Source organism: Cavia porcellus, unplaced genomic scaffold (assembly GCF_034190915.1).
Source record: "Cavia porcellus strain 051 isolate PalLab524CR breed Dunkin Hartley unplaced genomic scaffold, mCavPor4.1 scaffold_1, whole genome shotgun sequence".
In the NCBI taxonomy this organism is placed as follows: domain Eukaryota; kingdom Metazoa; phylum Chordata; class Mammalia; order Rodentia; family Caviidae; genus Cavia; species Cavia porcellus.
In genome coordinates, this window is record NW_026947484.1 from 111,789,588 (window position 1) to 111,933,766 (window position 144,179).

The window sequence follows — 144,179 nt, forward strand, 5'->3', positions numbered from 1 at the left end:
AACAGTTACATGTGGGGAACATGTTACACTCATACCCATAATCCCAGCATTGGACCATGAGTCACTCACAAACTCTAGAAACCTGCCCACATGACTGCATGAGGCTATGGAGGGACAGCCAGACTCAAACCATAACATACGGGTAATACCATGCATATTTTAACACAAAATAATGGAATCACGCTATCATATTGTTTTGCTGCTTATTCTTTTGACTTGTAGATTTTGGACAAATTTCCATGCAGGTACAAGCAGGCCTGTCTTATTCAGTTAATGATTGCTTAAGGGGCCCTTTTACAGATTTGGCATAATTTGCTTGATCAATTTCTTACTGGAATTTTATTATTAGACTTCTGTACCATTATGTATTTCCCCTATCACAAACAATGCTGTAGTAAACACCCTTGGTATGTTTTTGTGCACATGTGTATTTTTGACATTTTTGCACAAATGTGCAAAGTTTACACTTACTAGCTGTGAAACTGCCTGTTTAAAAAGAACACACATACTTTATCAAAAAATTTCAAATTGTCTTGGAAAAGAATATCTCTGGTTTTATTTATTTATTTTGGCACAGGGATCATACTCATGACTGTGCTTGCCAGGCAGGCACTTATGCTACTGAGCTAAATCCCTGGACCCTCTTTGGTTTACTCTTACAGGATGTTAGAACACCTGTTTCTTCACATTTAACTGTTTTCTTTTGCCTTTCTTCTTTTGAGAAGGGGTTTCACATAGATTGGCTTCAAACTCTTGGGCTCAAGTGGGCCTACTGCCTCACCAATTACAGGAGCATACCACATGCCAGCTACATTTCATTGTTTTTTGAGTATCTTTTTTCTTTTTTTCAGCTTACACCAATCTTTTTTTTTTATTTCATTTTTCTTTTTTTTGAAACCTAGAATCACAGTTTAAAACTCAGGGAGAGCCTGGTGTGGTGGTACATCCCATAATTCTGATGCAGGAAGTTCACAAGTTCCAGACCAGCCTAGGAAACTTTGTGACTTAGTGTGACCTTGTCTCAAAATAAAAGGGGTTGGGGATACAGCGCAGTGTAAGAGGACACATGCTCAAGCTTCAGAACAGAAGACGGGCAGGAGACAGATAGAAAAGTGGGAGAAAATACAGGAGGAGAGTGTTTTTACAAATGCAAAATATGTTAAAACAAATTATAAGTGTGATTTTCAATCAAAATATCACATCACTAGTTAACAATTTTAAAACGGCTCTAACCTCCCAGATCAGCAAACCTGAGACTGTAATCAGATCACTTGCCACACACCCTCTGCCCACGCACTTTCTCCTTGGCAGGGTGCATAGAATATGAGATGCTGCTATCTTAAGGGTCAAGGAAGGAAAGGGAGAAAGCAAGAGGAAGACCAGGGATGCACAAGTCTGGTGACATCTTAACTGGCTTGGTGTTCTCTAGACTTCTCAGTTCATGCCCCTCTTTCCAGGCTATTTCCGATGCCTGATTATCAAGTTCTCAGCTTTCCAAAGGGCAATGCTGTCACATTTTCTGTGAAGCTCTAGAAAACTATTCTCTTGAATGCCTCACTCTGACCCACACCTTCCCAAGTATCTATAACACTATGCTACCTGTAACATTTTGCATACAGAGCTTTTTAAGAACACTGAAGTGCTGAGATATTGACTGTGCACTGGCTGACACAGAGATCTTGGTAGAATATGAGTCTTCTGTTCTCCCAGGAACACATGGATTCAGATAAAAGGGGATACCGAAGTATTGGATCAAAACATTTATTTTGTTTGAACCAAATAATTCCAAACATCCTGCTTGATACTTTTTGGCCCCTGCCTCTCTTCATCCACGAAAAAAACAGCAAAGGAACGTCAACCTTAACACAAAAATAAATGGAAAAAATACCAGGTTGGATAACAACTCTCAGCATAGATAGAACATTTTCACCTGTCTGCTTCATAAATAAGACACTTTTTTGGAGACAAGGAATGGGGGTAGGCAGAAAAGGACCAGATATAGATGTAACAAAATCTGATGTTGCAACATAGGTTTAATAACAGATCGAACGAAGCTGAGAAACTATGCATAGATGTGCCGGAAATCCTAGGTAATTACTTTGCCTGAGTTGGAAGACACTTAAATGACTTTTTATGTAACCTCTCCTCCCAATCTTAGTATCAGGGTTTTAGTGGGCATAACAGCCTTCTTTGCGTGGGGATGAGGTGTCCTCATCTAGCCTCGCTCCAGCCTGGCAGCAGGCTGCCTGGCACCCAGCCCTGCCCAGGTGCGGGTCTGACAGTGTGGCGCCGGCAGCGACCTTCGGCTGCCATTCACCTCCGCCCTGTGCACCTGCTCTGCATCTCGCAGTCTCCGTGCTGGTCCGCAGCCCGGGCCCCCTCTCGCCGCACGACCCATTGGGTCAGCTGGCCCGGCTCACCGCGGAAGCGGCCCGACCCCCGGCGGGCGCGGCGGGGCGAGCGGGGGAAAGCGCTCGCAATCACATGGAGGCCCAGGCCCGCCCCATTGGCTGCAGCCGGGCCAGTCGCAGCGCTCGCAGGCTGCGGTTGGTCCCGGAGCTGCAGCGCCTGCACGGGCCCGGAGTCCATGTTACGCTTTGTCTAATTCCCCTCGTTACAGAGTCATGTGCTGCTGCTCTCGTCGCCGCCGCTGCCGCCGCCCGTGGTGCCCCGGCTCCTCCGCCGCGCTTCGAGGTGGCCGCCGCGGGCGGGGCCGCGGGAGCAGGGTCCAGGGCGCCGCGCATCCCCGCCGCCCGGGCGCGTTCCGGTGCTGCAGCCGCCGCCCGCCGCAGGTGATGCCGCCGCCTCCCGCCTCCGCCTAAGCCGTGGCTAGGCGGCCGAGCTGCCCCAAGGTCGGTGCGCGACTCCTCGGGCCGGGCCGGGACCGTGGGCTGCGAGGGAGGGCGAGGCGCAGGTGGAGCCAGGCGCGCCATCCCGGGTGTGCGCGGCCCCGCGGCCGGAGCGGTGGCTGCGGCTGTAGCTGAGGCTGGGAACTCGTTCCGGGACGGGAGGGAGGAGAGAGTGCGGAGGGAGGTCTGGGGCAGAGGGCAGCGAGCCGGCCTGGAGATCGTTCCGCTTTCTGCCACCCGCGCGGCGTGGCCCTGCGAGGGGCGGGCACCGACACCGCCCGGCTCCGGCTCTCGCCGCGCGCGCTCCCAGCTCCGCCGCCTTCCGCCCCATCAGAGGGGCGGGGAAGGCTGTTGTCGCGCCGCGCTCCCGCGGGGGCGGGCGCCCCAAGTCTAGCCTTGTTGGCGACGTGCCCGCAAGGTGAGCCCTTGAACTTCTCCAGCGACGCCTCCTCGGCGCCTGCGTCCCGCGCGGGGGGCGCGCGCCGGGAGCCCGAGAGCTGGGCGGGGAGCTGAGAGCCGCGCCCCGCCCCCCGCGCCGGGGGAGGGAGCTGGGGCCGCAGGTGCACCCAGCGCCGCTGCCCGTCTCCGGGTCGGGTACCGGTATAATCCGCTTCTAGCTTGTTTGGAAGCGTGGACTCTTGGGAGCGGGACTTCTGCTTGAATCTTGTCCCAAGGCTTGGAAAACAGGAAAATTAGGGTGCTTGCCCGGAAAACCATCACCGCTGCTTACTCGAGGGTTGATGGGGAGGCTTGCTTCTTTCTGTCCCCTTTAGTTGGGGTATCCCTAGCCGTTAAAGAGATGAGATTTTAAGGCGTTTTTATTTTTATTTTTTATTTTTAAAAGCCATTTGCAGTGAAGAAGAATTGCTCCGGGTCGAGGGGAGGTGAGGTAGGTCCCTGCTGGATAGAAGACACGGGGAGTGAGGGCACAGCAGTTGGGGTGTGTGGCCGAAAGCGGGAGGTAGGATTGCGGGAAGGAGAAAGGCAGCGCGGAGAGAAGGGAGCACGTCCCGAGGTAGGCAGAGATGGGGAGCAGGTACTTCTGAGCCCCAGGTCCTGGGGGCTCAGCTTGAGTCATTCAGGTTCATTCTTGGCTCCTGTTGTTTCTCACATTTCCTCAGCCTTGATGTTGGAAAATATTTATTAGGCAAGAAAGTTCTGAGTACATATTTTGAGAGAAACATGGAAGTAAAAAGCTAACTTCTGGAAACTTTTCTTGGCAGCTTTAAAAATAAAATTCCGTTCAGGCAGCATTTATTGAGCACTTATATCATGATCTGACATTGAAAGAACCTGGACAGGCAGGGAATTCCCATCTATAGTAATGGTGAGCACTGTTTACTTGTGCACAACTAAGGGACAAGAATGACAGTAACTGAGACCTTTTCTCCCCAAACCTTCTTGGGCCTCAGATCTTGCAGACTGTGGGACAAATCCGGCACCATAACGGTAAATGGAGTGCTCAGTTGGCTTTTATTTTTACAACTCGTGTATACCCGCCAAGCACCTCCTCTAGGACAGGGTTGGATTTCTGGCTTCGGTCTTGACACTGATTGACCGAAACACTGTTAAAATCCAAGTGTGAGATAAGTAAGAACATTAAATTTAGATGATAAAAATAAGGATCTGGGAAAGTTGATTTGGAATGGAAAGTTGATTTGGATTTGGAAAGTTGATTTGGCTTCTGCATGTTACTTGGGGAGTCCTGTGTAAAATGTTTAGGTAATCTACCTTGAATCGGCATGGTTTAGTTATATATTTGAGCATTTTAATCTTAGATTTGTCTCGTTTTTATTGAGGGTGTGGTTTGCTTATTAAAATTGAGCTGATTAGGAGAGGAAAGTGTCCCCAGATGACCCGTCCCCCGCCCCGCCTTTCTCTACTGCCATACAAAGTATGATGCAACAGAGTATTGAGCCATGTTCATATCTCTTCCTTGCTATTTTTTTCAGCATTAAAAAAAAAAAAAAAAACTGGGGAAAATGTGTGCTTTCCCGCTCCTTAAGGCTAGGGATATATCTTAGTGGCACAGGGTGAGGTGCTGAGTTTGATTTCCAGTACCCTCTCCAAAATGCCTCCCTCTTAAGTTTTATGTTATCTAGAGATGTTAAAAATTTATTTTTAGAAGACTCTGGTGTCTTTGTCATATCCAAATAGTTAAATTGTTTTGGTAGCTCTGTTTTTGGAAACCAGACTTGAATTTATTTCAAGCAGTGTAGGTAAATTTTGTAAAAATTTATTCAGGATCATGTGTTTTTTTCTTTTTTCTTTTTCTGTTTTTTTTTTTTTTTTTTGGAGACACAGTCTCACAGTGTAGTTCAGGCTGGTTTTGACGCATTATGTAGCTCAGGCTGGCCTTGAACTTCCAGTGATCCTCTCTCCTCAGGCTTCCAAGTATTGGGACAACAGGCGCACACCACTATACCCAGACACACATGTTTTCTTGAAATGAAGTTTGTAAGAGATTTCACTTCTGTTTAACTGGAGCTGATGTTTGACATTCTTAAGGAAAAAAAAAAAAAACTACCAGTTAATATTCATTGAGGATCAGCAATGAGCAGGGGACTGGGATGTGTGTTGTGGACTTTAACAAGGAAGGAAAGGATCCTTGTAATCACAAAGAACAGATAAGATGAAAGCAGGAGGACACCAACAACTTCAGTTGTTCTGGAGTGCAGGGTGTTTGGAGTCAGATGAAAATGTATAGGGAGGGGCACAGATCTAAGCTGACTTTTGAGAGTGGTTAGGGATGTGGTTGCCTCAAAGGAGCACATATTAAGGGACAGTTTAAGATGTGTTGTAGGGTAAAAGCAATCAATACATTCACCTGACTAGAGTAGCAAGTCTGACTAAGAGGAAAACTTACCTACCAGTTAGTGACGTTAGTCATTTTCCTTAAGACCAGTCAGTGACTTCCTGATAGTTTTGGCTCCCAGTGAGACATTTGGCAGATATCTGGAGAGGTTTTGGTTATAATAGTTAGGGACAGGTGTTATTGACTTCTAGTGGGTAGATGCCAAGGATGCTGTTTAAATTCTTTCACTATAGGGGCAGCCTCCCACCCTAAAGAATATTCCTGTCCAGGACATCAACAGTGCAGAGGTTGAGAAACTGCCTTGAACATGAATGTGAATGTCACTGTGACATTCTGAGAAGGGAAGTTGCATCTCTGTATGGACTCAAGGAAGTAGTTCTTGACCTGTGAGGAGGAGTAGTGTTGGGGGTAGGGAGCCAATCTAGGAGAGGTGTGCTGTACAAATTGTATCTGGAAGAAGGGGGCAGTTTTGAGAGAGGTTGTGGCAGATAGACTGGCAGCACAGTATGATACTGGGTTAAATGGGGAGTCATGGAATCAGAATTAGAATTTTAGAGAAGCCTAATCTGTTTAGTAAATTCTTAACTTGGTAGGGCTCTGCTGTGAAGATGTTCCATTAAGTCCTTGGACTTTGTGTAGTGCTATTATTTGAGTGGAAGCCTGCCTATTGGCAACTTCGTTCCATTGATTTTGTTCATCTTGAGTTGCCCACTGCCATAGGAGAGCCTGTCCAACCATCTAAAGACGGAATGAGCTCCACACCTCATCCCAAGTAACTTATCTCATGTTAAGTAGCCCCAGTCTTTCATGGAACCTGTTTTCTACGTGTTCTTTGGAGAATCAGGAACTGGATATGGTACATGAGACATGACTACCTAACAAAGTGTACAGCAGCATAGTTGTTTGCTGAAATCTAGACAAATGCACACTTACTGCAGCTTAAACTTAACAGTTGCCTTTTTATTTTTCAAGTGACACCTACTGCAGATTCAAGAGTAGATTATAGAGTTCAGACTCCCTGACATTTCTTGTATGAGCTGTTTCATCCTATATTCATTGGGCAAAAAAAGTTGACTTGAAGTTTTTTTGTTGTTCCTTTTGATTGTTTTTGGTGATTCGGGAGATTAGAACTTGGGGCCTTTGCACTAAGCTACATTCCCACCTATTTTTCCTTCTTTTCTTTCTTTTCCTTTTCTTTTTAATTTTGAGACAGGATCTGGATAAATTGCATAGGTAAAACTGCAGTCCTGCAGCCTCAGCCTCCCAGAGTGCTGGGATTAGTGGCATGCACACAACTGAGACTTTTTCTGCTTTGTAATCCTATCAGAGGGGAGCAAGGATGATTTTTGCTTCACAATCATTTAATTAGTAGTATGTGAAACCCAGTAATTTAGGGCACAAGTGGTCTTGTGTGGGTTCTGGGGCTGCTGAGAGATGAAGGGAAGTCTCAGAGGTTGACTAGCTCTTTAGTTTGGGGTTTCTGAGGAATCTGTGTTCAGGCCCAAGCCATATTGCACTTAGCTCTCACCTGAGGTGCCATTTTGAAATTGTTTGAGCCTGTTGCAAGCTTCTGAAATCTGTATTTGCCCCTTTGGGATCCTCATAATTCTGTTTAGACATCTGGAAGAGTGTTTTTAATATTTTATGTAAATCTGAAGCTTGCCAAATCTAAGTTGCTCTTCAGATTTGAGACAGTAGACAAGATAACTGGCAAAACCACAGATGGATTCATTTCCCTCTCCGGCTGAACTTCGTTTTCTTTTCTTTTTACTAGTATATCAGAATAACTTAGTGATGGCTCTACACTGAGGGAGGGAAAGAGGATCGAGGCTAAGAAACAATTCTTTTTCTCAGAGCTGGGCTTTCACCCATCATAGGTATAATTTCAGATTGACTGCAAATTTTATACATCTTCACTGAGAAGATATTTGGCATGATCATTCCTAAGTGTCTTTTGAAGCAGGAAGGTCATAAATCCTAGGTGATTAATGGCAGGCTTTTCTGATGTTCGAGATCTGTTGGTTTAAAATAAACTCCTTGGTTTGTGGTAGCCATTGCACAGTATTGAAGGAATGCCAAAGCACAATACCAAATCTCATAGCCAGTGTGTACAGCGTCTTTGTTATGAATGTGCATTGTGCCTGCCGGTTCCCCTGCTGTTGAGTATGTACAATCTCCTGTGTCTTTTTCTGTACTGGGCTATGTGGAAAAATTGTTTATATCGTTTGGAGATGAAGGATACTCTTATCAGAAGAAGTGCTGTTCTGTGAGGTTTTTTGAGCGAGAAAATAGTTGAAAACCCTTACATACTGTTCTACATTTTCTTTTTTCTTTCTTTGTATCGGTACTGGGGATCGAACTCACAACTGCCTGCTTACAAGACAGGTGCTTATGCCGGTGAGCTACATCCCCAGCCCCTCTGTTCTACATTTTCAAAGCCTACATCAGAATTGAAGTCACCTTGGAACAAAGAATATTGTATTATTTTAAAAAGAAATCGAGAATATTAAAGCCAGAACAGATGAACTGTTGAATCATATGGATGAGAACATTCAGACACAGATAATGTGAAATTACACACATAATTATGGAGAGAGAGCATTACAGTCTGTCGGTCTAAAAGAACACGAATCCTAAGGATAAAGATTTCTCCTCTGTTTGGAGGTGTGTAAACAGTGAAGTCCCTCTGGTCTTATTTACATAATTGAACCAAAAGGAGGAGCACACAGTGGAATTTCTAGGTTTACAGATGACTATAAGCTCTTCTGGATTATGAAACATCTAGCCAGTGGGGATTTGCTCCAAGGAAACCACACTAGGATGTATTAGTCATCGGAAGATTATAGGTGAGTTTCTTTGTGGGAAAACATAAAGTCAAGTATTAAGAGGCTACTATAGGAGCTACTGTAGGATGGTATTTTGTTGGGAAAATCCAAGGAAGGGCTCTGCGGAATACTTTCACTATGTTGTTCAATTTACTGGTTTTGGATAAATAGGACAGGAAATGCTAAGGGTCATCAAAAAGATTTGGCAAAATTAGAAAATGTCTTCATTGTTTTCACTAAATTCTGTTCAAAGTCATGGATACTGTAGGAAAGATGCTAATATTTGGATGCTATTACTACAGTGTAAGCTCCATGAGAACAAGATCTCTGTCCTTCCTTTTTTCTGATAAAAATATTAACATTTCCCCAGTGTCTGGAAGGTGTTGACCCAGAGGCTGAATTTTTGAAGCCCCTGAGATGCCTAGGGTAGGAATGTACTCTGTTCGTTCACTTCCTTCCAGGATTGATTCCACCTGAATGTGGTGTTCCACTCGTCTGCCTCTTGTGTTCCTGCTCCTGTACTCTTGTCAGTGTGATGAAGGCAGGAACACATCTGTCGTGTTCTCCACTGATTTTTCTAGATGCATGCACACAGCAGACCCTCCATAAATTTTAATTGCCAATGAAATGCGAGTAGTTTACTTAAAGCTTTTTAAGATAGGAGTTGAGGATGAATGTAAAGAAATACAGTACTACTGCTTAACCAACGGACTGGGGAATATTTTTAAAATATGTTCAGATCCCTCTGCACGCCTCTGAATCAGAATCTCAGAGGCAGTTTCATTTTGTTTGTTTTTGACACAGTTTCACTGTGTAGCTCATGCTGGCCTTAAACTGACTGTAGCTTAGTCTGGCCTGAGCTCCCAGTGATCCTCCAGGCAGAGTTTAATTTTGAAAAAAACTCCTGTCTGACCCCAAGTGACTCTGATGTCCATCCAAGACTGAGAACCACAAGACACCTTTGAAAAGGTATTGAACCATTTGTGGGAGACAAACCTGCAATGGGTTACTAAGATAAAGCAGTTGGAGGAGACATCAGACTATAGAATAGTGGTGTCAGACCTATAGCACGTGTACCACAGTGGGGTATTTGTATCACTGAACTCTCTAAAAAGGTTCGCCATCACTGCCCTAGAAGGTGATGACCAAGCAAGCAAATGGCCGAGCATGTGGCCCTTGGTGCCTCATGAGGTAGTGCTTCTTGGACGTGGTGGCAACTCTCACAGTGCATCCTTGGGCATTTTTGTCCACAGTTGATCCATGATGACAGTTTCCGCAGCCTGTGGAAAACTGAGATGAATAAGTATAATACAGCAAGCTTTTCACATTTGATTTTAGTGCTAGGTTTATTTATTTTCAAGGGTCTTTTTAAATCTTGAGTTTTGCTTTCTACTTGGAGGTTTTTTGTTTTTCTTTTATGAAAGAATGGTAACAGTGTGTTTCTTGGTGTCATTTCTTGTTTTCAGGTTTTAACCTGACAATTTTATGAAAGTCTTTCTCTTTGAAATTTTACTGGCCTGTGAAATAAAGTGTCAGAATTACCAGTGTTCTGATGTTAAATCCTCCCCTTGACACCTGCTATTGGGAAAGGCACACAAATGTGGTGTTAAATTCTGTTAAGAGAATTTCTTTTCTTAAAAGACTTATTTTTTCTGCTCGGTTTGCTGGTAATAGTTAGGAATGTTGCCAGAGAAGGTTTCTTTTCCCCAGCAACACATAAATCCATTGCTGAATCTTAGCATCAGGAGATAGGCAGAACTGCAGTGAGTTCTAGAGAACAGGGAGAAAGAATGAATGTGTAAGACACTTCTGAAAAATATTGGCAGCCTGTCTCAATTGCACTATGGAGACAGGACAGAGCCATCAGAGGGGGAGGAAATGCTATTAATCAAAGCTGTCTTTACTGATTGTTCCCAACCAGTTTCTAACAAATACTGGAAACATGAAATTCTTAGAAAAATGACCTTCATAATGTTTACAGTGGCACTTTACTGAATGCACTTATAAAATTGGTGTATTCTTGGATATAACAGTTTTAAAAATTAGCAGATGAAGAAATAGTTGGACAACTTACGAAATACCCAGTTATTAATAATAACTGCTACTATTTATTAAACATTTATTAATTACCCACTCCTCTGCTCTGGAATGTATACGTGTTTTCATTTAATTTTCAAAGCAATCCTAAGTGGAAGGCAGACTTACAACCCACTTTACAGATGAAAAATTAGGCTGGAAAGGTTATATAATTTGAAAAAACATCATAGAGATAAAAAATGAAACTACGCTTATTTTAAAGTCCTGTCTCATACCTACTATACTTTCTTTTTTCCCCCCTCTACGTACTCATTTTATAATACTTGTTAATATTTCTGTTCTGTGAAAAGCGAATCGGATTCCAAGATTTGCAGGAACTACGTGACTCTTCCAGCTGCTTTTTATTGAGGAGTATGGCTGGAGTGGCCCCATGGTTCTCAGCCCACAGCGGTTTTAGAAGATACCATCCTGGAGTCCCAAGAGAATGAATGTTTATCTTAGAGTTGAGATTGGTGTTTCTCCAGCCTGCTTTTATTTTATCAGCAATATTGATAGAAGGGCACAATAATACACAGATTGGACCCTACAACAGCTGTTGCACTTACCTATATTGTAATTACCTATGTTACGTATTTGTAAACAAATAGCTCTTTGTTAAGAGTTGTATCTAAGTTGAATAAATGCTATAACAAATGTGTACTATAAAAAGTCATGTCCTATGCCCCCAAAGCAAAAAAAGAAAAGAATACCTATGTATCTATAGCATATTCAGAATATTTTATTTATGCATTTTTATACAAAGATAATTTCAGTGAACATATTTTTAAAAATTTCTACTCTGAATATTTTTCATGTTAATAGTCTACTAAAGTACAGATTGAGAAGTAGGCTGCAGTATACCTCTTGTACAGCTATACCCCCCTTTTTATATACACCAAAAAGGGGGAAGATACTTCTTTAATTTTGGGGGGAGGGTACCTGGGATCCCTCGTTAGTTCTTTGAAATTTTTTTTACTATAAAACATTCTCTTCCTGGTTCTAAATTATTTTCCCTAGAAGTTGTTATGTGGCAAATTCTCCAGTTAATAAAATTTATTTATTTATTTTTCTTTCTTTGCTGTGCTAAAACTTTTAACTTCAGGCTTTATGCATGCTACGCAAGCCCTGTGCCACTGAGCCAAGCCACACCCTGGCTTACCACCTGGCAGATTCTTTTTTTTTTCTTTTATTGGTGGTGGTGGTCAGAATTTTCACACTGAGCTAAATCTCCAGCCCATTTTGTTTTGAGATAGACTCTTGCTGAATTGCCCAAGCTAGGCTCAAATTTGGGGTACTCCTACTTCAGCCTCCCCAAGTGATGGGGTTACAGGTTTGTGCCATGTACCCAGCTGAGCCTGGCGGATTTTATACCAAGCAGAAACTGTATAATTACATCTATCTCAGTCATATATCAAACAATACCTGAAGTGGGAGTCATATGAGGTAATTTGTGGCATCTAGTGCTTAACATCAGGATAGGAGGATAAACAGGGAGTTCTGAGCTAAACTAGAAAATGGAGGCTCATTCTAGTGAGTCTGTTTAGCAATTGATAATTGCCCTGTGAGAAGAGGGCCAGATCAGATGTTTTGCTGTTGGCTAGTTCAGCATTTAAAATAAAGACTTCCTGTAGATTAAACAAAACAGCTTTGTGGGCTAGATACAGCCTATTGCTTACGCCTGTAGAGATAGATAGCTCTGTAAGTGATCAGGTAAATGGAAGTGTAGCATTTGAATGAAAGCACAATGTACTTTAAAAAGTCAATTTGAATAGAATCAAATGAATACTTGATTGTGTCCTTTTTGTGTCCTCCTCGTACACACAGAGAGCAGAATAAAACGCCAGCACTTGAAATGATGATGGTTTTTAACCTTTAAGTTTGGGATACTGTGTAGTGGATGTATTTGAAAAGGAGCTGTCCTGCCTGAAGCTCAGGAGAAATCTGCACAGTATGAGTTTCAGAGACAGATGAGTCCAGAGGCAGTATGACAAGAGCCACTTGCAGTTGAGTAGAGATCAGCTCCCAGAAGGTAGGGGATGAAGATTTGTTTCTATCATTTGTTTCAAATCATTTTGGAGGGTAAATAGGCAAGGAAGAATAAGAAAACAGACTCAAAGAATATGTATGTATGTATTTATAGTTTTTATTTTGAGAACTTGGAATTCCTCTGCCACAGCCTCGGAAGTTGCTGGGATTACAGGCATGTGCCCCCATGACCGGCGTGATGAGCATTTAGAAATGGAGCAGGATCTGGAAAAGGCAAGGATTTGGGTCAGAAAGGAGCATATGGAATGAGGAAAAGAAAAGGGGTCCAGAGGACTGCCTAGAGCCAAAAGTAAACCAGGAAAGCTGGAAATATTTGCTCTGTGAAAAGTGCACTGTGTTAAGAGTACACTCCATCCTCCCTGCTCCCCAGCACTGTCATTACACTTTCTGAGAGGATGTGTACAGCAAGCAGTTTTCAGGGAAAGGTGGATTTGGACCTGGCCTCCCTTTCCCTACCCTAGGCCGTAGTGACAATGGGGCCTCTTTTGCCCTTTTGGGCACCCTGCTTGGAGAACAATATCTGATGTCTTTTACCTGTTCCCCCCATTTGGTGAGTATCCCTGTTCAGGATACAATCTCATACCTGTATTGGAGCAGGCCATTCTGGTAGTTTTTTCTGCTCTTGGAATATCCTAATGTGGTTGAAGTATAATTTATTGTATATATGCCTTCTTCCAAAGAGAAGAGTGTGGTGAAGTCATTTAACAGTTGTATCTAGTAGCCAAGTATAGACTCCCAGCCTGAGAATAAAAATCTTTTATTCTCTCAATCATCCCAGATACCTATTGCATTTATTTCTGGAATTTCAGAATTTTGGAGGAATAGAAATCTTTGATACATCATCAGATTTTATTCCAGTATCTGGGACTGACTTCGTGGTATGAGCTGAATGATGTCTTTTCAACTTGTGTGGCTTTAGATTTCTAACACTGTGATTGCTTTTAGAATAAGTGCATTTTGAAGTTTGCACCTATGTTAGTTTATTACAATAAGAATCTTTATTATTTTCTCTTAGAAATTGACTTGCAGTACTGAGAGAACAGTGCAGGTTTTCCTGCACTGTTGTTGGAAAGAAGGAAAATTCTTCAAATTCCACAACTTGGCCTTCCAGGGACTTTAGTCCACAGATGGAAATCCTGGAAGATCCTATCGGGAAGTGAATCTTATAATCTTTGCACTAGTTTGGGGCATTGTGGATCAACAAGTTGTACAAGAAGTCTTCTTTAACTTTCTTATAAAGTGTACTTTAAAAAAAGAGTCCACTCCTACCAGGTGACTAATCTGGAAGCAATAATAGGAAATGCTTAGGAAGTATTCCCTGTGTGCTAGGTGTGGTTTGGAGTGCTTTACATATGCATTTGTTCTTTTACTCCTAACAGTAACCCTGTTTTGAGCAGAGGAAACCAAGTCTGCCTCTCCAGTCTGGCTGTTCATCCCAGTCACCATAAACGGCTGAGTGATTCAAGGACCCATATTGAATAATTGCTGAGTGGCAGAAAGTAATGGTTTGAACCCCAGCAATGGAAGGTTTAGTATCTGTATTATTTGGTCTTTTTAGTCTATCATAACAACAATCACAAATTTCCTCTGCTTTTCACACTGAGCTACATTCCCTAGCCCTTTTAACATTTTTCAAAACAGGGTTCTGATACATTGCTCCTGCCTCAACCTGCTAGAGTTCTGGGATTATAGGTGTGTGCCCCCACACCCAGTTTTACATCAGTTTTTAGAATCAGAGTTTGATTGAAAAAAACAAAACAAAACAGATTCGTACCCCTTCCCTAATGCGTCCTCCCCAAGCCAGTGAGCAGATGGAGACAGTTTCCACCTAGGAAGAGAGAGCTAATTTAAGGGCCTTCCTGGAACACTGTGCTGAGTGAGATGCTGGGCTGACATGGTAAGGGCTGCAGTTGAAACCTCATTGCTGTGACAGCCCCCATCCTTGGCACCAGAATTGTTTTCAAGAGCACAAAACCTGTCTTGTTTCACCTTTACTTTTATGAGGTGTCTGGTAAACTCCCAAGAGCGTTTTTTAAATTGCCATTTACAGTTGATAGAGGGCTGTGAGGAAGATCTGGGATTTGGAATTTAGAGAACTGAATTTTGGTTCTGATGTGTGACCTTGGCTTTGTCAAGGCTTTGGTTTCTTCTTCTATAAATGGCACGTGGTGGGTAATCATGGTAATGCACTTGGCTTGGTGAGGATAGGTGAGCGTGTTTTATTAACGAAGCCCACAGTTTTAGGCAGTGGGCCTCTGCGAGCCTTGCAGTATGTTTTCCATCAGTGGGTGGGAAGGTGGGTGAGTGGGCTTTCCAGTCATCTTACCTGTGTTGTGGGTAAACCATAGTGTGGGTGTCGACTCCATTTCTTGCCCAAACTCCTTCTCCTTGGTTTCTTCCCCTCCTACACTGGGCTGGCCTCCAATCTGCGGACAAAGTGCTATTTGTTGTAAGGGTGAAACAGGCAATTCTCTGGGCAGGGACACTGACACTGTGGCTGCAGGCAGTTACTGTAGTTCAAAGCAAAAAAGCAATGCTGGAGTAGGAGGGACACTGACAGGGCTTTTTCCTTAGAGTTTTTGTACATTGATTTTTGAAAGAAAAAAAGGAAAGTGAAAAGATGGCTTCTCAATAGAAATATTACAAAATGCCCTTCATAACAGGACAAAATTAAGGAGGAAGGACTTTCAGAAGTTGCTGTTCATTACTTTGAAAACAAACAAATGCTTCCTTTTTTTTTTTGAGAAAAATCTAGTGCTTTTTGAGCATTTTCCGTGTCTGCAGTGTGCTCAGTAGGGTGGGAAACCAAAGTTAATGACCACGGTTCTCTTGTTGGTGCGTTTTCAGGAGTTCCCAGTGGGCCATTTTCCATTTTATTTGTACCTCAGCTGTGAAGGTGTGGTTATTAGTGTCCCATTTTAAGATTATAGAAGTGAGACGGAGTGTGTTTAGATAACCAGTCCAAGGTTACCATGTAGTGTGTAACTGGAAGAACTGAGCTCTGAACCTTAGTGTTTCTCTCCTCCACAGGATGAAAGACAATGTAAGGTAGGAAATGCCCCTGCTATCCTGGGGAATGACTGACTGGAAGCATAGGAACCCATTAGGGTGTTTATAATTATATTACATTTCAATGAAAATATATTACATTCAATTAGAATTTAAAAATTGTATCGGGAGAAGGGCAAATAATGCCCTTGCTTTGAAGGGGAAACCACATGTAAAGAGTGATACAGTTCAGCACATTGTGCAACATATGCTGTATTCTAGCTCCAGCTCAATTTTTTGGGCTTCTTCCCAGGGAAAGGAGAGACTGATTTTGCTGTTGTTTGTTTATTTTGTTGTTTGTTTTGACATAGGTTCTCACTGTGTAGTTCAGGGTGGCCTTGAACTCTATGGAGCCCAGCCTGGCCTCAAGCTTGTGGTGATCCTCCTGCCTTAATCTCCTGGGTGCTGGGATTACAGGAATGTACCACCACACCTTGCAGGAGGGAGAGTTTTTGGTTGTAAAGATCAGAGATAATTTGAGCATGGTTAATTCAATGTTAATTCTGCCAGTTGATTGACTTGGGAGTCACTCTAGGAGATCGGTCTTGGGTGTGTCTGGGTGGGACATGGAGGCATGATTTTGGATACTATATGTGGTCCCTGGCCCCTTTCTCACTAGTGCTGTCCCCTTACCCAGCTTCCTGACCGACAACCATGAACTAGGCTTCTTTGGCAGGCTGCTCTCCCACCATGATGTTCCTACCCTGGAGCCAGTGGACCATTAATTAATTTCTTCTGAAACTATGAGTCAAATTAAACCTTTCCACTGAAGTGTGGGTGTCAGGTATTGTATCCCAAAGACAGGAAAGCTAAGACACAGAGCCTCAGAGGATGAGAGATGATGAGCAATAGAAAATTGTTAGGGAGCCAAGGAAGTGTGAGGCAGCCAAGTGGAGGCAGAAAAGCAGGTGATGTATTTGGGAAATGATACTGTGACCGACTGGAATGCAGGAAGAACGGGAGCCAGAGGAGTAGAGTAGTTTGGACAGATTTCAGAGGGCCTAGTGTCCTGTTAAGGAATTTGGGTTGCATTTGATTGCCTTTGAAAAAATGGCACCCCTTGGGGGTTTTTGAGAAGGGAAATGATTTGCTCCGATCTCTGACTTTAGCAGTTGTGGTGGTGCAATGGAATTGAATGTCTGCAGCAGCGATATTCCCCACTGGGCAGAACACTGGGAGTTTCTTTTTTCTTTTTTTTTATTTAAGGAGAAAAAGAAAAAAACAGAAAAAGGGTACAAGTAATATAAAATTTAAAAAATAAACAGTAAGAAATCACTAATTAATAGATTACATATTCTCACCTTAGAAATAGTTGTTCAAGTTACAAAATTGAAGCATATAAAGTGGACTTTCAAACAGTGAGAATGCAAACAGTTTTGTTCAATGATCCAAAAAAAAAACTCAGTAATATGGTTATCTATCTTATACACTTAAACATATATGCAGTTATAACCTTTAGAGTACTTTCTTTTCTTTTCTTTTGTACAATGACAATTACACATTTTAGGTTTTATTACTCACTGGGAGTTTCTTAATGTACGGATTCCTTACTCTCTGATGCTTTAGATCGAGAGCGTGGGAAATTCATTCATTCATTTACTCAGTACTAGGGACAGAACCCAGGGCCTTTACACTAAATGACGTCTCCAATACTAAATTATTAAATTGCTCAAGTTGGGCTTGAGCTTGTGATCATCCTGCCTCAGCCTATCAGAGTTCTAGGATTACAGGCATGGGCCACTGCAGCCTAGGAAATTCATGAAGGCCTGCAGGTGACTCCATGTAGCAGCCTGGTGTGGAAAGGATGTTCCATTAGGACATCCAGGAGAGGAGTCTGGCATGAGGCTAATTTTGAGTTTGTCGTTACCATGAGAGGGGCCAATCATCAAACCTAGCGACAGATCTATTTAGGGTTTATGGTTCACTTTTAAAATTCTGTATAAATAAGAATAGTCTCAGAGCAATAGTCACTTGTCACTGACTTGAAGTTTTTCACATCCATTTTCCACATTCATATCAAGAAGGTACTATGACTCTAAGAAGTGGGATATACTTCAGAACTCTAGAGGCTAAGGCAGGAAGATCAATGCAAGTTCAAGGCCAACCTGGTCTTCAAAGCAGTTCAAGGCCAGCCTGAATTGCATAGTGAAACCCTGTCGCAAAGGGACCAAAAAAGAAAAAAAAAAAAATAGTAATAATTCATCGTTGGCAGTCTGCCTGCCTTGACAATCTCTCAGCAAGAGAACTGGAGTCTTCTGCCTGGGATTTAATCCTACTCTGTTGCTGCTAGCCATGGGACCATGTTGTAGGTAGGGGTTTGCAAGCAGAATAATTACATACAGGACATATAATTTATAGTATTATTTATAATGGTCATCCAAGGAGTCAGATCCAAAAATGTGCAGGAAATCTGTCCACGCACTAAAGACCTAGAGAATCCAGCTGAGGGCCTGGATCCTATAGCAATATCCTGCATGAGTTCAGCTGAAGACCTAGAGCCCATGACAGTGTCTCCCACAAGTCCAACTGGAGGCCTAGAGTACACAACAATGACTCATGCAAGCCTATTTCTCGAATCTGCGCTGGGAAGGCCGAAGGGTCAGAGGTGGAAGCTAGAAAGTCTGTGCCAGTGGGACGAAGCATCTGTGCCAGTAGGCTGAGAGATTTGCACTAGAGCCAGAAAGCGATGCTTAAAGAACCAGAGCTTCCCTAAAAAATACCACAACCATCATCGACAACAGGGTTCTGAGCGCCTCCCACGATGAGAACAGCCCAGTTCATATCAGGAAGCCAGCGTAACCAAACTTCTAGAGATTGAACAGCACACATCTTCCCCTCCAGAGCAAGGAAGAGATGCTCAAAATAAGGACCAGAGCTTCTTCAAAGTGAACTGCAGCCATTCGCAACAAGGTCCTGAGCTCCCCTGATGGGAACAGCCAAGTTTATATCAGGGAAGAAGCTCCACAAACTCCTCCAGGAGAACTTATGGCAACAGGAGAACCAACAGCACCAAACAACAACACGGAGAGCCAACAACCCACTGTTCCTCTTCAGTCTCCTTTTTATGCTGGTAACAGTCCTCAGGTGGGCCAACTACGTTCAGCACCATACTGATTCAGAAGCTGGTGTTTAAGTTGACCATCAGTTTTCAATCCACCACATGTGGGAAAGTTAGCTTTTTTTTATAAAATAAAGACACAGTGGTATTTCCCTGCTAGGCTTAGTTGTGAAGATAATTTATGTAAAATGCATACAAGAGTTTGTGGTACATAGTTAACACTCAAATGTTAGCTGTTGCTGTTATTGTCAACAACTCTACAGATCCCCAACGGCAGTGGTAGGGAACCAGTTGCCCCAGCAGCCAAGCATCAGATATTCAGATTTAACTGCAGTTTTGGCACTTTGTGCTAAATAATGGGTTTGGGGGTTACAGTTTGGCACTTGGTCTCTAAAAGGTTCACCATCCCCCTCACAGTTATTCCTTCCCTGTATTTCTCACATATTGCGGGCTCTACTTTTAAAAATAAAATCATCCAAATTGTATTTGAGAGTTGAAAGGGAAACATATTAGGAAGCCTTACTTACGCAGTGACCCTTCTTTCAGTTTTATTTTCTGGAAAGATGCCCTTCTAGCATAAACCAGCCTGCCAGAGTATAGTTGAGTCCATGTTCAGCAAAGATCTGTTCCTTATGTGTTGGCTGCTGGACTGTTACTTCATTTTTTCAGTCTCTTAGGAGCTGTGTGATGTCTGCCTGCTCAATTCCAGAGACCCAGCTTGAGCATAGGTCACTTTCCCCAAATGTTACAGACCTCTTTTCTTCCCCTGTCTTGACTTCTTCATCAACTGCTAACTTTTTTTTTTTTTTTTTTTTGTCTTTTTCCTTTTTATTGGTACCAGGGATCGAACTCACGACTGCCTGCTTGCAAGGCAGGTGCTTATGCCGCTGAGCTAAATCCCCAGCCCCTCAACTGCTAACTTTTAAAGTATAATTTTTTGCTGGGAAGATAAACAGTTCTACCAAGGGAGAAACTATTTCTCAACATTAAAGAAATTAGAAATTATAATTTATGCTTAGAAAAATACTGCTGGTCCAAGTTTGAGCTCTCAGCGTTTCCCCTTCCGTGTTGTTCGTGTGTTTGCAAACCATTCTCATGACCTTCTCTGCCTGTGCGGCATACTTGTAGTGGGGCCAGCTTAGACATACATCACTGACTTTTTCTCTGACCTCCAAAATGTAGCCCTTGAAGCCTCTCTCCCCACCCCGCTTTGGGTTTTGTAACCATGTCTTTTTGTTGAAAGGAGTATTTTTCCTGTGGAACTTTCCTTATGATGTATAGCACAGTAAAATGATAACTTTGTGAAGTTCAGACCTTAGGTCTTAAAATGTCTTTGTGTTAGGACAAGGTCTTGCTATGTTGCCAGCGTGGCTGGGACTACAGATCTGTGCTACTGTGCCTGGTTTGGTCCTGCATTTGAAACATCCAGGTTGCTTTTGCTTACTTAGTTCATTCTTGGCGGTTCAGGTCTAGAGGTGGTTACTACCTGTTAGACATCCTCAGCCCTTCCCTGTAAATTAAAAGGAACACAAAACTGCAGGTGGATTTGTTGTTTTTTTCATTTCTTTGTTGATTTAACTAGGTCCATTGGTTCACTCCCATTTGCCCTTTTCAGACCTCACAAATTAGTGTAATGTGCAAACTTGATTATAACAGTGTGAATAGCTTCAAAGTTACTTTCAAATACAGATTGAATACTTATTCCTTGTGGCTTTTTTCATCATAGTAGTACAGTAAATATACCCAGTGGTTCTTATAGCTGCGTAAGTTTCAGCTGACTTAGCTATCCTGGTTTTACAGATACTATATCGACTGCTTTACCAAGATCAAAGTATATGGGATTCTGTGCATTCCCTTCCTTTACTGATTTACTCCTGTCAAATCCAGGCAGTCCTGGAGCCTTGAAATCTAGGATTCTGGTCAAGGTGAGGAAGCAGCTTAACTTCCTGGTGTTTCCATTACCCAAATATCTTGGCTGTCTATTTTATTTGTTTATTTGGTTGAGGGGAGATTGTTATTTTTTGAGACAAAGTCTTTCTACATAGTTTAGGATGGCCTATGCTGTCCTTGACTTCACAGTGATCCTCCTGTCTCAGCCTCCTGCATGCTAGAATCCTTCCTTTTAATATTTATTCAGCAATAAATACTAGGCTCTGAGTTTTTTTTTTTTTTTTTTTGTCTTTTGAGACAGGATCCTGCTATGCAGTTCAGGCTGGCTTTGGGCTCACTTTGTAGCCCAGGCTGGTCTTGAACTTGCAAATGATCCTCCTGCCTCAGCCTCCCAAGTGCTGGGCTTACAGGAGTGGGCCACCACGCCCTGTAAGGCTCTGCATTTTTTACCCCCAAGGAGCTTTTGCTCTGTTGTCCCTGAGACTAGTGGTTAAATTTTTGCTACAAAAAGGAAAGTCTTTGAACTTCTATCCTACTATTTTCCTTTTGCCATTATCCATGGCACTGTACCTCATTAACCTCACACTGGAGAAAGCAAACCGAATCCAGGTGTCTATCGGTTATTAAAATGTTTGTTTAAAAGAAGAGTCTGGTTAGTCTGGCTGGCTGCATTCTGAGATTTACTAACATGGTGACTTTGGGAAATCATTTTAAGATTTTTGTGTGTATTTCTGACCAAAACAGCAAGATAATCCCATAGGGTTGTTACCAATAGTACATGAGTTAATATATGTAAAGTGATTCATATGTTCTGAGCTAGGGTTAGTTTAAAAGTGGGATAACTTTCAAAATTTAGTAGTAAAATTTGTGGGTTTTTTAGGCACTTTTTATTTTCATGCCATTTTCATATTATTCTACCATAAGGCAAGGGAAAGGGGATGAAAATTACATGATCCACTTTTGCAACCTTACTCATGAATCATACTATTTGTATTAAATGCTGTTGCAGTGGATAACTGAGAACAGCTTCTACATTTTGCTGCTTCCAGATGGTGGTGGTGGTGGTGGGGTATCATAAGGATTGAACCCAGAGCCTCAAGCATTCACACATACGTTGCTTATACGCATTCCTAGCTGTTTTTTTTTTTTTTTTTTTTTGTCTTTTTCATTTTTATCGGTACTGGGGATCGAACTCATGACCGCCTGCTTGCAAGGCAGGTGCTTATGCCGCTGAGCTAAATCCCCAGCCCCGCCTAGCTGTATTTTTTTGTTGTTGTTTTTTCCCCTTCCTTTGCAATACTAGGGATTGGACCCAAGATCTTTGCACTAAGCTGTATGTCTCAGCCTTTTTAAATTTTATTTTGTTTTATTCTATTTTTTGACACTGGGGATCGAACTCACAACCTCATACTTGCCATGCAGGTGCTGTGCCATTGAGCTATATCCCCAGCCCCTGTTTTTATTTTTTTTGAGACGGTTTCACTAAGTCTGTTAATTGGCCTCGAACGTGTGATTTTTCTGCCTCTGCTTTCCAGAGTGTTGGGATTTCAGGTGTGTACTACCATATCTGGCTTCCTTAGTCTTTACTTGTTCATTTGTTTGTTTGAGACAAGGTCTCACTGTGCAGTTTAGGCTGGCCATGGATTCACTATGCATCCCAGGCCAGCCTCAAACTCTGGTAATCCTCCTGTCTCAGCCTCCCAAATACTGACTCTTAAAAAGTCATTTTTTTTTCATATTAGTGAACATTATATTTATTAGATTTGTTTGGACCAATTAAGTTGTCAGTCTTTAAAATACATTATTTTTAAAATAAGAATGCCCAAAGAAAAGTAAAACAATCCTTTAGGGAACCAGAGAGATCCACCACAGAATATCAACAGACAAAACATGCCTTCCAAAGAAAACTGTACTACAGGGCAGTGTTTGGTCACTGTAGTACCCTAATCACCAGTCAGTAAGTAACTCATTGCCAGCTGTCTGAACCCAAACATTTTGAACACTTTTAAGTTGTGTATGGGTGTTTATATTTAGCCAAATGTTTTTCCTTCCTTCTCTCTCCCTCTCTTTCTCCCTTCTCTTCTTCCCTTACTCTCTCACTCACTCTTTCTTTCTTTCCTTCTTTGGCTGTGGTTAACCCAAGGTCTTCGCATTGAGGTACCTCAGCCCTCCCCGCTACTTTTAAAAATATCTGTCTTGTTCAGACAGGGTCTTGCTAAGTTGCTCAGACTGGGCTTGGACTTGTGATCCTCCTACCTCAGCTTCCCGTAATGCTGGGATTACAGGCATATGCCACCACACCCGGCTTTTTCTTTCATATTACGCCTACAAGGTACAGTACATTAGCCAACTTGTATACTTTACATACATATTAACTGAAAAAACCAGAGGAGAAACTTGGAAAAATTATAATAAGATTTTGTCTATCACAGTTTGTCCAGAGGATTTGTCTTATTTAATTATCTTATAAAATGCTGGGGCCTAAGAGCATATTTAACCCAATTTATATGTTCTTACATGACTATAATTTTAAATCAGCTCATTGCAAAATACAATTTGTACTTTACATTTTACTAAACCTTGACAGTGTGATGAGATGGCATGATGCAGCTGAGAGAACTCCACGAGCCGTATTTCAAATGTGAGGGTTTCTGAAAGCTGTGTAGCACAGAATAAGCACCCACTCATTTCTCTCCAATTAAAAGGAGGAAGAGCAGATCCAGGGCGAGTTTTAGCTCCTTACCCACTGCTTTGAGAAAATCACTTAAAAAAAAAAAAAAACATCTGGGAGCCTCTGGTTGGGAGCAGTCACGCAATGATAACGGCCCCTCCCTGCGAAGGCAGTTCTGAGAATTCGGTGGGGCAGAGCGAGTGGCAGTTCGTTCCATGGAATTAGGTGGTAATTCTGTGCAAGGTCTGTGGTGTGTGCCTGGAAGTGGGAGATGTTGAGGCTCTGAGTCTGGGAGACACCAGTGCAGGCCTGCAGCCCAGTGTGACTGCGTCTTGCACATCCTGTCACTGGGTAGTGTTGTTGTTTTTTAAACAAGAATAAAAACAATGATACAAATTTCAAAACAAAATGATAGGTGTTTGACACTAGTTAATGTATTATGTATTGTTATCTTCAAAGTAATTGTTCTTGTTACAAGATAATAGGCATAAAAATGATCAGTCAAAACATGAAAGCACAAACTTCTTTTTGATGAACAGAGACGAGTAGTATAGTTATCTATCACGTATATATACATACATATATATATATATATATGTATATATGAATACATATGCTCTTTTCTCTTCTTTCTTTTTTCCTTTCTCCTGTCCCAGTTGTTCTTTCCTTTTGATGGGCATTCTTAAATAGTATCTTTCTCCTCAGCTTGCTCAAAACCAGGAAGCTTCATGCTAACGAAGAACCTAAGTGAGGCCGTGTGCAGGAGTCTTATGAAACTGATTTGCAGCCTCTTGCTATACTTGGCCATGGGAGATGGCTCTCATTCTGGCTCTCCACCCTCTGTGGGGGAAATGCCAGTCGGGCCAGCCTGTTGGCTCTGGGAAAAGCTTCCTTGAAAGCAGTGCCCACGTTTTGCAGAGGCCAGGAGGTACTCCTGGGTGCCAGAGGCCTCCTTCCCAGAAACTCCTGTTCTGTGTCCCACCGTGGAAATAAAGTCCGAGACAGGAACCAATGTTCCTGCTAGTGCAGAGAGGCCATCTCTTCGGTAACCACACAGCTAGTCATTTTTTCATTTTCTTCCTTGAAAAATCCATCTGTACTAATCACAGGAGTCCTGATGTTCACATAGAGAAATCCTGTGGTAAACATTTATTTATTTATTTTGCCTTTTTGAGACAGGGTCTCACTGTGCAGTTCAGGCTAGCTTTGAGCTCACTTTGTAGCCTATGCTGATCTTGAACTCTCTGAACGATCCTCCTGTCTCAGCTTTAGTGTACCTGTCTCTGCCTCCTGAGTGCTGGGATTATAGCATACACCACCACACCTGGCTTTTTGGCAAACATTGTTAACCTCCAAAGTAAGACCTTTTTGGTTTTTTGAGACAGCCTCACTATGTAGTTCAGGCTGGCCTTGAGCTCACTAGTTCCAGGTCATCTTCAAACTCATGACAATCCTCCTGCCTCACCCTCCATAGTGTTGGAGTTACATGTGTGTACCACCATGCCCAGCTCAAGATCTTTTCTTTAAAGATGAAAACAATAAGCAACCTTGTTTTTGGAGATAAGTTTATTAGCCTGGAACTAATTTGGAGCCTTTCACAACATTGCCAAGGATGGCGGACTTTGGTACTTAGGGAGTGGAGATTTTACGAGAAACACCCCCCACATTCTTCCAGGATCAACTTCTTTGGCTTCAATTGTACCCACCTTTTGTTTTTCCTGATAAAAGTTGTGATTTAAATTATTTTCCTATTCAGTAATGATGAGGAAGAAGCAACTTCACCATGAAACACAGAGGCTGAAGAATAAGTGGACCATGGGGAATATTAATAATTATATAGGGGAAAGGAACTCCCAGCCTACTAGATGTCCAGTATGAGTTTGTGTTCTCTAAAATCAAAGAATGGATTTTGGGAACAACGGAGGTTAAGAGCAGAATATATTTACTGAGAGAAAGCAAGCTTCTGTCCAAGAGAGAAACAGAAGGGGTCCCAAGTGGGTTGCCGAGGACCCTGCTTTATCTAGGGATTTTTATAAAGCAAAACCACAAGGTGGGGCAGGTCCAAAGTGGGTAAAATGGGAACTTGCAAGGTGGGTATGAGGTGAGAAAGGGTTAACCAATAAGATTATGAGTATAATTGCTCAGATAAGATTGATTAAATCAGGGTCCAACAGGGAAGTAAGTCGTGTAGCAACGGAAACAGGGCCTTTGGCTGTAATAGGTTGGATTAGTGGCTTCTTCTGGCTTCCTCAAGGTGATCAACATATCAAGGTAATATCTCTTTACAATATCAATCCCTAAGATTTATTCTTAGGATGTGGGTACATTTGTTTAATCTTTTGTCTTGAGATCTGGCTCACAGTGGGAAGTGTCTCCTGCAAAGTTTCAACATATCTGGTCTTCTGCACTGGCTCCTTTGAGGGACCAGCCCTGTCTGACTGTCTATAATATTCTATCTAGTTTAGCTGTCTGTAATAATACAGCTGCCTATAACAATATGATGCTTAAGCTTTGTGGTTGTAGGGGCTAGGAAACATGGCACAAACTGTGAGATATTTTCTACACTGTAACTGTGGGATTTGTGCACAGTGTATATCACTAGAGGCTGAACCCAAAGCCTTGTGTGCACACACTACTGCTAAGCTACACTTTCAGCCCCATAATACATATTTCTATATGTGTTTTAGTTATAGGGGTTTGTGTATGTGTTCAGTTATAGTGTTTTAGTTAATAGGGATCCCAGAGGGAAATGGGGTTGCATTTACACTAAAGTTGGCCTCACTCCAGAGAAGGTGTGGTGTCCAGGTACGCACACAGGGCATAGGTGAATATGGTTCTTCTACTCTCTGTAGATGCACTTCTGTATTTTGTTATCTGTTAAACCGTACAAACTTCATGTATGTCATAAAAATTATCAGCACAGTATTATGGCAAAACAAGAATAGTTTACTATTGGCTATTTTTACATCAATGACATTGAATTTCAGAACTAAAGGAATTTTTTAAAAAGTAAATTTAATAAGTTCTAAAAGACAGAAACTAAAAAGTGTGTTTCCTTTGCCTTAGGAACTTTATTTTCCTTAAGAGATTGTCCCTCTGGACTCTTGGGGTTATAATGAATAACAGAAATGAAAGCAGGAATACTACGAGATATTTTGAAATAGAAATGTGTCCTTAAAAACATGGTAATTATTGACAGGGTTTTTAAAGTGTGAGAAATGAGCTAAAAGCCCTCCTTCGTGCTCCCCCTGCCAGTGTATACTTGCTGGGAAAGAAGTAGCAGTGCTTTGGGAAGCAGTGAAGAGATATCAAAAGTGTGGGTCAAAGGGGTGAAGACAGGTGCAGGAAAAGCAAGGGACTGAGAAAAGGAAGCAGGTGGACTGAGCAGGCCCTGGAAGGGTGCTCAGACCCATCAGAAAGATTTCAGGAAGCCCTTGTTAGGACGTGAGTGCTTAAGAATGGGAGTAATTCTCATTCATTCTTGCAGCCTTTCTGCCCACCTCTCCATACCAGCGAGCCAGTGCTCTTAAAGTTCATCTGTGTGCCCTGCAACTCTAGTCTGTGATGCCCTAGTAGGATGAAGGGGAACATAGGCGAGATGCATTTCCTCTTACTCCGGCTCCCCATTACCACCTTTTACTTTGTGGTCTGTTTGTCAGCCTACACCAAGTGGCTAATACTGCCTAGTGAGCATGAAATAAATGTTTAAATCATTTTCCCCTCTTGATTCAGGATCTATTTAAGTAGTCCAGTCTGGCCTTGCACTCCTCTAACAGTATTGTATATAGCCCAGGCTGACTTCAAACTTTTCATCCTCCTGCCTTAGCCTCCTGAATGCTGAGATTACAGGTGCGTGCCACCTACCACATCTGACTAGAAGAAAACAGAAAATGAGAAATTGTGAACCTTCTTACTAAAAGTTAAGGCCATGCATCTGTTTTTGTAAACAGCATTTGCCTTATTAAAACGGACACATTCGAGAAAAGTAAATTGAGAGAACACATGTGAGTCAGCTGATTAGATTCTGAACTGGACGGACTTTGTCCCTTGGCTTATGAACAGCTGTCCTAGGACCTTTTGAACTTCTGCCGACAAGTAATTTTGAAAAGGCTGGCAGAGCTGGTAATAGGTAACGGAAAGAGTGCTGTGTCCTTGGCTTTGGTTATCATAGAGTCAGGTGGATGAAGAAGCCAGCCAGTTCAGCCAGATAGCCTGTGAATTGTCGGATCATTCTGAGATGAAGAAATGAATCCTACATGGTTGCTAGACTTGACTTTTCCCCTAAAATTCACTGTTGTTTTAGGAACTTAGAGCATGAAGGAAATGGCCCAGATACTGTCCATTTGACTACTTTCTAGCTGAGACATCAGGACAGTTACTTAACTTCCCTGACCCTGTTTCCTCATTTGGGAATATGGGAATAAGATTTTTACAGAGCTATTGGAACATGTTAAGACCAAGAGGAGATTACAGTGAGATGCTGTCTAGCACTGAGTAGGAACTTAATAAGGGCCAATTACTATTTGAGCCAGAATTTAGCTTTTATAAAGAATAGGTTTTTTTTTTTTTGAGAAGTTAGAGAAGGGGGGTAGTACTGAGGATTGAACCCAGTCCCTGTAACATCCACAGCCCTTTTTAAAAATTATTATTATTTAGGCAGGTCTTGCTAAGTTTTAGTTTTAGACAGGATCTTGTTAGATTTGTACTTAAAATCCTCCTGCCTCAGCCTCCTGGAATCATAGGTTTGTGTCACTGCATCCTGTTTAGGACAATTATTCTTTATATTATTATGTTCTTTATTTTTTTAATTGGGAAACACGAATGGTTTATTCAGGCCAAAAGCTTGATTATAAAAGGAGATGTTTGTCAGACCTGCAAGTGCCTGTAATCTAGTGGATTCTGGGTGCAAAGATACCAGTTTACAACTACCGAAGCCTGCATACGACAGAGGCTTCAATCATCTGTTACTTTTTCTTTCTTTTTTTAAACACTACCGTGAAGTTCACTGAAGTCAGAACTGAACAAAATGAATGCAGTCCCACACTTGTACGCACAGAAAGAATCGTGTTCTAGAAGAATGGGTGCAAAGACGATAGGGAATTTGGTAAATGTGAGTGTCCCTGAGCTGCTGAGGACGGAACCCTAGGGGGCCCATAGAATACTTTGTATTTCCGTCACCGGCTCCAGTTCGTGACAGCTCGGTTTGTGGCGGCAGTGTGCGTGTTTTCTCTTTTGAGTCAGTGAGGCACGAGACAAGTGATTTCCACCCTGAAGCTCCTGCTGCTGCTTGGCTGTAGTAGATATAGAGGGTTGTGACTCTTAACTTTAAACATTTACGTAAATCCAGCCTCCTCGCCCCTTGAAAAGCCTGGGTCTTGTCTCGGCACCTTCCCGGAGGTGATTGCCCTGCAGGGGCAGGACTGGGTAGGAGTGGGGACGAGGAAAGGGGGAGGCCGCCTGGCGGGGCGCCCACCGGGAGGTCCGGCTGATGGAGGTGCCTGTCGGCGGGAGCCGGGGCGGAAGGGCTGAGCGCGGCCGCGGCGATGCGAGGTGTCCGGCAGGGGAGGCCGGCGAGGCGGGCGGCGAGCGCGTGGGTCGCCGGTGCCCCGGTTCTGCGGACGGCGCCGCGCCTGCCGCCAGCCGCACTCCCTCCGACCCACCGACCGACGCTGCTGCTTTCTCTCCCCTGTGCTTTCAGACAGGAAGTGCACGGCTGTCTGTAACGTGCTGCCGGTCCCAGGATGGAGGAGTGAAGTCGCGCCGCCCGCGGTCCCAGCCTCCGGAGCCCGCCGCCCGCCGGTCCGAAGCCGAGTCCAGAGCGCCCTGAGGGAGCAGGGTGGCCGCCGGGTCCAGGTGCGCGCGGGAAGGGGGGGGGCACGCGGGACCGCGCCGTGCGCCCCGGGCTGCTTCCAGCCGGCGGCCGGGCGCTCTTGTGGGCGTCCTGGCTCCACCCGCCCTGCTCCTGCAGGCTCCCCCAGCGGCTCGCCGGGCTCGGGCGCCGTCCAGGTGTGTCGGGCATGGGCGGGAAGCCCTGGCTGCGCGTGTCCTCCGGAGTCCCCAGTTGGCCCCGCCACCCTCTCTGCTCTGTTCTGCTGCCTGGAGCAGCAGCTCTTTGTTCCTCTCTCTGGCTGAGGGTGGTCCGTGTAACTGTTCTGCTACTGAGGTTGGTGTGAGGGTGACACCCGGGACGTGGGAGGAGGAAGAGCCTGAGACATAGGTGGGCGACATGTAAGGTGGAAAGGGGAGTTTGGCCTCCAAGCTCTAAAACTGAGGATACCGGTTCTTGCTATTTTGTAAGCGCCAGGCCGTCACAAACTGAGAGAATTAGCGATGCAGACATAAGACTACACCGGAAAGGTAGGGACCAGAAATGAGGGACAGCGGTGAGTTCTGAGGTGTTTAGTCTAGTGTCTGGCTTGTTACTCCGCTGTGGTTTCCCCGGTGCTGAAACAGACGGTGCTTTAAAAGTAGGAACCAGACATCTTTCTTTATTAAATTCCATCTGTCACCAGAGGGAAACTGAGAATGACTTTTCTCAAATTCACCAGGTAAGAGGATAATTTCATATCCACATCTTGCTTCTACTGGCATGGTCACAGGAGAAGGAAACTTCTGGGCAAGCCCTGGTTTATGCGACAGACTCTGCTTTTCATTTCTCTGGCTGCTCTTTTTTCTGCAGACCACCACTTCCCCAGCGAAGGCCTTAGGTATTTATCTAAGGTGAAGAAACAGCATTCTTGATCAGGGACATTAAGGGAAAGTGGGATGGTTCCAAAGAATTAGTTTGAGGACAAATTAAATGTTTGAATAATATGAAAGCCAAAAGCATCTTCTCACTGTTTTGGGAGAAGTGATGTGAGCAAGTCATGTGCCACAGAGGAAAGTGTACAATTGCATTACTTCTTGTACTCTGCTTAGTTTAAATTTCATTGGATGGTGATACATTTCAATGCTGAAAAACTTACAATAAATATATTTACTGCGTAATTTTGCTTTAGTACTGAGGTAGGCTGATACTTGTATCACTTTCATTGTTTCAAAAGTCCTTTAGAACTTTTGTCTTTTTTTTAAACATAGCTGCTTTGATCATCATGGTAATATCAGTAATAGAATAATTATATTAGCAAATAGGTAGTCAAGGTATGTTATAAGAACTGAAGAATTTATTTTTTTCTTCCTAGATAAATAGATATGGATTTAAGTTTGAATTTAATTGTGAGATGTCTATTTGTGTCTCTTGACAAATACTCTTGATATAAAGTCATTAAGAATGATCCTCCAGCCCTGTGTACTGGGATGGAACCCCCAGCCTTACTGTTAGGCAGGTGCTCTACCACTGAGCTAAATTCCTACCCGCAGGACAGAGTCTTGAAAGGCCAGCAGAGTCAGTGTCTTGCTTTATTTCTATACCAGGTGTAGTCCTTGCCCTCTAGTCTGATTTACTGAGGCCTTTCTTCAACATATGCACTCTGCTCTGAGGTACAGTAAGTTTTTCTGTTCCTTCCAAATCTGTCCTCTATTTAGGAGCAGTATCTACTCTCACTTTAGTAGAATGTAGCCCAATAATAATAGCACTGGCTTTTAGATTATCATTTTCTGTCTACAAAAATATATATTCTTTGTGTCATTAAGATTGGCAGCCTCTTTGAGCAGTGTAGTGATACAGGATTCATTTACTCAGTTTATGGAGAGTGGGAACTAAGGCTGGTGAGGTGTTTCGGCCATGTTACTATTGGGAGATGCTGGGACTTACACGAGTCTTTGGATCTATAGCTGAGGCTCCTTTCTGGTCTGGAAAGCTGCTGCCTGAGGAGGAAATGGCAGTGCTGATTCATACAGGCCTCTGATGATGGCTGCTTGGTTGTTTGGTTCCGGGAGAGCTGACGGACCAGTTTGGACTTCTCTGGCTCTAGGTCCTTTCCCACTCCTCTCTGCTCAGGCTTGGCCCAGCACTCAGGGTTTTGTTTGTTTTGTTTTCCATGTTTGAAATTTATACTTCCTTCTGCATCTGTAACTAGATTTAGCTGTGTCTGAATTGGTGTATGTATGTTCTTCTGCCACAACTCAATGGTGTAATACTAATTTACAGGTATCTTTTGTCGGGTCTTAATGAGGTTACCTTTTGAGGGATCACTTAGGATAACATCATAGAATTGACAAAAACACGCCTGCTTTATCTCAGGATGGTTTATTTCCCAGGTGATATATAAATTAATAAATGATATTTATGGCTCTCCCTATATCCCACCACCACTGCCATTATTCATGCCTGTTTCTCCCCCTTGTTTGGGATGATACACCAAGAAATTCACAGCACTGAAACATGTGGACAAAGCTGTGTAACTGTAAGTTCTGTAGTAAATATTTTGTAATACTGTTTACATATTTTAATATTTTCAAATAGAAATAAGCATATTTTCTTACCTAAAACTGCTTTAAGACCCTCTTTAGCACAACTTTGAATGTTATATTTAAAAATATATAAGTTAAGGGCCAAGGATTTAGCTCAGTGGCATAAGCGCCTGCCTGGCAAGTACGAGTTTGAGTTCAATCCCTGAAACCAAAAAAATCCAGAAATATGTAAGTTAAAATCTGGGGTCCATTTTCATAAGGAAATGCTGCCTATGGTCATCATTTTCTCTTTAATAATCTAATGGTCTGTAGATCCCTTTTTATAATGTATCCAAACTTCAGGGGAGGTGAAAATAAAAAAGGTGGGAAAGGGATAAAATCAATAATTTTTCTTTTGTAAGGGCGGAATCACATGATACACGTATGTTTCCTTAGTTCACAGTGTACTGCCAGTTCTGTCTGTACTAGTGTGTTGCGCTGGCTTGTGAAGCAATCATATGTCTTTTATAGAGAGGCTCAGACTGAAAGGGTAACTAGCTTTGATGTTAAATGCCAAGGAAAAATAGCTGAGAAAAGACTAGGAATGGAAATAAACGCAAGTTTTCCAAAACCTTTTCTTTTTCCTTAGTGTATATTGTAAAGTAAAAATTGCTGTATTATAAACTGGAAAGCAGTGGTTCTCAAGGATCTTAAAAAGTTTTACTGTACTTTAAAAAGTTTCTTAGCCAAGCTTGGTGGCATACATCTGTAATCCCAGCACTTAGGAGGCTAAGGCAGGAGGATCATTACAAGTTCAAGACCAGCCTGGTCTACACAGCGAGCTCAAGGCCAGCCTAAACTGCATAGCAAGACCCTGTCTCAAAAAGACAAAAAAAAAAAAAATTTTTTTTTTTTAGTAGGAGAGTACTGGGTATTGAACCTCAGGTGCTCACACATATGAGGCAAGTACTCTGTCATTGAGCTATATCCCTATCCCTTTTTATTTTTTATTATGAGATAGGATCTCTTAAGTTGCCCGATCTGCCCTTGAATTCAGTACTTCTGTTTCAGGTTCCCAAGTAGTAGCTAGGATTACAGGCATGTACCTCCATACCTGTCTAGAGTTTTGTTTTTTTTGTCTTTAATGAATGCAAAATAGTTTTGTGTCAAAGTTACTTAATATCAGCCAACTGGATATATATTAATGACCACATTATCTTTGGGATTTTTTATAGTACATACTTGTGTGAGACAGGGATTCAATCTTCAGACCTCTCTTGGTATCCCAAGGACAGGTGGCAGCTTAGGGCCAAAGTAAAACAATTGCTCCAGATTTAAAACAATAAATGGTGATTAACATATATAGGATGTTTCCTATCAGGTTATAAAATATTCTAAGGTGAACTTTTTCCTTTTTGTTTTACATTAAATTGGTAATGTGCAGAGAGAGTCCTGAGTTTGAATCTAATCTTGTTTCTGGGTTAATTGTTTTTCATGATCAACTTTGAGATCTTTGCAGTTTCACAGTCGTGGATAATGGGATTTTTTCCTAAGAGCATTTAAACAGTCCTCTTTGACTATCCTGCTGTGTTTGCTGGGACTCTGACAACACTTGTAGAATCACCACTCTCAGAGCCATCATTACCACCACCCATCTTTTTTTTTTTTTTTTTTTTTTTGTCTTCTTCATTTTTATCAGTACCGGGGATCGAACTCACGACTGCCTGCTTGCAAGGCAGGTGCTTATGTCGCTGAGCTAAATTCCCAGCCCCTTACCACTACCCATCTTTCATTTGTTAGAAGCTGAAAGAGGCTTTCCATTATTAACATATGTAGTCACATTAAGTTTATGAGCGGGGAGATGTTTTGCACTATGCAGCACTGGGAAAAACTGACATGGAAGTGGATCCTGAATGTTTTTCACACCTACTGTTATGACTCTTCAGTCTGTGTTCAGCTTTAATACGGGTTTAGCAGCACCACAGCAACTTAGAGTTAATGCAGAAGAGAAGCAGGCACAGATTGTAACTCAGCAAGTCACAGGGGACAGTGCCTGTGTGTGACCAGATGTTGCAATTCACAACCCTGAAACCTTGTCCTCAGTGTATCTTTGCTTTCTCTGTCAGTCACCTGATCTATGAAAAGAAGTCCCAATTTACTCTTACCTACTTTTCAGCAATGGTTAAAACAGACAACATGCAGATGTTAGGAATAAGGATATGAGTCAACATTTTTATAAATACTTTCCTATGGTTGTATTTATTTTTGCAGTGGAACCTAGGTATATGGAATTTATTGGCTTCAGGAGAGTAGCTTGGCAGTTGCCCACAAGCAGCATTACTGGATAACAGTATCCATGCATACTAATTTTACTAGGAACCGCATAGATTGCTGTCAAGTTCATACGGTTAGCCAAACTGTACCTTTTGTTAACAAATTTCTTAGTTGTTATACACTCAGTAGATATAAGGTGTAGCTCATAGTTTAATCTTGCCTTTTTCTGATTACTAGTAAGATTGAGGTCTTTTCATTTAATTTCTCCTTTCCATGAATTATCTTTTCATATCTTTAGCCTGTTTTTCCACTGAGTCACTTTTTCTTGTAAGAAGTTCCTGGAAAATGTTTGGTGCATTCCTTATATATTCTGAAATTAATCCTTTGTTTTCTTTAGATATCATGAATACTTCTTTGGACTATGTCACTTTGCTGGTAACTTTGTGAGGGCTTTTAGTAACAGCAAACATTTTTTCATTTTAATGGAATCAAATGTTAACATCATTTAAGAAATCTTTCACTGTTACTGGGTTTATTTTTATTAGCTTATAGATTTACTCATCATTTGGATAATACTAATTCAATACTATTTTTAAATAACTGGTCCCCCCCTGCCCCCCAACCAACTTGGTATTTGGAATGGAGCCAGGAGCCTTTGCTCAGAGCTACATCCCTAGCCCCTTTAAAAAATTTTCATACAGGGTCTTGCTAAATTGTCCAGGCTGGGCTTGAACTTGCAGTCTCCTATCTCAGCCTCCCAGAGTACTGGCATTATAGGCCTTGGTCATATTTTGAGATATTTTCCCCAATACTATTTATCAAATAATCCACTCTTCACCTACAGATTTTTTGACACTTCCAGTAACATATAAGTGCTTGTTTTGTTTAGTCAGTTTATCTGTGTTTTCCTAGGTCTTTCATACATTGTTTTTAATTTTCACAGGTACATTTATATAACTTTATGTGTACATTTATATAACTTGAACTTACGCTCAATAAAGTAGTATAATTTAAAAAGTTCAAAACGGTTTGCTTTTTTTGTTTTCTGCAGTGCTCAGGATGAAACCTAGAGCCTGGCAAATGTAAGACAAACGCTCTATCACCGAGCTGTATCCCGACCCTAAGATTCAGTCAGGTTCTTTCCCTTATTTGTGTGTGTGGGTATGTTATCTCTTTATACATGTAAGTGTATTTTCTAGAAATGTTTCTACTTAGCTGGAAATATTTCATGACTTATTTGCTGAGTTTGCTCCTAACAATCCTAACATTATATTTCTTTTTGTTTGTTTGTTCATTTTGTATTTTAACAGTTATGCCTCCCTTTCGCATGTGACGCTCTGTGCTGGGCAGTGGTATCTCACTTTAAAGACTTCTCTTTCTTCAGTGCTCTTAGGGCTGTGATGTGCATGTCTGTCACTGCTTTGAGTGAACGTTTCATGAGCTATAATGCTGCAGTACATGGGTGCATGCTCTTGAAAGCCTGCTAATTATAATCTCTTTATTACTGAGAAACTTTCATGAGTTTCAGCTTGATTGTTCTCCAGTTTTACTTTGTTCCAATATGTTCAAAGTTTGTTTGGTCTCATTCTTTTTCGTCTCCAATTTATGTCACATAAAGTACTACTTTCCTTTATTTGATAAGTGGGTATTTGCATGCCTGTGCAAAGTATAATGTATGTAATGTGACTTTTTAGCATAAACTTGAGATCACTATGAGTAAAAAATTATAGTGTTGAATATATATTGCATGACAAGGTTAGTTAGGCCAAAAATGTTACCCTTCCCCATTAGCCCCAGAATTGTTTGAGTGACAGGCTGCAAATTGTAGTTTTTCTTTTGTCTGTAGTCCTTTGGTGCTTTAGAGGTAGAGGAGATGTTTACTAAATTTGCACTGAGTCTTATAAAATTATAACATAAGTGTTCTGGAGCCCAGAACCTTCATAGATATGACTAATATCTGTGGGTTGTTAGAATTGTTCTCCTTTTGTGCTTTAAATAGGATTGTAAGGTACTCACCCGGGTTTGATTCTAACAGCCCCAGCTGGTGCTTTGACCAAACTAATTTGAGGACTTCCTCTGTATGAATGTTTTTCATTTCGTACTCAGATTTCCTCTGTGCAACCTTTACCAGCTATCAGATCCACCTGTGTGACCAACCTCCGCTCTTAAATAATTCTAATGTAATTGACAGTCATGCTGCTTCATCTGTTTAGCAGACATTTGCTGATCTCCTTCCCTTTTTCTTCTTACCTCCTGCGCATCAATCATTGTACAGTAGGAAGTTCTAAAGACGCAATGTGAGTACCACAAGGTGCCTGGCCTCAGAAGACAGACAAACCATTAACTGGAATCAAGAATATAAAGCACTTTACAGAAACACATTGTGATAAATGATAGAATAGAGTAGGCCACAAACTAGAACAATTTTTTTTTTTTTTTTTTTTTTTTTTGTGAGGAAAGAATTCGTAAAGGAGGTGATTTTGATGCTGAATATCTCTGGGATAAGATGCTTTATCAGGATGAGCCGAAGAAAAACAGTCCAAACAGAAGAAACAGTCCCGGTTCTGGGCCTCAGACTTTAGTGAGTGAGGGCCATAGAGCATGAGTGGCTGGAACAGAGCTGTGATGGTTCATAGGGAAGAGGAGCCACAGAGGCCTCGTGGTTTGGATATTTGCTCCCACCACCGTGTTCAGGGCTGTGCTTGGCATTTCTTGGGAGTGTGGACTTTATCCTGACAGCATCATGGAATGAATCATTGAAGGTAAAATGTTCAGATCATTGTCATAAGATATGTAGAAAGAAAGCATGGAGAAGTCTATGGCCTCTACAATAATCCAGGTAGGGATAACTAGATTATTAGGTAGAGATAACTAGAATTAGAACTAAGGTAACAACAGGAAGGAGAAGATGGATTGAAGAAATGTTTAAGAGAAAGAGTTGGCTCCTGAATAGAGTGAAGGAAGGAAGTAAAAATAAGGAAGAGAAAGATGATTACTGAGTTATCTGGTGAGGAAGACACACTGAGGGTGTTACTAGTATGGATAGAAAACGTGAGGAACAATTTTGGAGAAGATAGTAAGTTCTGTTTGGTTGTTTTAGGGACATTCTTCTGATCTTGAGAAGTCTGGGCCCTTGGAGTATGTCAGGGTGATAGGTTTATTTTGGGGAATGATTGGGTTGATCATTATAGCTATGAGTGTAGTTGAGATCCTTCGGAGAACTGAAGGATCAAAACTGTGCAAAGAGAAGTTAGAATCAGGAAGATCTAAACAGAAAAATGGTAATTTCGAATACTGTATTTAAAAAATTATTTCTACATGATGTCACATAATCCTTAAAACAGTTCCCTCTGCAGTAATGGTTATTGTTTTTTACAGACAAGGTATTTCAAATCTCTGGTAAGCAACTTGTCAGAAGGCCCAGGTAGTAAAGAGGGAACAGATCTCATGCTTGTCAGAAGATAGGAAGTTCACTTACAGGAGAGACAGTAGAAGAGATGGAGTTTGGCAGTCAAGTGTTTAGTTGGTGGTTAGAAGATTTCTAAAATCTAAAGCTGGATCGTCATAGTGAGGAAAATGGGGAATCTCTGTGAGAGGTGGCAGCAGAGAGTGTGTTTTGCGGAGGTGCATGTTTATGGTGAAGTAGTTGTTTCGTGTGTGTCGTGGAGACCACAGCATAGTTGGCTAGACAATAGTGAAGAGGAAGTGACTGAAAGTAGAAGTAGGAATAACTAGTAGAAGAAGATTCCAGAAAAGAAAAGGCAGCCAAGCTCAGGGATATAAGCCTGGTCCAAGGGGTTGCCTTAAAGGGAATCAGGACAGCTATTCCATTGAAACAGGAAAGGAGAAAGCTATGTGGGATAGGAGGTGAATATGCAGATAGAGCAAAGAGTTCCAGAGCACATTCCTGACGGTAGGATAGTCTCCATAGAGGAGATGCAATCTGCTTACAATAGAAGGCCTTGAGGCAACTGACAGTAACACAGCAAAAGGAGCCCGCCAATATAGAATGAGTAAGAGTTGTACATTTTTGGGGAACCCATTGGAGTTTTGACAGTAGGAGGTTTGGCATTGGTGGTGGACTTTTTTTCCTGGGGAGATACAGTCATATGAATAACATGAATGAATTTTTTAAAAAGAACATTAAAGCTTTGCCTGAAACGTAACTAGTTACACAAAGTTTAGAATGGGACAGGAAAAGGAAGACAAGAAGGAGATTAAACATTAGGGAAGGCACCGAATTTCTTGCCCTCAGTTTCCCTATCTTCCAATGGAGGAAGTACACTTTATGTCATCTCAGGTCTCCTGTGAAACTTCTATGAAACATGTGCCATTGGATACAAGCGAATGGGTGAGAGAGTAAGACTAGCTAGATTACTTCTGTATCCTGTGTGGCTTCTTCTGATGGCAACTCTTAGGCTTGTCTTTGGGGGTTTATGACATGAGACAAAGACAACTGTCAGATAATTATGTCCAGCTGTCTGTCCAGGTGTCTGCTTTGTGGTCCTGCATGGGAAATGGCAATAGGAAAGAGGTCACAAGTAAGAACAGCAAATAGGAGTGTAATTCCATGGTGAGAATTGCACATGAGGTTGAGAGACTGCACCTACCACTTGACAGGACAGATCTGCCACATGTGACATAGTTCTCTGATGAATTGAAGGTCTCAAATGATTTGCCCACTTCAGTTAATCTAAATTGAATTGGACTATGAGACTGGATTGGGTTATGAGACTGCTGGAGAGGTGATTATGCCATGGACCAATCCATTGATGTTCATAGCTGAATGTGCTATTACTAGGAGATGGGGTTCAGTTACTTTGGAGGTGGGCCACTGGGGACGTCATTTGGAGGTTGTATTTCCTGCTGGCATTCTTCCCCTGTGCTCTACTTCTGGAGCACTTTGAAATGAGCACTTTTGCTCCAGCACACCCTTCTGCCATGATGTTCCTGCCATAGAGCCAGCTTATCATGGACTGAAACCTCTTTTCCTGTGAGCCAAACAAACCATTTTCTCCTTGAAGTTGTGTGTGTCAGGCTTTTTTTTTCTTGCAGTGGATAAGCTGAGTAATATGGTAAGGGAGAGAATGATTTTGCATTCATTTCTGTTTTTCTCTGTATTTTCTTTCACTGGGCTTTTTTCTCAAGTTAAAATGTGACATGATAGAAAAGAATTGAATGATTGGAGAAAGTTAAATATTTGTAACATGTTGCCTTAAGAGTCCATTTTCTTTGTTACCTCTTTCATTGCACTTTGAGTTTGTCTATAGAGAAACTGGAGAGTTGGAAGCATTTCATCACACTGTTGAGCTGATCTGGTCTCCCTCTGGCAGATTTACTCTCCAAACCACTGGTTGTCTAGTCCTTGTTTTAAGAACAGGAACAGCACCGTATAGCCTCAGAGGTGTAGTTGGCATTAAAAGGTGAATCGAGGTCAGGTAAGTGGCTCTAGATATTATTGTAATAATTTAACAAGCCTAAGTGGGTGATAGGACACTTTAAAAAATTAAGCCTCTAATCTTTCTCTACACTCCTTACAGATATGAGAGAAACCTGGGTATTTCTGTTTTCCCCCACTATGCTATTATACAACTTCAAGCTTGGAAAATTCTTCCTAGGAAGAAACGGGGTGTAACAGTTTTTTGTGTTACGAAATTCACTCTTAGCAAAAGCCTAAGAACACTATTCTTTCTCTACCTCTACTTTCTTTCTAAAAGTCTTAATTTCTTCCCATAATTAGATATTTTTCAAAGTAAAAACATAATTCAAAATTTTAAACCATTTAAAATTGAAGTTAAAATGCACTCTCTAAATGTGTTCTTCCACTTCCTGAGAAACAACAGGAAGGGTTTGCTTTCTCCAAATAAACTAAGTAGCCTGACTATGAACTCAGAGCATTAGAGAGCAAAGATTCCAATGTGATCATACAGTGGAAAAGTTCCAGTTGTCTTTCTAACCTTAGAAAATCAAATCTAATACTATTTTTTAAAAAATTGGAAAGAGATGCCAGAATATATATGCATAATTGAGAAATATGTATTAAGCATGTTTGAAATTGTCTTGGCATAGATGTTGGCTATCTAATATGTCCAAGAGTCTATATCTATACCTATATCTATATTCATACATTTTTCTGTCTCTCTCCCCGCTCCTTTCTCCCCCTCCCCCTTTCCCTGCCTTTCTCTTTCTTCTTCCCTTCCTCTTTCTCACTGTCTCCCTCTTGCTCCCTTTTTCTCTCTCTAACCCAGGGCCACGCAAAGTTTTCTTAATTCAGAGTTCACCAAACCTTTTCCTTTTCTTTCAAAAAATAATGAGCAGATTAAGACCATTTGAAAACTAGTTTTAAAACACAGTTTTACAAAAAAAAAAAAAAAAAAAAAAAAAAACCCAAAACAGTTTTACCAACAAAGTTTGTGAGAGATTTTTGTTTTGGCCAGTATCTTCTCTCTTCCTTTTGATGTGGTGGAGAGAAGATGTTGGGGGCTGTGTCCATCATAATAGGTGCAGGAATGTTCTACTCTGAATTGATCTGAATTTACAGTGAAAGCCAAACTCAAACTAAGTTTAAGAAAGTGGCGTGGCTTAATTGAAACAGATGAAATGTTGCTTTAAAAAAATAATTTTAGTACTAAATAATCTCTCAAGTGTTATCAAGGAGGTCCTAAATTTTATAAATGCTAGTTTATTAGCCTATAAAATCAGAACTGTTATCTTTTGTTACTTACCTGGAACATTCAAATAAACAAATGATAAGTAAAATATTTTAATTGTCTTCTGAAAGAAGGGAATCTCTAAAAGCAAATGCCTTTTTTCTGTACTTCTTGGTGAAAAATTGTAAGTTTCCATTTTAATGTCTTATTGGAGCAAGAAAAATTCACTGAAATTAGAAAATGCAGTAGTATGATTCTGTATAAAACTAAACATTTTGATATAAACAATTGGAAAATATGTGAAATAAATATAGAAAAGAATTCTTTCACAATACAGTGATTATTACAGGTACATTAAAGTTTATCCCAATTTTAAAGGAAATATACAAATAGCATTGCTACCTAGGGTATTATTAAAATTTTAAAATTTTTCTTTAAGGTATTTTGATGTTAGATGTTTTATAAGAAAGCATGGTCAGAAATCAAGATGCTTATTAAAATAATCTTGAAATGGTATTGAATTTTATTACTTGCAGTACAAAGCGTATTAGTAGGTTAATTTACCAGATGTGGAGATTAAGGGTCGGTAATTTTCTTTCTTTTTCCTGCTTATTTTTGGGCAAGCCTTACCGACCAGAGGGCAATATCAGCAGTCACACAATGAGAATTCCCGGAACTGTTACTATCTTGGCTCACAGGTCTGCACAGCTACCTGTGATGGCCCCGGTGCCTTTGGCAGCTCCATTCTTTTTTTCCCTGTGTTTTTGACTTGCTGAAATTCACAGCTTAACACTTTGCCTTTTTGCTTCTCAGGTACAGCTGTGAAAATTACTTGAGTGAGAAATGGTTTGGCATTGAATGGAGTAAAGAAATAATCTTTTCATTACCTTAAAAACAGGGAAAGCGGATTATGTGCAACTCTGAGCTTTTACCCCCCACACCCCCAAAATACCAGATAACATCATGGATTATCCTTGCTTTTTATAAATGTAAACCATAATGCTTTAATAACTACTCTTAGAAAAAGATTGGTAGTCGTTAATTTCTGCTTGCCTTATCTTGGTGACTTTGTTCTGACCATTTGCTTATTGAAAGGAGAGATTGTGGTCATCCTGTGACAAATTCCTAGTGGGAGACCTAGATATTAGAATAGTGCATTATAAACAGTGCCCTGAAAATTTTAACATGGCAAATATTACCTGGTCGGTAACCTGCAAAAATACTGTGTACCAAAATAATATGTGACTGTTAAATTAATGTGCATTTTATAATCATTTATATGCAGTGTATAAAATATATAAAATATTTTTATGTACTTCCAGCAGTAAATTTTCCTGCCTTTTTTAGTATTTAATTATGGATGAGTAACTAGCACATGTATTTTGGAAGGCAGTAACAAGAAAGCCAAAAAGCAGCATTTTTATAACGATTTCAAAAAACTGTTGGCCTGGGGCCAGATATGTAGCTCAGCTGCACAGCATCTGCCTGGCAATCAAGAGGCCCTGAGTTCGATTCCTGGTACCAAAAACTAAAAACAAAAAACTGTTGGCCAAGTATTATTTTCCCACTTTATAGATGGAAGCTAAAGGCCAAGTAGTGAGTTTGAGTTGAAGATCACTCACTAGGAGGTGAATGCCTCTTTGCTTTACCAGTGCTGGGCAAGAAATGCTCCAAATCTCCTGCTTACAACAGGCTTATATCTTGAACCATTTGAAAATAAAATGTGCCATTTAACCTTTTCAGTAACATTTTTAATTAAGCTGTGTATGCTAAAAATTAAGGAAACTGAATTGTTTTAACAAAAATATGGATACATGGACCTCTGTGTAATAACTAAACAAAGACAGGCCCATCTTCATCCTCCTCCTAAGGAGGTATACCAATCCCAGACCTCTGAGCTCTTACCCTACATGTCCACTTAGAAAAAAAAGGATGTGTGTATTAAAAGTTTTCTGGACATTCTTTTACCAGTCTCCATTTCTCCCTGTAAAGTTATCAGTAAGAACTTGACAGGAAAACCTCATTTGCTGCAGAGATGAAGACTTCAGGCAGGGGAAGTTGCAGGGAGATGGTTTTTGTCCCTTTGAAGGGACAGATCCCTTCAAAGCTGGAGTGATGGGAGCAGCACTACCAGGACCCCTCGGCACTTTTGAGAGGCTGCCATCCCTAGCCCAGGTGGTAAAGAATGTGAAGCGTCCACGTCCAGGAAAGGGCGGGCCAGATATTACCTCTGAGGTCACAGAATGTGTATGTACCATTCAGTCACAAACTTTGTGCTGGAAAAGCCCACGGAAAGTATCATCTCCTGATGACAGCCAGTTTTCCTGGCTGTGTGACCCTGGGAAAGTAAGCTAAATTCTGTAAGTCTTGGTTCCCTCCTCTTTCAAAGGATATTGCTGGGTGTCATGGTGCACACTTGTAATCTCAGCACTTTGAGAGACTGAGGTAGGAGGATGGAGCCCAACCTGGGCAATTTATCAGCTAGACTCTGTTTCAGAATAAGAATAAGAAATAGCTTGGGGTGTGGAGTACCTCTGGACTCAAATCTCAGGACTGGGAAGAAAAGAGTCAAGTAAAGGAACTATAACAATGGTGTAGTTATTTTCTTATATCAATATAGCACTGAGATTCCAGCCTCTGGACTCAGGAGCCATTTCTTTGTAGTCCAAATATGGTCTCTATCTTGTCAGTCTTACTGCTTACCAAGGCATTAATGGAAAACTTTCTTTATTCATAGTGTTTGATTTGATTTGATGAAAGTTTTGGGTTATAGCTTACTCTACTTCAGAAACAATCTAAAGCAGCAAATATGGGCTGTTTCTCAAGATTATCTTTTCTTTAACCTCTTACTCTTTTTTTTCTTGGTACAAGGAATCGAACTCATGACCTTGCACTTGCCAGACAGGCAGTGTGCCACTGAACTAGTGCCCCAGCTCCGTTACTTTGTGTTTTTTAGTGCTTTATGTGTATGTGGTCTAGGAGACCAGTCTAACTGTACCCATTTGTCAGGGAAGAAAACTGAAGCTTGCAAAATTGAAGCAGTTTATTCTGGGTGATAGAGCTTTTAAAATGAAACCATAGATCTCAAGATGCGTTTTCCAGAGCACATGCTGTAATGACTGCCTGTGTCTGTTCCCTGCTCCCTTACTGGCTAGATCATGGGGAAACCAGGTGTGTGACAGAGGAACCAGTGATCATCTGGTTTAGTCCTTTGGCATTCAGCGGAGGAGGGAGGTGTTTTTTCCCCTATGAGTTCATGGATGAGATATTTGAGGCTTTTGTTTCTATTTATTGTTAGGTTTGCTGTTTCAAGATAAAAACGAGTTGCTGTAGTTTTCTGTAAATACAAACCTAATATATCCTCATTTAAAGAGAATATGGAAATAAAAGAAACAAGGAAGACAATCAAAATAACTTGTGGCTCTATAGTCACCTGGTTAAGAATAGATTCAGGTCTCAGCTGTCAGCAGGTGTTTGACTTTGGGCACGTGACACAGCCTTCCTGAGCTTCAGTTCCCTGTGTGTGCAAGAGTAATAATAGTGCCTGCTTCATATGGTTGTTATGAGGATTTGGTGGCCTCTTATATGGGAAGCATTTAGAACTTTACATAGTAAGTGCAACACAAGTATCGATTAAATAAAATAAACTGAGAGCCGCTGTAAACTGTCTTCCTGGCTGTGGCCTCTGGAGGAAGAGGCAGTGGCAGATGCAGAAGCAGACCTAGAATGTAGGCGGGTGGTGCCCTGCTGGGCAGTAGCCTGGGCTGTGTGGAAACTGAGGCAGGAGAAGATGGCTAAAGACCATTTGCTTCTGTTTGCCTTCTTACTAATCCTCATAACCTGAATTATTAATAAACATTTCCTTCCTTTTACTTTAAAAGTGAGAGTGCTTTTTTCCCTTGCATTTAGGGAGCCTATGAAAACTCAGTCTGTTTATTTGGGCTGTTTTTCTGTTGCAGGATAGACCAGACATGAATTTCCTTTCATGTGATGTATTCTGTGGTCTGTGTTGGTTTAGCTCTTCCTTTGTTTTCTTGTGCTTTGGTGTGAAGAAGATTCCCTGTTTATAAAGAAAACTGTGGTGTCTTTCATGTATAATGCATTCTTAAACCAATTCCAGTTGCTCTGACCCTTTGAGATTTTAAAATTGCTTTGTTTCGGTTTTTAAGCATTTTTGAAACATTAAAAATGTTCATGGGGAGGTGGGTCATGGGAAAAATTTCCCAGAGTTGTTTGTCCTTAGAAAATTATGAATTTGCATGGAGAGGTTTTATGCTGGGTTAAATTTGCCAGGTGCATCAGTCACTTGGACTTGAGTTCCTAGTTCTTTTGATATTTAAATCCCTGTTCCTATGGCATAAATTGCAGGGGCCAAGCCTCTTAAATTTAAATGCTTGCTGTGCCCTGAGCTCTTGCCATTGTCCCATCAAAGAAAGGTCTTAAGTAGTGCTTGCATTTGCATTGAAGCATTGTGTCAGTGGTGAGGATCAAAAGATTTGTGTGTTTTGTGTTTTTTGTCTTTGAACCAAAACTTTCCAGAAAAAACAGACTTGTTTTGAATATTGCCGCCTCTGGGTGTGACTGCTTATGCAAGTCAGTAATATTTTTGTTTTTTAAAAAAACTTCATAATGGATGCAGACATATGAAGTGACAAGGAAAACAAAAACACTTTTCCAAACAGTTGGTCTTTGAATACAGGTGGTCTTCAATTTACAAGGATTTGTAGTTCTTCTGCCTTGTGAAAGACACCACTTGAACAGTTTCCATAAAATATCCTTTTTAGTTAGCCCCACCTGCAAAGAACTGTTAAGCCTTTTCAATTCTTAAATTTTATCTGGTATTCTTTGCTTCTCACTGGTGAGCTGACTGCAGCCATGGCCTACATTGTTGGCAGCTGCCTTTGTGCCTCTGAATCTGCCTGTTCCCTACACATTGTTACAGACCGACAATGCAGTGTGTAAGTGAGGTGCTTAACCACCCCCCCCCCCCAGGGACTTCTCCTCCCCAGAACTCCTTAGTAAAATGTTACAGGCTTTATCTCTTAAGAAAACTTCAAGACCTTGCCTGAGGAGGTCCTGGTCTAGAGCTGCTGTTGGACCAGTCACCACCGCCCCCCCACTTCCCCTCACAGACTCCTGTAAGGCCCCACAGAACCTTTCTGTTCCTCTGATCTGCAAGGCTTTGTGACCACAGTCTTGATTGGGGTTGTCTCATGCCTAGCACTCTCTCCCCCTCTGGCATTGCACTTTTATCTGGCAAACTTCTTTCCTTCCTCTCTTCTTAATTTGAATGTTATATCCTCCAAGTAGACTTCTTTAACCTAGGCCAGATCAGCTCCCTCTGCTCTTTCCACAGGGCCTTGTCCAACATGACACACATGTTACATTTACTATCTTTTTAGTTTCCAAGCCCTATACAAACTTATATTTGTCTTCCACATTGTTTCCTGGAGCCCACACACAGTAGAAACACAAATTTTTTTTAAAATAAATTAACGTAATCTAACTTATTCTCATATTATTTGCTTATAGTAGTGCTTATCAAATAACCCATGAATGAATTTCTTTCTTTTAAGAGTTTTGGGCAAAACTCATTTTGTTAACAGAAATCAGTTTCACTTAGTTGTGTCAAATATGTACAAACATGAGATAGAGAAAGAGCCATGCTCATGGCTCTTTCATGGCTCTTATGCAGTTATTAAAACATTCCAAAAATCACAAACGAATGTAAATAATACTATAAAACCATTAAAATTTAAATGAATATTAATATGATGAACATTCTTTGGCCAAAATACCTCCTTTTTAAATTGACGTACCACCAGGAGCTCACACATGCTGGGCAAATTGCCACTGAGCTACTTCTTAGCCTTTAACTTTTTAAATTTTGAGGTAGAATCTGTTTTGTTTCATATGTATTTATTTATTTATTTATGAGACAGGGTCTCGCTATGTAGTTAGAGCCGTCCTTGAACATAGTAACATTGAGGCTATCCTTGAATTCAAGTTGACCCTGGTGCCTCAACCTCCCAAATGCTGGGATTATAGTTGTGTGCCACCACACCCAGCAAGGCAGTATCTTTCTTAATGGCTCAGGCTGGGCCTACGTTGTAATCCTCCTGTGCCAGCCCCCCAAGTATATGGGACAGCAGGCCTGTGGTACCCCGCCTGGCTGATAATGGGTTTTTTGTTATGATCCCCAAACCCCAACCCTGCCCAAAAGAAAAAGATATGCTTGTTGCCTTGAGTCTAAATATGTTCTTAGTATGCAAGAGTTTTCAACTTTGACAATAATAATGCAGAATACTTATTGTGTAAATAGATAATTCAGAAACATAGAATGGGACTGAGTAAATGGAGTCCTTGTCTATGAGAAATAAAGGGAAAGAAGGTAGAAAATGGGACCCAGTACAAGAGATTCCCTTTCAGCCTGCTAAATTAGCATACCCAAGCCATGCAATGACCTTCAAATGATAGGAAGATAAAAAGGCCATCTTTATATTCCCAGAACTTCATTTGGTGTCTGTGGTGCCAAGTATTTATTCTTGGTGTTGACAGAGATATAATCTTGAGTATAAGCAACACATCAAGAGTTTAGAGTTGTGAAATACAGTATCAGAGTAGAACTTAGTATTCCAGTGGGTCTTAACATTGAGTAAAAAAGGGTTTCCAAATAAAGCAGTCTTGGGCTGTTTTTAAAAACTACCAGGTCCCCTTATGTTTTTTTAAAATTTCCTTAAAACAATCTGCCTACTCTCTTCACTTTCATGACTGCCACCACACATCTATGAAATATATAGTAAGTCCAGTGAAAATTGTTTTTATAAATATATATCATACCTTATTCCTCCTCAAGTAAGACAGGTCAGTTCTTGGGGTAAAACAGAGTTCATTGCTGAATAGACCTTGGGCTAAGCAGTATACATTTTGTCATTTAATTGACATCAGCTCAGGTTGATTCTATTCTTACTACTGTATAGCTAAGAAGGAAACTGAGGCTCAGCATGATTTGCCTCTTATCGCACAAGAGGATTTTAGGCTTCCAGGAATGCATTCAACCACCACACTCAGTACAAAAAAAAAAATCTTTACCTCTCTTAGCCTGTACAGTGGGAGGTGGGAAGATGGAGAGTGGAAACTGAGTAACGTAACCGTGCTGAGTTCTTTTGCGTACTCACTGCAGGTGCAGCTGAGTGTGGGAGAAACCTCCCAAGCGTGCGGTCACACTTCTACCTGAAGCAGTGATTGCAGTCCTCTGCACACTCTGGAAAGCTGGACTTACTCCTAGACCCAGCAGAGGATTTCAGCCGGAGGAGAGTCATGATTAGATTTTCCTTTTCTCTAAAAAATACTGATGGCAAAATGTAGGATGGATAGGAGTGTGTGTGTGTGTGTGTGTGTGTGTGTGTGTGTGCGCGCGTGTGTGGCGGGGGGGGGGGTGGTCTGTTTGAATTGAAGCCTAGATTGAAACAGTGGGCAGGAGAGGGTTGTTGTCAATGATTTCCAGGAGGAAACCGTTAGGACATGATAGCCTGTTTGCCAGATAGAGAACTTAAAGATGGCTTCAGGGATTGTGGATTGGGAGGCAGCGAGGTGCTGTTCCACTTTCTTGTGGAACTGAAGGGCAGAGAAGGGATGGGGAGAGGTGCATAAATGCCAGTGGTAGAGTGAGGTTCAGGGCTCTGTCTCATGGTCTGAGAACCATTGTGGTTGTCTCAACCTTGAGTATTTTGCCTACTGAATCAGAAGATAACATAAACTAACTTGTGTTTTCCTCCAGTTTAGTTTCACTAGAAAACTTGTAAATCCTAAAGCATCTGTTGGCCTCAGGCAGTTTTCTAAGGGAAAGAAAAGAGCTTAGTTAAAAGATAAATACTTCCAGCACTTTTTAAAATGTTTTCTCCTCAGTGGGTGCATTTAGAAGGGACACTCAGGAGTGGCTTTGTCATTGAGGTCATTTTGCATCCCCTGCCCCTTCCCAAAGGGAATGATCCTGACTGAGTAGGTGCTGTCACAGCTGTCCAGTCCTAGTCGTGGCTATCAGATTCCTCAGGACTGAGCTTTAGTGAAAGGAAAGCAGGCGCCGTAGGACCCAGTATACTCCTCCTAATTGTTTATGAACCTTTGTTCAGTTTGGTAATTTTTGAGTCTTCTGGGCATTTTGTTTATTCTTGGAAGCACTGCATACCATCAGCGTAGATATAAAATTCATCTTTAATTCTACTTCAAAATCTGTTTCTGGGATGAGATACTTGATTAATAGTATAGCACTGAAGTGATAGACGATAAAGATAAAGTTACTTTCCTGTGTTGTTTCATTCATGTGTCTAAGACTTCAAAGTTATGTAAGTTGTTTACAGTAAAATGCTGGTGAAGAAAAGTTCATTTGTCATTGCTAGGAGGTACAGACTCCAAGCACTTAATATGATGACTATCTTTGGTCTTTTCTTGCAGCTGTCTTATGTTTACATAGCCAAATTATCTTATGTCTATCTAGGGTTAAATGTCAGTCTCATGGGATAACAACATAACACAGTTTTGTCTTTTGTGCTTTGTTAAAGAAAGTGAGTAGATGATTACCTGAGGTTGAGTTGGTATTTGGAGGTTCATTAATGATTAACTGAAAACACAGAAATACTTTTCTTCTTAGCATTAAACAGCATTCGGGGATTCTAGCATTAAACAGGTATCGTCATAACCCCCTTACAAGAATTTACTCTTAGAATTAAAATATATTTGAACAGAATGCAAACTTTATGATTTATGTTCACATTTATATTAATTTGCTTAGGTATCCAGTTGCAGTGGAGTTCCTTTTTTCTGCATTAACACTCATTTCTTTGCACTACTTATGGGAACATAGGTAGCTTACCTGTCATCTCAAGAGTTAAACTGCGTGTTGTGGCACACAGGTTTCCACCTTCCAGCACTTTGGGAGACTCAGGCTGGAGGAGTATCCAGTTTGAGCCCAGCCTGAAAAATTCAGTGAGACCTTGTCTCACAATAAAAAAACAAGGAAGGAAGCGGAGGATGTAACTCAAGGCTAAAGTCCTGGGTTTAATCCCCAGTACTGTGCCAAAAATTAAGTTAAATGTTAAAAATAGGCATAAGTGGTCCATGTCAATAAGACGTTTTTTAAGGTATAAAGCTAGCCCTCAAAGATGAGTTTAAGAGACGGTAACTGTATGCATTCTTTACTTTCCATCCAAGTCCTGAGATGGTAGTGAGTAGAATTTTGCTTTGCTGTTACAGGGGAGATAAGACAGGAACCAACCCAGTACCAAGTAAGTTAGTAATGGGTTCTGCTTTCACTAGCTTTGGTTTCCCTAATCCATGTTCCCAAGAATATTCTTTTTTTTTTTTGATACAGGATGTTTTTGTATAGTTTCAGGCTGGCCTTGAACTCCAGGTGAGCCTACTGCTTCCACCTCCCAAGTGCTGGGATTATAGGCATGCACCACCATACATGGCAAAGAATCTGTATTTAGCCATTTAACTTGCCTGAGTTCCATCTGCTTACGTAATGCAACCCCTTTTCCCCAAAGTGAAATTTATAAATTCCAAATTCTGCAAGAGATTGTGTTACTGTTTTCTCTCCCAAGCAGTGTTCCTTCCCTGTTTTGTGAACTGCATAATCAGAGGGTCTGCCCATTGTGCATTTTGTACCATGCCAGGTAAACAGTAAGTGCTTTGCAGTGCATGGTTATGCCTAGCATGTATTCATATTTTAAGGATTTAACTTTAAACATTTTACTTAATTTTCACAGGTTTTGGAACAGATTGGTATAAAGTTGGATTGGACTAAAATATTGGGGATATTAAGTGAGACTTCTGTGACCCAAATGAATAAAGATTGGTTTTTAATAAAGATTGGTTTTAGACTCTAGACCTTTTAAAAAAAATTTAGTTGTTTTGTCCAGACTGTGAACAGTTGTCTTGTTCTCACACGGCAATTTTGTTGAAATGTTCTTAGAAACAGTACGTACAGGATTCTGCAATTATACAGGGGAGAGATCGTAGAGATCCAAGGGACATCAAGAGACTCAATTCAACCTGTCCTCTTTGAAAAAGTTTGACCCTCTCCCCATCTAAATTAACAGTACCCTCAGAGCTGCCCACAGAGGTGCAAAATAGGAGGGAGAGCAGAATCAAGTTCTTTAAATCTCTCTGGGAAGGGAATGCTGGGAGAAGAAATGTTGTGTATGTAATCAGCAGATTCAGCCTTCATAGTTTCCTATGTTTTTAATCACCAACTACCTTGAACATTTTGGTGAACTTAGTTCTTATAGGAACCCCAACTGCTAAATACAAAAGCCAGCAGGAAGGACTAGCTGGGTTCCCAAGCTCTTGGATTCTTCTCATTGGCTTGCTCTTTGTACATGGCTCCATGGTTAAGACTATAGTGGACCAACAGTATTCATATATTCCAGGTATGCTACAGAAACAGAAGAGGCACTTAGCTATGCTAGCTATGTAAGTTAAACTTACCAGCTAAAGAACTAAAATATGAAATACACATATGTCACATAGGATTGAAGGTTCTTGTAATTTAAGCCTTTGAATCCAGTTTATGGCATTATTCCCACAATCCTAAATTTTATAATCCTGTTTGATGTTTGCTAATAAAGCTCAAACATTTTCCCCATATATTCTTAAAGTGAATTTTTAAAGACAGAGCATTGGCTATGTCATAGCAGATGTACTGTGCCTTTCAATACTAAATGATGTAATCGGTTATTAATCTTTTTTGTGGGGAATGTTTTTTTCTTCATCAGCTGTCTAAGATATTTAGGAAATTATATCTTGTGGGAGTTACCATTCATCAGGAAATGCTTGTTCACAGATGTAAGCCAGACCACATGTAGTAGTAAATGTTATTTATCACTATGGAAACAAAAAATCTCAAATGGGATAGTCTTAAGTGCTAAGCATTCTGCTTCTTATGGACATAAGTCATAGCCAGATGTGTTTTACTTCACTGAGATATTTATGGTATACTTATGATCCAAAGGTCTGTGAGTACTTTGTTTAATGACTAAATTTCTTTTACACAAAGACAAAAAGATCTATAAAGAAAAAAATTAGAATGAAGATGTACTAGTTTATATGGATTCTCAAGTTTATAAATATAGATCCTGGGATTGGGAGACAAAAGATGAGTTTTAGGTCTGGCAGTTCCAGAAACTAGCTATGTGGCTTTGAACAGGTCACTTAACTTCGTTAAGCCTTGGATTTTCATCTGTAACAAGATAGAGTAGAACTATTTGACTCCTTAAGAATCTATTGTCCTTCATTGTTTCATTAGAAGTTAGAAATTATTTGTGTATGTATTGAGAAAAATGCAATACTTGGATGAGTCTCATTAGGAATAATGAGATTAACAGTTAATTCAGTGACTTTCTTCCCTTAATAAAAAACAAAACCCTTGTTTAGACAACACGTTACCATTAGTCTACAGAGCCTTCTTCTCTTTACTCATTATGTATTGATAAAGAATTCAGGTATCATCTAATGTGATAAAGTACACAATAATCTGAATCAGTAGTTGTTTAATTTGACTGGTAGCCAAAAGGCGGCATTTAAAGCATGTAATTGCTGTTCCTAGAAAACAGTAAGGATAATAACTTTGAGCAGTAATCTAAAGATATTAAGTAGTTAGTAGGAGACGCTATCTGAAGTGGTTAGTGGCAGTGCTTATTTGTAATTCTAGTTAATTCCTGGTTTTACTAAGGCCTTGCCAGAAGTGGCATTTCAGTAGTTCCTACGATGGGAGTGTCTCATACACACGCTTTGAATCATTCAGCTCCATCCACCCAGCAGAGCCAGCAAGAGAGGAAAGGGGCCCGATTTCCAGCTTTGTGGCTAAGGAGTTTTGTGTGGGCACAGAAACCTCCTTTGCCTATTTTCTTATTATTAATGAAGAAATGTGTATCCTATCCCTGCCCCTCAAGAGCACTGTGAAGATGAGAAAGGTACATAAATAAACTTTTAAACCAGCATTGTTTTACACAGGTCAAGTAGCTGGTTAGAATCTTTTGGACTTTTAAAAAAAATTTTATTAGTATATATTTGCAGTACATAACGATTACATTCACTGTGAGGAGTTGGTACACATATATAATATATCCTAATTCTGTTTCCTTCCCCTTTTCTTCCCTTTCTTTCTCCCTTCCTCTTCCCCCCTCTCCATCTCTTGAAGAATCTTTTGGACTTGATTCAAAATTCAAATGCCCTTTTCAAAAGCAGATACTGCTCTTTGATTTTTTTTAATATACTAGGAGTTTACCAGATTACAAGTTTTTAAATATGCTTGTGATTAAAAAGTCAGAGCCTACAAAGTATTTGACTACCTGCATTTGCAAAATACCTTGCCTAGGAATGGGTTAAGATACTTATTTACTCTGTAGTTCATTTCATAAGCAGCGATCATTTTGTAAACATCAAGCACTATTTGAGAAGCTAGTAATATTGTTGTGAATACAACGAAATCTCTCTCTGCATAAATGCAACATAGTAGATGAACTTACATTTCTTAGATATCAATCAGATTCCAATAATAAATGTTAACAAGGAAAATCAGGGCCATTCAGCAGGGCAATGTAGAAGGGGGTTGTTAGGTGACAGGTGAGAGCCTTTTATTTACAATGTTTTAACTTTCATCTACTTGGAGGTTCTCTTTATTTCATCTTTCAACACAAAAAGTGGTTATTAAATGCTGAAATGACATTTTTATTGATCGGACATGGAGCATTTACTCTGTTTAGAGTAATTTGCAAATATTAATGCATTTGCTTTTCATAACGCTTTCTATACTGTTTCATTTTATGAGTAAACTGAGGCACCAAAATGCTGAGGAAGTTGGCCATGATACAACTAACAATGAATGAACCCCATTGTAAAAGAAGAAAATATAATGTGAAGAAAAGAAAACTATTAAGAGTCTGTGTGCTACCTCCGGATTCCAGGAACAACAGACTCCACATGGGAGGGATGGAGCAAGTCAGCCACTGAAACCTTTTTAAAGTTCTTTTCTTCTTTGCCTGCAAGACAGGCAGGTAGTGCTTGCTCTTCCCTGCATCTCCTTCCATCCAAGCTCCTTCTGCTGGATGCTTCTGAACCACCAGTTACAGCCTCATCTGCTCTGCTGACATTGGGCTTCCCCAAGGCTGTTCAGGCTGAGTGATGGCTTGGGGATTGCAGCTGCCCAAAGAGGACTCGCTACCTACATCTCCATCCTTTCTCCTAATATGTCAAAAGGAAAGCAGTGCTTTTCATGCTGCAGTCTACAGAACACCAGGATTAAACCCACTGTGGTCCTCGCTTGGGCTCAGCCTCGGACCTACTAAATCAGTCTTGCAGTTAGAAGTGCAAAACTGTATTGTGTGCTTCTTAAGAGCTGCTGGGATAGAGAAATGTGTTCTTGCCCTTGTGAAGGGAGAGAGATGAAATGAGAAAAGTGTTATTTGGGACAAATTTCTCTCTATGGAGTTGAGAGAGATTCTAAATCCTGCAGCGATTCTTTACTATGTTGGTTATGAAAGAGCTTGCAGGAGAATGGGAGAGACAATATTAAAAGAAAACCCCCAGAGTTATCTAGAATAAGTGAGTAAACTTTGGCCAGTAGGACGTGGGGAAGATACTGTACACTCATTTTTTTATGTATCATCTGTAGATGTCCTATGCTATAATAGGTGAGTTGAGTAATTTCTGCAAAGACCATTCTGCCTTCAAGACCTAAATTAATTGCAAGTTGCCACCCAGATAAGGAACCTAGAGCCACTCTACCCATTAGAGTTCAGTCGTAGTTTCACTGACTCCTGTCAGAGGAAAAGAATTTTCAGGTTGTATTAGTAAGAGGCATAAGGGGATTTATTTATGCAGAAATATATTTTTTATTTTTTTACACAGAAATTTAAAAGTATACACTCAAATAGAGTGCAGACTTTAGGAGAGAAGTGCCTCATGAACTGGAACTGGGACTGTTAGGAGGTCTTACAAAGATGTCTTCAAGATGGTTGATCTAAGGTCACCTGTCTGGTGGGCAGTGTTAGAATGCAAACCATTGACATGTGTTTGATGTTGAGATCTGCTGCCCGCTAATATTGCTGCTTCCATGAGAACAGAGGTCCATGGGTGAAAAACACAGGCCCAGAGCCCAATCTACAGTCTTCTGTGTCTTTAAGACCCTTAAGACTTGGGGGAAGGGAACAGGCAATGAGTTTCCTAGAAGGGAAAAAAGGTTGAATAACAGAATTCTGTGTCCTGAAGCTGCAGTGTTTCTTCAAAGCACAGTCTTCCATTCTCTATTTCTGATTTCTATCCCCTCTTATTTACGCATCTTTCTTTATTTTTGTCCGACCTTTAAGCACCTCAGCCATTGGCATATGAAGTTTGAGTGTTGAGTAATTGATGCTAAGCAGTGTGACTGAGAATTTAATTTCTTTAGTTTTAATTAGTTTAAGTTTCAGAATTAAATTTATGGAGCCATGTTTAGTTAGTGGCTTCTGAGTTAGAGCACAGAAGGTCTTAGGGCAAAGATTTCACATTAGGGTTGGTTGTTGAGCGTTGGAATACTGACAAGGGTCTCTATTGGACCCCTCGGAAAAGAGAAAGAAGGGTTATATTCTGGAAGAAATTTAAAACAATCCTTTTTTTTTTTTCCTTCATGGTATTCTTCTTTCTTTGCTGTTTTTTCCTCCATGGTATTAAGAGTTATATGTATGAGGATCCAGCTCTGCCTCTATAGCTTTTGACATTGGTCAAGTGTCAAATTCTCTGCCTCAATTTCACAATATCTACCAATAAAACAAGAATACCTACCAAGATTATTTTGAGGTTTATATGTGTAATTTAAAAAAAAATATGTCTTGCATACAGTAGAAACTTTGCAAATGTCTGCTGCATTTTTTACTCTAGAAGTTTTTTGTGGCCTGGTCTAGAAAAGCAGTCCTTATATATTTACCCCCATGTCCTTTTGTCTTTTGTTAAGGAAAGGAGATTCTGAATTCAGGGTGATTGCACATTACACTGGCTAGTATAGTCTATTTCCAATTTGGAAAGCTGTTAGGCTTAGTATCCTTCCATGTGAATTCATTACAGGTTGGGTCCTGAATGTGACATAGGTGATATGGTATTGTCTAGTTAACTGCTGGCTACTGTTATCTATACATTGTTTTCTATACTGTTATCTATACATCTATACTGTTATCTATACATTGATAGGTGACCAGATTATTCTGAAGAAACTCTTAAAAATAAACTAGGGGTATTTCATGAGAACCTTGTAGTTAAAAGAAATCCTAGTAATATTTGAAAGGACGCATGTTCTATTTTATTTTGAGATATGTCAAAGTCAAGAGATGAGTAAGCTTGATGTCTTCCCATTTATAGATGCGTGAACAGGGTGAGCAGGAGCACACTGCGGGGTAGGTTGTACAACTGTCATGTGTAAGTGGTGTTAGAAATGGAAAAGCAATTTTTAATCAAGCAGTTGTTAACTTCCTCACCTTTAGTATTTATTATCTACTAATAATTCAGTGCTGTCTACTTGCTTGGACAAGCAGTATAACTTAAAGACTTCTCAGAAGCCATGAATGCCTAGCCCTTTGAAAATCCACGTTTAGGTTTTCTGTGGTAGCGATAACACAACAGTGCTTTACACCTTAGATCTGTTCTCCAAGGCTGGAACAACAGTGACAAGCAGGTAATATGTGCCCAACAGTCTCTCTCAAGTTTGCCTTTTTGATCTGTGAGACTACATTTCAACACTCATGGGTAAGGTGCAAGTGGCCCCATCCTTTAGTCGGGTGTTCTGTTTATTTTCTGTTTTCTGTTCTGCAGTGTGTCTGAGATGTACTGTGCGTGCTGTGAATTTTCATGGGCTCCTTTTGCTTAAAAGGAAAAGAATGAAAAAATGATTTCTGACTTGCAATAATGAAAAGCGTGAAATATGGGTCATTTTAGGAGGCAGAACATGGAAGTGTAGAAGTTTCCAATATGAGGTGACCCGGTGAAGAATGCGGCCTTCAAGCCCAGCTGTCTGGCTGTGGGTCCTGTTTTTCCTTGTGGATTTCCGAATCTCCCAGCTTGGCATCACCTGCCTGCATTGACCTGCCTGACCTTATCCACTGTTTTTCTAGTTCAGTCATCTACCAGCCACACTGATGCCCATTTGCATCACTTCAGGTGAACAACAGTAAACAATAACAGCAGTTCTCTTGCTATAAATTATATTTTTTCTTCTTTCATTTGAACTACAGAGAAGTTTAGAAGACTATAGTTCTAATTATTGATTTCCTAGGGGTGTAAACCTTGTTAATATAAATTGTAGAGCTAGAAGGAATCAATAGAAGCTACCAGAAGACTGACTTAAGTTGAGTATAAGGAAACATTAGTTAAGAATTAGAGCTGGCCTATAGTAATGCATAGAAAACTGTGAAGATCATCTTGGTATGCTGTAATACTATACATTTAGAAGTATAAAAATAGCAAATATTTTCTTATTTAATCTGTGGTTTTCATACTTACAGTAGTATGTACAAAGAACCACTTTTTCCCCCCTGAAATGTAAGTGAATGAGACTGATACAGGGAAATATTACTTATATAAAGGAATGAGACTGATACAGGGGAAATATGACTCTCAACCTGCTAGATGTCAAATACACCAATTCCATGTCCTCAAAAATAAAAAATAAAAAGAATTCTGAGGAAACAGAGGTTAAGAGTAGGAAAGATTTATTGAAACATGGCTCCTGGGAGACAGGAGATACAGAGGCTACTGCTCTTAGAATGTCTTATGGAGAAAAATCATGAGGTGGGTACAAAATCACAAGTTAGTATTATATGGGTCAAAGTGTGATGAACCAGTAAGATGATAAGTGTAGCCACTTACTAATATTGATCCAACAGGTTATTAAGCAAGAGTACATGAAAGGAACAAAGGCAGTTTTAGGAAAGGATAGATCCAGATGCTCTGGTCATCTACGTGAGTGACTGATGTCTATCTGGACTTTACTGGACCAGGGAATACCAGTATAGTATAATCTCAAGTTACTGCTTATCCCTTGGGGAGGCATGTCCCTTTTCATTCTGTGTTTATCTTGAGTCCCAGCCTTTGACATATGCACTTCCAGCTGCGGTTGTGATGTGTTCCCATCTTCTGCACTGGCTCCCTTGAGGGACTAATCTTGTATGATTGCCTAAAATATTTCTACCTAACTTAGTTGCCTATAAAAGACTACTCTAACAGATGTGATGTTCTAGTAGCTATCTAATGATGTGTGTTATATAATCACATTAAATTTATTTTAAAATTGACGAATGATTTACTGATCAACATATACTTGACTGTATTCATCAGTTATTTATTTGGGACTTCTTGTATGCCCCATTATTTTACTAACCTTAAGGAGGGGAAATATAAAGAAGGTGCTGCTTTCACATTTTAACTGGAAAAATAAGACATGTGCACATGAGCCAGAATATAAATGAGACTGTGATTTAAAGAAAACTTTGGAGTCCAGGAATGTAGCTCAGTGGTGCACCACCTGCTTGACAAGTGTGAGGCCCTGAGTTCAATTCCTGGTACCAAAAAACAAAAACAAAACAAAGCACATGCACACACACACACTCCAACCCATAAAATCAAATTATAAAAATAGTGAAGTAGAAGTCATTGAATTCTTCCTAGGAAACAGCACCTCAGCTAGCCCTATTTACCCTGCTTAGAGCCAGTGGAAAGGAAAAGAAACTGGCTTCGCGAGCACTGTATGAAGATAGGGCCAGGTTTAGCCAAAGTAGAGGAGGTTGCTCTTTATTCAAGGAGAGTCAGTCGTCCAGGTAGTCCTCCACAGTTGACTGCCAAGCTTCTAAGACCATCTGGTAAAGTGTTGAATGTAAAATACTTTGGCATTGGAGTGATCAGTTTTAGATCCCATTCTCAATTGCAGTATGGGTTAAATCTCGTATTTAACCCATATTGCAAGCCAGAAAAAACACTAAAATATTAGGTAGGTAACTAGGTTTTATTTTTACTTTTATTTTAAAACAGGGTGGGAGGAAAGGTATCTAACATTTCCTGTAGAGACATAGTCTGTGTCTATAATATGAGAAGATAGCAAAACTGCCACTTGACCATGTGGAAATTCTGGACTTGGTGCCTTATATGTGTATTGAAAGGACTTATGTAAGTTTTGATTGACTCTAAATTGGACAGTGGTATTTTAGAGCAGCAGCTCTTGCCTACCTGAGTAGATACATGCATGTATGTATTTTTTCTTTTTTCCTTTTCTATCCCCACTCAACCTTCTGAGTTCACCACTTTGTGTCTTCTTGTGTGAACTGGTATAGTAGTCTCTGAACTGTCGACCTGAATTCTTTACTGTCCTGAATGTCAGATATTATATATATTATAGTATTATCCTGTTGAAAGATCTTCAGTGGTCTTCCACTTCCCACATAATGAAAACTAGGTTCTTACCTTCTCACTTTAACATTTTCGATGTTAAAACTTTTATCTGCTTATCTCTTCTCATTTCCAACCCATTTATCCCTAATTCTCCTAGGCCAAATTAATTTCTCCATCCTTTATTGCTCTTTATATCTCTTTGATATTTTTTTCATCCAGTTGGCTATTTGGGTAACATGTATTAAACAACTGATATGTGCCACACACAGCTGGACACACATACTCACTTTAGTCACCTGTTATTACTTGCAGTTGTTCTTATTTCTTCTTCTAGATCATAAGTTTCCTGGCAACTGGAACTATATATTTATATTTTCCTATATAGCAGGAGGTATCTTAAGTTTGTGACATCTAAGTATATGTTGAATAAATGATTGAATTGTTGTTAGTTTTAAAGTTATTCCAATTTCTTATATAAAATGCTAGATGGAGTGTGGGACCTTCAGTAAAGCAGTGAGCTATTTTTCTGTCTTTCCATTTGTGAAATGAGTGTATTATTCCTTTGTCTTGTAAACATGAAGGAAATAGCTAGTCTTTGGATTCTTCACATAAAAAGTGGTAGTCAGAAGTATTTTCTATGTGGTTTAGTTTGTTGAAATACAATATAACATTTTAAAACATCTATTCTCTATATATTTAAGTAACAATATTTTTTTAGAACCCTAAACTACTTGGACATTAAAACATAACCACTCAATACAGAATATTAACTCAGAATACAGAATAAAGTTGAGTAGTTGAGAATGATTGGGAACTTAAAACAGTGCATTGAGTCAACTCTCAAGAAGCAATAGTTGATAAAACAGGGTGCAATTTAAGCCTTTTTCTGTTAATGTCTATGTGCTACAGTTGTGTATATTTTTGATTAGAAATTTTAGCTATGCATTTAAATTATAAAAATAATATAAATTGTGCAAAGTAATGAAGAAACAGCTTTGCACAACTCTATTAATATCTTGATCTCTACTTCCAAAAATGTGGTTAATGTCATGATATAAAGCACATTTAAATCACTACTTTTTTCATGTTAATATATAATCACACCATTACCTGACTATATAGTATTCTTTGTAGTGTGCATATTGTTTTATTTTGATTGGAAAAAGAGCTTTACTGTTATGCTAAATACTGTAACCTGTAATGTGGATCATCAGGTACGTATATCTCTTCCTAAGCTTTGGCATATTACTTAGCTGAGGTTTCCAAAATGATCTTTCTTCTAATGTAGCAGCAAAACCGTTTGATAGAAGTGTTTGTGTAAAGTATGATACTTGTGCTTCTTCCAGTTTATCCTTTCCCTGGACAATTAATGAAGAAAGATGGTATCACTGTATTCCGACATAGTTGAATATATTATACTACCCCTTGTTTACTTATGGACAAGCATCTGATCAAGTAATGTTTTATACATAGTACAGTCTTTTTTATGACTTGGTAAGTGGCAACTTTATATATAACCTATCGCATCGAAATGTACGGGTAAGTGTGTTAGTTCCTGTTTACCTCATTGGAGTAACTTGAGATGCTTGCTAGAGCCTTCGTAGCTGCAGTCTTCTCCCCTATAGAAAGGAGACTGCTACCAAGTGCAAATTATGTTTTCAAAAGTTAGCCTTGGGATAATTCAGGAAATATTCTGTGGCCTTAAGAAAATCTGTAAGTCACAGAATAAAAGCCTTCTATATGCATTATGACATTTTAAACTTAACTAATAAAGAAGCCAGTGGGGGAGGAAAGATGGGTAATAATAAATGCCGTGGAGAAAAATACAGAAAGGAACTAAAGAGAGTCCAGATGTATGAATGAGAAGGTGGAGAGCGATAGCAGGAGCTGCATGGATACTTCTGGCAGAAGAGTGCCCAGAAGCAGCTCGGCCTTGTGTAGGCTCTTGGGCAGGATGCTGGTGTGTTGGAAGATCTGCAAGAACATGTGTAGCTGCACTGGGATGCTTTGGTTGAGTGGAAGCCTAATTAGATTGGGTTCTCATGAGCATGGGAATGAGTATAAACATCTCCGGAGGAGTTTTCCACTAAAGGGGAACAGAAGGGTAAAATGGAACCTAGAGGAGGTCATGAAGCAAGGGGAGGGCTTTTGAAGGGCTTATGAAGATGGGGAAATGACAGTGTAGTGTGCTGAAAGCAGCCATCTCGTAGAGAGGGGAAGATTGCCGACTTGGAAAAGAAAAGAGGCAGCTGCCGAGACTAATGGTGTGCGGTGTGGAAATTGGGATCCACGTGTAGATAGGAGTTCCTTTAGATAGAGGCGTTTAATTCATTCACCTAAACAGGAAAGAGAGTGTAGATACGACTGCAGGAAGGCTGGTAAAAGCAGAAGTGGGAGTATGGAAATTCTTCTTTGTTCATGTTTTCTTAGGGAAATATAAAGCATGGAGTTTTATTTTTTTATCGGTAGATGTTTGCAGTATATAATGTCTGCATTCCATGTGTGGACTTGATCCATATACGTGACACATTATAATTCCTTTTTCATCCTCCTTCTCTTCCCTTCCTCCTCTTGCCTTCTATCTGTTGATCTCTATCTGTATTCCCTATTATTTTTTATTTTGTTCCTTATTTGAATTTTTATCTTAGAGAAACCAAAAGCACAAGCTATTTTGGCTGAGGACGAGGAGGAGTTTTCTAGAGACAGGAGATGTATATAGAAAGGAAAGAGTGTGGGCTAGAAAATATACTAGGATGACCAGGCTTACTAAGCACCTGAAATTAGTGGTCATTAAATTTAAGGTAGGATTTGTCAGTTAGCATGATTTAGCACTTTTTCAGCAGCTTGGGTTTAGGTGCACCACGGGCAGAGATTTGAAGAGAACTCCAGTTTGTCAGAGATGAGTGTTAATCAGCTCTCCATTACTTTAAGAAGATAAGACACAATGAACTTTCAAGAGGAGAAGTTTATCTTGGATCACAGTTTTGAAGGTTTCAGTCCATACTTTGGACTCCTAGAAGCACAATATATCAGGGCAGGCACATAGGCAAAGGAGGAGACCCATTGACCTCCTATCTGGGAACAAAAGAGAGAAAGGGGCCAGGATCTCATAATCCTTTTAAAAGCACTCCCTCCTGACCTAAGACCGCTCACAAGGCCCTGCTTCAAGCTTCTTGTGGCTTCTCTTTAGGCCAAACTGGCTGCCAGACTTTTAACACATAGGCACTGGGGGACATAGTAGATCCAAACTTAAAAAAATGAGAGGCGTGGCAGGGGATTTAGCTCAGCGGCATAAGCGCCTGCCTTGCAAGCAGGCATTTGTGAGTTCAATCCCTGTTACCAATTTAAAAAAAATTGAGAGGCAAGGGGAGCCACAGTGGAAGGAAGGGAGGGAGGATGAGTGAGTGAGAAGGTTGGAAATAGTAGGTAAGTGTAAAGAGAAGACAGGAGGCAGCTAGTACAATGGCAAACTGTACTTAGATCCCAGACCATCATGAGGACATTCTTTCCCTATCTGGAAAGAAGAATTATCAGTATTCATGAAACAGCATCTGTACTTAGCCTTCAAGAAAGAATCTGAAGCCACATGAATGGCAGCAGATCAGGTGCTGAGTTGTGTTGCCAAGCCGCAGGCACGGAGGGTGGTTCTGAGCAGGGTTTGTGATAAATTACAAGAGCAACCAGTGTGTGCTACCCCAGGACCACCAACCTGCCATCAGACACAAACTCTTTGTGATTTCAACTCCATTAAGCCTGAAATGTTTCACTAAACTTTAGTTTTGGCTTCTGCTTTTAATCTCCAGATAGACAGCTAGTGAAGTGGTCACTGACCTGGTGACCCTCTGTGGCCCAGAGTAGCAAGGCCACATGAAGGGTGCCCCAGCCACTCACTGAGAGGAGGAGTTTGCCCAGGTAATGTGAGCCTCTCTCTGAGATGTTCATCTGGAAGCAGTCCATCATGCCCCAGCTGTGCTGGAACAGGGTGTCGGGAGGGGTTGGGAGTACATGGCTGTACACCTGGGAGAGCTGGCACCTGAGAGTGGAAAGATAGTCCAGGGAGCTCAGGCCAGCGCCTCTTTCTTGTTCTAAGTTTGCCCACAGGGATTGTTGGAATGTGTCATGGGGCCAGAATCCATACACTGATTGAAAGCAAAGTTCCTCTGAAACCTTGACTATGGTTATTTGGAATATGTGTGTTGTGTCCTTGTTGTGTGCCAGGGTGGGCCCTGGGACACACAAGTGAACAAGACAGGCGTACCTGTGCCATCATATAGTTTCACTTTTTGCTTTCATTCATTCATTCATTCATTGGATTTGCTATGTAACAGTTTATGCTGTGCTCTGGACTAGAGGTTGGAAGTTTTAAAAAATTAATGTGAACCTACCCAAAGTTAATTACAATACTTTTATGTTTATTCTGCAAGTGAGATGTCCTGAAAGGTCTGTGAGTTCACAGATAATAAGTGCTGTGGGAAGCACTAAAAAGATGGTGGAGGGAGGTGTCATTCCTTGCCCTCAGCAAGTTTACAGTCTACTTGGGAGGAAATAAAAAGCACATAATGCTATGCAAATTTTTCACTGTTTGATCATTTGTGTTTCAAATCTTCAGATTCTCCATCAGAGAACTGGTGCCTAGATACTTAATAAGTATCAGGTGAGTTAGTGGGCAAATCATTAGTTATTGCAAGACACAAAAATAACATTTTGCTGTAAGAGAGTGATTTTTTTACAAAGAGTGACATGTGAGCCAGGCCTGGGGAAGTGGATGGCAGTCCACAGAGGAGGCATGCCAGGCACCAGAAGTGGCATGAGTCACTTACAAAGCCTGGGAAATGGCAGTGGTTCTGTCTGAGGATGCACATGGGGATGGTAGAGAATGGGGGATGATGAGGAGAAAGAACAGGGCAGATAATGGAATTTGGCTGCCAGTTAGTAGGCAGTGGGAGTTTGTAGTACTGGGGATGGAACCCAAGGTCTTTGCACTGAGCTCTAGCCCTTTTTTTATTTTGAAATAGGTTCTGCCAAGTCACACAGTTGCCCAGCTGTGCTCAGTCACGTTATCCCCTTGCTTCAGCATCCCAGAGTGTAGGGATTACAACCATGCGGGACAGTAGAGGAACAGGGCTTTTCGGAAGGGTATTTTCAGAAGTTGTTTTAGATGGCAGCGTGGAGGGCAGATTGGAGAGGCTGCAGGATCAAAATAGAGGTTTTCTTGTTTGTTTTGTTTTTAAAGGGAGAGAGGTACAAACAAAAGTGGGGCCTAAGGAGAAGAGGCTGTGGTCTTTTCTGATGGTGCTAGGTCATGCTGAGATGGTAGCAGAGGAGGCAATGGAGGACACCCTCAGCAGATCCTCTGGTGGAGAGAGAGCCCCTGAAGGAGTTGGCATCGCCCTGGATTTCTGGGTCTTTGGGGCCACTGTTAAAATGGCTAATCATGGGGTTTGAGCAGAGCTGAGTCTGAGAGGAAAAGCGGGGAGGGGAAAGGGGATAATGGTACAGCCCTTGTGTGTTCTGCAGCATCTGACATGTACAAATAATGTAACTGGATTACTGACAGTTGGACAGAAAATGCCAAACTCTGAGTGTTCCTCTCTTGGGATGTTAATTATCTCCTTTGTAAAGTAACCCTTCAGATCCTGTTCAGCATTAGCAGTCTGTGAATGTCAGTGGAGACACAGAGACTTTGGAAGAGCTGGCTGCTTTCTGAAAGCCCAGCAGCTCCTGCCAGCATCTACTCAGGGAGATACTGGGTCCCTGTTGAGGGTGGGCACTTAATGATCTGTTGTTTACTTATTTATTATTGCTGATACTTTGTAGACAAAGCTTGTAGGAAAACAAACCAAGTGTTGAGAGCACACTTTAGTTAATCTTTTTTCTCCTTCCTTCTGCTGAAGAAAGTAGGGCATGGTGTGTAAGGAGCAGCTGTGGTGTAACAGCTCTTACCTAAAATGGCAGGAACCCCAAGTGTGTGAACATTCTTTGTCCCATGCATCTTGGTATCAAGGAAAATGATCTCACAGCAAGTCTTTGTAAGTTCATCTTTAGGGAGGGCTGCAGCCAAGGTAGACTAAGAAGAATGGGACCCTTTCTATTTCCTGACATTAGTCACTGAAGGAAAACACCCACTTAATAATAAAAATAATACCTAACATCTGTTCAGCACTTCAGAGCTCATAAGTTCCGTTTATATTCACATCCAGGGTTCAGAAATCATGTAAATGAAGTCATACTCTAATGAAAGTAAGAATAGATAGATATCAGGCATCCCGGGAAGCGCATTTATTTAGGTGGGGATTTGTGGACAAGAGCAGGCTGCTTCCGTTTTTCTCAGGTCTTTACATGGGGGAGGCAGGAGGGAATAAGAACATGGAGCCCCAACACTTCCAACAGGGTGACCTTCAGGAGGCTGCTTAATGTCTCTGCACCAGCTTCCGACTTGTAAACTAGGATGATAATTATTCTGTATTTGACATGATGGTGGAAAAGAAGGCAGGTTTTGGAAACTTCATGACACAGGCCGAACCAGAGAACTGCACAGTGACTGTTACAGAATAATTACAATTACTCATTACTTATTTAGGACAATTCATATCTTGACAGATATCCCTCTGCCACCTTGATGTTTTGTGGCAGAGGGTGATTTTGGGATGGCACCTAGGACCTTGAGAATGTGAGGCAAGCATTTTACCAGAGTTGTATGTATTCCCAGTCCTGCCTTCCAGTTAATAGCTTCCTGGACAGTTTTCTGACGATGTTGGAGCATAGTAGTTCCATCTGTGGATAGTACCAAGAGGAGGATGTTACTATGTCAGGGTATTTGGAAAGGGCAAGGAGGCAATAGTAAGTTTCCTATTTGTGTGCACAGAGAAATGTATTTCTAGACTGCATCAGAAAATCCTTAGTTTGCTATTGTTGCTACTTACTGTCTTTCCTTAATGCTGTTAACCGGGATGACATAAGCACAGTGTGCTGAGACATGAGTAGGGACATCCTGCATAGGCTCCGCCATCTTACTTTGAGGAACCTGCTGCCTGACACTGCGGGCAAAAAGCCATTTTAAGCTCACTCCCCCGTTTCCTTTACATCAGTTTTCTTACCATGTAATCAGATGCTTCATGGACATATGAGATGTGATCACAGTATTAGGTGAATGTTTAAATAAAAAAAGTATTACAGTAAAAGACACATTGCCATTAATCCCCCTCAAAATACTCCTGCTCATTCCAAAGGCACATGTCCCATCATTCTTGCCACTTTCTAAAGCAATTCTGCAAGACCTCCTTTGTGAGTTTCTTTACATACAAAGTATGATTAAAAAATAATAAGATAAAATGAATGCTGCTGCCGAGAGCCCTCCAGTGAAGAGGCAGGCTGGTAGAAGCATCACTGTATATCCTCACACACCTTATTCATCGGATCTGACATTGTGTAACTCTTCCCCAAAGTCAAAATGGCCTTGAAAGGTAAATGTTTTGCATCAGTTCAGGGCATCAAGGTAGCCACAACTGCGCAACTAATGATGCAAAAAAGGACAACTAAACTGGCAAAGTGGCAAAAACAATGAGGTAAGTATGTGGAAAGTGGTGTGGGGGGGGGTTGAGGAGAATTAATAGCAATGTGTCTTTCACCATAATTTTAAAAATTTAAATATTTATTGCAGTTTTTCAATCACACTTCATATTGGCAAGTGCTATTTTGGGGGAGGTTGTTACTGGGAATGGAAGACAGGACCTTGCACTTACTAGGTGGGTGCTATGCCACTGAACTATGTGGCTGGCCCAGCAAATGCCATTTTTACTTCATCTTCACAATGTAAAGCCTCCTTTGCAATACTTTACATGATTAACCTGCAGTTTCTTTCTATGTTCCTTTGTTTCCTTAAAAGGAAAGTTAAAGAGGTGAGGGAAGGGAATGGAGTTTTATCTCCTCCCTGCATATCTCATCCATCAAGAATTTCTTTAGTCTTGGAAATTCTCGCTCCATTTCCTGGAAGATGGTGCTGCATCCTTGTATTCCTGGACTTCTCTTGTTGCCATTTCAAGAGAGGAAAAAGACAGCATCTAGACAGGGGAGCAGCTTCGCTCCAAAAGCCCTAGCAAGGGCTATATCTCTGTCTCAAAGGTCCAAGTCACACTTGAAGTTTTCTTTTTCTTCCAAGTGACCTCTTAAAGTCTAAGGATAGGTACCTCTTGTAGTGCAGCTCACTGAGTAAAATTTCCCTTATTTACTAAGATAGGTACTCATTAGTCATAATAGGATTTAAGAGGCAGCCCCTCGTTTCCTATTAACAGTATTTGTAAGGATGAGGATATCTTTTTAGAAACCTTAAAGCACTTAGTGTAAAAAGTGATTAAAATGAGGTGGGTAGGGAGAACTCATTTTTCTTAGTTTTTATTTTAAACCAAACATATGGTGTGTCCACAGCCCGGAAATAATACTTAACAGGATTATTCAGTAAAAGAGAAATATGTTTATGAAGTTAACCAGGTCAAATACAAATATGCGTACATGCTATAAATTTCAAATAAAACAAAAAGCACAGATTTATTCATAGCAATGGTTTGGGACAAATGCCATAATTATAACCTAATCTGAAATATACCTAATTTGCTTTTGTTTCTTTTATTTCTGTATTCTCCAGATTTTTTTTTGTTAAGTGTTAACTTTATAATTTAAAAAATCCTTTTTACAATAGTGATGGCAAATGATAATGGATATATACTGACGTAGTGATTTGTTAAGTTTTTTTTTAACAAAGAAAAATAAAACATGTAAAATGTGAAATGATTAAGCCGTCAAAATATAACCTGTTGGATAGAGTCATCATTCACAGGGCATAATTCTAGAAACCTCATATCTGGAAGAATCACCAAGGGGCTGTTTATCTAATTAAATTAATATACATGAAGTGCTTGGAGCAATGCTTGGGTATGGTAAACTAGTTATTTTCATTGTTATTAGTTTTATCATTATCAGCCCTGTATACTAGTACATTTTATAATACCTTATAAAAGTTGTAATGTTCACTGAATACATGTTGAATCAATTTTTCAAACCTCTTTATAACTCTGGCTTATCTAGTTAATGTCACGTTTAGATCTTGGTGCCTAGATCTGAACTGAACCACAATGACAGATACATTGGATAAGTGCCAAAACAATGGGTTCCTTTCTTTCCTATCCTAGTCATTACCCTGCAGTTTTCCTAAGAGATAAAACAGCTTTTAAGTACATTCTCTTACCCTGATATATACTCTGGGGTTTTAAGATCAAATTATTTAATTTGATATCTGCTAATCTAATCTTTTTGGGGTTGGCCTACTTTCCAGCCTCTTAAAATGTTTTTTATTGCTAATTCTCTTTCCCTTGTATTTGCTATCCTCTTAAGCTTTGCATGATCAAAACTTTTCCTGCAACAGTATGAATTTAAGATGTGGGACAGGATGGAGAGCCCCATGGCGTGGCATTTGGGGCTTTCCTATGAGTTGGCATAAATAAAACATTTCAGGCTCTGATTTACTGCATGCTTGTTACTATTCCCTTTGTAATACGTAAGTTTCTTGGCTAATGACAAATGAGGGGACAAGAGAGAAAGATTTATTGGAGAAGGGGGAAGACTGTAAAATTTAACACAAAGATCTACGTACATGAGTATTGTAGTCTAGTAGATGAAGTTGTTTCCCATGAGGGAACAGGTTAATGATTCTGAAACCACAGTGTATGAATACTTGAGATGAATAGTTAAGTAAATGGATAGTGGGTGGTGGGAGCAGGGTTCTTACTTTGTGGATAAACATGGGAAGGAATGGTCCATATAGCAGTGGGTTAGCTGGAGATATCAGTAGGAAATGATGTGCAGTTTCCTGTAAGTACAGATAGATACGTATAGAGATATAAATGTGTATACATTCACCAGTTCATACATGAACACGCACTTCTGTACTGTGTCAGCTGAAAGAACCTAAGGAGCAGTGCCCTAGCAACAAGTACATCCAGCTCTCAACTTCTAATATCATTCTCCTAAAAGGAAACGGAATTCTTGACTGAATGGCTGAGTGTAGATTCTAGACCTGGGGCACAAAATATACAAGATGAACCAGGAACATCTTACAGTGCTGGAAAGTAAAGAAATGCTCCAAATCCCCACAGTGATGGAGGTGTATCAAATTGGCCAATACCAGAACACCTTGCACAACAAAATAAACTTACAAATAAGTCAAGTTATTTTTTAAAATTCATAGTAATACATGTTTGTAGTACATAGTAATGTGTCACAGGGAGTTAGTATCTGTGTGTAATGCATCTTAATCCTTTTCCTACAGTGAGTCAGATTTATCCTTCTTTATGTCAGAGCAGTTCTCTATTGTGTATAAATACTACATTTTCTTTTTCCATTCATCTGTTGATGGAGATATAGGATAAATATATAGGATATTTCCAAGACTTTAGTTATTATGAACTATGCTGCTATAAACATGAGCATGCATGTATCATTAACTCTTTGGGGAAGACATCTAGAAGGGAAATATCAGGTCAATTGGAATTCCTAGTTTTAGTTTTTTGAGGAATCTCCATACTGATTTCCGTAAAAGTTGTACCATGGAAATGACTGTGTTTATATTTTTACCAACAGCGTGGGAGGATTCCTTTTTTCCCACAGCCTTACGAGCATTCAGTATTCTTTGATTTCCTGATGATAGCCATTCCTTCTCTTGTAAGACTGAATCTCAGTGTTGTTTTAATTTGCATTTCTCTGTTGGCCAGAGATATTAAGCATTTTTTCATGTATTTATTGGCCATTTGTATTACTCCTGAGAAGTGTCTGTTCATTTAGGTTGCCCATTTTTTGATTTGATCTTTTATATGAGGAGGCCTAATTGTTTTTAGTTCTTACATATTTTCTGGATATTGTAGTAGTACCCTGACCAAGAAATAGTTAGCAAAATTTTTTCCTGTTCTGTAGGTTACATTATCACTGTGTTGGTTCTTTCTTTTCCTTTCCTGTACAGAAGCTTTTTTTTTGTTGTTGTTGTTGTTGTTGTTGTTGTTGTTGTTACTGTTTTTTGAGACAGGGTCTTGCTATATTGTTCAGGCTGGCCTTGAACTTGCTTATGTAGCTGAGGCTGGCCTTGAACTCATGGCAGTCCTCCAGCGTTGGCCTCCTGAGTGTGCAGTGGTTTTTCCAGTTAATATCCCTTTTGTTGATTCTTGATGTTATTTCTTGTACAATTGAAATTCTGTTCAAAAACTTCTAGCCTATGCCTGTATCTTTTAGAGCTTTACTTATTTTATCTTCTATTGAATTAAATGCTTCTGTGTTAATATTTAAATCTTTTATGCATTTTGATTTGTTTAGAACAGGTGGGCGATATGGGCTTAGATTCAGCCTTCTGCATGTAGACAGGCAGTTTGTCCAACACAATTTGTTAAAGAGGCTATTTTCCTGCAAGTATATATTTTTGGCTCTTTGTCAATCCGAGGCTGAATGTGCGTGGAGTTTTATCTGTATCCTCTATTCAGCTCTATTGATCCACATGTCCATTTTGGGGCCAGTACCATGCTGGGGTGTTTTGTTTGGTTTTGTTGCCCTGTAGCTTTGTAACATAATTTAAAGTCCAGGATTGTAATGCCTCCCACTTTGTTCTTGTTACCCAGGATTGCTTTTGCTATTTGAGTCTCTTCTGGTTTGTTCCATACGAATTCTAGGATTGTTTTCTCTAGTTCTGTGAGGAGTGCTGTTTGGGATTAAATGTCATTTGGAAGCATGGCCATTTTGAAAATACTGGTTCTGCTTATTCAGGAACAGGATATGTCTTTGTTCTTTGACATACTCTTAGATCCTCTTTTTTAGGTACTGAGTAGAAGTCTCTCACTTCCTTAGTTCAACTAATGCCTAAGTATTTAATTTTTCTTGGTGCTATTGTGAATGATCCTTTTTTAAAGTTTTTGTTATCATTAGTACATGTATGCAATGTCAATGCTTAATTTCAACTTGGAAAGCTAGTAATGTACAGAACACACCTTAATTCTCTTTACATTCTCTTTCCACCCCGTCTTCCCACCTCTTGGTTTTAACACAAATTGTGAAATAAATCCTCATTAATTCCAAACTAATTATGAGCCGAACGTGAGGCAAATCCCAACTGAGGTTCTTCCTTCAAAATGCCTGATCAGTACACCTCAAAACTGTCAAGGTTGTCAAAAAATAGACAAGTCTAAGGAACTGCCAGAACCAAGAGAAGCCCGAAGAGACACGAGTAGTGAGTGTTCTGTGGCATCTAGGATGGGATCCTGGGGTTAGGGAATGTGTAAGAAGCATGAGTATCAGTGAATCGTACTATATTTACATTGGCTCATATTAAACAACAGTGTGGCAAATGTACCATGCTATTGTGTGATATAAATAATTGGGGAAACCGGGTATGGGATAAATTTTAATTCCTGGCAATAGCCTTATAAATTTTCTGTAAATCTAAAACTATATTTTTAAGTGCTAAAATTCAAATTTTATTTGAATATGGAGGGAGTGGCAGGACTTGAATAAAGCATGGAGGGAGAAGGCTGTGCACTGTACCCTAGAGCCCAGGCCACACATTACAAACGGTGGGTTGATTGTGCAATCTTGACACTGAAACAGAGTCAGCAAGAACCGTTGCAGCTGTACCCTGAGAACAGTAACAATTCACTTCAACTCAGAGAGCAGTTTTCACATATTTTTCTGGTTAGAGCCATGTTCCTGGTTTTCAGTCTGGAGTCTGTACACAATCAGTGTGCCTCCTGACATAGTTTGGCCTGAGAACCCTGGTGACCACAGTTGATGCCTGAATCAGCCTCCCCTCATGCCCTTTATCTCCTGTTAGAATCTCTGGCTCTTTTTCTTTCTTTCTTTGGTACTCGAGATTGAACTCAAGACTTCATGCTTGCCAGGCAGGCACTTTTGCCCCTGAGCTATCTCCTCAGCTCCTAGAATCTCTGACTCTTGACTCAGGACACTGCTTAAATGCTTTATTTTGAAATATTTTTAGATTTAGGGAACAAAATTTAACAGTTCTCATATCTTACACTTAGGGTCAATATCAGACATACCATAAGTTTAATGTCAGGCATACCATAGAACGATGATAAAACCCAGGCAATTAACAGAAGATTTTGCCAGCTTTTCTACAAATGTCCTTCTTTAATTAATTTACTTATTTTTAAAAATATTTTATTTGTCTGTTGCAGGATCCCATTTAGGTCCTCACTCAGCACTAAGTCTCTTCCATTCTATAATTCTTCTCTGACTTTGACACTTTGGAGATCTACTGGCCAGATGTTTTGCACACTGTCCCTCAGTTAGGGTTTTCTGGACTTTTCTCATGATTAGATTGGGACTGTGTATTTTTGGCGCATTTCCACAAAAATGACATGCTCTTTCCAGTTCATCATACAGAGACGTACGTGATGTTGCTCCCGTATCACTGGCAGTAGTGCTAAGATCACTGGTGGTTCATTTCTTGGTCAGAGTACAGGGTCAGCCAGTCCTCAAAAACATGACTATTTTCCTTTTGCGGTGAGCATCTCAGGCAGAGAAGTTTTGAGACTGCACATATCTTATTTCTCATCATCTTTTGCCCACTAATGTTACCATCCATGGATGAATCTTATTTGTAACAGTTATCATGATAATCTGTCGGTGAGTTCTGTGTGTCCATCATTCCCCCCACATGTAAATAATTGGAATTCTACTCTAAGGAAGAGCTGGCAAGAATTCAGTCTTATTAGTAACCATAACAACAATGATATTGCGTATAATGGTAGTTTTACCCAACATTATTTCTTTGATTTGCTGTGTTCCTGGTGCTGTGCCAAGCTTTTGATGTCATTCTCTTTTAACCATATCCTCAGACTCAGATCATCTATCTTCAGGCATCTTCTTTTCTGGAGAACTATTCCCAGCCTTTCTCTGTGAAATCAATACCTCTAAACTTGTAACTTGGTTTGCCCCTCTGCCATCCTCCTCCGTGTCCACTGTGTTAATTTCACAATTCCCATGCTGGACCCCTGGTCTCCTATGCCTGTATGTAATACCCATCATATCACAGAAGAATCAAAACCTGCTGCCAGATGCTTTGTTTTTCAGGACTTTGCAATCCTAGTTTATCCTCCCTGAGCCTGTTTTCACATTCTCATAAAGCTTTGGTAGCCAGGCCAGGTTTTTGGCCCCTAGAAAGCTCACAGGGATAAAAATGCTGGACTGCTTTTTACAGCCTCTGTTATGCCAAGTGTCTTGAACTCCCTCTTGCTACACTCGAGGCTTTAAATTAACTTACAAGGCTCAAGGGTGATCTCTGTTAAATATCCTTATTTGTTTGAGCCTGCCTTTCAACCTGTGGAGATCCTTTTGATACCTGATTCTATCATCCAGCCTATGTGCGGTCCTCACTTTGTGCAGTTTTTCAATCACTTCCAAGTGTTTGAAAGCCACGTAAGATAAGTCAGGACCCGAGTACGTGCAGAGACAACCCCTCCACCATTGTTTAGCACTCTGTTAGTACAAGACTTCTGACCTGTAAGCAATCTGGAGAACTGTCACAAGATTGCCATTTCTATCAAATTTATAAAGTTGTTATTTTTGGCTTTGTCAAATACTTTCCTGACATTAGGGTAATCTGTCTCTGATGTTCAATAAGGTAAACAAAGTTGATTTGACTTCTGGTTAATTGGTTTGTTTGTTCATTCACTAAACATAGTCACTGAATATCTATATTACTAATTTTGATTTTGTTTGGTTTTGGTTTTTGAGTCAGAATCTCACCATGTAGTTCTTTGAACTCACTACGTAGCCCAGGATGGCCTCAAATTGGGCAGTCCTCCTGCCTCGGCCTCCTAAATACTAGGATTACAGGTCTGCATTACTGCACTTGGCTCTGAACATCTATATTATAGGCACTGTTTGTAAGTACTATAAATGTAATATACACAAAATAGGTAGGGCCTTGGTTTATGAATATACAAATAAATCATAAGATTAATTTCAAATACTTACAAGTGCTGTGGAAATGGAATGGATTGAATGGAATGAAATGCGATGAATACTAGTCAAGAAAGCCCTCAGTAAAGAGGTGACAGTTGAGTGATGGCGTGAATGGTAGGAAGGAAGGAGCAGTGAGAAGGTTGCAGGAGGAAAAGTCTTACAGAGGGACTAGTGAGTGTAAAGCCCCAAAGCATACCCGTGAGCTGAGCACATCCAAATGACAAGGCTACTTGTTTGTGGCTATAACTTTCAGGTACCTGACTACCACCTTTAATGCCTTTTTTTCTAGGAAACTTCTGGTTTTATAAGCTTACATTTTTATCCTATTTGCTCAGGTAACTAGTGGAGAGAAAAAAAAGTGGCCCAGAATTGCAAGAGAATTAGTACATTTCCCTAGAAACAAAGTGTCATCTGGAACAAAGCAAAACATTAGAAATCAGAGGACCCCAAGGATTTGTCACGAATGATCTTGTCTTCAGGACTGTGCATTTCTTCTCCCAGATTCAGTGAAACCCCATAGTAGAAAACCCATGTTAAACGGGACATATGTTATCATTTTTGAATACTTCCAACAGTGTAAACTACTGCCTTGATACATGCCCTTGGCTTTCAATCTGAGATCTCTTGATGACTGCAGACAATGTATTTTCAATAGTGCATAATGGGTAAATGAGAGTTTTGTTATATTTATATCTGGATTAATTTAATTATTAGTTTGAGTCGTTCTGCTTTGATATTAGCAAATAATTGTTTTCAATTTTTGCATGTAAAAACCCTTAACTTACACCTCTCTCACAGTGATACATGAAGGGACCTCTCTTGTTATGTTCTAAATGTTTGTATCTCCCACAAGATGCTTATGTAAAAATCCTAATCCCTGTTGTGATGGTATTAGGAGGTAGAGCCATTGACACATAATCAGGTCCTGAGGGATCTGTTCTTGTGAATGGGATTACTGCCCTTACAAAAGAGACTGTGTACCTTTGCCCCTTTCCTCTATGTGTAGATACAGAAGTAAAGCATCTAGGTATCTGCAGCCCAGAAGAGAGCACTCCTCAAAACCTAAGTGGGCTCACATAGAATCTCACATTCTGCCCTCCAGAACTGTAAGAAAGAAAGATTTTCTTACATCACCTGAGCTGTGTAATTTGCTACTGCAACTTGTAAGCCCATTTAACTCCCTTTTCTATTGTTTCAGAGTAGGCCTAGTACACATAACATTCTTGGTATTATTGCACAAACATATTATTGTGGCTTGTGGTTAGATGTCTTCTCAGAGCTTCACACAGTTACAGGTGGGCTTTTCGGAGATGGCTGAATCTAGGGTATGTGATGCTGGAATCAGGATGTGGTGCTGGAGTTGATCCCTGGTACTGTGCTAGGATTAAGGCTGCCCCACCCTGGGTGTGAGTGCTGCCCTCCCTAAGGGTGGGTAACCTGGATAAGATATAAGGGACAGAAAGAAAGTCCCTCATTTTTGCTTGTTACTTGCTGCTGCTGGTGCTTGCATTCTGCTCCCTCCTGCCTGCTCTGCGATGCCCCTCTGCCACGTCACCTGCCTTGGAGCCAGTCAACTAGGGACTGAAACTTCTGCAAAGTGTAAGCCAAAATAAACTTTCTTCCTTTAACTTTGAGTGTTGGGTTTTTTGTCTCAGCGTTGAGAAAAGTACTAAGACAGATACAAAGAAGACAATTCATGGAAGATGACTGGAACATACACTAGAAGTGATTCTTGTTCAACACGCGGTGTTAACTTTCAGGTGGTCTCTTCTTTTAAACATTACTTTAGACAGAGAATTTAAGGAGAATTTAAATCCTACAGTAAATCAGACAAACATTCTTTGTGTTTATATGTGGTTAACATAATTAGTGCTGTGATGTGAACTAGCTAAAAGTGAATTGAGAACAGAGTGAAACCAAGAAGATTAAAAAAAAAAAAAACGAAGTCACTGAGCACAATATTAAGTTGAATTATGGAAAATAATGTGTACTTACACTATTCAGATGTGAGTGGCATAAGTATATTTGCAGAGGCAAATATAAGTAATCACTCAAATAGTTGTCTTTTTCCTCAGGAAACAAGTGTTCCGTATCTTATCGTTGAGCAGAGATATTGGTTTACACAGCGCAGGACATAGTGTTCAGTATAGAAACAGCCATATTATTAAAGGAACAAATTGTGTTCCCTGTAGCAGATGCATTTCTTTCATTGTTAGCCACAGGATCCAAATCTTGTGTACAGCTATTTTACTGTACCCACCCATCACCAGTGAGCACACAGTGTCAGGGCTCTCGTACCCAGTGTTAATTGACTATAAAATTCCAGCTATATGTGCTGGATAAATAGTAATACTAAGTATGATACTCCACTGACCACATTTGAAAAACAAAATTATTATTCTTGTAACAGTGTACTATGAATGCATGCAAGATTTTTATATTACTATCAAAGGAGATGTAAGCCTACTATATTCATAGACTGCATTATGAAGTTGGTAAAATGGAATTTAAAGGTTTTTTTTATTTGACCTGAATGTTAAGACCCTGTGTATCTTAATTAATTTTCTCTTATTGCTGAGACAAAATACCTGACACCAAAGATAAAGGGGAGAAAAGTTTATTTAGTTTACAATTTGTGGAGGTTTCAGTCTGTAATCAACTGGCTCCAAGACAGGATGGCACATAGTAGAGGGACAACAGCTCATGGCTGTGAAAGCCAGCAAGAGCAACAAAGGACCTTATCAGCATCTTTCTGCCCCTTTTATGTTGTATCTAGACTACTAAGATTAGAGCAGTGCCAAACCAATCAGTAGACTGATTTAGCAATCACACTCCCTTGACTCTAGCATTACACGCCAGATTCAGCCACTTCTGAAAAAGCCTAAGATTGCATGAGACTTTGCGGGGACATCTTGACACAAACCATAACACTGTGTTTACAAACCTGACAGACATGGTATATTTCATTCAACCCATTGTTGTAAACAAATAAGTGGTCTAGAAAAATTCCTGGCTAGGTAATTTTATCCCAAACATTTTATGCTTCGTTTCAAAGGCCACTTATGCTGGCTCTTATTAAGCTCTGAAAACTGTATAATATGTGCATAATAAAATTTTTTCTATATATTACAGATATCTTCTAAATAGCATAATGTGAATCCTCTCCCCCATGTTAGGGGTCAAACCCAGTGGTTTGAGCTAAGTTACATCTGCTAGCTTCCAGCCCCTTTTACGTTTATTTTGAGATGGAGTGTCACTATATTGACCAGGGGGACTTGAACTTGCAGTCCTCCTGCCTCAGTCTCCCTCAGTACTGGTGTAGGCATGTGCCACTGTACCAAATTGATTTGAAAATTTTATATAAAGATGTGTATATTCATTCTTCTTTTTGTTTGTCTATGTGAACAGATTTGACTTATGTAATTTTTTAAATTGCTAAAATACCTTCATATCTACAAGTTTCAGTTCACATGTGACCTTTTTTATGTAGGAGTTGAGTCTCTGAAAAGTTGAGAGACCTTGAACTTTTGTAAGCTAAATTATTTTTAGATGTCTTGAAAGAGCTCTAAGAAAATGAATAATTATACTTAATTATTTTGTGATTATAGTGATCTCTTTTTCTTATTTTCTTAAAGCAGCAAACATCTGTATATAATTTGTAAGGCTTAATACAAAATGTCTCCGAGTCTGAAACTCCACAGCCTGTTCTATTAGGGTAACTTTTCGGTGGGAAATACCAAGAAAAGCAAATATATGTTAAACATTTTAGGTAGTATAGATTTTATATCTCCTAACAGTCACCATTATTAGACACTGTAGTCTTAATATAATGTAATCCCACTGTTGTTTAAAAAACACATAAGATGTCCATGAGTACATGGGCTTTCTGTCTCTGTGACAAAATTTCTGAGATAATTTACATAAATAAGGAAAGGTTTATTTTGGCTCCCAATTTCAGAGATTTCAGTTCATGGTCCCTTAGCCCTATTGCTTTGGGCTACAGTGGCACATATCCTATGAATCCTATGAAATACATAAAGAAGAAGTGCTCATGGTGGCTAGAAAGCAAGAAAGGAAACGGAAGGCCTTGGATCCTAGTATCTCTTTCAAGGGCATTCTCCAATGACTTGATTCTTCCAGAGGGCTTATCTCTTAAAGGTTCCGCCACCTCCAGTAGGACCATGTCTGGGGATAAGTTTTTGACACATGGACCTTTGGGAGGGACATTTTAAATCCAAGCTGTAGCAGTAAGCCTTATGTTTCCAGATTAATACCCGAAAATCAGTGTCTCTGGGGGCCTCTTACCAATATATGGCCATTGATGGTATATTTCCAGGGTGTGGGCTAGAGATCAATATAGGCAAAGGAATCAGTACAGGAGGAGCAGGAAGGCAGGGGTAGGATTAGGAAGATGGCAGAGGTGGGAAAGAGAAGAATTATAAAACTTTGGATCAAAAGACCTTAGAAATCATATTATGTGACAGAGGAAACAGAAATGCAAAATAAATAGCATGTGGCTGGCCCAGCATTACATAGCTAGTAGCCAAGCAGGACTTAGGATGTAGATATGTAACTCCCAGTACAGCTTATATACTGGTAGGTGCTAATAGGACCTGGGAAATATACCTTCTAGTGCTTGAGGACATAGGCCGAGAAAACCGATGAGGGGATCCCAAGTGCTCCCCTGGAAGTTTCTGTGTAAGAATCAGATGTCACCATCCCTGGAGGGCAGAGATGGTTAAGAACTAATCAAGGAGGTCAGGACTCTATTCAAAGATATTTTCCATCACAGGCAAAGTCCAGGCTAAGAATGAGAAATTGCCACAACATGCTAATCATGGTAATTACTATTATTGGTTATTGAAGATACCTTTGTGTACAAGAAGTTGAACTAAGGGGCTGGGGATTTAGCTCAGAGGCATAAGCGCCTGCCTTGCAAGCAGGTAGTTCGATCCCCGGTACCGATAAAAAGGAAAAAGAAAAAAAAAAAAAAAAAGAAGAAGTTGAACTAGTTACTTAATTTCAACATACCATGTAAGTTTCATAGTACTTTAGAAAGATGTGGTACTTTGCAGAGGAGAGTGCTGACTGATCTTCACAGTTAAATTGTTTAGAGTCACACAGTCTGCTCTGAGAGTGTGTGCCGTGATTTGTACTTGTCTACCTTAGCCAAGCCTCATCAGGTTTCTGCACTGTTATGTTGCCAACTCAGTATCACAAGTAAAAGGGCTATGCAAATACAGCAGAGGTCAGGACAGGATGAGGTGTAATCCTAGGGTAATGATTGGAGGCCATCTCTCCTGGCCCAGCAGATAGCACAGGTCATTCCTAACCTGTCCCCATTGTCTCTGAAATACAGCTGAGCTTCTGAAATGGATAGGGCCCATAGACATCTAACACTGGAAAGGAAAATCTTGGGCTCCTAAAACTTTGAAATGTTTAATAGAAGCCAGTAAGTGGTCACTGACGTACTGCAATCATTAGAGTTCAGTGATGGTGTGAAAGCAAAGCCACTGCAAACGTTTGTCAAGTTTAAAAACAATTCATAAGAACAGAACTAGAATGGTGAAAAATGATAAATCACAACTTGATGAGGAATCAAAAAAAAGTCTAGATTGTTAAGCATCATGGTGGTTAACCTTAACAACAGGGGAACTTTGGGAGAAGACCTGTGACTCCCCATCATTTTGGAGAAGGGCAGAGAAAGAAATCCTTACCCATAGACCATCATACATTGTTTCAGATACAAACTGCTTCCTAGTCCTCACAAAAGACTCTTCCACACCATTATGAAGACAGGGAAGGAAGGAAAACATTATTCATTGGACATCATACAGTGTTTCAGATAAAAGGTGCTTCCCAATCCTCATAAATCCCACAAAAGAAATATGCTGACTTCCTTGGATCAGGAGATTGAAGCTGAGTGAGAATTCATTTGCTGTGGGTCACACAGATCAGACAGTAAACGGATTCATGCCCAGTGTGCTTGAATCCAGAGTCAATTGGAAGAGTTAGACATACCTAAGTAGCTCCTGCAGCAAAGGTAGGGCTAAGCAACTTCTTGTAAAATGTAAGGAACTTAATTTTTCAAAATGATCTCCAAGTACTTTCTTGTAACTGTTCCTAAAATGGGGGGGGGGGACTATTTATTTACTGAAATTTAGTACACATGCCATTACAGTCACTTGCAAAGTGGCTTTTAGGGTAGCAAATTCTCTGATACTGGAAATGTTTACATAGAAAAGCCTGGAAAATCTCCCAGATATAATGAAGTGACATTCTGCTCCTGTCTCTGAAAGTTGTGCTAAGTGACCATTTACTTAAGTATTTTCAATTTTGATCGACATAAAAGTTTCAAAAGATGTTCTGTTTGTGCTTGCCACCTTAATTTTGTATCAAACAAAAATACTACTTTGAAAATACCCTGGCCCTCTGCATAGGAGACTTGTAGAGAAGGTTTTAAAAAGCTCAGACGCCTATGTAAGAGCTATACATAGAGCCAATTAAGGTAGCACCGCAGAGGGTAAAGCGTACTATTGAGTACTTTTCCCGGGTACAGCTGCTATTATTCTGAGGTACAGCAGCACTGGAAATCATTTTCCTAGGCCTAGGGGGAACTCAAGTCCTCTGGGGGTTATGGAGGGTCAAAGACCTAAGCTTGCCGGGTCTCATCAGCTGCCCCAGTTTCTGTCTGTTGCTGCCTCTCTGACCTCTAATGGATAATCAACCACATCCTAGTAACTTCTGGTTTGGCACTCACTACAGCTGTCCCAGACATCTGAGGCAGGGTTGGCAGTTAACCAGAGACAGTTTGTTTTATGACCTTATAACCAGATACTTTGTTTGTATCTAATCCGTGGCTACCAGATATTTGTGCAGAGCTTTAGGACTGAAAGTTCCTTGAGAAAAGAACTAATGTAAACTCAGTCACCATATCTGATCAGCATTCCTGCTTTCAGAGTAATTATTCTACCATGTCAAAGAGTTGTGTGGATTTGTTCTTCATATGGGCAGGTGACTCATATATATGCCTACATCAGAGGACCAGTTACTTACTTGTACAGTTAACTGATTAGAGGGATGTCCAATAAAAGTCTAGCTGAGTAGCCTAAGATGTCAGAACTGATACCTACTCCTCTGTGAGCCTGAGTTTGTCTATAAAATGTGGTCAAAATTTTTTTTGCCTTACAGTGTTACCCTGAGAATCCAGCTAAACAGTGTGTGGTAATGACTAACAGCTATTGCACTGCTTCTGTGTGCTAAGCACTGTACTAGTCCCTGGAAGAGCAAGCATGACTAAGTTATCTCCTGCTGCTCTGCAAAAGCTTACACCTTAGTGAAAGAGAGATAAAACCAGGTAATTGTGGCAGATTCCCTTTCAAAGGATCTCTGAGCCTGTGAACTAAAGCAAAGCTCACTCTCCTGAGCTGAAAAAATGTATGGACAAGAAGTTATCCTTGAAATTAAATGATGGTAGACATGTCCAAGGAATATTGCAAGGATCTGATGCCTTTATCAATCTGTGTCAGATGGATGTGTGGAAACGGTAACTAATGGGCAACTAAAAACTATTGAAATGGCAGTAATGGCAATACAAGGAAACAGTATCATCATGTTGGAAGCCTTGGAAGGAACTTAAGGACTGACTGTTCAGCTGAGAAATCCATGCTCCTCTTCAAAGAGCTAGTTGCACTGACTGGAAGTTGGGTCTTACACATTTTCATATTAAATTCTTTGCTTTAAAAAAGCAGGTAATTGTAAAAGACTTCGGAAGAACAGAAGTGCACAGGATTCTCTGGGAACATCAAGGAAGGATCAGAAGGACAAGATTACTGGCATAGGGGTTTGGAGAATGCTTATATACACACTGATGGCAAAGAAAGATAGAAAAGGAACACGGGGAATCTGAGAAAGCTGGCAGAGGAAACCTAGTGAACAAAGATTTGTAGATGAGAACCTAAAAGAGAGATGTTTTCTTTTGTTAGTTTTGTGCAAATATTTAAGATATGGAGAGAAACGAGCCTAAATCATGCACATCATCAAAACCCATGGGTAAAAATAACCTCTGTCCAGGACAGGAAAATGTCCATGTGTTTAACATTTGGATGGACACTGAAGCAAAGTGTTACTCGTAGGAAGTATGCTGGTTTTGTCAAGGAAGCCTTCACAGTTCCAGGGGGTCTGTGAAGGGATCTACAGATCATGCAGTGCATGGAACCAGAGCTTCTATTTTCTGTGTTGGTCTCATTTTTCCAAACCAGAAAAACTACAGCAGCAGCCTCCCTTCAATAGTATCCTTAACCTTAGCAGCTGCCCCGGGGAGGATAAGTCTCATTCTCAGCCTGTTTCCTTCACAATTGCACCGTTTTGGGTATTGGGAATCAGGTGTCCCCTAGTGACATCAGTTCCTCTGCTGCTAGTAAGTGAGGCAAGAAATGGGTAGTGTGGGAAAGAGGTGCATAGTTCTTGCTATGGGCTTTTCTACTGTAGGTTGTGAGTGTCTGATAACAACCTGACTTCTCTGAGCTGTGAACCAGACTGTGCTCATCCATTTCTAACCCAGCAAATCCTGTTGAAAGAGAACCACATGGCTTCATCAAAAGCTGTGAAAACCAGGTCTGCTGTTTGCTTTGTCAGCATATAGCCCTGGGCTCACAGGGCTTTTCTGAGGAAGCTTCGGTTCCCTGTCTGAGTGCTGATGGCCTGCGCCCTGTAAGGGAGAGGAGGAGGAGTGCTGAGTGGAAAGAGCTCGGAAGCGGCAACCAGGGAGCCCAGTTTCAATTCCTGCTCTGCCTCTAACCCACAGCCCAGTCACCGTCCCTGGGGTGTAGTTCCTATCCTGTAAAAGAAGAAGACTGGGCAGACATCATTTCTCAAGTTCTATCTAGATTTAAACTGGCACGAATCCTACTTGGTAACATTACTATAACTGCGTCATTGCTTATCCCCAGCTGTCCTCATCACTGCCCTACCCTGTCACTCCCACTGTCCCCTTCCTACTTCCCTTTGCAATTTCCCAGCCCCTGCCAGACTCCACTCTTTCATGTGTGCCTCTGTGAATCTGGAGAGAATCCTTTTTGGTGCCAGATAGAGCTCAGTTTACCAGATAGACTGACTAAACGTGTGTTTAGGGCACCTGCAAAGAGCTACCACTAGAATGTGCTTTTAAAAGAATTTGATATTCATTGTAAACAAAGAATTTGACACTCATTCCCTAGGCAAAGCAGTTGTCATGGAGGGGGAGCAGACCTTTTGCTAGATTTCCTTTACTTCTTACATGGTTTATCATTTTCATTTACTTTTAGTTTGTAATCTTTTGAGTACTTGAGACCTTCACTGACCACATTTCTTCCTCTTTCTTTACTTCTCTGACTCAGTCCTTTCACCAAAGCCCCGCAGAAACAGGGATAAGCCAGCACAGTCACATACATCTATATTGCGTGGCTCGCTTTAGACGTTATGGTCACATGGCTCTTTACTTCATTTTGCACTTTCTGTGAGCACTTCTGTAATGGGTGACGAGGTCCTGGGGCAGAGGCAGTCGAGAGAAGTGACCAGGTGTGTGGGGGGCACATTTGACCTCTCCCAGGGTTTGTAATTGACTTGAGATCTGAGTTTTCTCCACATCAGTTAAATGCCAGAAATGGCCCTAAACGTTTGAAAGCATGATGGAAATTCAGAAGTAGAGGAATTTCTGAAAAATGCTTCTGCAGAAGAGACCATAAAAAGAAGGTGCTGGAAAGTTTGGCCATATTAATAAAATGTGAATATCTGAATGACCTGTTACTTTATTTCCAAGCTCAGGATCCCACAATTGTAAACGGTTTGCAAGAACCACCCCAAACCAGTTTTTGCCAGACTCAGGCATTCTATCTCTCCTGGCCTGGCATTGGTCCTTAGAGCCTCATCCTTTTGATAAACTGCTATAGCCACTGGGAGGAAAAATGAGTTGAGTCTCTTGTGCCCACAGAATAAGAGGACCTTTTTCTAATGGACTCTGGGGGTATAGTTGCCACGCAGGAATATCTGGCTTTTTCATAGGCCTGGTAACTACCAGTTGCTTGTTTTTATAGTCTAGATAATCTGTGTAATTACCGTCAAAGTTAAACATATTAAATGCCAAGCGCTGATATACATATGTAGATGTATGGAGTCACCACAGCCACTCGGGAATGCTGCTGTCCCACCTTAAGGTAACAGAAATGTTAACCCCCACCTGATGTCATGTAACTAATAAATGGCAAGGATTCTTGACACCAGATAATATGATTCTAAGCCCCTTTTTTTAAACATTCTGCTATAAGATTAAAGAAGAGGAGCTAAGTTGCATGAAGAAATTAGTAGCATTCTTTGGACAAAAAATTGATTTTGAATTTTCCCATTGTAATGAAAATTATTTAAATGATTAGCATGAAGAAATTTCAGAAAAAGCTTTCCCTCAAAAATATTGCCATGTTTTTCCTGTAATGTTATCTTCTTAATTCTTTGCATCTTTTCTCCCCCAGTAGTTCACCAAAATAAAAGTTGTCTGTTGTGAATACCTTTGCAGCGAGGTTTGTAGTGTCACATTGCCACATGTAACTTCTAGTCAGGTGACACTATTCTCACTGATGAAAGAGTTGACAGGAGTAGCAGAAAGGAGGGCCTTAGGTATTTTATCTGCACACTCTGCAAGCCTGTACAGTTTTGCATTTCAGGATTCCAGTGCAGTGGGTTGACTTAAACTGGAGGATTTCCTTCAGGAAGTTAAACATTATTTCTGCTGCTGCTTTTACCACACTTACTTTCTGAGGTGTCTGCTGATGTTTTTAACTGTAGTAGTAACTATATAGCTATGATTTGTAAGAAGAAATCACTTACGAGTATTTCAGTTGATTTCCCTTACATAGAGTTCTCAAGACTAACTGAATGTCTTGAGTTAAGCCCAGGGATTAGACAGTTATTTCTGACTGAATTGATTTCTTCCAAATCTTGAGTATACTTTTAAGATTTTTCTTAATAACTAAGGTATATAATGTCCACATGTCATTTTATTTTCTCATCCTAGTAGCTTGGAAGGTTCTTTTATTCACTGTTTTTTGCTCTGATTTAATAATTATTGATATCACTGAATTCCTTGTTCGGCCCCAAATCACCCAACCTCTGCTAACTCAGGATGTGAACCTGTTGCTGTGACTCCAAAAACAGACCAGGAAAGCTGGGGCCTAAAGAACTGAAGTGGGTGGAGCAGGATCCTGGCTAATCAGCTAATTGTAGAGACCTTTTTTGAGCCTCCTGAAAGACTCTGCCACCCTGTCTTCCTGCAAAGCCACAAGCGTTTCTCCCTTATTCCTGCTCCTTCCAGAATCCCAGGTTAGGAGCTGGGTGGGTAGGAGCTGTAAGTAACCATCTGACCACTGATGAATTCAAGAAAGTTGGACCTTCCGGTTCTTTGGGGAGTCAATGGGGCATCTTGTAGTTTAACAGATGGCAAACCATTTTAGAAATATCAGCTCCCCACTGATCAGGTCCTGGCTGTGCCTTTTCCGGGTCAAACCAAGGGAAAGAAAGGAAGGGAGGAATGAACCCACTCACTTTTCTTCCTTAAAATGACTGCAGAAATACAAAATAAGGGTAGAAGAATCTGAACTCAGGAATTAACCAGTTTTTCTGCTCAGACTGTTTCATTTCCTTCTTGCTGGTGTGCTTTACTTCGGGCTCTACCTGGGGCTCTGTTTTCCACTCAGCAATGTACAGGGCTCAGGAACAGGCTGTAAAGCTGCAGGGAAAAATGTGAACAGTTGAGCATCCTCATTCCAGAGTCATGATTTAATGAGTAATATGTAAGTGTAGTTTTAGAAGATCTGAGTTTGGGTCTTGGTGTCAGTTTGATTACCAGCTGTTAATAGCTGTTCGTCTTAGGGTTGGAGTTGAATGTCTTGGACACAGTTTCTTTCCCAAACTAGGTATAGACCATAGCACCAGTTTCACAGTATTGTTCTGCAATTGTGGGATGAATTAAGATGACGACTCATGTTAAATCACTATATAAGTTCTCAGGTAGATTTGCTGTGGTAATTCTACCCACAAGTGCCTTATTCAATTACAGGCAAATTTTTACATGAAATACTTCATTAAAAGGTTTTTAGTGACTCATCATAAGGGAATGATAGTTTGACATATTTGGTTGTAACTTGTGAAGAAGTGTCATGGTTCCCCTTCAAGTTACAGTATTTCAGCACATATAAAGAAACCATGTCATGCTGTTTTCACATGTCATTTGGCATATAAGATACTGGGGAGAAACTATACAAAGTCATTGCATGGGTCAAAAACCTATTTTTGTGTGAAAAGTCATCAGTAATATTTTTAATAGAACTGTTTGTCTTTTAAATATATTTTAGATTGTTTCCCTCTAAGAATTCATACAGAAATTTCAGGATACCATGTTTTAGACTTTGTCCCAAGAATTTGTAGATATAATGTAATATTCATTCACCACAAGACCAAATGGATTTTTAGTTTGTTTCCTTCTTACCAGATTGTTGCTTACATATCTTTAAGCTGGTAGATAGCAAAATGCTATTGTTAGTATTGATAATGCCTTTTGGAAAATGTGGCTTTGGGTGTGCAGCACATGGGCCTCCTGAAATTTTATCCATGTTGTGTTAGATATATTAACTCACCTTTGCCCTGGTATAGCAGGACAACAGAAGCTGGCAACCTTTGGGGAAAAACTATCTACTACGCATAGGAGAGTCCAGAGTTCCTCACTTCTGCAGACCGTCTGATCCCAAAGAGAAAAATAGTAAGGGGGAAGGCTTAGGACTAGAGAGCCAGGACAAGGGGACTCCTTCCAGATGGTGTAGCAGGAGGGGAGCAATTATGCTCTGACCTCACCTGCCACAGTAGAGGAAACCTGGGCCCCAGTCACCTTCAGCAGGGAGGGCAAACATGCATTGGGACGCCACAATCGAACCTCGATTTGCCTTTCTTCACAGTCTTAGCCAGGGCTGCGCCTGTGCAGTGGGCACACTTTACGCAGCAGCCACAGTGTTCTCTGGTGTTTAAATGGTTACCCATCTCTTCTCACTTCTGGCCCCTCTTGAACACCCAAAGCACCCTAAAAAGACAAAAGAACAAAATTAGTCCTTATTCTATTCAAACAGGACTTGAACAATTATTCTTCATAAAATGCCCAACAGCATTGCCTGCCAAACAGGTGGTAGTGACATAGAGGTGAATCAGACCCTAAATCCAAGCAGAATACATTGTGTGGCAACAGTCAGCTGGAGCAGAGGCAAGGCCATTGCAGCTGCTAAAGAGGAGCAGGACAAAGCAGAGCACTGGCAGCACTTCGAGAAGCTCAGGATCATTACCTTGCTGGCAGCTTTGCTTTGGAAGATGGTTTGTAGTCCTTTGCCCACAGAACCCACCGTCCCGTCCCGTCCCATCCCACCCTGTCCCACCCTGACTGTGTTTTTTATTTTCCCCAACTTCTGTGTTCTGTCCAAAGAACAGAGTTTTACAGAATTTAAAATAGATCGTAATCGACCAGGTGTGTGCTTGCCCACAGTGCCTGTCCTTTTCCCATTGATGTTCTCAGCCAGACCGTTGGAAGCTCATTGTCACCCAGAAGCTGGGGCTGACCTTCCAAACACCTGCCTGTGTGTGTTGTCAAGCTGTGATAGCCACTCCATGGGGTCCTCTGATCAGCTCTGGGCTGAGAGCAGTCCGTGTGCATGCATTCGTAGTAGGCACTGGGTGAGAACTCGTGGTAAGGGTCATAGCTCTAACCTGCTGAGTCATCTTGGCTTAGCCTCACTGGCAAGGCTTTCCGAGCTGTATTTACTTTGCTTTTCCTGCTCATTGCGTTCCAGCTTGTCAGCAGCTCTTTTTTTACAGTCCGTAGGGTAAAAAGGGAATAGGTGTGGGTGGAGCCCAGGCATCATCTGAATGTGCGTTGGGTACCACAGCTTGTCTTAATTGAAGTGGTACTGTGTAAGAAACCCCAGAGCGGGTAAATCAGGCTCCTCCCCACAAATGTGCTGGCATGTCTTCATACAGGGAGGGTGTTGTGATTTGTCATGTTGAACACAAAGGTTTCCCGGGGCTTCCTGTCCATCTTTCTATCTCTGGGCTTCCTGCCTTCTGCTGCCTTTCTGCCTGAGTGCCAGCAGCCTGCACTCCCTTTTGTTCCTCATCACCAGGAATGTTCATGAACAAAGAAAATAAATACTGAGGAACAGACAAGTATTACGTGAAATTTTGTTTTGGAATTTGAAAACTAAACACTTGCAGGCCAAAAAACATACATCCTTCCTTCTTTTCTCCTCTGGCCTTATCTAACCTCACTCTTACAACACCTAGTTAAAATTTCATTGTTGTTGTTAACCTTCCTTAAACTTTTTTCTTGCCCTCCTTTCAAGCGTCTTATTCTTCTTTAGCTCTGAATCAGTCTCAACCCTTAAGAGATCACTGTTTCTCTTGAACAGTAAAATCCATTAAAAATGAGCACAACACAGTTCATGATCATAATTTATAGGAGGAATGAAGGAGGAAAAGAATACTTCAGCTCTATAAGGTGACAAAGACCTAAAGATCAGTAAGATGGTATCTCCTCAGAAATAACATATATAGTCTGTTTGGGTAAACAATAATTATATCCTAATGATTATTCTAATGAACTGTAAACAAAGAAGTATGGAAACAGCCCTCCCAGAAGAACTGAAAACATCATACCACAGTGATATATATGTGTACCCATGTTTACAGCCACACAGTTTATAATAGTCAGATCTTGGAAACAACCTAAGTGTCCAACAACTGAGGAATGGATAAAAAAGTTGTGGTATTTTTATACAATGGAGTACTACTCAGCTGTAAAGAATGATCACATTGAGATATTTATAAATAAATGGATGCAACTTGAGACCATACTTATAAGTGAAATAAATCAAACTCACATATATAAATACTGTATAGTCTTCCTAGTGTAATAAATGGTAAGAGTACATAAAAGTTTATAGTAATTATGATTCCCCATTACATTGCTTTGAAGTCTTATAATGTTTGCATTCATTAGATGGAGTGGTTGTATCCTGGGTTGTTTGATTTTATTATCTGTGATGGTATTAACAGCTGTTTTGAAGAAAACAAGACATTATAATAGCCAGTGTCTTGTGGTGAAATACTGTGTTGCTTAAATTGTTCTGTTCTGAAAAAAATAAATAAATCTTGGAAGTGACCTAGGGAAAAAAAAAAAAAGTATGGAAACAGCCTACCAAACTTTGCCTTGTAGTGGGATGGAAACCAAAAGGCTAACCTAGAAGGACACATTCAAGCTTGGATTTTAAGTGTAAACTAAATCTTAGAATTTTAGGCTGGGCATAGTGGTGTACACCTGTAATCCCAGCACTCAAGAGGCTGAGGCAGAGGACTGTTGCAAGTTCAAGATCAGCCTGGGATACAAAGTGAGGTCAAGGCCAGTCTAAACTGCATAGTGAGACTCTGTCACAAAAAGACAAAGAAAAAGGGGGGGGGGAGGAGAGAGAGAGAGAGAGAGAGAGAGAGAGAGAGAATATTTTAGATTAAGAAGTGTCCTGAAAGACAACCTAAGAAATAGAGATGTTAATTGTCCTTGCTGGGTTCCAGCAACATGTCAACAATGGAATAAGAATCCTGCTTTCTTGCTCTTATTTCTACTAGAAATAGAATTTGGAGTACCCATGTATTCTTCTGATACAAGTAATGATGTGAGGGAAATGGAATTAGCTTTAGTATAGTTTCTAATGAAGTAGCCTAGTATTTATAGAGTTACTTTTATCATAAACTTTCCTTAGGAGGATGAACTCTGAAATTTTCTTTTGTAGAAGCCTAAAGTAACAATTCTGCTCTGTAGACCACATGTATTATTTTAATACTTCTTTGCAAAGACAACAGAAGGCAAGACAGTCTTTAAAACCTGTCATTAGCATTATTTATGGTCCCCAGCTTATGTAGCAGCTGTAAATATTTGCAGCAAATATACCAGAACATCATGCAACATAATTGGGCAGATAAAAAAATGTTATTCGTGTGTTTTCTGAGCATAGATCTTGGAACCCAAAACATTAAACAGAATTGAATTACTTGAAGGTTGAATTGTATACTAGACAAACTTTTTCTATAAAGTATTAGAGTGTCATTCTGCTTTTTTGTTATAATTAATTTTTAATATAAACATTGGCTAAATGACAGCTTGTGTCGCCTTTGACCTTCTCTCTGTGCTTAAGATGTCTATTTGTGTAAATGTATATCTAAATTCTTGACCACTGTCCACCAATCAATTGATCATATCCTAGCATTTATAATTTCTCATTTGAAGATCTAAGTAAAGGAAACTAGTATCTTCATCAAGAATCACTTGAATATCTTTTCATATATTTCTCTAATAAAATTTTTTTTGTTTTCTTTTTTGATACTGGAAATTGAACTCAGGACCTTGCGCTGCCAGGCAGGGGCTGTGCCACTGAACTACATCCCCAGCTTTAACAATAAATTTTTTTAAAAAAGAAACAAAGAAAAAAAACCAAATACTTGTTTGGAAGAAGAATTTTTTCTTGTTTGCTTGGTTTAGTTTAATAAAATTTGTTCTGGACCAACCTTGCCTTTCTTGGTACCAAAAATTCATTTATTTAAAGTAAGTTATATCTAGTCTGAAGCTAGTTCTTCCGATACCATTCATTTTCGCAGTCTAAAAATAAGCAAATAAACAAAAGCAGAGCTGGGTGTGTGGCTCAGTGGTAGCCGGCTTGCCTAGCATGCACAAGGCGCTGGGTGCATTCCCCAGCGCCACCAGAAAGAAAGGCAAGAACTTTTTCCCCATGCTCCTCCTTTGTCTCCTTGTGTTTATCTGTGCATATCTGTGTGTACAAACATATTTCGTTTAGCTTTGCTTCCTTGACTGTCACATTTTAGCTGTTACTTTATGATGACATTACTTAACATTTCTAAGCTTCATTTCCTTTGGTTATGTTATAAAGTGTTAAGAGTCACAAGGCAAACTTGGTTTTTTTGTTTGTTTGTTTTGTTTTTGTATGAGGAATTGAACTCAGGACCTTGCACTTGGTAAGCAGTGCTATGCCACTGAACATTCTCCCTGGTCCTGGCAAACTTGTTTTGTAGAGAAAAAAATAATCTCTTCCCAGAACATAATAATCATGATATATACCCTTCTTTCCAATGCCACCTGCCATTTTATTGTGTTGGGGTTCTGGGAAGCACTTTCATACCATCAGGGTGTAGTGATTAATTTTGAGGCCAAAACCTAAACATTGTTGACTAAGATAAAAAAAAAAAAACACAGATCTCAAGAGTCAGTAAGTATTAATGTTGGTTTAAAGCAAGTGGATGAATGATGCTTAATATATTAAATGTTAAATGCCGAGAGTTTTTTTTTTTTTGTTTAGTAAGTACTACTAATATTGCCAAGTAAAACATGATTTTACTTTACAAAATTTGATTCACAAAAGTTGAATTTTTATCTGGATATAATCCACTTCATCTGACAGGCAGTATATAATAATAAATCACTATGAGCAGTCCAAATAGTTTTCAAAAATTCTGTGTGAATACAAAAAAAAAAAATAACTTTGTTACTTAAATGCCTAAATTTTTTGCCTAGTGACTGAATTTGCATTGTTAATGCTACATTGAATTTGAGTTTGAAAGGAGTATAAACTGCTTTAAAGATAATATTAAAATAATAGAATAAAAGAAAGTTTGTGGGAATAAAAGCATCCTGCCTCCAATGTTTTGCTTTTGGTAATTTTTGAACTCTTTAGAACCCTGTTGCAGTCACTTTAAAAGTAGTGCATATCACTTTCTAAAGCACAAAGACTTAGCCTGTAACCTTAAGGAATGTACAATTTTCTAACACTTAAAATATTTAAATTATTTTAAGTGATATATTCATGGACTATGAATAAGAGAAATTGTGCTGTTTATTGAAGCTGTTGACAGTCTCTCTAAACCTAGTTTTCTGCTTTAAGCGCCAAAACAAACGCTGACAAATTTGTAGTCTGGTATCCTTCTTTTCCCAGTTTACAACTGAGAGGAATTCTTCCATGCGTCCCCCAGACAAAGTTAGTCATTTCCTGTTCTGTGTCATACCCCGTATTTTAAGTAAATACTGTTTTGTAATTAATCCGTCTGTATGTCACTTCTTCCCACCTCCACCCTTGCCTCCAAGGGAGTTCTTCAGGAGTTGGAACCAAGTCCAATTTATTTTTGTCTGCCTTCAGCCTAGTGACAAGTGGGTGAATCATGTGTTGCCCAAAGATGAAGGGACTTGCCCAGAGTAATAGTCCTGCTATGTGAGTGGCTTTCGTAATCCCGTCTCATACTTGTCATTCACGTGCTGCCAGAAATGTTTTCAAGTTATTTAAACACTTGCTAAAGAGTTAGGACTCAGTTTTCCCACTGTGTACCTCTAGACTGGTTCATTTATGAAACAGTGATGACAATGTTATTGTTACCAGTCCTGCTGTAGCATTTTAGAGATCACATGAACTGATACTTTGAAAACTTTAAAACTGATAAAGCCCTTTCTGTAAGCATGGATATTGCTGTCATTCTGGTCTGTTTTTAATTACATGTGACATACAGAACATTTCAGTCTTTGTCACATTAGCTTTTGATTAGCTCTCATCTTTGCCAGTTCACAGATAAGAACTGAAGCCGAGCAGGATCAGATATTTCAGTCATAGTTCACAAGTGACCGAAAGAAGACGGAAACCTATCCAAGTCCCTTGCGTCTTGTCCAGTGCAGCCATCAGAACAGTCTCCCTCAGGATGCAGCTGCTCTTCTGATGTCCTGGGGCTGCTGAAGGCCCTAGAGTAGGCCCAAGAGGGACATAGTTTTGTGAGCTATGAGACCTGGCACGTCTAGCAATTTTATGTGTGTGAATAGGGCCTAGTCAGAGTTTTTGTGTTTTTTGCAACATGCCTGGACATTGAGAGCTGTATAATGTAAAGTGGACAGTGTATTTCAAAGTGGCCAGCCACCATCTGCCGTTTTAACCTTTTGTAGCCCTGTGTGGATTGTGGGTCCCAGCAGGAGGGGCTCGCCTCAGGCTTGCTTTGTCTCCATGGGGAGTTTCTTACTGTGACTCTCAGAGGAAATGAAGGCTGATAAATCCAGCTGCTGCTTCCTGTTCCTATAATTCTGAGATTTATTTTTTTAAAGAGTAGAATGCTTTATTTTTAAACCAGTGGAAAATACCCTCAACCTGTTTCTTGTTAGTATTTCCTTGAAAACTAGATGTACTGGAGCTTTAAAGAGTATTGTGTGAGAGAGAAACTCCCATGGTGCTGCCCTGGATGCCTGGGCTTTCTCTTTTTTTGTTGTTTTTGTTTTGTTTTTGTTTTCAACAACAGGATGAAAATCAATTAAGGAAGATTTGACTGGGCAGACAGCTCTATGTTAGGTTGACGACAGTACTGATTTAGGGGAGAACTGTAATTTGTCTGTGGTATTACTATCTCTCAGGCCATGCTTGTGCAATTCAGGTCTGGTTTTTTTAGTTTTTTTGTTTTGTTTTGTTTTGTTTTTCTGCTTGTGAATGTGTCATTAGTGAAGAAAGACCAGAGCCTATCAAGAAACACACTGTGCCTCACCATTATTTACAGAAAGTAGTCATTAGGTATAGACTACTAGGAAGTAGCTTGGTGGGTTTGCTTATATTACCAGTGACTAGCTGAAAGTATTAGGTAGAAAGTTTTCTCTAATGCCGTATCTTTTTTTAATTTTCTAATTTAAGAGACCGAATGTGATTCTGACAGTACATCTTTTCAGAAGCACTAAAGGAAGTTTATTTGAAAAAATGGGATTAAAAGAATATAGTAAATATACCAAATCTCTTTACCCCTCCTTTGTAGAGTCATAAATAGTAACTAAGGTACTACTCTGTTCACAGAGAGTAACCAGTACATATTTTGTATATATGAACTGGCTGGCCTCTGAGTTATTTATTCTTGAGAATAAGATTGTAGTTACAGTTTTTATTAGATGAATTATGAGTAAAAAGGAAATCTTCATAACCTAAATGTAAGGAAGGACTTAAACGGAATTATTTGCCCTGACCTTTTTTACCACGCCTTCTGGTGAAGTAAAAATTTGAAATTACCACACCCATTGGAGGCCGTTTTTATCCATGTGGTGTTGTGGGTCTCCCCGATTGTAATTTCATCCTGCCATCCTTGCCATCTTCATGCTGCAACAGTTTCTCCACTGTAACGTGACGTTGCTATTGTGCCTTTGTCTCTCAGCAGCTTGTAAGGATGACATTAAAATCTGTGGAAATGCTTTTTAAACACTGAAGTGATGAAAAGACAAGCAATACTGTCATCAAATAGCAATTAGGTGGTAACTTGTGGTTTCATGTTTTAGACTTTGATCTTAGTGTTTGGTGTAGCAATTTGTCTGTTTCATTAAGGGTTTCTTCTAATGATATGTAAGTTTTTGGAACCTAACTTGAGCTAACCACTAACTTATCACAAGCTGAAGGGGGGCAGCTGTGGGCTTGGTGGCGTTGATCAGATCTGGATTTGCACATGTATTAGACATGCAGTCTTGGTCAAAATCCTCAAACTTTCTAAACCCGTTTCCTCCCAGTAAAACTGGAGCCATAATGCTGCTGTTCATGGTGGACATGACATTTAATGAACACAGATGTGAAAGTGCTTGGTTCCTCAGTGGGAATTGTTTTCTCCCTGGCTGCTGCTGCAGTACAGCCTCAGTGTCAGATGGTAAAACACAGCTCAAAACCTGCCACGTGAAGTCTCCAGCAACAGGTAGTACCTCATCTCCTTACCTCATCTTTTCCCCTTCGTAGTGTAGCCAAGGAACCGAGAGCTAAATTAGTGTGCTTAGGTCACTGGCACTCTCCTTAGGAATAATAAACATTTCTTTCCCACCTTCTTCCTTTTGGTGTGTTCTGACTTGAGTTCTTCCTAGGGAGTTTTGGGAGTAAGAAAGTCCGGCACCTTTTGCTTTACTTGACCATACACAGAGCTATTCATTCATGTGGCCCTGTGGTGTATGCTGGGAATTGGGGCAGGGACAGGAGTAGGGCAGGTGGGAAGTGTTAAGTTATATGGTTGTGGGATCATTTTTGCAGAGGCACCTTGTTTTCCTTTAAAGTTTCCCAAAAAGGACTCTTTAAAGTTTTATGGCTGGATGAGTCAGTTGTTCTTTAGCAAGGTTAATATTTATCAGCTAACTAAAGGGAAGGGCCAAACATTTTATGTCCAAGCTGTTTAACAACTTCCATAGCAATTGGGATTCCTCAATCTTTATACCTACTAATTCCTGTACTAGGTTACAGTACATGTGTGGTTTAACTTTGTGTGCAAACTCAGAAAAAAATCTGTGCACTTTCTCACTGTTTTGAATTTCTTCCTGCTCCTTACCCATCCTAAAAATTGTATTTTCCATCAACTCTGCCTTCATCCACTCTTGCCTTTGTCCCATTCCTTCCTTTTTTCCCAGGTAAGTTTTCAGAAGGGAATGTTCAATTTCTCACTCACTATTTGCCCCCCATGAGCCAGAATTCTTCCCTGAAAGTACCCCACTGACTCTCACCTTGATTCAATGCAGATCCAACACTCAGCTGTAGTCATAACTTCTAAGACTCCCCTGTACCGTATGCTGCTGCATGTTACCACTCTTTCCAAAGTGTTCGTTTGCTTTGGCTCCTAGGCCAGCCTTCTCTTTCTAGTTTCGTCCTTCTTTTGTCTAGGCTGAGTCCTTTCCTTCCACCTATTCCCTTAGTGTTAGCCAGAACTGGCCCTTTTATTCTTTTCTATCGTTGGAGGATCTCATATTCCGTGTACAAATTACTTATAAATCTAAATCCTTCTCTTTGCATTCAGGTTACCTTGTTCTCTCTGGTTAAATTTATTACACCAATCTTAGGTAATAAACAGAACTGAATTTGCCTGGAAATGCTCTTAATTACAGTTTCTCATTCATTTCCCTGCTCCCCGCTTGTTTCCAGTCCCATTTCCACACACTTGGTACGGTTCATTTGGTTTTTTGTTTTGTTTCATTTGTTTAGACAGCATCTCACTATATAGCCCAGGCTAGCCTTAAATTTGATCCCCCTGCCTTAGCCTCCTGAGTGGTGGGATTACAGTCTAAAGTGGATCAATGATCTCATTACCCATATATTAAAACCCTTCAAAGATTCCTTATTGCCCAATTCTGATTCAGATCTGACAGTGTCATCATATTGTCTCTGAATCCTATTCCTGAAAAAAATCATGCTCCTGCATCCTTTAATTCCCAAAAGTTCCCTGCCCGCCCCTCTCCCATCATTTTGTGCTCTGGAGTATGCAGATGAGACCCATCTCCATCCTCCGTCCTGGCTTCCATGAGACTCAGGTGGCTTCCTTGTTTACCTGTCTCTGAAACTCCAGGTTCCTTCCTTTTCTTTGAGACAGCCCACATTAATGAAGGTTGTTTTGTTTGGTTTTGTTTGTTGAAATAACCTGAAAAGAAAATCCTGTCCTTAATTGTCTAGGTCATTTTGTCTCTGACAGGACTTACTCTATTAACATGTATTATTTTAATGATTTTATATTACCTTATTATTTTGATAACAAATTATAAAAATGTTATTTCTAAATTTTGTTGAATTATTTTATTCATACAAAACACTTTTCTTTCACTCTAAGCTCCTCAGTAGTTTTTGAAGAAATAGTTGCCGTTATAGATAAGGATTGACTAAAAGAGGGTGTTACCCAAAAAGGCAAAAGAAAGGTCAAGTCTGAACCTAGACTTTATGGAGATTACCAGGACACTGAATTTGAAACTCTTGACTCCCATTGGTCCTGCCTGTACACGTGGTCATAGCTGATTGCAAAAGACCATAAGGTGCACCCAGCTAAATTGGGTGGTGGTCATGGCAGGTGTGTGTTACCAAAAAATTCTCTATGATGAATGTGATCATTATGTACATCTAAAATGCACCAATAAAATTAATTTTTAAAAAAGTAACCTGGGAAAAAGTGAGATGGGGCAAGTGATTGTTTTCTTTCCTTTTTTGCTTTTCTTCAAACCCATTTGAAACCGCCTTTAAAGTTTCAGCAGCTGCTGAATTGAGGTAAAGGGTTTCACTGCTTTTTTTTTTCCTTTCTCCCTGCTTCCAGAAAACTGGTATGCAGAGTTAAACTAGAAGTTTGTAGCTTTTAACCTACCAATACATTTGGGATAAAAATTGGTAGTATCAGATACACAAGAGTGTGTTGTACATAGACTTGTAGAAGGAAATTTTCTTCTACACTTTTTGTCTGTTTCATTACGCATACTTCATATTCAGTGATCTTGATGTCCTTTTCAAAATATTTTCTGACAGGTAATATTGATTGCATGCTTTCTCAGTGCAATAATTATCTTTTTCTTTAGCATCATGTGTTCTTCATTCTTGGGATTATGTGTATAAATAAGAATCATCTCGTGGGGCTGGGGATTTAGCTCAGCGGCATAAGCGCCTGCCTTGCAAGCAGGCAGTCGTGAGTTCAATTCCTGGTACCGATAAAAAGGAAAAAGACAAAAAAAAAAAAAATAGAATAACAAATAAGAATCATCTCCCAGTGTGTTGCATAATTTACATTAATTCCCTGGCTAGTGTTTCCTAGCATCCTAGTAACAGGTTGAATGTGTGCTTGCTGAGATACATTTTGTGAGGTCTAGTATGGGTAAGATAAATTACCCTCAACCACAAATTTTCAGTATGTAGTGTTTGAGGTGAATTAATGAATGAATGAAATTACCTTTAATCTTAAATATTTCTTAGCATTAGTAACTTCTAACTGTGGCCAGGTTGAGGGTTTGGCTTAGTGGCATAAGTGCCTGCCTGGTAAGCATGAGATCATAAGTTCGATCCCCAGTACCAGAAAAAAAAAAAAGAAAGAAAATGTCATAACTGTGACTATTACAACTTCAGTAGTTTATATAATTTGGAGAGAGGGAAATGACCACAAAAAGCTTGCAGTTATTGTTTCAGAACTGCTTAGAAACAAGATTAAACAAATTGAATTTTAAAACACACAACCTTCTTTGTTTTATCAAATCTTTTTAAATGGCAAAAAGGTCATATTTAGCTAAGTTTACCAATTTATCCCAATTCTAAAAGTAAGGCTTCGTGTTACTTTAAAAAGCCAGCTCCTTGGAGGAATTTTAAGTTAACTTGGAGATGTTTCCTGAGGTCAATAACGAATTTCACTATGACGAGATTATACTGTCAAAGATTTTATATGATTTTTTTAAGGGTCTTGGTTGTCCTTAAAGTTTGCATTACAGTTGTGGTACCTTGTTCATAATTCTTTCCATGATCCTTGTTGCAAACTAATGGATAAGAACCAAATCAAATTCAGCAGTTAGGTTCAACATTGCCCTTATGGGGAAGTTTGATTGGGTACCACTGTATTTGACTTGTACCTTTACTCACTTAAACTCTCTCACTATTAGTTTTCTTGATTTTTTTTCTACTCTCTCTTTTTCTCACCCACATTCTGCCTTCAAGAGCCTTTGTTTTGTACTCTCCATCGCCCCCATGTTCCCAATCCTAGGTTCTCCCCAGTCTGTCTGGACATCCAAGCCTATTTTAGGGAGTGGTTGGCATGGGAACGATGTATGTGCTTTGTCACAGTGGTGTCTTCATTGCATGTCATTGATGAGGAGGAGGCCTGAGTTTACATGGTGATAGGAAGCATCATTTGTGTTCCATTTGACAGATGAACTGCTCAGAGATAGAGATAGGATGAAATCTTAGGCACGCTAACACCTTAATCCATATTCTTACCTATTCAGCTCCTCACCTAAAATTGAAATTCTATTTCAAGTTAGCTCAATAAAAGAGATACTAGGTTGTTTGTGTATAAATTATACCATTTGTTGACTATCTTGTATGTTGATTATCTTGTATTGGTTTTGTTCCAATACAGTGGTTACAAATCTATGGCATGAATATTACTGTTTTTCTTTTAAGACAAAAGTTATTAACGTATGAGTTGGTTTCTTCTAACTAAAACCTCAGTATTGAGCTTTAATTGTAGTGTTGGCATTTTGCTATAAATAAGTGGGGTTGGGGGTACAGTTTGGCACTTGTCCTAAGGGTTTTGCCATCACTGTAATACTGTCATCCTATGTCTTTTCACAACATGACCCTCACTATTACAATACTTCTTGGCCATTGTTTACTTATAAAATGTAAGCTCCTTTTAACATTGATCCAAAGAAAACCTCACAAAGAGTAAAACTATGCTACTTTTTCCCATCTCCTGAAAACAAATAATGAAGATTTTTTTGTCTTTTTGTTTACTGGTGTCTATTTGAATTATTCCAGAAACTACATGCTGTTATTAATCATAGGCTTTGTAGGATTCTTAACTGGTGCCCTTTTGATTATAACATGTATGTGTTTTCTAAATATACATAAAGGCAAAAATAAATATTTTGAGTTTTTAAAGTATGTTTTGCAGATTTATTGCAGTAATCAGTCACTTGTATCTTAATAACAGTATGATAATATTTTTCAGACCTAAGCTTATAGAGTTCATGATATAATTCTTATCCAAGCATGTGAGGGCTTATTATTTTTATTTATTATATATAGTCTTCCTACTTATAAAGGGACTTGAAAGGCTTGTGGGAAAATTCATTAATAAAATCATGTAAATCATAGTGGAAGAACAAGAGTAGAACAATGAAATGGAGATTAAAGAAACCTGGGATCACATTTGACACCTTATCCTCACCATCAGTCATTATAAAGTCCTGATGTTATTTATTTGGAAGCGAGTTAGCTTTTGTGTGCAACTTGTTTCCTCTGCAGCCTGGTTGTATCTTCTTCATGTCTCCTTTGCCTTACATCTTCTCTCACAAACCTGTACAGGAAGCTCAGAGTAATCTTTTCATAAAGAGACACAAATCTAATTTCCACCCACCTGCATGCAGCTAAAAACACATCGGTGACTTCCCACTCTCTTAGTGTGAGTGTGATGAGATCTAACTCAGCTTCCAGGGCCTGCAGCATCTCACAGCGTGCGCTCACTCCCTAAGCTTCCCGCAGTACCAGAACTCTGTATTCTGCGCTCCCATTTCTGTGTTGCCTTTGTGTGTTCAAGGCCAGCCTTCCCCAACACTTTTTCTTCACACTCACTGCACCCACAACTTCCTCAGAAACACGCCCTCCATCTTGCTGACTGCAGGAAACCCCACACTGTCTACTTTGATATTTCTGTGCAACCAAGGGAAGGGTCTGGACTTTCTGAAATTTTGTAAACATTAAAGAAACTGTCTTTAAGAAAAAGAACAAAAATGAGAGATGGGTAAGTAGTACGAGGCCTTTTGAAAGAGCCTGGGTGAAAATGGAGTTCTGCCTTTTATGCTTCTTTCATGCATGGTGTATCAGCAACTGCTCTTCCTCTCTTGGTAGCTCTTCACAGTAGGCAGCTTCATTCATATATGCTGTGGATGAATATTTCCTTCACCTACATGCTGCACTGTGGGAGAGAAGAAATATGTCTGATGCTGCTCACCAAGTTTCTCCAGGAATTTGCTTAATGTTTACATCTGAGTGTACAGTACTGTATTGAATGGAGCAATAAATGACTAAGTGAATAATTAAGTGAAGACTTAGATGAAAGGCAAAAGCTTGTAACACCTATATAAAATGTGGATGAATTTCACAGAAGCCAAAGCCAAACAGAGAACATCTGTGTTTCAAGGCTCTTTGTATCAGTTCATCATGAAACGTAAACTCAGTACCAAGTAGTAAAGATGGAATTTTATAGGATTTCTTATAGAAAACATTTAATTCAGGACAGTGAATAATAACATAGATTTTACCGGGTGCTTACCATGTGGCAGGCAGTCGTGTGATACTTGGACACAGTGTCCTGCTTTGTTTATTGACTACAATACACTGTGCACACAGTCAGATAGGACACGCCAATAACTCAGGGTCACCTTCCAACAGAATCCCTGCCCCTTTGCCAGCCTGTTATAAAGGGCAGAAAACCCTATGATGAATAAGGAGGACGCCTGAGGCTTTGGCAGCCTCATAAACTCAAGGACACCCTCCCCTTCTCCAGAGCTCCTGCCTCCTTGGTCTTTCACATCACCAGTTGTGTGCTAAGGCAGTCTTGCTTGCCTCTGCCCTGGAGATCATGCCAGCTTATCACCTCCCTCCCATCAGGAGAGTGATCTAGTGGAGATATGCCTACGCTTACTTTTGTCTATTTTCTATATTAAAATACTTCATTATGAGCCAAACTGCCCACACATGGCCTATTAGAATGAGCTCCAGAATAACTTCTTACAAAGAGCTATAATGTGTTGTCATATGGGATGGTGAGAATGCCTGTCAAAGCTGATCATCTTTACTTTGGCATAATTAATAGTGGCCTTTTCTTGCAGATGGCATTTGGTTCAGATTTAGTGCCTTCAAAGAGCTCTCCTCAAATGCTATTGTAGGTCTTCCTGATTCATTCTGCTAACAAACCTTTAAGTGCCTCTGTTTTGCTGCACCCTGGAGACAAGCAGATGAAAGAAACTCGCCTCCCATTAGGGAAAGAATTCAGACCACTTGGAAAAGGAGTGAGGAAGCCAGACCTGAGAAGTGCAAGTGTTTCAAACAACCATTATCGGACACTGCATTAATTTCTATTCATAATAGCTTCATTCTCCATACCAAGGAGCTTTTCAATTAAGTAAGCTACCTATCAAAAGGTTACAATTTGTATTATTATCTAACTTCTTACTGGGGTAGGGCACACTGAAGTTTGAACAATTCTCAGCTTTTTGTTTTTGTTTTGAGTCAGAATCCTGCAAAGTCACTGTGTTGCCCAGGCTGGGCTGAAACTTAGAATCTTCCTGCCTCAGTGCCCTAGAGTGCTGGAATTACCTGTCTATGCCACCAAGCCAAGTTTTATCTTTTCATGGTTAGTAGGATAAGTGCTTGGTCAAGGTACTCAGGTGCATTCTTACCATACACACAAGGAATAAAGACTAGTGGACTCTCCGCTGTCTCTATCCGGATCAGAGATGTGTGGGCCAGTGATTAGCTGGGTGGTCTGTCCCAGAGACAACTGGAAGAGATTGCGGCAAGCTTGTGGTTCCATGAAAAGCTGCTTAGGGTTTCAGGGAGCTACAAAGTCCCATTTTCCTTAGCCCCCTGTTTCAGGCGAATGCCATACATACTGCAGAATAACCAAGATGAGTAAACAGAAAAAGGAAATTGTGAATTTGGGATTAAGGGCTCTGTTTTACAGATGGAAAGAAGAGAATTTAAAAATGCAAACATAACTACCCTTAGAAACCTCCTTGGGCCAGCCAGATGTGGGTGTATACACCTGTCATCCTGGCTATTGATTCTGGTCATTTATGCCTATCCTGGGCAATTTACCAAATTAGGAGACTCCTATCTCAGAATTTAAAAGAGGTAGAGACTGTATCTCATTACAAAGAAAAGAAATCTCTCTGGCTGCTTAAAACTAAATGAGGATAGGATTGTAAAAGTTTGACTCACTCAGCTTGGCATGGCTTTCCTTCAAGCCTTTGTTAAAGTCCATCAGCTCCTCTAGTTTCCCTTAAGGGCCGGTCCAGTTGTCACCATTATGCCTGTTCATTTGGTTTTCTCTAAGATGCTTTCATGTTAAAAGCATACTTTTAAACTGTTCCCTTATTTAATCCCCAGAACCTAGATCTAGCACAAAGAGAGTACTCTAGATACTTGCTCCTTTAAATCATGTTTCTTGGAGAAGGTGTCAAAAGTGGAGCACATAGGAGCTGAAGTATTTGTGAACTTCTGTTGTCTTGATTTCTTAGTTAAGGAAATGCTAGTGATAGAGGAACACTAGAGTTTTGTGAAATAAAATGGGGAAGCATTGAGTTGGGGGTCGCCTTTGTATTGTTCCATGAGTAAAATTTCTCAAAGAGTTTGGCTTTCAGAACTGAGAGCAGAAACAACAAGCAAGAAAATCACAGCACTATCTTAATACATTTTTGGTAATTCTTAAGATAGCTTGCCTTAGATCTGTTAACATATATTAAAAATTTTTTCCTTGGCTTTGAAGCAGAATTTCTCTGTGGATAGTAGTACTCTAAAAGAAACCCTAAAAGAGGTACTGAGATGTTCTTTGTGTAAAGATCTTAAATTTCACAAGTTCTGAACTTTGTATAGTCCTCTTCTTTCAGGTGTTAAATGGATTTATTTAAAAGATGTTAGTGATTAACAAGATGGGTGGATTTTGCCTATTGTGAAATTTGATAATAGTATGTTTTTTATAAGAAACTTTAATCAGGATGTTTTCCCCACATAAAAAATTGTTTTAGTTATTTTCAAGATCCCGTAATAATAATGAGGGAAACTTTTTTTTCCTCTGTACTGAAGACTGAACTTTGAGACCTCATGCTGAGCTATATCCCCAGATCTTTTGGGTTTTTGTTTTTCTTCCTTCCTGTAAAATGGCCTGGCTGTGCTCAAATTCGTGATGATCTTACTTCAGCCTCCCAAAGAGCTGAGATTATAGGCATGTGCCAGCATACTTGTTTAAAGTATAATTTCTTACAAACTTTTGAGAAAGTGACCCTAATGAGACATGTTTAAAGTGTCTTTCATAACAGTAGTATCTGTTACTGCTAACAGTTACGTAAAACCAGAGACTGTTGGAAAAAATGATTCATGCCTTCTTAACCATTTTGGAGCCGAAGCATTAGTTATTTTCTCTAATACTATGAAGTTTTGATACCTGACTTAGGTGTATATGGGTCTGCACATACATGCACATATGTGTTTGCATGTGCTTTTAGTGTTGAGGTGGGCCATCTGTAGTAATGGTGTAGTTTATCAGCTCTTTATAAACTTCCAGTTCGTCATCCTTGGACTTATTTCAGTGAAGGATTTCAGAGTTTAACCCTCACAAGTCTCTTGGATATTCTCCCTTTGCCTTGTTTGACTAAAAAGAGGATTATTTTTCCACAGAATCTAGAGGTAGAAAAATGAAAATTGGTATTTGATTGGGTAGGAAGATCATTGTCTATGTGAAAAAGTAAGTATTAGATTGATTTACTTTTTCATACATTAAACTCTTTAAATACCATTCAAAGCCCTAATAAGCATATTAAAGACCTCTGTGTCTAGCTAGACCCAATTTAAACTTTTTAAGTGATCATATACAATATTTCAGGATTACATACTAGTTCAGAATTCAAGGAATTGTTGCAATAATTTTTGAATGCCAGGTTTGTAGTTTTGTGGATTTTTTTTTTTTTTTTTTGCATTCCAATTCAGTAGATGCCTTTGGGGAGGGGGCATTTTGTGCCAGACATCCACAAACTGAGTGTTTCTAACACATTTACCCTGAGGGGTTATAAGACAGAATTGATAGATGAAGCATGGATGCTCAAAGAGGAGTAAGTAAAATTCTAAAGATTTTTTTCAGAACCAAGTGACTGTAACAAAATAACATCATACAATCATTTTTAAAACATGCAACTTAAAATGTAGTCTAGTATGAATAGCACAGTAGGCTACAGCTTATATCTATTTTGAGTATCCTGTTTCTGTTGATAGTAAAACAAAGATTGAGGGTTTCTACATTTTAACAGCTTTATTGAAATAAAATTCATATGCCATACAGTTTACCCACTCAAAGTGTACAATTCAGTGCTCTTTTAGTATCTCTGCCTCTTAATTTTTAACTTGATGTTGGTGTACGTGTGTGTGCGCGCACACACGCATATTTGCAGTAATGGAGTAGTGGAGCCAGGGGCATTCTACCACTGAGCTACATCCTCAGCCTATTTTAGTTTTTGAGACAGGAGCTTCCTAAATTGCCAGGCTCAAAGTTGCAGTTCTCTTGCCTCAACTTCCCCAAGTGTTGGGATTACAGGCATGTGCTACCTAGTCTCACTGATTCATTAATTTTTGAACCTGGCTTATAGGTTACCAGATTACTTTTGACCATATAGTTGAATAAAACAACAGGAAGTGAGTCATAAGCATGAAAAAATTTAGATTGGATCCCTGTTAATTTTCGTTTCAACTTCTGTTACTTTAAAAAAAAAATAATTTTTTTTTTTGGCTTCATCTTTGTCTAGCCAAAGTCCAGTGACCTCCTTCTTTCAAAAAGTTCTGGTACAAAAAAAAAATTTCTTGATTTAAGTCCTTTGCAGTAGATATACTATGTATTAAAGGGGAGCCCAAAGAATATATGCAATTAATACTTACTAAAAGAGCCTTACTCAGGCAACACACACACACACACACACACACACTCACACACACACATTTCCTGATAACCATTTATAGCCAGTCTGAGTTCTGATTTACTGAGATCAGAACTCAAGATACCAGGATTCAGGGAGCCAAGTGCAAATCTTCTCTCTCATTGACTTGACTTCTCATTAAAAAGTCACCTGAGAACTGCAGTGTTACTTAATACACTGTATTATATGAATATATATGTAATGTAGCACACACACATACATACACACTCAGTATATGAAAGTTGTGTTTCACAGTGCTATTGTATCTTTATTTCAGTTAGTGGTTGAAACCACTTCCTGAGAGGAAGGTCAAATGTTGTTCATTATATTAGAATTTGGTGAATAAAATTGGGTAAAAGGCATATCATTGGTTCAAGTCCTGTGTTTGAGGTGCAAGCTAGTTAGTGGCCAGTATTCCAGGAAAGCACTGATTTCCTGCCTTGTGGCCGGAGTACCTTGGTGTCATCCATTCTTTGCTTACCTTAAGGTGCAATACCTGTACAGGGCTATACCAGACTAATACTGGGAAAAAGCTGGCTTGAGCAGAGGGACCTGCTCTCCCTAGATTACAAAGGACTGAATCTGACATAAAAAGAAGCTACAATACAATGGAGAAACTTGGCAGCATGCAGAAGCTCCAACTGGTAAAGGCTGGATGTACACAAATGGAGCGATTGTGGGACATTGCCTGAATCTCATAGAACTTCATAGACTGCTCTAGCTTGCTGACGGGCTGTGACAAATAAAGAAATAGGTTTACAAAGTTAAGCTGTGGAAGCCAAATAATTAGTGGAGTCCAGGATTTAAAATCCCATCTAAGGCTGAGGCATAGGTTCTTTGCCACCTCTTATTTACCATGAATTGCAGCACTTTATATAGTTTGTGAACTGCTTTCCTATATAACCTCTCAGTAAATTCTTATTACAGCATCGATTTAGGTATTCTTATAGCTCAATAGTACAAAGCTTAGAAGCTTAAATGACCTTTCTGACCAAACTAAGTGAGAGTTAACCGAATCTCTTCTTGTGGACCACTGTCTGTGTTGTTAGCCTAGGGCTGACTGCTGAAGGAGGTAATTTCTCTCTCTTGTCCTTGGCTTTAGGGAGACAGTGATAAAGTTGTGTAATCACCACTGCTTCTAAGGCGGTCTTTCAGGATACTCACTGAGAAGTCAGGGACATCGCCAACCGTGTGCCAGGCACTGTGGAGTCAGGGGCAGCTGGGCAGAGATAATATAAATAATCCTTGCCCACAGGGGCTCCCAGTTTACTGGGGATAGTAACAGGGAAAGGTTAAGAAAATTACTCTGACCTAGTGACTATGAAGCACAGGAGAGTCTCAGGGCAAGGCGGCCTAAGTCTGCCTAGGGTAATTGGGAGGACTTTACTGAGTGCTGATTCTTAAATTGAGACAAGAAGGAGCAGGGAGAACATTGGAGCAGGTGGGGAACAGTTTTGACCCAAGAAATATAAATGCAAAGGTGCAGAGACATGACAGAAATTACATGTTAGAAAAACTACCAATAATTTTAATGTTTTGCCGCATTTCATTTTTCCATTCTCCTACTGATAAGCATTGGATAGCTTCCACTTTATGTGCCATTGCAAGCATTGTTATATATGTTTGTTCTAAATATATACCGAGCACCTATAGCATATGCATATATTTGATTTTGGGAGATACTATCAAAATGTTTCCCAGTGTGGCTATGCAGATTCACAACTCCCACACTAATGTTCAAGTTTCAGTTGCTCCTGCATCCTCACCAACACCTATCTCTTTAATTGTGGGAATTCTGATGGATTTATAATATTATATAACAATTTTAAAAATAGAGCCTGGGCCCAGGGTTTGGCTCAGAGGCACAAGCACCTGCCTAGCAAGTGAATTCAGTCCCCAGTACCCAAAACAAACAAACAAACAAATAAACAAATAAATACAAAAAATGGAGCCATTCCTTTATCTTCAAAGCCTAAAACTCTAAACTTGTCACCTGTTTATTTCCCCCCCTTTTTTTTTTTTTTTTTTTGGTACCAGAGATTGAACTCATGACCTCTCGCTTGCCAGGCAGGCACTTACTTATGCCACTGAGCTAAATCTTCAGCCCTTTACCTGTTTATTTCCAAGAATGCAAAAGCAAGGAATTGCATCAGATGTAAAGCTCTAAAACAGTACTTGGTGTGTGGAAGGAAAATAGCAAACAATTTAATTGAAATAACTAGGATTGGGAGCAATTAACTGTTAGATAATATGATAGGAATTTGCAGGAAAGATAGTTCTTGAGCTGAGAATTAAAGAGTAAGAGTTCACAGAAAGAAAAAAGAGAAATGGGCTAGGTGACTTGCAGGAACATGAAAACATTGGTGGGGTGATTCAGTAGACAGTATGCTGGAAAAGAATTTAGAGTTGTTGCATGCTCTTTTGAAGTTAATTGGCTTTATTACCCTTGCTGGAAAGGTATGGAACAAAGTGAAATTATAGTACTGTGTTGCTCTGTTCTCTGCCACTACCTTTTCATTCATTCATTATCCTCTGAGAATACAATCAGCTTCTTTCTCCTGGAATCAAAGCATGTCCTGAGTATAAGGTGCATGAAAACCACCACTGAAGCTTTAACACCTTCAAAATATCACCACTTTAAAAAAACCCCAGAGATTATTTGCTGTGTGGGTCTCAGTTTTTTATGTAGGGCCATGGTGTACAGTTCTATTTTTACATGGCCCAGGTTGCTTTGTGGTAGCAATTCATTTTATAAAATGTACTAATTAGTGAGTGTCTTGGAATGTTTGTGCTGCCAAGGGTGATAATCAAGCTCTCATACATTCTTTTCATTGATGGAGCACCTCCTATGTGTTTGGCATTGAAAGAAAGAGGACCATGGTCTCTGGCTTATTTTATGAAGCTTGTGGGAAACCATATAAGCAAACCCCATGTGATGACTGTAACAGTCAGAAGTAGAGAGACCTGGGCTGGGGATTTAGCTCAGTGGCATAAATGCCTGCCTGGCAAGCACAAAGTTGTGAGTTTGATCCCCAGTACCAAAAAAAAAAAAGAGAGAGAGAGAGAAGTAGAGAGTGTGCCAGGACATTGGAGGAGCATCTCACTCAGACTGGAGGATGGGAAAGCTTCCTGGAAAAGGCAACAGAAACCAGATAGTCTGGTGAAAGCAATGTAAAGGAAGTATTGAAAAAACAGAGAGAGAGTGGCTGACAACAAGGGAGAATGGCTTTTTGGAGGTATTAGTAGTTACCAAGATAAAACATAAGCCATGAGAAAGGTTTGTTAAAGGACCTTGTGTTGGTTAGCTTTTCTATTTCTGGAACTCTTTCTTAGCTTGTCACCAAATGCCCTGCGTGCCCTGAGTGAGGTTTGGTCTTGTTTCAGTCTTCTTTCTTTCTGTATACCCATTTCTCCCTTTTGGAATGGGAATGTTTAACTTGCACCATTTTAAGTTGGATGAATCTGATTTTCTTTTTGGTTTGTGCAGGGACTCACACCTAAGAATTTGCCTTAAGCCTCTGATGAACTTTTAAGCAGTGCTGGATCCTTTAAGACTTAAGCAACTTTTGGATATGGATGAATATATTTTGCGTAATGATAGACATGGACCTTTGGGGACTAGGGACAGAGGTCTGTTTAGAGGTGGGGCTTTTGAAGGAGACTGGGTCATGGTAGTATTTTACCTCTCAGTGATTAATCTAGTGATGAGTTTATAGCTGAGTATGCCATTGGGAGGTTAGACCCAGTTGGAGGAGATAGTCACTGGGACTGTGCCTTTGGAGGGTGTATCTGGGGGCACTTCCTGCACTGTCTGCGTTCTGAGCAGATTTCTTTCATAAGCTCTTCACTGTGCTTTTCCTACATTGGGTCAGCTGATCAGGTTTTGAAACTATGAATCAAAATAAATTTATCTTGTAAGTTGAGAGTCTCAGGTACACTATCTTGTCCAAGCAAAAGAGCAGTGTGTTAGGTTGTTTCTTTTTTATATATATAAATCCTGGATAGCAAACATTTCATTCTTAGCCCTACAGTCAGAGAATGTGATTTTTAGCAAATTTCACAAATTATAAGAAAATTTAGTAATTTATTTGTTTGAAGTTCTCAGGCTTGTGTGTACCCAGTTAAGATTCTTCGTTTACAAAACCAGCGCTCCCTAGGTTGATATTACAGTGGAGTAATTATATTTTGTTAAGAAGTAATAATTGCACATACTTTTTACAGTACAAGTTATATTAGTGGGTGTCAGGGGGAAGAAAAAGATGGTCTTGCTTTCAGAAACTTAATTTGAGAGAAAGAAATAAATCAACAGAAATCCCCAAATTCTAACTCTCCATTTTGTCATTTAAAAAGGACTGTAATAATTGGCGATAGCATATTTGCTGAAACCAGAGTTAGCATTAGACATCTTCTCAACACAGACAGCAGGCAGCTCTTACATAAAATGGTTAAAATCAATTTTTCATCCTTTATTTTTAAAAAATGCATTCCTAAAACTTTGAGTACTTGCCTTCCTTGTATGTGTTTGTGTGTGTGTGTGTGTGTGTGTGTGTGTGTGTGTGCGCACCTGCCTTTTTATAATACAGAATAGTGATATTCATTTGGAGGAAACTGGTACATGCATATAAAACACATCTTGATGATCTTTATTTCTTTACGTCTCTCTTCCTTCCCACCCCTGCCTTCTTTAGCTCTAAAGAGTTTACCTTCTAGTTGGCTGTCATTGCTCCTTTATATTATTCCTTCATTTATATTTTAGTCTCCTTGAGAAAACACGTGAATTTAACTCTTTTGGACTTTCTGAGTCTGCCTTTTTGTGTCTGAATTTGTTTAACATGATGGTCTCAGGTTTCATCCATTTGCTTGCAAATAGCATGAGTTCATTTTCCTTTGTGACTGAATAATAATCCATTATATATACATAACACATTTTCTTTTATCCATTTATGCATGTATTAATGGGCGTCTTGGCTGTTTCCAGAGTTCACTATTGTGAATTGTGCTGGAATACACATAAATATGCATGTATCACAATACATAGATATCGAAGTATTTGTTGTTAATTGGTTCCAGTAGTAGGTGTTGTCAGTACCAAAAAGTAAGAACCAAACAGATTGCTTTGGCTGGAGAGGGTAGTAAGTTATGAGGCCATGGACCCCGGGAAGTTCTAGTTTGAGTACCAAGTACCAAACAAATGAACACTGAGGGGTGAGGTGCAAGGGGAATTTGCACCAAAACCCTTGAATACCAAATTTGATAAGTTTCAAAGCAGCCCAGTACCAACATTTGACTGTGGTGTGTGGTGTCTTTTAATTCTTTCAGGAGTGTACCCTGGATAGATATAGCTGGGTCAAATGGTATTTTTCGTTGTAGTTTTTGAGGAACCCCCATACTGATTTCCTGTGACTGTATTATTTTGCATTCCTACCAACAGTGTAGAAGTCTTCCTCTTCCTGCCTCTCAGATTGCTTCCCAGCATATTTGTGTGTGTGTGTGTGTGTGTGTGTGTACATGTGCACACACACAGGTACTTGCTTCGCCATAGCCATTCTGACTGGGATAGGATGAAATCTCATAGTAATTTTGATTTGCATTTCCCTAATGGTCAAAGATGTCAAGCATTTTCACATACTTACTATCCATTTATACTTCTTCTGAGAAGTATTATTCAGTTTATTTCCTACCTTTTTTTGCATGCATCATTTGTTTAGGGTTTTGTTGCTCACTTGTTTTTTGTGTTCCTTATATGTTCTGGATTTTGTTCTTTTATTGGAACAGTAGCTACCAAAATTTTTCTCCAGTTCTGTAAATTATCTTCTCACTGTTGTTTTCTTTTTGTGCAGAAACTTTTTAATATGGTGTAATCCCATTTTTTGATTCATGATACTATTTTCTGTGTTATTGTTGTTCTAATCAGAAAGTCTACCTGTATGCCTATGGCTTTAAGTGTTTCCCTATGTTATCTTCCAACGGTTTGAAACTTTTCTGTTCTTGTCTCGAGGTCTTTGATCCATTTTGTAGGAGAGTGAGAGATAGGAATCCAGTATGAATCTTCTACAAATGGCTATCCAGTTTTTCCAGCACTATTTGTTAAAGAGGTTGCTTTTTCTCCTATGCATGTTTTTGGTCCCTTTGTCAAAAACCAGGTGCCAACAAGTACATGGTGTTGTTTTGCTTGATTCCATTGGTTTACATGTTTCTTTTCCTACCACTACCATATTGTTTTGTTACTATAGCTTTTTAATATAATTGGAAATCTAGTATTGTGAAACTCCCATCTTTACTCTTTGTTCAGGATAGCTTCAGCTATTCTGGGTCCTATATTTGAGGATTGCTTTTTCTAGTTCTGTGAAGGATGTTGATATTTTAATAGGGATTTCCCTGACTCTATAGATTACTTTTGGAAATATTACCATTTTAACAAAATTATTCCTCCCAATATAAGAGCAAGTGATGTCTTTCAATTTTCTAGTGACCTCTTCAGGTTTTTTTTGAAACAGGTTCTCACTATGCAGTTCATGCTGGCCTTGGACTCACTTTGTAGCCCAGACTGATCTCCAATTCACAGCAGTCCTCCTGCCTCAGCTTCCCAAGTGGTAGGATTACAGGCATACACCATGTCCAGTAGTTTTCTTGTTTTAGAATTTTGTCATTTTCTTTTCTTTTCTTTTTTTTTTTTAGAATTTTGTCATTTTCATTATACAGGTTTTTTTTACCTACTTATGTTAATCTCTCGGTATTTAGTGTTTTTCTTAAAAGCCATTGTGAATGGAATTGTTTTCCTGATTTTTTTTCTAGGTAGATTCATTATTGGTATGTACAAATACTATTGATTTTCATATTGTAATCTTACATCCTACTGTTTTGCTTGTTATCATTTCATATCAGTTTTTTAAAGAAATAATTGTATTTTTAAATATCAGAATCCAATAACCTCTTGAAAAAGCAAAGATATGATACTGTTTTTTCAAAAAATTGGACCTTCCAAATTTGAGAAGATAAACATTTGGCTTATATATGTGATTATAGAAGCCCACTTTCCTTACTTGAAACTGTTAAACATTGTATTTTTCTTGGTTATTTTTCAGAATGATTGTCCTTGTAATTTATTACTTTAACTACTGTACTGTCAAGCTGCCAGCCAAACACGAATGTTGACCATATTGTCCAGTGTCTTGTCACAGGGACTCCTTTCATTGCTGCTGGGGTCACCTGCTTTGATAGAAATCAAATATCTTACTGGTCATAACTTATTCGGCAGTAACGTCACTGATTATTTCACGCCCACTTGGGTCTTTGGCCTGCTATTCATTCCACATTCTTTCTAAAGGTTCTGGATCAAAGGCCAGAGTTTCAGATGTGTATATATATTGATCAACTCCCTGTATATATATTGTATATCTAAGAATTCTTAGATTATAGACTCTAGTTTCAGCTGCCTGTGGGACTCTTTTAAGAAGAGTGTAAGAACTAGCATATATAGCTGAAAAGTATGCTAACAGTCTTACAGTCATTACATAATTTAAATTCCTAGCAATTCTTAGAAAGTGTTATCTGTATTGTACATATAGGAAGCACAAACCTTCAAGAATCATACCTTAGGAGAATGGTATTAGACTCAGTCTGAAGTACTGTATTAAGAGTTTAACAATACACACAAACTGTTCAATGTTGACTTACATAAAAAATTAACTTCATAAGGTCTTAAATAAACGACTCATGCTGGAAGAATAAAAGGGAAGTAGACGGAAGGGGGAAAAATAGAATTGGAATGTGTTATGTACATGTAGCTATTCCCTACAGTGAAGGTAATCATTTTGAACTGCAAACATGTACTAATAAAAATGAAAAAAAAAAAGAAAAAGAAAAAAGGAATCATGTCACACTCCCACCCCAAAACTTCAGTCTTGACCTTGAATTAATCCAGTTCACAGTGAATGCCATCCTGCTCTCCTGTCTTCCTTCTAGATCCAGTACTGTTTTAGTCACTTTCCTCATTGCTGAAACAAAGCCCACAGCTTAAGAGGAGAGATTGATTTTGATTTAGGGTTTCAGAAGTTTCAGTCCATGATTGGGAGGCTTAGCCACAGACATAGGATGGCAGAGAAAGGGTAGCGTGGAAGAAAGCTCACATCGCGGTGGCCAGGAAGCGCATCAGGCCCCCAATGACCTCCTCTTCCAACTAGTCCCACCTCCTCACAGTACATCAGCCCATCGACACTATCACCCTGAGTATCCTTTGGGAGATGTCCCAGTTCTAAACCATAACCATCAGATTTTCTATAGCCTGCCATTACTTCTTACCTAGAATTCTTAATCTTTCCCTGTGAAGAAAAAAAAAAACAAAACAAAACTACTGTACTAAAAACAAGTGACCATTTCCCTCATATATATTTCTTTTATTTATTTATTTATTTATTTATTTATTTATTATCATACCTATCTTAAACAAAAAGGTAGGACCTGAATGAGAAGACTTTAGTTTGGGGCAGGCAAAAGTTCCAAGCTGCACTTGCAGCTCCGTAATAATGTTTTGATTTCTTGTTTTCTAGGAATGTTTACCCTCGCAGAAGTTGCTTCACTTAATGACATTCAGCCAACTTACCGAATCCTGAAACCATGGTGGGACGTGTTTATGGATTACCTGGCTGTTGTTATGTTGATGGTAGCCATCTTTGCGGGAACCATGCAACTTACCAAAGATCAGGTGGTCTGCTTGCCAGTGTTGCCGTCTCCTGTAAGTTCAAAGGCACATACGCCACCAGGAAATACTGATGTCACCACTGATGTCCCGAAGATGGAAGCAGCCACTAACCAAGACCAAGACGGGCGGATAACAAATGACATTTCCTTCGGTACATCTGCTGTGACACCTGACATACCTCTCAGAGCCACATATCCTCACCCAGATTCCACAGCTCCAAATCAGGAGGCAAAGAAAGAGAAGAAAGATCCAACAGGGCGAAAAACAAACTTGGATTTTCAGCAATATGTATTTATTAATCAGATGTGTTACCATCTGGCCCTTCCGTGGTATTCTAAATACTTTCCATACCTTGCTCTTATCCATACTATTATTCTCATGGTCAGCAGCAACTTTTGGTTCAAATATCCCAAAACATGTTCAAAAGTAGAACATTTTGTTTCAATATTAGGAAAGTGTTTTGAATCTCCTTGGACTACTAAAGCATTGTCTGAGACGGCATGTGAAGATTCAGAGGAAAACAAACAGAGAATAACAGGTGCCCAGACTCTACCAAAGCATGTATCCACCAGCAGTGATGAGGGGAGCCCCAGCGCCAGTACCCCAATGATCAACAAAACTGGCTTCAAGTTCTCAGCTGAAAAGCCTGTTATTGAAGTTCCTAGCATGACCATCTTGGACAAAAAAGATGGGGAACAGGCTAAAGCCCTGTTTGAGAAAGTGAGGAAGTTCCGTGCCCATGTAGAAGACAGTGACTTAATCTATAAACTCTATGTGGTCCAAACAGTTATCAAAACAGCCAAGTTCATTTTCATTCTCTGCTACACTGCAAACTTTGTCAACGCTATCAGCTTCGAGCACGTCTGCAAACCCAAAGTCGAGCACCTGACTGGCTATGAAGTGTTTGAGTGCACCCACAACATGGCCTACATGTTGAAAAAGCTTCTCATCAGTTATATTTCCATTATTTGTGTTTATGGTTTTATCTGCCTCTACACTCTGTTCTGGTTATTCAGGATACCTTTGAAGGAATACTCTTTTGAGAAAGTCAGAGAAGAGAGCAGTTTCAGTGACATTCCCGATGTAAAAAATGACTTTGCGTTCCTCCTACATATGGTAGACCAGTACGACCAGCTGTATTCCAAGCGTTTTGGTGTATTCTTGTCGGAAGTCAGTGAAAACAAACTTAGGGAAATTAGTTTAAACCACGAGTGGACATTTGAAAAACTCAGGCAGCACGTGTCACGCAATGCCCAGGACAAGCAGGAGCTGCACCTGTTCATGTTGTCAGGAGTTCCCGATGCTGTCTTTGACCTCACAGACCTGGATGTGCTAAAACTTGAACTGATTCCAGAAGCTAAAATTCCCGCTAAGATTTCTCAAATGACTAACCTCCAAGAGCTCCACCTCTGCCACTGCCCAGCAAAAGTTGAACAGACTGCTTTTAGCTTTCTTCGCGATCACTTGAGATGCCTTCACGTGAAGTTCACCGATGTGGCTGAAATTCCTGCCTGGGTGTATCTGCTCAAAAACCTTCGAGAGTTGTACTTGATAGGCAATTTGAACTCAGAAAACAATAAGATGATAGGACTCGAATCCCTCCGAGAATTGCGGCACCTTAAGATTCTCCATGTGAAGAGCAATTTGACCAAAGTTCCCTCCAACATTACAGATGTGGCTCCACATCTTACAAAGTTAGTCATTCATAATGACGGCACTAAACTCTTGGTACTGAACAGCCTTAAAAAAATGATGAATGTCGCTGAGCTGGAACTGCAGAACTGTGAACTAGAGAGAATCCCACATGCTATTTTCAGCCTCTCTAATTTACAAGAACTGGATTTAAAGTCAAATAACATACGCACAATTGAGGAGATCATCAGTTTCCAGCATTTAAAACGACTGACTTGTTTAAAATTGTGGCATAATAAAATTGTCACCATTCCTCCCTCCATTACCCATGTCAAAAATTTGGAGTCTCTTTATTTCTCCAACAACAAGCTCGAATCCTTACCAGTGGCAGTGTTTAGTTTACAGAAACTCAGATGCTTAGATGTAAGCTACAATAACATTTCAATGATTCCAATAGAAATAGGATTGCTTCAGAACCTGCAGCATTTGCATATCACTGGGAACAAAGTGGACATTTTGCCAAAACAATTGTTTAAATGTGTGAAGTTGAGGACTTTGAATCTGGGGCAAAACTGCATCACCTCCCTCCCAGAAAAAATTGGTCAGCTCTCTCAGCTCACTCAGCTGGAGCTGAAGGGAAACTGCTTGGACCGCTTGCCAGCCCAGCTGGGCCTGTGTCGAATGCTCAAGAAAAGTGGGCTTGTTGTGGAAGATCACCTTTTTGACACCCTGCCACTAGAAGTCAAAGAAGCATTGAACCAAGACATAAATCTTCCCTTTGCGAATGGGATTTAAACTGAGATAATACATGCACATCCCTGTGCAGGAACAACTTCCTAGATTGCAAATGCTCACGTACAAGTTATTGCAAGATAATGCATTTTAGGAGTAGATACATCTTTTAAAATAAAACACAGAGGGGATGCATAGAAGGCTGATAGAAGACATAATTGAATGTTCATGTTTGTAGTGTTTGAAGTCATTCATTTCCATATCTTTTTTTCTTTCTTTTCCTTTTTTTTTTTTTTCTTCCTTTCTATATACATTTTCTTTTTCTCCTGGGGAAAGGAAAGGAAAAATTATAATCACTAATATTGGTTCTTTTTAAATTGTTTGTAACTTGGATGCTGCCGCTACTGAATGTTTACAAATTGCTTGCCTGCTAAAGTAAATGATTAAATTGACTTTTTCTTACTATATTATCTTTTCTGAGATGTCATGATTTACTTTGCTTAACTGGTCCAATATTACTTTAGCTTAAATCACTAAAGAAGACACATCAACTTCTAACTTACAGATTTAGATTTGCTGCAATATTGATTTCTTTCCTGTTTTATTTAAAGCATCTCAAATGAGCACATTTTACAGTGTTGGACAAGTGCTGCTGCTTGTCCGATGAGAATCCCATTTTGTAAATCTTCACATTCTGGAAGGCCTTAAATACAGTAAAAACATTTAGATTGCTCATTTTTTGTTTTTCTTATTAAATAATAAGGAAAAGTAAAATAGCACATCTTAAAATAGTAGTTTTTCCCCATAGGCTGGAGTTCTGATTATATGGTACACTTTTGTATCAATACTCGAGGGTTGCCAATAAATAAAAAACATTTTTTAAAAATAAATTAATTATGACCAAAATACTTTTTTAGTGATTTTGTGATTCACAGTGTGTTGGTATCACCACTGAGAAGCTAACACAAAATCATAGCAAGTATCACTTAATTTCCTGCTGTTTTCATGGTGATGGTAAAAAAAAATTGTACAGTTCAGTGAATTGGAAAAAATCTTAACTTCTCCTATTCATTTTAGTGACAAGCTGTATTTCCTGTGTTTGTCTACAGCTTGAAGAGATAGGGAGGGGCCGGCAGAGTATACTTTTTAGATTATGGTTTTCTTTTCTTACAAACCAGATCTAAGTCAGTCTCAGAAAAATTAAAATCCTTGTCCCCAATTTAAATATGACCTGACGAGTATATCACAGGCCTTATGTAGGAGTTTGTTTTCAAAAGAAGAGATCTGTTTGGCTCCCTGGATGACCAAGTAAAGTCTTTCTACACCAGTGGACATCCTCCTGTACTCCCAACACAGCTCAAAGGACTATGCATGAACTGTGGAAAGAAGGACACATTTCCTTGCTCTCCCCGCAAAAGTTCAATTCTTGGAAGTACTGGCCTGTGGCCAGTGTAGGTGAATCTTTGTAAATGCTTTGAGAAGTGTTGTCACTGGTAGAAAAGGCTTCTGGGGCTGGAGGCTTAGTTCAGCAGCACAATTGCCTTCCTGGCAAGTTCAAGTTCGTGAGTTCGACCTCTGGTACCAAAAAAAGAAAAAAGGCTTCTGTCACTGTCAACTAAAATAAGAATGGACTCCAGCTCTAGCCGCCTGGTTTTCCTTCCCTTCCTAAAAGGTTTTTGAGGTTGGAAACTAGCTTTATATTAAACTCTGTGTTTGGAAAAGCCAGTATAGGAGTGGTGAATTTGGGGTACAAGTAAATCCTCTCCCATGTGTACATCTTCCAGTTCTCTGAGCATTCTTTAATGTATTCACTAGTATGGCTTCTGTGCCTCTTCTCGCCCAGCCAGTGCAAGGAGCTGGAGAGGTGTTGGAGTAAGTCACAAGCCCCAGCTGCGTGGAGCTTCATAGCAAGGTCAGGGATATACAAATAATGGGAATAATTTGCAGTAATATAGAAAGTGAATGAATAATGATTAGAGTGGGGTAAATTGAGGCAAAGAGGAGCTTCAGGGAAGTTTGCACCTAAAACTGCCTATCAGCACTTACTCCCGGACATTGCCCTCCCATCAGCAACATGGGCCACTGTTCTCCCTGCTGAGTAACGCCAACACCTGAAACTGGCACAGCACCTTTAGGAAGGATGACACTTTGTCTTAATTCTGAGGTCAACAGGCAAGATCTGTTGATCTTTGCTCTTAAATCACTTAGGTCACTTTATTAGGAAGCTGGGCATAAGCTCTGGTACAGCACGTTGTTGTAAGCCTTAGACCCTAGGTTCAATCCCCAGCATCAAAAGTAATTTTTTAAATCACTATGCAAGTATGGTTGGCATATAAAAAGCCATACGTATCAAGAATGTATACGTTTTAATGAGTTGCCTGTCTCAGAAAACAAGTGCACGTTTTTGAAGGAAAGAAGTGGCAAGAGTGCCATAGCTCACATTGCTTTTCAGAGAAGACATCCTAAAAAGGCTGGAATCTGCATTACTCCCAAAAGCTTGGCTACAGGCAGCTCTGCCCATAAGAACCTGGTTTTTAATCAGTAGTTGGAGTTCAGTCACTTATAACTGATTGGTGTTGGATGCCTTCAAATGATGTCTTCCCAGTTTGTTTCCTTTATCAGCCCTCTATAATGTCCTCGAATTCTGAAAAGTTCATGGTCCATTGATTTAAATGCCTCATTCAGTGCACTGTTGGCAAGTAGCAGTATGCTAAAAGAGGTTTCCTGAGAAACTGATTCATGTAATAGTCTTGAAACATTCCGGGTCCTAGAGCCTCAGCCCAAAACAGCTGAGGGAATTGCAGATTCAAGTAGTTTTTCAACTCGTGTGTCCTCACAAGTTGGTGTTGGTATCACAAGTACCAGGCCTGGCCAAAACACAAGTTAGAATGTACCAGTTCGGTGTAATAGTATTTTCATCTCTGCTAAAGTCCCTTGGACACCCATTTTTAAAATACTTATGTATTCCATGTTTCGATGAGACCACAAAATCTGAGAGAATCTGGTTTTATCATGGCTGTTTGACATTTTTTCACTAGAGTTCAGCCAGGTTGGCAGGAGACTGGTTTTTTCAAAGGTTTGGAGTAATGAACTGGTCTTTACAGGGACCCCATTCTTGGTAGCAGAAATTTAGCAATTTGTTAATAAGAAGAATATATTCTGTATAACTCCTGGCTACTAGGTCTTAACTTGACATTTTTCTTGTGTAAGATGAGGTCTTACTGGTCCCTACATCCGCTAGAAACCAGACTCTCCAAGTTGCTAATAGCCGCAAACTCGAAAGTGCCCTTGACCAATGCCTAAGAGTTCTTTCTATTCACCTTGTTGAATAAAAGCCAGAATACTTTCCTCCTTTTCAAAGATTTCTGGCAGTGCTTACGTAAGTAATTCATTCCAATAAAATGGTCCCTTTATTAACTGAATCCCTAAACAAAGACTGTACTAACAAAAAGCCCCTTTCATGAAGAAAGAAAGGAGGGTATGAAAAGAACAAACCCCTGGAAACAAGTTCCCAAATTTCCTCTAACTTGTGACTGCAACACAAAGTGACTCCATCTGGTCCAGGCCAGCTGTGGCTCTCTGGGGACAAGGGCAGCAGGAATTCAGGATGGGGGATGCTGGAGTAAGGATAAAAGCAGCAGGCCACCAACCATCACCTCTGCCGGCTAACGCAGGCACGAGAGTCATGCAAGTGGAACTGGGATTGAGTTGCTTTGCTCACAAAAACAGACGTTCTTAAACTTGTGTGTATGTATGTGTGTGCACTCAGCATTGAATCCAGGACCTTGTACACACTAAATGGACTGTCATCACTGAGTACACCCCAATCCCTCTTGAACTTTTTGACTTGAAATACAATTTATAATCTCAGATAAGTATCACCTTTCTTGTGGGAATCCATAGGTTCTTTGCTATGGGTTAATCCTGGAAAGCTTGTCTCCTAGTCATATTTCTTTTTCCCTGCACACGTGCACTGCTGTGGGGTCCCTATGGTAGAAACTGCACCAACCCTGCATGGTGTCATTAGCAGCTACCCTAACTTTACACCCAAGATTGATTCCCAACTCTAGAATGAAGGCCGGATTTGAATCCTGTCCCTGCCTTATCTGCATAACTGTCAGCAAGCTATATCATCTTTTAGGCCTTTTTCTTTATTAATGTTACCAATTGGTAGTAGCTACCCTACCAATAGGGTTTGGGTTGTGAGGTTCTTTTGGAGGGGAAGTAGCTTTTTTTTTTTTTTTTTTTTTTTTTTTTTTTGTCTTTCATGATAATTGAATGAGTTAATTCATGAAAGATGCTGTGCCTCGTAGATAGTAGTCAACACTCTTATTACTTTTGTCCCCCACTCTAACAAGACTATTCGCCTTCCTTACTATGCATTCCTTCTCTCCTTGGTAGTGGAATTTTCAATGGACATCTGGAACACAGAATAAAATGTGTATAAAATAAAACCTTTCTGAGGCTTGTGGCTAGATGTGGCCAGTGATTGAATTCTAGCTGAGTGAGAATGAACCAGAATGTGCTGTTACTGGATTGGACTCATAGGGAAGCCCCTTCTCCCCCTTCATGGCTGTGGAAGTGGGTCCAACTTTGACTGTGTGGGTATGTGGAGAAATAAACCGATATCTTGTTTAAAGCGCTATCAATGAGGGGTCTCTAATAATGCAAGATTTCACCACTCAAAACAGTTTAGGAGCTTATTAGAAACATAAAATCTCATATCCTTCCCCAGAGTGATTGAAAATATTTTAGCAAGATGATACGAATGTGATTTTACAAATATTAAAGTTTGAAAAGCATTGTCCTAACCAACACATATGTTAGGAATGAATCCACTGGTCATCATTAGGAGCTGAGAAGAGGATGCTGCTGGTGACTGGTATTTCCACCACCTCTAGGTACTGCCTTCCCATCAGCTTACTTAAAGAGAAATTTGGGGCTTCGTTGGTGCTTGTAATCTATGCCAATTTTCACACCCTAATTTTCTACTTTAGAGGCTCTGGCTGTTCATATCTCCATAGCAACTGCAGGAGAGTGGAAGATGCCACTGTGCACTGCTGGCTTAGAAGTCGGCCACAGTCATCCAGAAGTGTGAATCAAAGGTTCTATAACTGCCCCAGTGGCACATGGACTTGGGCTAAAATCTTCATTCACTGACACCCTCCAGGGGACATCTGGGTGGCTGAGGAGCCCCATCCCATTGTTTCACCTTCAGGCTGAGCCTGGGTTAGCTGCTGAAGGCTCAGTCAACCGTGGTATAACCTGCCCATGTTGAAGCTTTTCAGAATGCCTCTAGAAAGCAACCAAGTAGTACACAGCTTTCCAACTGACTAGAATAGTTACAGGCGAGATATGCTCAAAGCAAACACATAGATGTTAAGCCATGCAGTGTAGATCATGTAAAATATCTTTTCTCAATTTTCTATTGAAAAACTGGTATTGGTAGCCACATAATTCAGCACTTTGAAGTGAGAGACTGGATAGAAGCCTTCAAGGTGCATCTCCAAAGATTTAACACAGATCTTTCCGGCAGCTTAGGCCTACTGGCTCTGGTTTTAATTTTAGTGGAAACATCTGGTCACCATCCTAATGATAACCCTTCGTCTTTCTGGTGATGGTGATTAAATCACTCATCTCCTCCCTGGGATATTGCAAAGATTATGTCGGCACAGTGCCTACCACTCCCTGGAGATAAACTGTACAACAACAGTTTGCTATTAATCTGTCATCATAGTAGGCAGGAAGTTCAGTGAAAGATGGCACTTTCATCTGAGCTGACACATACTCAAGCCCGCACTTTCCATTTACCAGTTCTAAGCAACCAATATTCTTTGGCATTATATGCTGTCAGATTTCCATTTCTAAAGGTGGAAGAAGGCATCAGGCAATGACCAGAACAATGTTAATAGTGCAGTGCTTGACTTTGCAAGATGGGCACTTGACTCATCACAGCAGACCAGGGCAATGTGACTTATCCCCATTTTTCATGTGAAGAAACAGGCAACTTTTCCATCTAGCAACAGCCACCCGTCTAGCAAGAGACAGGGACACTGCTAAGTCAAATGTAGGTTTTGCTGTCCCACCAAACTACACAACATGACTGGTGTTTGGTCAGCAATTTCAAAAGGTATTTTGAAATCAGTGTTGACACCTGGTTACATAAATATGCCACAGGCCAGGATTTTCCTTTATTCTTTAGTCTTAGAAGTTTTCGATGTGTCTCAGCATCTGTCCTTAGTGTTACAACCTGTTTCCTCTGTTAGGCTGTTGACAGTCATGAAAGGGCAATCCACCCAAAGTAATGTAATTACTTTTCCTCACTAAATGTTAAAGGCATGACCATCTTAACTCACGGTCACTTACTCAGAAATGAGAAAGCCCTGTCTCAGCTATTTGACGCAGAGTCAGTGCGGGAGAGAGGAGTGACATTCAACAGATCCAGAAAGGTGGGTGCAAGAAAAGGCTAACATTTGTTGGGCCCTACAGGCAGATGTGACTTTTCTTTCCAGCCTGGCATTTCAAACCCAGATTCTCAGGCTGTTACCAACCCAGGAAGCACCAGGCACCTGCGGAGTAGTCTTGACCTTTATTTTCACCGAGCTTAGGTTTGCCAGTCCATCTCTTTTTCAGTTGATGGCCCAGTCACTGTACTCACCTTCTGGAGTGCAACAAGAAATCAGATATTTGTGGTCTATGAGAAGGAAACTAATGGTTAGAATAGAGCAAAAAGGAAGATGGTTGAGGAAACTATTGTTTTTCATTCCTGCTGCACCAAAGTGTACTCTCCAGGTTTGCATCTCAAAACCTCCAGTGTTTGGCCCTTCTTATACCCACTGTGATTTGTTCTAATACCTCAAATGAGCTCAGTTTGAGGTAGTAAACTTTAACCAAACCATGAATTGAGACAATTTTGTGTCTTATTTTCTTAACTTATGTCCTTCCCCATCCCCACCCCATCAAAGTGAATAGATCTTTTTATGAGATAATAAAAACATTCACTGAGCATGGTGACATATGCCTGTAATCCCAGCACTCAGGAGGCTGAAGCAGGAGGATCACTGAGCTAGAGGCCAGCCTGGGCTATAAAGTAAGTTCAAGGCCAGCCTGAACTGCATAGTGAAACCCTCTCTCAAAAAGAAAAAAAAGGGTTGAAGATTTAACTCAATGGCTTAAGTGCCTGCCTGGCAAGCACAAGGTCCTGAGTTTAATCCCTGGTACTAATAAATCAATAAATAATAAAACTCACATACAGTCAATATTAACAGGAGAATCTTCTCATTTACCAGGACTAAAATTAGAGTCAGTGGTGACCAAGAAAGGCAGCTGAGGGAGGAATAAGAAGGAACTCAGAGAAAGCCAGGAAAGGGGTGGGAATGTTTTAAAATATTGTAAACAGTTATTCTATTATTTACAGAATAAAATTAGCCCAATGACACATACTAAGTATGGCCTCAGTTCTTCCACTAGCCAAAACTAAAGACATGGCAAATAACATGTGTGCTCAATTGCAGTAAATTGAGAAGTCTTGCAGTTGTTTTGGAGAACATTACAAGAGGTACTAAATTAACCCTACTCATACTGAATTCTTTTGATACAATCCTCCTGCTTCTATGAAGATAAATTAATTTTCTTGGCCTATGTCTTAACTTCCTGTGAATAAACAGAGCACTCTGCCAGCAATGGTAACCACCTGCTCTTTGTCATTGGAATTAAGGAGGGGCAGAGTTTGGTGGTTAGGGTTTTAAGCTACCGGTACCTTCTCCTGGAAACAAAGACCCTCAACATCTGTTTGTTTTCACTTCCCTTGCAGCATAGCAGTATGGGTTAATAGTTGAGAGAGGCCCTTAGGACCGCGGCTGGCATAGTAAGTCTTGAATATACTTAAATGGTTTTCATTAATCATGTTTCAGAAACATTTGTGCTATGTGTCCAGCAAAAAAATAGAAACCTGGAAAACAAGGCTATTGAAATGTAATTTACTAATTTGTTTATTTTGTTTAGCAAATCAGGGTAATCAGACATTTGTAATGCTAAGAACCTCTCTCCCTTTGGTTATGACTGTTTCTAAGTAGTTCTCTAAACTTGGGTCAGACCCAATGGATGATCCGTCTGGCAAAAGGCCCAAAGACAGATTTCTAAAGAACAGCAAGGAACTCTACCTTGGCCAGAGTTATTGAGTCCACAGCAAAGAATGTTGCCTGCTTAGCTACAGAGAGGTAAAGAATTCATTGCTTGGCTTTCCAGTGTTTTGTTTGTTTCTTTCCTCCCTCTCCTTGGGACAGGGCTTTGCTATGCAGTTCATACTGGCCTTAAACTCCCTGGGTACAGGGCCAGGAATTTAGCTCAAGGGCTGGGGATTTAGCTCAGGGCTCGGGGATTTAGCTCAGTAGTGTAAGTGACTGCCTGGCAGGCACAAGGTCATCAGTTTGATCCCTGGTACCAAAAAAACCCACAAAAAACAAACAAAAAAAAACCTCACAGTGTAGCTCAGGTTGACCTTGAACCCAAGATAGTCACCACACCTAGTTAGTACTTTGTAAGTTTGTTTTGTTTTTTGTTTTTAGCTAACTGAAACTAATAATGAAACTATTTGGGGGACTGTATAGGTTACTTTTCTCTTGTTGTTGAGACAAAACACCTGACACCCAAAGTGGAGCAAGGAAAGCTTTATTTCTTACAGTTCTTGGATGTTTCAGTCCATACTCACCTGGCTGCAAGGCAGGATAGCATGGGTGGTTGGTAGCCATTCATGGCCACACCAAACAGCGAAGTACAAACTAGGCAAGAGAGAAGACACACCATCTTCCCAACTTTAGACTGTATGCTGGCTCCACCCCTGGGCAGGTGCAACACTCACATTGCCAGTCCCAGGACTAGACAACAAACCAATCACCAATGCTAGATTCAGCCACGTCCATGACTGCATGAGACTTGAGAGGGGGACATCCAAAGATAAACCAAAAGTGTTCAGCTTATCTTTTCAAGAGGATGAGAGGGATGTAGCTCAGTAGTAGGATGCTCACTGAGCATGTAAAAGTCCTGCATTTGATCCTCAGTACCATTACCCACCAAGACTGCAAAAGTCATCTCAGTGATCAGAAAGTTGATGATTTATTCCCTTTGCAGAATTCCTTTCAACTGTGTGTGTATGTGTGTGAACCCTATTGGAAAATACTAGATCCATATAGCCACAAGTTCATAGAATGGATGATGAAAGGGATATCATTTGCAGAAGTTTTTCTTTCTATTCAGGCTTAGCTCCTCTGCAACTCAGGGGGAAAACAAAGTAGACTGTACATCATGTTTAGGAAATGTATCCATTGGTTTTAGCAAAATTTCTTGTACTTTAGACCAGTTTGCATTTCTCATCTTTCTTCACCTGCTTGTCTACCAAACAACTCCTACCACTTTCCATTGCCGTTTTAACTCTACAAATTCCAACCCACACTTTGACAGAAATGATAATGTGTAAAAGGTTATCTGAGAAAATAGGTAATCTCAACATTACTTGGGAGTTTCAGCTCAATTTGCTGCATTCTAAAAAGCGAACAGGCTGAAATATGCAAGTATCTAAAGGCAGATTTTGGCTGGGGATATAGCTCTGTGGCACCATACTTGCCTGGCAAATGTGATGTCATGAGTTTGATTTCCAGTAAAAAAAAAATTATTTTTTTGCTGCTTGATTATATGAAATAGCATCCCCCCACTTCACCCTCTATTTTAAAACCCTCTTTAGAGTTCAACTGCACCAATGAAGAAACAGATTAGTAATGGGGACAATGGTAGGCAAAATAATTTAATGACAAGTCAAGTCACTTCATTCTTTTCTTCAAGAAATAATCCTGAAGCTCAGCATGGTAGCCCACGCCTGTATCCCAGCACCCAGGAGGCTGAGGTAGGAAGTCGCTGCATGTTCGAAGCCAACCAGAGCTGAGAGTGAGCCCCTATCTTTAAAAAACTCATTGAGCTCCTTCCCCCAACTAAACGAGGCAATATACTACTGCTAGACTAAATCAGAGGCATTTGATTCCCAGCAAAGAAGGATTTGATCCAGGCTTTGTCTCCACTCCTGGCCCACCCTCTGCTCCCTGCTTCTTACCTCTTTCCAGACACCACCCGACAGAGGCAGATAAAGGGTAGGAGCCCAATGCAAAGAGCAGGCTTCCATCTCTCCCCCGGCCTTTTATTTGTCTTACTGTCTTCCTCCCTTTCCTCTACACCCCCCACGCTGGAATTAACGGACACAGCTTGTACTCATTTGCTTATTCTTCTGTAGCCTTCTATGTGTTCTGATGCCTTTTTTCCTGATTACACATCACACATGTTTATCATTACAAGAAAGGCAAATGTCACAGAAATGTCTGCCCTTGAAAACATGTCAGTCTGCCCAACAGAACTGTGTGCCAACATTCCTTTTCACTCAGGGTCAAAGGCAAAGTCTTTAAATGGGCACCAATGCACACACATCCGACTTCCCAGACCCATGTCTCCCTCCTCTGCTCCAGCCTGCACATCCTGGTCTTCATACCAGCTCACGCTTCTGCCTGGCACACTCTCCCCACTATGGCTGATTTCTTTTAGTAAGCCCCAGTCACCAGGCCAAAATGCCACGGACTGGGCAGCTTAACAACAGAAGTCTATTTCTTCATTGTTATGGAAGCTGGAAATTGGAGACCAAAATTTTGGCCAATTTAGTGTGGAATGAGGCTCTCATCCACCCTATAGCCAGCCACTTCCTTGACAGTCCCCACATGTCCCTTGTTTAGTGTATGCTTTGGGAGGAGGGTGCAGAGGTGCTCTAAGGTCTCTCTCTCTCTCTTTTTTGTTTGTCTTTTCCGGAGTACAAGGGCTACAGGTATGCACTACCACACCCAACATCTCATTTTATAAAGACATTGAACATTTATATCAAGTCCCATTCTTAGCATCTCATTTAACATTAATTACTTCCTCCTCTTAATTTGAGGCTCCATCCCAAATACAGCTGCACTGAGGGTTAGCGCTTCCACATAGGAATTTGAGGAAAAATGTAAATCTGTAACAGTTTCCTTCAAATGTTATGTAAGTGTCACCTCTACCACGTGTGATGATCCATACCTGTAAGCCCAGCCCTCTGTGAGGTTAAGGCAAGAGATGAAAAGTTGGAGACCAGCCTGGATACCTTAGTGAGACTCTGATTTAGAATAAAAAAAGGGTGGGATGTGTCTTCTGTGCAAAGGCTCTGAGTTCAGTCCATGAAAAAAAATCACCTTCTGAGATAGGTTTTTCTGATGAAAGGATTTTGGCCCAGATAAGCCTTAACCTAAAGCAGGAAGCCCCTATCTCCCCCGCCCCTGGAAATTTACATGTGGCGCCAAACCTAGGACCAATGGGCTACCTATACATCCCTAATGCCCGCCTTAGGTTCCACCCCAAACCGAGGCTATTTACATACCCCCACGCCACGTGTCCACCGGAGAGATCAGAGGTCGCCAGCGGTGGGGGTTGCCGGTCATCTCTCTCCGTGTTCTCAGGATAAAGGCCGCTTTTTATTTTATACTTCTCATCTTTTGGAAATACTTTTCATCTTTTGGAAATAATCCTAGCATCTGACTTCTTAACACCAACAGTACTCACAGTTCTGTGAGCCAGCTGGGTTCATGCACAATGTACTAGGTGCTGGAATAAATAAGTGTAGCTGATACCAAAGTCTGTGAGAAAGTGTCACTAGGGGCCTTGCCTGGGGCCTTGATGCTGCTGTTGGCAGTCTTTCCCTTTCCAGGATACCTCCATCTATATAAATTTCATAAAAAAGATTTCATTTTATTTTCACAACATCTTCCTATACAAGCAGGGCAAATATCGCTGCCCTGCATGACAGGTGAGTAGGTGAACAAGGAGAGTGACCAGTCCAAGGTCCACTGTCAATAAAAAGGAGGCATCTAGACTAGCATAGTTACAAATGCCTTGTAATCCCAGCACCCTAGGAGGCTGAGACAGGAGGATCCCAAGATCCAGGCCAACCTAGGCAACTGAGCAAATTAGTGAGATCTTGTCTTAAAATTGCTTTAAAAAGGGCTGGGCATGGAGCTCAGTGCAAATGCCCTGGGTTCCATTAGAAAGGAGCTTTTGACTTCACCTCACTCCCAGGGTTTCTACCAGGCAGCATGTCTCCCTCAGGGAATTGTCTCCTCAACTTCTTCCTTGTCCCTTAAGATGAATAAGTAGTTCCATTTAGCCACCTGGTTTTGCCCTGGGGTGAGAGGAAAAGAAAGCATTTGTTCTCTCATATTTCCTCAGGGAGGTCCCAAATTGAAGACATTAAGGATTCAAAGGCATCAGGACACTTACAGGTAAAGGTGTCAGGTCTTTCCTTTTTGGACCTTACTCCTGAAGCACTGCACTGTTTGTGTAAAATTAAACTTTGTAACCACGAGTCTAACCTGGCTCATTCTGGTCTGCAGCCAGGGAGAACAATCTGCACTCAAGCTTGGTGCTGCTGTCCCATGCCTGGAAGGTTTAGTTAATGAGCCAGTCTTAATATTAAGAGGAGGGGCTGGGGATACAGCTCAGTAGCACAGCAGCGCCTTCCTGGCAAGCGAGAGATCGTGAGTTCAATATCCAGTACTAAAAATAAGACAAAACAAAAAATATTAAAGGGAAATGATGCCTGACTGGAGAAAGTGCTGACCTGGGTACATTTGAAAGATGCATTGATGATTTTGGGGTGGAGAAAGGTTTGAAGGCTGAGCCAAGGCAGGAGGATAGTGAAGTTGAGCCCAGACTGGACAACTTAGTAAATTACACAGGTCTTGTGATGAAATTTAAACACTTTTTTTTAAAAGGCTGGGGATGTAGCTCTGTGAGAAGACCTCAAGGGTTCAATCCACAGAACAAAAACAAAAATGAAAAACCCTTTGAGACAGCTGACTGACTAGCTACAAGCAAGTCAGAAATAAAGGAGCCATTTTCAAAATATGAAGTTTTTTCTTTCTCTTGAATTGTCAACTTTTTAAAATTTCTTACTTGATGTCATTGTCATTTTAAGTGAAGAAAAGTTAAAAATGTAAGTATCAGCATACATTTTAGCCAACCCTATTCTGCATAGGTCCATTTTAAATGCAAATATAAGAGCACAGACTTGTAAGGAAAGTTAGTGAAACTAACCTTTCTTTTATTTACTAACTCAAACATACATTGTTCCTACCAGAACAATGGAAGTGCTCTACAAATTTAATTCAATTGTTTGTACTTGACCAGTTTAATAGACGCACATTCTACCAACACTTTCTCTCTGTCTAGCTGATGAGTGAGGAAAGTAAGATATGTGATTAATTTTCTTTTTCTTTCTTTTTTTCCCCCCTCTCTCCTTTAATTTCACCCCCCCTCCCCCTTTCTTTCTTTCTTGAACTCCTAGCATTGCCCTGTGTCTGCTAGGCAAGGGCTCTACCACTGAACTACACTTTCAATCTTCACCCTTTAAATAAATGGTATTGGGAGTGAGCCCAAGGCCTTTGGACTGGGCTGCATCATTTTTTGAGGTAGAGTCTCACTGAGTTGTCCAGACTGACCTCAAACTTGACATCCTCCTGTCTCAGCCTCCCTAGTGGCCATGATTGCATATGTGTACACTACAGGTTCGTTTTCTTAAATGGATGTTATTAAGATCATCTTTTTTCTTAGGTGATACATTTCATGGAATACAACAGGAAGTGTAAAGCTTCAATCTTCAGTGCTGCATAGGCTCTAGGAGATAAGAAGCTAGCACGATTCAGTCCATGTTTGGGAGCCTCCTGGGGTTTTATTTTACTCTGCAGTGCCACATTCACAGTGTTGTTAATGCTCTCTCATGTTCAGAGGCCAGCTTCTTTCTTTCCTTTCTTACTAAAATGTGATTAGGATATAGCATATGACTTATACTAAAACAAGTCCTAATATGACTAACAATGTTTCTGTCTGATAATTTGGTTAGAAAATGCCAGGTTAAACAGAAATCAAAAACTTGTTTTATTGTTCCCTCCCTTCTTAAGATTAAATATGTAGTAGAATATTCATTCATCACCAAGTAATTTATTGATGAGACATACAGGTAGGTGGTGAAACGTAGTGAACAATAGAAATATTGTCCCTATTTTCATGGAGTTTACATTGAAATAGAGGAAAAAAACAGTAACCATGTAAATTAGTTATTGGGTACCTGGCCAAGAGTCCTGATTGTCAATATTGGGAACCCAGCCAAGAGTCCCAATAGATTGTCAGTCTCAAGAATGTGGTGAGAAAAATAAAAACAGAGGTAAGTCTATTATTCCAACAATGGCAAGGAAGTCAGTATCTCTGGATCTTACCTTCTCACTTCCAAAGCAATCACTATTTATTCCATGTGGTGATAGGTGGGGCTAGTAAAGGATTATAATTCATCAGAAGACTCAGACTCAAGAGGACATAGATAAGCTTAAGCCTAGAAGTATTTTAACCTTGAGGATGATTCTGAGATGACTCCCAAAATTGTAGACGGTCTTATGTTTAGAAGAGTCAATGGGAAATGGGTAGTGCCAATAATCCCAATTCTTCCTTTTATCCTATGAGGAAATATGCAAAATTAGTCATTGTGAATTTGTGGTCCCCACAATTAGCAAGTAAAATGTTTTCTCTAAAGTTAATTTCCATAAGAATAAGCAACTAAGTGGTATAAAAGAGAATGGTTTGAGAAGCTAATTTAGTTTGGGGTCAGCTAAGACTTTCTGTTTTCAGACTTAATATTTACATAATGTTACAGTGAACTAAGGATCACATTGAAATATAGATTATAATTCAGTAGGTGAAAGTTCAGGCCTGAGATTCTGTGTTACTAGTGAAGACCTAGATGATGCTTATGTTGTTTTGTCCGTGGACCACATGTTGGGAAGAAAGGATAGTAAAAGTAATCTAGAGAAAAGAGTTCCAGAAGGAAGAAACAGCAATTAGTCAACTTTCTATGACTGTGACAAAACCCTTGAGATAATCAACTTAGAAAAAAGATGGGTTGATCTTGGTTCACAGTTTTGGAGTATTCAGTTCATGGTAAGTTGGTCCTATTGCTTTTGGGCCTGAAATTAAGTGGTACTTCATGGCAGGAAGTATGTGAATGAGCAAGATGCTTACATCTGGTAGCTAGGAAGTGAAAGAGAAAGAGGAAGGGGGAAAGGGCTGGGCTTCCTGTATCCCCTTCAAGGGTACACCCAGTGACCTCCCACTAGGCCCCACTCCTAAAATGTCCTCTGCTTGCCACTAGCACCAAGGCTGGAGACCAAGCATTTAATACACAGGCCTTCGAAGCACAGTTATATAAGCCACAACACATTGCTGCTGAGTTGAGGACAAGGTTGATTTTGGGTTAAAGGAGCATAGCATTTTGCTGTGGCTAGGAATAATCAGTAAGAATAAAGGATGTTAGATTCAAGAAATAGACCAGATCATATTGTGCCTTTGGACTATAGCAGGAAGTTTGCATTTTATTTTGATATAATGGAAAACACGAAGATTTCAAGGAGGTGAGGAATAAAGTGAAGAAATTTTAGCTCTCAAAAGATGCATCTGGACTCTACAAGAAGGGTAGATTTTCAGGAGTCAGAGTGGGAGGATGAATTTTAAGAGACTACAGTAGTAGTTCTTGTGCAAGGTGATGACAGCCTGGATCCAGACAGTAGCAATGAAGATGAAGAGCCGTGGACACTTGGATTTGGACTTAGTGGCAGAGCCAACAGGACAAATAGGCAGTGAGGAAAAGAAATGTGAACTAAATTTATGTTTTGATTGAACAGAGCAGGTGAAATCATTTCCTAAGGTATAAAACCAAACCAACACCCAGCCAATTTGTATTTTCAGCATGTGGCAGTGGGCGAATCATCAAGAGTGACTTACTTCTAAACCATTTGTTTGTTGTGCAGATGCAAATTTCATGTAGAATCTGACATTAAAATGAAGGTAGAAGGACAAATGCATCTGAAAATTTATAATATGTTTGGTAATAATATGATACATAAAAAGGCTATCTGAATAACTGATGGAAATATTCTGGTAAACAATATTTGATATAATAATATGAGTTAATCTGCCTATGCCTGGAATTTTCCAGTGGAGATTGATGATTTTTTTAAAACAAAGATGAGTGGAAAATTAGGGTATTTCTGAAGACCCTCTAGTAACATAGCTGAGTTCCTCCTTCAGAAACTGTGTCCTTTTAGATTCCCGTAAATGATTTCTCTCATTTGAAGTAGTTTAAGAAAAACTTACATTTTTTTTCTCCAGCTATGTCTCTGATACATTTTTCTGGCACTATTTTTTGCTCATATTTCCAGTTGAAATATGATTGATATTGAATTATTGTTTAAATCTTTTGTTTCTTTTCAATGTTGCTTTTCCATGAACAAATTTCTTTGTCACTGTCAAGGTTAAGTGAAGTCACAACCAAAGAAAGAATAGAAGGAATTTGGAATGTTTTCCATAGATTTCTGAACTCGGATGGCCGATCTCATAGGAATCCTCATTAGGGTATAGGGCCGTGGAGAGAAGTCATTTTGGAATAATATTTTTTTCCTTTGCTGTTAGTTTAACATGGCAAAAGAAATAATACTTTTTTGTCAACATTTGTTCTGGCTTGTTATTTCTCAAAGCAGAGTTGTAGAAATCATGAAAACTTTGCGTCTTCATCACTCAATACTACACATAGCAGATATTTAGTAAGCACTAATTAAATTACATTGAATTCTAAGAATTTGCTGCAAATCTTAGGTTGCTTCCCTATCATCTTGTGGAGAGTGAGCTAGAAGACGTATCTAGACAAAAAGACACATGGTCATTAGGAATTCATTCTCTCCTTTGAAATTAAAGACATCAGTTTTTAGAGGACACTTCATAGATCAAGGCCTCAAATTTATAAGCATAGTCTTTACCAGTATCTTGTTAAAAAAATTTTTTGTTTGCTTTTTAGAGACAAGATGTCACTAGATATCACAAACTGAACTTGAGGCAATCATCCTGTTTCAGCCTCCAGAATGCTGGGATTACAGGCACGCACCACCATGCTGAGCCTATTTTACTTTATTTATTTATTTACTGTGATGGTTTAAGGAGGCTAAGATGATCTTATGCTTAGAAGTATCTCGTCCTTGAATGTAATCCTCAAATGACTTAAGGTGTAGATCATTTTATGTTTAGAAAAGTCAATGGGAAATCTCAGATGGATGGTACCAATACTCCCAATTCTTCCTTTTATCCCATAGGGAAATGCGCAAAACCAGTCACTGTGAATTTGTGGCCCCCAACAGCTGGGCAGAGGAAACTTTCCTTTAACATCCAACAGAAGCCCAAGGCATTATTGATCTTCCTTACTTTGATAATAAGAGAAGTCCATAACCCGGCCCACTTTCTCTCACAGGAGATGGGGCAGCAGGGAGCAGATTGCTATGACCAAGGATTGGAGACACCAGGGAGCACCCTGACGGGGAGGATCTCAGAGGAGGCAGCAGAAGCCTGTGGAGGCTGACAAGGAGGCAGTTTTCGGGGTTGCATCCTAAGGCCTAAATTCTGAGCCCCAGTCCTGTCCACTCTCTCTCCACCTTTCCTCCTGTACAATAAGGAGCAGATTGCTCAGAGAGGGTGATCACTGGTGGTCCCTTTCTTCTGACTGATATTGGAATGCCTACCTAAATTTTCTGGGACAAATTTTGGTTCCTCCTTTATCAGTGTTTGGGAGGTATTTGAATTTGGGGAAAATGAGTGTGGATGTTTAGAAAACTAGTACCTGATCACTTGGATTAGAGAGCATGGATTAGAGAGGGATGCAGGTCAGATTCTCCCCCATAACTAAGATAAAGAGAAACTTCCAGATGTCAGGTTCAGAAGTCAGTATCCCAGAGTGTGGTTCTCTGACACACTGAGTGCTTTGAGCCAAGAAAGTGGGAAGGAGGAGAAGAGAGGTGTTTCTGATCTTCTCCATTCCCCTGCTAGCCCTTCTGTCTCCCCAAAGCAAGTCACAGAAACCAGAATTTCACTTCCCCATGGTGAGTGATAGAAACTAGAACTCCATTTCCTCAAAGGGAGCCTTAAAAGAAATGTTACCCTCTGCTCTCTCTTCACTCCTGAAGATCCTCAGTGACAGGTGGCAGGGCCTGTACCAGGGGAACAAGCGCTATGCAGGGAGGCTGTGAAGAGTCCAGGCAGACAGGCCTCCTGGCTTCCCTTTCAGTTGTTGCCATTAGGTTGTCCCTTTTTACCCAATGAGACTGCTACATAGCCATCCATTCTTCATTTAACGTAAGCATAAAAACACCGTGTTTTCCCTGTCATCGTTTCTTCATCTCTCATGTTACGTAAAACTTGGTTAAATAAACTCATAATAGATTTCTCTTGCTGACTTGTCTTATGCTATAGATGTGCTTATGATGGGTATTACAGTTTTCCACCCCTACACAGGCCAGCCTGTGACCCCTCATCATGGAAAACAAGTCCCTACTGTGTCTGGATCTCACCTGAAGCACTGGCAAAGCCTATCCATGCAGTGGGACAGGAAGGGCTCCCGGCACACCTGGGCATGTGAAATATACTTATTTGTGTCACAAGGTCTTTCTCTTAAGGATTTGTAAGCAAGTGGGCAAAGTGCAGCATTGAATATTTCTTCTACAAGCGCTAATTAAAAGCCTTGGCACTAATTAAAAGCACTAAAAAATGTTTATTTATTTATTTTGGTACTGGGGATTGTCTCAGGGTCTTCTCACTGAGCTATATCACTAGTACTTTTTATTTTTATTTTTTTTATTTTGAGACAAGAGTTGCTAATTCACCAGATTGCCCAGGCTGCTCTCCTACCTCGTCCTCCTAGATAGCTGGGATTACAGGCATGTGCCACCACACCGAGTTTTAATTAAATGCCTTTAGATGTCAGTTTCTGTGCTAGGTTCCTGGGACCTTTAGGATCTTCTAGTCTGGTGGAGAAGATGATGATGAAGAGATAATAAATTCAGTAAGATGGAAAAAGACAGAAATGTTGATATAGAGGAATGAAACACCCAACCGACTATGTCCCGTACTAGTTTGTGTTCTCTAAAGTCAAAGAATGAAATTTTAGGAACAACGGAGGTGAAGAATGAATATATTTATTGAGAGAAAGAAAGCTTCTGTCTGAGAGAAACACAGAAGGAGTCCAGAGTGGGTTACCAAAGATTCCGTACTTTCTCGGGATTTTTATAGAGTGAAATCAAAATGTGAGGCAGATATAAAGTTGGGGAAAACTGGGAACTCACAAGGCAGATGGGCATGAGGTGGGACAGAGCTATGGTCAACCAGTAAGTTTAATTGTTCAGGTAAAATTGACCAAATCAGAGACAACTGGGGAAGTGAATCACGTAGCAAGTGAGCATTTTTTATGGATCAATGACTCTTCCTATAGGAGGTTGAGATGGGGACTCCTGGGATCTCAAAGTGATCCAGATTTAATCCCTAAGGATTATGCTTAAGGGTGTGGTTGCACTTGTTTTGCCTTCTGTTTTGAGATCTAGCCCACAGCCAGAGGTGTGTGTCCCCTCCAAGGTCACTAAGCATCTTGGTCCTCTGTGCCAGCTCCTTTGAGGGCCTAGCCCTGTCTGACAGCCTATAATATTTCTAACTAGCTCAGCTGCCTGTAACAATGTGACCAGTTATGGCCTCTAGGATGTGATAAGGATCAGAACTGATATAGTGGCAGGAAAGATGGAATGGGAGAGGAGGTAGAGAGGCATCTCTGAAATAAATGCAAATGGATTTGACAGGTAGTTGGTCAAAGTCTGATGGAAGTCAAATGGGGGTGAGGGATGGTTCTGGGCTCCTGCTGGGAAATTCTAACCTCATTTGTTTAACAAAAAATTCATGTTAAAACATTAGTATTGTCAAAGCCCAAGGAAGAGCTGAGAAGCTGCTCTGAGTTGGTTTTGTCATCTATGCCCCACAAGATTGCTTGACTGAATCGATACTTGAACTATTTTAAAACTGAGAACTTTAGTGAGAGTTCCAAGGCAAGCTCCAGGGTGAAACTCACTTTCCGGGAGTGCCAGGCTAGCCGGTTACAACGGAAGGACAGACTCAGCACAGTTACAGTGAGGTGAGGGCCAAAGAGAGGCACTGGGGGTTTAATTATATCTAGTATAATTAAAGAATGGAACGTAATAAAAAATTTTTTCTCTTCAAATTCTATTAATTGAATTGTTCTAGGTAACATACAAAGATTTCATGCCAAAATTCAAAAAATTGCAACCTCGGGGATAAATGGAATAATTATTAAGGCCTGGGTGTCATGAAGGAGAGTGTTGTTTTGCCTTTTTGGACAAGTGCATGTGTGTGTTGGAGTCTGTCGATTCTGGCCTCAGAGAAAGGGTGGGGCGCAGGGCTCACCTCAGGGCAGGGCAGGGAACAAAGAACATAGGCAACACCAACAGCAGATGCAGCGTTTTCCTCTGACAAAAATGAAGCAAATATCAAGATGAGGGGGGACAAAAGCAGCAGTTGTGAATAGGGTCCTGAATTAGGTAGCAAGGCCACTCTGCTGCCCCAAGATCTTGGACTGCCCATCTGGGCTGTTTAAACTCTTAAGAAGAGCCTGACACTTAGTACACACTCAGTAAATATTAGTTTCTACTGTCTCAAGCAATTTGGAGACAAAAAAAGAGGAAAATTAGAACTATTTTTCTAACCCTGACTAAAAAACTAGAGGGAAAAATGCTTTAGAAACAGCCCCCAAAACTGTGGATATAGCTTAGTGGAAGACTTGTGTTTAGCAGTCTTCAACACCAAAAAAACCAAAATAAAACAAATAAGTAAAAAACCCAAAAAACAAACCTAAGCAAAAATGAATATGATTCCAACAGCATAAGCAACAAAAGAAAAAAAATACAGAAATTAGAGTTGGGGCCAGGTGTGGTGGTGCCCTTGGGAAGCTGAGGCAAGAGGATTGCTATGAGTTCAAGGCCAGCCTGGGCTACTTAGTGAGTTCAAGATCTGTCTGAACTACATAGCAAGATTCTGTTTTAAAAACAACCCACAACAAAAAATTGGGGCTGGAAATGTAGCTCAGTTATAGAGTGTTTGCCTATTAGCAAATATGAGAGCCTTGGTTTTTTGGGGTTTTTGTTTTTTGTTTCGTCTTTTTGAGACAGGATCTCTCTATGCAGTTCAGGCTGTCCTTGAGCTCACTTTGTAGCCTAAACTGGCCGTGAATTTGCAACGATCCTCCTGCGTCAGCCTCCCTTGTGCTAGGATTACAGGTGTGAGCCACTGCGCCAGGCTGAGAGCCTTGGTTTTGGATTCTTCATCATTGCAGGAAAAAAAGATGATTTGGACATCATCAAAGTTAAAAGCTTGCTGCTTCAAAGAACATCATCAAGAAAGTGAAAAGACAGCTAAATGTGATGGTGCACACTTATAATCCCAGCTAACTGGGAGATCAAGGTAAGAGGATCACACGTTCAAGGTCAACCTGAACAAATTAGACCGTGTGTCAAAAAAAATTTTTTTTAAAGGTGCTGGGGTGTATAGTTCATTACAGAGGACTTGCCTAGCATCCATAAGACCTTGGGTCTAATCCCCAGTACTTTCAGGAAAAAAGAAATAAAGAGGAAAAAGAAAACGAAAAGATAGGCACAGAGCACACAGGGTCCAGGAAGAGAGAAGCCAGTCTGCTGTTCCTGTGAGTCAGCAGAGGCCATGCTGGGTCTTGGAGGAGCGTATCAAGAAGCAAGTTTGATATTGCTGTGCGCAAACTAGGAAGAGAGAAGACAGATCACCTTTCCTGTGAGCCAACCAGAGTGTGGGCTGAGAATCAAGAACTCCCCCCCCCAACACACACACACCAAGCAACCAGCTGGTTCAGAAGACAGGTAAGCTCCTAACAATCAAGGTACAAAAGCAACTAAATGCTTGTACTGTTTGATTCACTTTGCAGAACTAAGGTTGGTAATCTAAGCATCTATTGGGACAGTATGCAAGACAGCAAATACGGTGGATTTCCTTCTGTCTTATTTTTGAAATCCAGTATTGTTCTTGCCATTATGTATTGTTCCAATTTATTGTTTTGTTTTATTCAATGTTCTATTTTGATTGGTTTTATTCTGCTTTTTTTTGTTCAATTTTACTATGTCTGCAGGAATGGACAACTCTTGTGAAGATAATAAGATACACTACGGTAGCCACTGTTGATTACCTAATGTCCTGTTTTGAAGTTATGTACCACTTCCAATACTTCATTTTGATTGGCTTTATTCTGTTTTGTATTGTTAGGTTTTATTCTCCTTAAGATAAAAAAGTAAAGAAAAGATGGCCCATAGAAAAATTTGCAAATCATATATATATAATAAGAGGCTTGTATCTAAAATATATAAAGATTACAATTCAATAATAAACTGAAATTGCACTTCTCCACTGTTGATGGGAGTATAGACTGGTGCAGTCACTGTGGAAATCAGTGTGGAGAGTCCTCAAAGAACTAGCACTGGAAGTCTCATTCAATCTAGCTAGTCTCCTACTGGGTATTTTCCCAGAAAAATTGAAAATGTCATATCACAATGATACATGTGCACCCATGTTTATAGCAGCACAATTTGTAATAGCTAAATCTTGGAAACAACCAAAATGCCTATCAACCACAGAACGGATGAAAAAGATGTGGGATTTTTATGCAATGGAATATTACTCAGCTATAAAAAGGATGATCTTGAGGCTTTTATAGGTAAATGGCTGCAACTTGAGACTATCCTTTATAAGTGAAATAAATCAGACTCAGATTTGTAAATATCATATTGTCTCCCTAGTGTAAAAGTAAATGATAATAAACTGAAAGAGTAATACGAGGGAAAGAAAGTGCTCAAAATGAAAGAACAACTTGTAGGTATGCACATATAACTGCATGTATGTTTAAGCATGCACGATAGATAACCATACTACTAATTCTCTATTAGTTCATCAAAAAGAATAATTTGTGCTATCATTGTTTGATTATCTGTTCATATTTTTTGCTTAAATTTTGTAACTTGAACAATTCTAAGATAACAATATGTAATATATTAACTAGTGATTTCATACTGTTATTTTTTTGAAATTCTGCATTATTTCTCCCTTTTTTCTGTTTTGATTTTTAAAAATAAAAAAATATGAAACAAAAATTAACTGAGGTTGTCCAGAAACCCTCAGCTACCAAGCATGTCACTAGCAACACAAAAGACACTTTTCACCTTTGTTGTTGCTATTGTTTGTTTGTTTTGAGACAGGGCCTTGCTATGTAGTTCAGGCTGGTTTTAAACTCACTGTGTAGCTCAGGTGACCTCAAATTAGTAGTCATCCTCCTACCTCTGCCTCCTGAGTGCTGGGATTATAGCTGTGTACCAGCATGCCTGACCACACAAAGACACTCTTATCATTCCAAAGGTTTGAAGGGTTTCAGGAGCTGAGTGCCAGAAACCAGTAGCAAAAGCCAGAGGGTATATGTATTTCTTCTTATATCATGATATCACAGGAAATTGCCTGATCTCTGGCCACGGACCTCCTACAGCAAAACAATACACTTTAGAAGATACCGGCACATTCCCAGAACCCCTTTCAGCTGTTGATAATTAGACATTGTATGAACTGTCCCCTCAGGTGACAGCATGGAGGTCTGCTGGCCTTCATTCAATCTCTAAAAGCCTACGCAAACAGAAACCTCCACTTTTTCAGGTATTCAATCTAATTGAATTGAGAGACAATGTTATCTCTTTCACAGAGCCTATTTCAAAGTATTAATGTAATGTAGAATTTATTTTATTACATAACCCATGTATTCACAGTTAATCAGCTGCTATTCCTTTCTGTTCCTTTATACTCAAACGTTTCCATCTTTGGAAGTGAGAGTAGGTTTGCCCACATACTAGTTAAGACAGCAAGCCGCAGTGCTTGGTAGACCAGCAAGTGCCTCCACCTCAGACCTCTCCGATTCAGCTAGGGCAAGGTAAATAGGGACAGGACCAGGCAGTAGAGCTATTAGACCCATTGTTGTGAGGCACAACCTGCTCCACCTGAGCCTTAGGTTTGTATCTGGAATGTGCTCCAGCCCAGGTCAGTGACACCTGACCGCAGGTGTCACTGTGGTCCCCAGCTGGTGATGCCACTGTGGTTCCCCAGAGATGAGGTCTGGTTGGAAGAAGTATGGCACTGGGATTTATATATATATGGGTATATATATAAATGTGGAGGATATATATTAGCTCAGGCTGGCCTTGAACTCATAGCCCAAGTTGGTCTCAAATTCACAGTGCTGAGCCTCCCAAGTGCTGAGACTGCAGGAGGTGTGTGTCACACGCCCAGTTTATTTGAAGGCTGTGTTTTGACCTCAGCCCCTTGGCACCTTTGCTCTGTCTGCTTCCTGGCTGTCCTGAAGTGAGTAGCTGTCTTCCCCTATGCTATGCTATAGCAAGCACAGTGTTCCATCTCATTACAGACCCAGAAATACCAAAGCCATGTGAAACTTCTGAAACTGAGCTGAAATAATTTTTTTTCCAAGTTGATTTTCTTGGATATTTTTGTCATGTGATGGGAAGCTGACTAACACAAATAACATAATCATAGTTTCTCTCTTAGGAATTATCACTGCTGCCAGCACTTACAATTGCAGCCTGGGTTCTGTGATCACAGCATCAGAAAGGTGCAGGTTCAGGTGATACGGAGAAGAAAGTTACAAAAGTATAGATGTTGTATCAGAATATTTCTACCTTGGCAAAAATTATATGGTTGTGACCAGTATCCTTGTCCTCTCTTTCTCCTTTCCAGATCCACTAGGGGAAGAGGAAAACCTAGTAGAAACACTTATTCCATGAGCCCTTCGTGTGGGCCAGCAACACGGCCCTCCAGAGCTTTATCCCCCATCCTCTGTTTCGGACAGCTGGTGTTTAAACTGCCTTTTTGTTCTAATTTTCTATCCAACTATTTCTCTGCAGAGATATCTCTCCACCCACTGGACAGTGTGGACAATCTGCTGTGTTCTTTGGTCCGAGGAAATGTGATTTGGCCACTCAAGCCAGCAAGGTATCTCCTCTTTTGGCTTTCCGGTGGCTTTCTAAGTGCTTACTTCATGTAGTGTGGGTAACTGAAGCCCAGTCCGGAATTAGTCTGTTCCCTCTGAGAGCTTCCAAGGCTCACTGGCCACCATCAGCCTCACTGGCCAGCTGTGTGCAGGGCCTACCAAGAGGAAAATCTGCCCACAGCCATCAGCAGTCTGTTTCTTTTGCTGGCTAACTGAACAGCTCTTAGAGTTATTTCATGCCTCAGGGTACAGGAAGAGCACGCTCCTTTCAGCCCATTTCTGCACTACTGCAGCTCCTCACATCTGCTCATTTCCTGGGGCCAAGTGGCCACTTTAGGTAAGCATATGAGGCTGTCTGCTTGTGGCTCCCAATCCCCTGAAGCTGGCATGGATTTCTTGTGGTGGGATTTAGCACATCCTACTTTATCATTCCCCTCAAATTTCAAATTTAATAGGCCAAGATTCTCACAGTCCCCCGGCCTGAATATCCAGCTCTAGATACTAGTCACCTCATTAGTGTACAACAGACACTTGTATTACTTCAGAGATTCCAGGAATCAGAGACAGAAACAAAAATATATATTTCTCATTCTATTATAATATCACACAGGCCAAATATAAAAGATTGCATTTTGCATAATTCTATTCATAGGAATTGTTTAGAACAGTCAAATCTATAGTGGTGGAAAGCAGATTAGTGGTTACCAGGGACTGGGGGCATTGAATAGGAATGGAGAATGAACAGTAATAACCAAACCCAAAGCCTCTACATAGTAGTTAAGCATGCTATCTCTGAGCTACATTCTCACTCCCAGAAATAGTTTCTTATAAGTCTAGTCTTAGCCATATGTTGAATTTCAAGCTGAGGTCAGATAAATAATATCAGAGTGTTCATGCTAGAAATGTCTTGGATATCATTGAATTTAAACTGCTAATTTTATAAATAGCAAGACTGAAGCTCATTGGTGGCAGAACCTAGACAAAAATCTCAGTTCTTCTGAGTCTACTTTCTATGTTACATTACCTCCCTGTTGAAATCATGCTTCTAGAAGCTGGAAAGTTGGAACTAATTTTGAGGGGTGGGTTTTTATTTTTCCATTTTTCAATTATTTTTTTCAATTTTTTGTATCTGTAATACAATAAAGCACTGGGTACCAGATTTCGAAGGCCTTGTCTGCCTTCTTTGAAGCTGAAAATAAACCGGTATTTCTACTACTTCACAGCGATTTTTTTTTTTGTCTTTTTGAGACAGGGTCTCTCTATGCAGTTCAGGCTGGCCTTGAGCTCACTTTGTAGCCTACGCTGGTCTCGAACTCACAGTGATCCTCCTGCCTCAGCCTTCCAAGTGCTGGGATTACAGGCATGAGCCACATGCCTGGCTCTCACAGAGGTATTTTTAAAAATGTTTTAAAAACATTTTTGCAAAACAATTATTGAGATGCTATTAGGAGGGTAGATAATGTCCAAATTATGAAACAGTAAAAACCCAGAAAAAATTCAGTCCTTACTTCCATAGAATTTATCTTGTTTTTCTTACTTTCATTATTGTGGTGGATGCTTCATGAACTGAGAGAATTCCTGCTTTGTTTACTTTCTGGGAGGCCAGCATCCAAGATGTCACCAATGGCTCTTGTCTCCCAGGAACCACATCCCTGTGTACTGTTCTTTCACACTGCCCTGAGTGAGCAATAACATTCTGTGGAAGTGACAATGTGTGACTTTGAGTTTTAGTCCTTAAATCATTGCAGCTCTGTCCTTACCTTTCTTGAATGACTTCTTCAGGGGAACAGACCTTCAACAGCACTGCAGAGATCACGTTAGTGGGGCAAACAGAGGTTTCCTGTATGTAGCCACCACTCTTTCCTACAGGCAAGTGAATCTTTGGAAGTAGACCTGCCACCCTCTGTCAATGGTGCAGCTGACTGCAGCCTCAGGAGAGACAGACAGATTCCAAGTCCAACTACCAGTGAAGCTGCTATAGAATTTTTTTTGCCCATAGAGACTATACAAAATAATAATGCCTATAGTTCCTTTTTTTGGTACTGGGGATCAAACTCATGACTTCTGACTTTGTGTTTGCCAAACAGGCACTTACACTGCTGAGATAAACCCCCGGCCCTGCCTGTAGTTCTTTTACATGACTGAATTCTAGGATACATTTTTTATGCAGCAGTAAATAATTGACACATATCCTGAGTTTGAGGGTGACTTTTTTATGTCATATATAATTGACATTTATGTTATATATAGATGTCCTCCCCAAAGCCCCCATGAGCTCATATGTAGGGCTTTTAAAAGGTGATTGAATCTTGGGGGCACTATAACTAAATGTGACATTAGGATGAGGGCCTGATTGGAATACAGGTCACTTGGATTGTGACCTAGAAAGGCATATCTCCCCCTTCACCTCCACTTTCTCTGCCTTTGAGCTGCTATGATGTGAGATGCTTTCATCTGCCAAGCCTCTATGTCATGTTGTCATGCCTTAGAGCAAGTTAACCAGAGACTGTAAATGTGAGCCCAGATTAATCTCGCTTCCTTTAATTTGCTGGTGTCAGGCATTAAGCTCCAACAACAAGAAAGCAGCTAAGGCAGATTTTGGTACCAAAGAGGTAGAGTTATTGCTGTGACTACCTGACCATATGGTTCAGAAGCCTTTGAAACTGATACACATATTGAATTTGGAAAGGTTTAGAGATGCTGGCAAGAGAAGCCATAGAATGGTATAAGCTGATCTTGATGGGAAATTCTGGGAAAAGCTCAAAAGACCAGAACACTGATCAAAATGTAGACAGTCAAGGCCGTGTGCTGGAAGTTTCAGT

At 40.1% G+C, this 144,179-nt stretch overlaps 1 protein-coding gene and 1 pseudogene across 2 annotated transcripts; both read left to right on the forward strand.

Moving 5' to 3' along the window:
- The first annotated feature begins 2,717 nt into the window (after window positions 1–2,717).
- On the forward strand, window positions 2,718–116,785 carry Lrrc8d (leucine rich repeat containing 8 VRAC subunit D). Of its 2 annotated transcripts, none has more exons than XM_013143067.3 (2): window positions 2,718–2,852; window positions 113,803–116,785. In XM_013143067.3, exon 2 carries the CDS (start codon window positions 113,805–113,807, stop codon window positions 116,379–116,381), a length of 2,577 nt encoding a protein of 858 aa, XP_012998521.1. In that variant the 5' UTR covers window positions 2,718–2,852; window positions 113,803–113,804; the 3' UTR covers window positions 116,382–116,785. The 2 variants fall into 2 exon arrangements, with proteins under 2 accessions (XP_012998521.1, XP_003479202.1); XM_003479154.5 differs by lacking the exon at window positions 2,718–2,852 and adding an exon at window positions 28,993–29,131.
- Window positions 29,448–113,121, forward strand: LOC134477062 (small nuclear ribonucleoprotein G-like; annotated as a pseudogene).
- Window positions 116,786–144,179: the final 27,394 nt, after the last annotated feature.

What these genes read in the sequence shown, in the direction of transcription:
- Lrrc8d (XM_013143067.3), top strand. Translation starts at nt 113,805, where the DNA reads ATGTTTACCCTCGCAGAAGTTGCTTCACTTAATGACATTCAGCCAACT.